Source organism: Cuculus canorus, chromosome 9 (genome assembly GCF_017976375.1).
Source record: "Cuculus canorus isolate bCucCan1 chromosome 9, bCucCan1.pri, whole genome shotgun sequence".
Taxonomy (NCBI): domain Eukaryota; kingdom Metazoa; phylum Chordata; class Aves; order Cuculiformes; family Cuculidae; genus Cuculus; species Cuculus canorus.
Window position 1 is genome coordinate 6,128,793 of NC_071409.1, and position 144,179 is coordinate 6,272,971.

The window sequence follows — 144,179 nt, forward strand, 5'->3', positions numbered from 1 at the left end:
AGATTTATACTTCAGGAAGAAAATAAGACTTAATTTTACAAAAGTCACCTGGTGACTTGTGTTGTGCTAGGAAGCTGTTTAGTTCCATGAACACTTGGAGTTGCCTGGGCAGACCTGTGTGTGTTGAGAACACCACATACAGCTTCTCGGCTGCACGAGGGGCAAGTCCATCGCCAGAACATGGAGCACATATATGGGCACATGCGTGATGTTTAACAACCTCTTGCTTTGTGAACAAATGGCAGAAGCATTCCAGTACCCGACAGCACATTGACTGTATTTCCTCAGTAATTTAAGTAGAGCTGTTTTCATTTATGCCTGAAATATGTTTGCGTCTGCATTAAATACTGCAGTGATGCTCTCTGGGCACGTGTTGTTATGACAAGCATGAGCCTCTCCAGTTCTGTAATGAGAGTGGGACTCCCAGGAATTCACAGTGCATTGAGAAATTAGGGAAAATGGAAAATCCTCACCAGGGGCAACTTAGGAGTGAGAGATGAAGGAGATTTAATGATGGGGGGGGGGCAAACCTACATAAATGGGATCTAGATAATAGGAAATATGAATAACACAGGCTGAGTATAGGAAGGAAGCAATCAAAAGAAAACAAACAAGCAATAAATTAAGACTTCATCAGACAGACTTTGACTTGAGGTTGCCTGCATCAAATATAAGTGTACCAAGGGACCAAAAACCTGAGCGTAGGTGAAGGAACACAGTACTGGTACTGCTGATAAGCATGCGTGGATTAATCAACAGTTAATTTTCAAATTCAGGTTTCTTGAGAAAGAAGGAGAATTTAAGTTAAAACCTGCCAAGGAGGCCCAGTGATTCTCCTGACAATCCAGACAAGGCCCCTGTTTTATTTATTGCTCTATCTGGTAACTTTGATCAACGTAAAACAATTCTGAGCTCAGGCCCAGAACCATCTGTATGCACCCCTGGAACACAAACTGATCTGTTCAGATTTTCTTCCTCTACCATTAATAACAAAAGCTTATTTCAGTTGGCTCAGTGTTTGACAACAATTAACTTTGGGAAGAGGGAAGATAGACCATATCATTTTTCAACAAACTGCAAAACTGCAATCTAAAAAAACCAATATGCCCCTGCTTTCAGTTAAAATACGTATATACACAAACTTAGCGTGGTTTTACAGGTTTCCTCATTTAAGCCACACTTGTTTGTAGCTTGCTGCTTTCCACCACCCCTTCAGTAAGCAAATGACAAGCTAAAGGGTTGCTGTGATACAAAACATACCACAAAAGCATCCACCAAAGCATCCAATCTGTTGCTTCTGAGCCCAGAAACACTATCCTTTGGCTTGCCCCAAGACGCACAGGGCTCAGGTACATCCCGGGCTGAGTCTGGAGGCCAACTGTGGTAGGAAAGGGCTTGCACCACTTCCCCAATCAATTCTCATAGAAACAGCATTTGTATCTCCTGATACCATAACAGATCCCAACTCTGCTGCCTAGCCCAAAGAGGAAAAAAAATAAATGACATTGTATCCTTAGGAAACCGGTTCCTCGGGAGTTTCTTCTTCCCTCTAAGAGGCTGCTGACTGCCTAAGGAGCCAAGAGCATGGAAGCAATGTAATTGTGGCTTGCAATTAAAAGAGATGACCAGCAGCCGGAATACACCTTGGATTATATCCACAGCTGGTAAAGGCTAGATACAGATTGACCAATAGTGACTTTATACACCTGGCAAAGGTCATGCTGGAGACAATGAGTAGCATTTAGCTCAGATGGAAGCAAAAATAATATAGCTGAAGTCAGGGTAGCTAAAAGATGCACTATCAACAGCATATTCATTTTTTCTCCTTAACCAGACTGCCCCTATGCACAGGTAAAAAGTAGCCCCAGAGAAAGAATATTACTAACCAAATCTGTCATTTTAACATGTCACGTGTTCCACTCAAAGTCACCAAGTCAAGCTCAGACACACATTGGTGTGGCTTAATTACTTACAGTCGCATCCTCCAATGCTAACTCTCACACCTCAGCACCTTTGGTGTGTCAGCACAATGTCAAATGTAACTTCAGCAGATGCCTTCAGCAGTAATTTTGCCAGAGACACACAGCAGGACAGTGGCACGAGGAGAGGTGCGATGCTCGGCGCTGCACCATGGCAGTCAGTCAGAACAAAGCTCTTTGTGTGCATGTGCAGCCGTACGAGGCACTTTCATATACACGTATGCAGATAGATTTTGTACCACACCTTGTTGGGATGAAAGGACCCTCTTTGTGAAACCTCCATTGCCAGATGATACCAGGCAATATTACAGCAAGTTTTTACTAGGAAAAACTCATCAAACTCTTTTCAAAGGATTCATGAACTTATTCCTCCCACTACTTAACTTGTTACTAAGCAAGAGATAAAAAAAACACCCACTCTAATCCAGTACAGCTCTTGCACACCCATCTGCACATTTTGCTCATAATACTCAGTGCTGTTGAATTCAAACACAGTTTTAATACATAACTTACAAGTTATTCCCAGAATTGAAACAGTTGTGTGGACTTCCTTGGGTTTCAGAATAGCTCCTTCATAGAAATGCCACAGTCAATCAATTAAGAAAACTAAAAGTAATCAGTCACCCACGGTTGATTGGATTTAGCAGTTGGTGAATGCTTTTTGTTCTTGAATCAACTACACCCACTTACAGAGCTGATTAAAAATTTTTGACGATCTCTTCCACCTGTTCAGGATAGTAACATGGCTCCAAAACTAATCAGCTCCAAAGCTAATCACCTCCAAGGCACTGCATAAGTCAAAAGTAGCTCTGAGCGGTCCGCAGCCTGGTGTGAAGATAAAAGCAGGTGAAAAGTGAAGCAACGCCTGGATAAGAAAAGTTTTGAGAAATCATTTTTTGAAGCCAGTAAACACAGGAAAGCAGTATCCTTGGGCATGGGAAGAGTGGAGAGGCTGCCCGCAAATATTCAGTCAGTGCTTGGGCTCTCCTCCCTGCCTCGTTCTGAGCAGCAGGAAGCCCACACAGAACTGCACACGGTGTTAAATGGTGTCGTCGTGGGTGAATCTTCCAAATCCGGAACAACAGGAACTGCACTGCTGGTACTTCTGAAAAAATAACAGCCGGCTTATTAGGTTGCTTTCCCCTCTGTGAGCGGTCAGCAAAAGACCCTGGATCCTGGCTCTGCCATTCCCATGGCTCCTCCAGGCAAAGCTGAGCCGCTGCTGTCTGCTTGGGCTGTTGGATAACTGGGAGCATGTTGTGTCCACGTGCATCTGCCCAAGCCTGAAACTCATTTAATGGCAGAGGGCACTGTTTAGTTTTCCTTTTCTTTCCTCCACCTGTGGATACTAGAGATCAAAAGCCGGCGAATGGTACATAGATGTTCACGAATGACACATGGAGCACTCTGAGAGAGTACAAAAATAACAAAAATGTTCTCAGAGGGCGTTGTGGTGCAATCCTAACCATTTGGTGAAACAAAATCCATCTGCCATCATTATAGGAACCTGAAAACCTGAGTTGTGGGACTCCACAGAAACCTTGCTGTCTGTTGTTAGATACCATTATTTTGTATCGTTAAATATGTACTTCAAATATTTGCGTGAGTAATGGCCACATAAAAAAATACAATAGATAAAAAGGCCAGCCTTAATGTGCTGTCTCTGCTTGAGTCCTTGCCAAAGTGCACTTTAATCTATATTTGCTGGTGAAAAATATAAATAAAAATTACCTTAAAATCTTCGTGTTGCTAAGGTCTAGATCCTTAAGCTGATACAAATCCGGGCAATCACAATGAAATCAAATCAGGTCATACCACCTGTGAGACCAGATCAACTCATTTATCCTTATTTTCTTGTTGTTGTCTGTGTCACCTTTCCTGGGCCTTTCACATTATGTCACTGAAATCAACCCAGCAGCCTCTTTAAGTGTGGAAGAACACCATCATTCAATTTTAACCTCACATCTTTTTTCCAGGAGCACTTTTCCTCAAAGGAATTTTAAGCAATTTTTAAAAAAGATGAAAGTAAATGCTTTTTAATGCTTGTCATATATTGTGAATCTGCTGGCTGGAAAGCCCCAGGTAAGCTCTCAGACACAGATTAATCAGGTAAGGAGATGAGCCGGGTGCACCCCTGCTTCCCTGGAGATTCTCGTGCTCAGTTGTCAAGTGTTGAGTTTCCAGGTGATCCCATTGGCACGTGGCGATGAGACAGCATGAAGCTCTATAGCGCTTCTGAAAATTTGAGGCAGGAGTTTTCAAGGGACTTTTGGATTTAAACCTACTACAAACTCTACTTCTGATATCTGATCACCTCCCAGATGTGTGCATTTTCAAAGCACGTATGCCTTTGCCAGCCTCCTCAACAGCCTAAACGCTGGTGCTCACCCGGAGCTAATGATCCTCCTCCAGCCTTCAAAAGAGCAGAAGCTGAGAGAGCATCTCCCAGGACAGGGGACATCTACCTGCCCCTCACTCACCAGAGGACCCTCCTGTACCTTTGACCCTGCTCGGGCCCAGGTGACAGGAGGACAAGGTCAGACTGTTGGTTGCTGAGTAGGAGGAGGCAAGACAATGCCGTATGTGAAAGCCACCACCCCAAAAATACTTTTATTGTGAGGGAAGACTGATTGTGAAGGCCACAAGAGGCAGGAAGGAAGAAGGGCTTGCATGGGCAGGACCTGCCTCCGGCAGCTCTCTTGTGGAGGCCAGCTCGGGGTAGGGTTTGCAGCAGGCTCTGAGGCACGAGAGGCACCAGAGCAGCACAGCAGATCCCTCCGTAGCTTTCCAACCTCTCTGCGCTTTCATGGCTTCTTGCTGTGATGGTCGGCTTATGAAAAATCCCTCCCGCAGGTGATTATGGTGGAGACATTCCGGGAGCTTCGTCAGCAAGACACTTTTTGCAAGGCTGAAAATCCAACCGGGAAGCAGGAGCTCATTAGGCGAGCTGCTGCACCCCTCGGCTAAGCAGCTCCAAAGCATCATTAAAAAACTGGCAGTAGGCACCTGCCTGCACCTGTAATTGCCCAACAGCCCCGGACTGCCCGGCCCGGAGACTTTGGCTACTGACCCCAGGGACACAAGTTACCTCGGTAGAAGTGGGAGGAGAGCAGGGCTCCTGATGGTGGTTTTGTTCTGCTGACCAGCATTTTTTGTTTGGGTTTTTTTTTTTCATTTTAAAAACGGCCTTCAGAAAATATATTCTAAAATGCCTCAGCCTGTTTAATTTGTCCTAAGGTTTTATAGAAAGGAATCACGAGTATGTTCAAGCACTATAAAAACAAGGATATCATTATCTTTTGTTGGTCTGGTTACAGGCTAGTAATCCACAGCAGATTACTGGAACATAATTGCCTTATACATATATATATATGTATGTATAAAAGTAAGTTAGTGCAGCATATTCCCTTGGCTACTCTATCCATCCACCCACGGAGAATACATTTTACTAAGCTGATCAGAATGGAATGTTTTAGGTTTTACTTTTATTTTTTAAAGAAAACACCTTCATATTCATGTAACTTTTTGAGAGCCTCCTGTAAACAAAGAATTATGTCCAGGGCCACTGCCAGAAATAAGATATGTCAGAGGTCTGTAATCCATTCAGCAGAGAATCAGTCAATGGCCCAAGGGTACTTCCTTGCAAGGGAAAGGGTAAAATAACTGAGGTCAAGGCCTCAAACATAGCTCCAGTTTTAATCATGTTGTTGATTTAAAGCATAACATACTTTCCTCCCCTCCCGGCTTCCCATTTGTCAAAAACTATTTTGTTTTTCTTGACACGTCTAGAACAGCCCCAAAATTTCTAGATAAACTATAGTGTTGTTCATAGTACTCCTATCAACCCATGGGTACCTATGTACATTGTCACTGAGACTAAAGATATAGGCTTTATATGTAAATAGATTCACTTGCTACTGTATAGATATGCGGAAAGGGTGAGGGGTAGAGAGAAAAAAGTCTTTTGGTAAGGAGATATTTCAGTAAAATAGGAAGGAAATGAAACCATAGCGGTAAAATATTTTAATAAGTTGATTTCCTAGATTTGGGAGCTAAAAGGGGAAAAAAAAGCAGAGAATCAGAAAGAGAAGGGAGAGTATCCAAGCGTTCAGTCCTCACCAGACATTTTGAAATGGTTGTTTCTCAAAAAAATGTAAAGCTTTTGTTTTCATTTTACAATAAAACTAAATAATTTGTAGAACTTCTTTGTGTGTGTGAAATAGAATCTGCTTTTCCAGCCATGGCACATTCTCTCTTAACACATGGACTGGCTGAATAAAGGCATCAGAGAACACCCAGCTGACCGGCTTGCTCTCTCAAGCACAAAAAGACACAATCACTTCTAAAATACCATAACCCCATGCCATTGGTGGGACATTCTTGGGACCAGTGCTGTATGATACAGTTCTGCTGGCATCACTGGAATCTTTCCCAACAAGAATTTGGTTCAAAATATTTCATGGAATCATAGAATCATAGAATAGTTCGGGTTGGAAGTGAATTTAAAGATCTTCCCGTTCCAACCCCCTTGCAATGGATCAGGTTGCTCCAAGCCCCATCCCACCTGGCCTTGAACACTCCAGGGATGGGGCAGCCACAGCTTCCCCGAGCAACCTGTGCCAGTGTCTCACCACCCTCACAGGAAAACATTTCTTCTTAAGATCTCATCTCATTCTCCCCTCTTTTGGCTTTCTCCTTTGTCCTATCCCTGCACTCCCTGATAAGAAGCCTCTCCCCAGCTTTCATGCAGTCCTTTTCAGTACTGGAAGCTGCTCTGGGGTCCTCCCGGAGCCTTCTCTTCTCCAGGCTGAATAACCCCACCTCTCTCAGTCTGTCCTCATTGGGAAGGTGCTCCAGCCCTTGAATCGTCTTTGTGGCCTCTTCTGGACTCGCTCTAACAGATCCGTGTCCTTCCTGTGCTGTATATATTTTGTCACATAGACAAGTCAAAAGCCGAAGGAAATTTCTAGAAGGCCACCATCCTTTCTGCGGTTCCTGGGATCCACGACTCATACAGTTAAAGTGCCGGAATGCCTGTACATCCTAACTAAGCAGCAGCATTGTAAAGAAATTACATCACCCCCCTGGCACACCGGCTGTGCCGCACACACCCACACGTGTTACCATCACATAGCAATATCCCTTACACAACACCCACTCCCTCAGTCTCTGGCTTGGATCCCTTGTCACAGTAACTGTCCCTCTCCATTTTCTGCTGCTCCAAACACTCTCACGCCTCTGGTTTGCATTTCGCCCCTCTGGTTTGCATTTCATCCCTCATCTTCTCCCTTCCTGGCCGTAAGTCTACAAGAGGAGCCTGCCGACCTACGCAAATGCAGCCCACGTGCAGAGCAACAAGGGCAGTAACTCAGCAGCAAGGTCACACTTCCCACATTAGAGGCAAAATCCGGGCCTAAAGGAAACTGCCAAACTGTAGGATTTCTGCCAAGGTGATGTCTGGTCCCATGCAAGGTCCAGCCTGCAGGAGACAGAGGAAGGAGACTATCCCCAGCCGATCCCAGGAGTGGAAGTGAAACAACATTATGATCCTGAGGGTTCTTCCCAGGTGTGGCACCCGTGGATGCTACCTGGTCTCCAAGGTAAAATCACAGAGATCATTAACAAGGGCAACGTGGCTGCAGCATCCTTCCCAGAGCACAAATGCTCTGCACGCTACACAACCTGTGACGGTAACAAGAAAAAGTAACGTTCTCTAAGGCACACGAGGGAGTTATGCAGTTTAAATGAACTTCAGGAGTGCATTCCTGTGAAACGAATGAATCCCTTTGGGGCCAACAGCAGGACTATTACTCTGAGTTCTGTATTCCTATCTGTTGTGGATGAACACTGCATTAAAAAAAGATTAAATAATCAGAAACAGTCCATTTGAGGTTTATACAGCAACTACTTTATTATTTTCAAATGCAAATGTTTGCATTGTTTGCTATTTTACAATTTTACAAACTAGGTATAAAAGACCATAAATAAATGACATAAGTTATGTGTACCTAAAATTCATGGAGGGGGAAAAAAATTACAAATTAAAACAAAATAGAAAAATCTATATATCTAACCCAGAGACCGTTCAAATGCACGAACCAAGAAATGCTGTTAGATTTTTTCAGTATGAACTAAATTATAATATGCCTCATACATTCTAATTTTAACCACAGTCCTTGCATATTCCAACATACTTGCAGTGATACAAAAAAATAAATGCACTCTCTTTTTATTTGTCTGATTAGTATTTCAGATTTTTTTTTCTGGTTATGAAAATGTCACATAAAAGAAAAATACTGCTTTTTAAGTCCTGTTTACTGGTTACTCACCAGTTTTTTTGTATTTTATACATATATATTTTTAATACATAGATCCATCACAAAATTAGTACAGCAAGAAACCCCGACAAACATCAATCAGTGGTGTGTGAGTAGGACAATTTCTTAACAAACAGAGGCTCATCATGCACAGCAGTCTTGGTGGTGCCCTCTCCTCCAAGGGGAAGCAGCACCGCAGTACTTGCCTTCCTTTGGCCCCCAGCTCTGTCCGGCGCAGCCTGTGGTGGCCCAAGGTGGGCGGCACAGCCAGCATCTCCTGGCTCCTTCACCACCCCGTCCATGCTCTGCTGAGAACGCTGCTGCCCTCGCCTCCCTTGCACGGACCTGCCGCTGCTCCTCCACCACAGCAAGCAGAATGAAGGCTTTAACTCAGAACTCAGAGGGCCGGTGAGGAGGAAGGAGCAGGAGTAACTTTGGGACACCTCTTTACGGCTCTGCTCAAGGCTGTTCACGCTATTAACGCAGCGCGTCCAGTCTCCTCGTGCCTGCTGGTGTGACTCCCCATCCCACAGCAGCTCACTCTGCTGCACGACCCCGAACCCTGCGACCAGGCAGCAAGCAGGGAGCATCACCCGCGCCACTCCAACTACCCTGGGGTCTAGCGCACGTCTCCACTCAGAAACTAGCTTACTCTATAGTAACAGGGAATTCTCCAAAGACAGAAAGCTTTTCTAGGTAGTACCAGTGAGCGGCAGCCCCGTTCCTTGGGCCATGGGAAAAAGAGTGCCTTCTGCTGCATTTCACCAGCTCTTCTTCACCCGCACGAGGAACAGGACACTTTTCACAACTCTCTTCCTAACTACTGTAACCTTACAGATCTTGCTTTTTTTCCTTAACTGTGCTGGGAGCAAACAAAGTGTTTTAGTTATTACGTTATAAGTTTTCACAGCTTGCACACAGAGCAAGGTGTTTCTGTGAACTGAAGAATTGCATATATTTGTTTGCAGTCAACAAGCCTTTAAAATCCTGTTTTTCCAGATTAAAAAAGATACTTAAGAACTCAGTTCGGGTTCACCAGTGGATGGATATGCAGGTGTTGCCTCCATCACCTTGCCATTGAGAAACTGGTCGCTCTTAATCATGAACGGGGCATTAGTACAAATCAACAACACTTCTTTATGAAACAAAAATCTTTAGCACCCTTACGGATCCCATCATCCACAACTCCAAGACTAACTTGAAATTACCCCTGTTTCAGGCTGCAGAACTACTCATTAAGGTTAGAGTGGCAGCCAAAATTACACTTACAGATACAGAAATTTAAACACTTTTTAATGTGTGTGTTTTCGCCACCATTGCAGACACGAGCTATCAGCCTGCTTTCGTACGACAGGGGACTCCTGCGCTTCCAGAGATGTTTTCGGCACATTCACAGGCAGTTCTACACATGAGGAGACTCGCACGCAAACACACGCACACAAGCATACATACGCACCTTTCAGAGGAGATAATAATCCATATCCATTCAAGGAAAAAAAATATATTTATATCACTGCAATGGCACATTTTGCGTAAAATGTTACGTCAGCAATGTATATAGGCAGCTCACAGGAACTGCGCTCTTTGCTGCGGCACCTGGCCTGGTGTCCATGGAAAGACGCGTAGAGCTCCGTCACCTGCATTCGTCCAAGATGCAGCAGTGACAGCCAGGGGGTTGATGAGAGAATATAACAACATATATAAATAAAACTGAATGTAGGAAGAGAAAGCAGAAGGGGAGGAAAAAAAATATCCAGAAGTCTGTAGGGCTTTGACACAGTACATTCCTCAAGTGACAACTGGGTGCTGAGTCTTATCGAGTTAGTTATCTTTCCATGAAGAAAAAAAAATGGAGTGGGTGGCAACAGAAAAAAAAAAAGAGAAAGTAAAAGTCACGCTTGTTTCAGGGACTGATGACTGTTCAGCACGTGTTCTCCAGAATCAGTGCTAGGGAAGACACAACTGTGGATCCAGAAGGCTTCATGTCTAGTCTATGTTCCTCCATGGTCAATATGATCAATAGGATGGGCTATGAGGCCGTGAAAGCAAAATCTAATTCCCCTGCACAAAAAGAAAACACAAATATATTAAACAACACGCAACAAGACAGACGCACACGCTGCCTAACCGCCTCCCCTTAGGTTCCCCAGCAGAAGCGCTGCTGCAATTGCTGATACACATCCAAGGAAAAGACCTAAACTCATCTCTGTCCTAGTGAAGAGGAAACAGGGCAGGAGGTTCAGGGAATTAAACCTCTCCTGAGAGGTTTTCCTGAAGGACAGAGGAGAAAAGAGGACGAGATGTAATTCTTGCACAAGAGTGGCTGAATGGCCATGCAGGAGGCTGCAGCACTCGGCCACGCTCTCGCTGCCTGGTTCAGTGAGGCAAACACAGCCAGCAGTTCTCAAAGGGTGGGAACCCTTTACTTTTCTTTTCCTCTTTTCTTCCCCTCATTCTTTGAATCATCAAATGTCCTGAGTTGGAAGGGACCAACAAGGACCATCAAATCCAACTCTTGCCCCAGCACAGGACAGCCCCCACGTCCACACAGTGTGTCTGAGGGCTGGCCAAATGCTTCTGGAATATTGCCAGGCTCCGTGCTGTCACTGCTTCCCTGGGGAGCTGCTCCAGTGCTCCACCACCCTCTGCGTGAAGAACATTTTCCCAACATCCGACTTAACCCTTCCCTGGCAAAAGTGCTTCCAAGACATAGCTTATAAAGAGATATGTATGTGCCAGCTATTTTTTTAATTTGGTCTCCTTCAGCCAAAATCCCACTCCAGGCGCCCCCATGCTGGCCATGTTTTACCCCAGGGAACACAACCATCAATGGCAGTTCTGAAAACCTGGCATCTAAGCTGCCTTCAGAGTTTTCATTCTATGGGGGGACAGCTTTTCATTTTGTGGGGAAAATACTGGAGTGTTTTGAATTACCATTACTAGACTTTAAGAAAGCAATTTTACAAACTGGCCAGAAAATTGGGTGTATTTTGTTTTTCTATGTAAAATGACAATCTCAACAGAATGCAACAGGTTTACAGCAAGGGAAAACTTAAAGTATCTCTGCTTTCAAGAAGTAAATGATTTTTTCCTGATGAAAGTACAAGTGTCAGGTCTTTAAAATGAGTAACTACTTCTTATGTTTCCTGGCAAAATAACATTAAAACGTGCTGCCTTAAGTAGTTTTTTAAAAGAAAACTTAAATTTCTTGAAATGGAAAAGCTTTTATAGGTAATACCGCAGAACAGTTTTTACTAAGCTGTCATGACTTGACAGGATCCAAATTTAGCATCCCATATTCTGAACAAGTTGTTTTCTGAGAAAGTGGGGGGTGAAGGAGAGTCAGTGGTTAAAATCGGCAAGTTACTGTTAAAAGTGACAAAAAGTGATGTGAGTGACAATACAATAAGTGTGACTTGTCCAGCTGAGTGAGCTGTTAGGGATTTAAAATAAATGCAATTATTAAAAATCGGACATATAAAGCCACTAAATCATTTCTGAATTTGCTGTCAGGTGCAGAGTAGGACCAGACATTATCGACCAAAGAACCAGTCTCAGAACCATCAAAATATGAATTTCACCTTTCTGACATTGTGCCTGGCACAGCTGAAATGCAAAAACTACTCTAGAGGATGTATCGTGAAAACTCTCCTCCTGCTCGGCACAGCATCAGTGGTCTCTTTTCTAAGGTTATCTCATCAGTTTGGTCCTTGAAAGAACTTTAAGAGGAATCTAATTTATACATTCTGTTCAAAAGAGTAATGAAAGCTTTAATATAAATAAAATTCAAGTCTAAATGTGTTCAGGGCTTTACCGGATAAAGCTTTATCCAACATGACCTAATGAGGACAGTCACATTCCTTTAGCAGTTACCTTCGTCTAGCAACCCAGGGGATGCTTTCATTCCCTCAGCTCTTCATCTATTTCTTAGAGGAACTGGAGAGTGGCTTTTCAAGCAGGTCACACTCCATCTTGTGTGTCATGCTGGCAGAGGGACGCTAAGGCCTTAGCCATGCAGCCTACACCTGGCACTCACACCCACAGCTGCCTTGATGATCCAGCCTGTGGGGTTGGTTCCAAAAGTGAATTCGGTTCTCACAGCTGAAGAGGCCTCATCAACGTGTCTGAAATCTAAGACTGCTGCATAACATAGAGCTGTAACCACGCCTGACACCCAAACTGTGCAAAAGCAGGAAGGCTGCACGCACAATTCCATTTCTTTCTTCTCCATTTCCCATAAAACCACTGACACAGCAATCGAGACTGATCTTTCAAGAACACAAGTATTGGTTCTACTGTTGTTCATGAGAAGGCAGGAGGAGTCCTCGGTTCTTCTTGGTGCATTTATAAGTATCTGTACTTTACAAGGTATTTCTTACTTTCTGCGGGACCCATATGTGGGTTTTTCCACCCAAAAAATAAAGGCATCCCTACTGCTTTCAGTGCAAAGTGGGGTCAAGCTCTTCGCTCTGAACTGAGTGAGCCCCCAAAAGTGAGCCCCATTGTCTGCACATCCTAAAACACAACAGCTAGAGAGAAAAAAACACGTTTTGAAACAGTGTAATTTTCACTGTTATCAAATAGAGCAAACAATGGGATACACTAAGCAATTAGTCTGGGAAACCAGCATGGATTCATACAAACCAGTTCGGAACCCCGAAGAACATGTACCACAGCACTTTTTTGGTTTTTTCTTCCTCAATAGTTATGAAATCCTAAAACAGTTTAAGAAATAAAGCACCGTGAACGTGTTGGACATTGTACTTCCACTGACCTTCTCCATACGGCAAAGGGAACTGCTTCTTGAAAGAGAAAAGAAGTCTGAAAGCTCCACAGCCACGATTGTCACAGCTGACTACTGGCAAGATGTTCACAAAATGTCTTTAAGTGGCAGGCTTCAGCACAGCACAACAACAGCCAATAATCTCCCAAGAGGTCCAGTTTTGCCCAGTAATCCACAAGGTGGGTCATTTCATGTCTCAAGCCCGTAAGTGGGTAGATCACTAATCAGCAGGTACTGATTAGCCAAACGATATTCTCACTGAGGTTTCTGCAAGTTATTAGTGATGCATCAAGTCTGCAAAAAATATCCTAGGGCAGATTCTTCATTCCAGTGAAAGATGCACAACGGTGGTTTCACCCACAAATAAAACACTATGGTTGTAATCCTATGGGTCACAGGGAGAAGGAAAGTAATTTTGTTTTTGTTTTTTAAGCACAGTATCTGGCAGCAAACATAGCATCAAAACTTGAATGTGACTTTATATTTATATAGATACATGTATTTTACATATCGTTGATCAACAGAGAAGTATGTTCCAAGAAACAATTTGTTCCAGGTCTGGTTTAAAATGACGGCTTGTCATTTCTGGAGGCCCCCCCAACACACACGCTTGGTTTCCACAATCTGTACATCAAGCAATGCTGCAGATCTTTATTTCAACGGGCGAGGAGACGAAGTAAAAAAAGTGCAGTTCTTCAATTAAAGTGCATGGATGAGGTAAACTAATTTCAAGAGTTTTGAGTTTATTCAGTACTGGCTCAGACGGGAACCATCCTGCCATGCATCTGTTGCATTTGGGTGCGCATCGCTTGAACGCTGCTCAAGATCTTGTTCTGGTGCGCGATGGCAGTGATCCCAATCCTTGCCAGGTCACTGTGGAAAGCAAGAGAAGAAGCAGGGGGCTGAGAACTGCAGATCAGATGCCAGTGCAGAAGAAAATATTAAGAGTCAACCACAAGCAACATAGTAAAAGCAAGGCAGATGTACAGAAATGTTTAATTAAGTAAGCGAAGGCATTGTGGAGGCATTATAAAGTTATCCTCCATCCAAATGAAAGGCATTCCATTCCTTTAATGAGTGTAATGATATGCAGTACAAAGCAAAGGAGGCTGATTAAATCCAGATTTACCAGTTTTTTTGTTTTATCGCTGAGTACTTACTCCTGGTTCATATGCACCACAGCCTCTAGGGTGGTATAGCCAGCAGCTGTGAAGTTATCCTTGTATCGCTCCATTTTAATGGCTTGGAGCCAGTCACCAACAGAAACAACCGCCGAGAACTCAGGGGAGCTGGGATCCAGCAGGGCTGTGCTAGGTCTGGATGCCAAACAGTGAAAGGACAGAGAAATGATGTCAGCTGGATCAAAAACTGCAAACCAAAGTCTGGTCTCTGCAACAATTATCCTCAGTGATTGGGGAAAGTAAGAGGAAGAACATTGTGCCCAGCGAAACCGGTGGCTCTCTACACAGCAATGTAGATCAGTGCAAGAAACTTAACACAACGGAAATCAACAGGCCAATTTTTGCTAAGAATGAATCTGACCGTAGGTTTCTATTTTTGCTTTCAGATCCAATTTGAACCATTATGCCACTTACAATTTCCACCTCAGATGCAACTATGTTCACAGAAAATGCTTTTACTTGAGAAAACAAAGAAGATGGCAGTGCTGGAAGGCATTCAGTCTACTGGGTCTGTATCTCACACACAGCAATGTAAGACTTTGCCAATCCTGCATGTGTCAGACCTCAGCACAGCAGCTATAGAAACACTAGTGAAGTATGTGTGAAGGAACTGGGAGCTCAAAACCAGCCAGACTGGTTTAGAGGGCAAAACTCAGGGCGGGTTCAGATAAGTCCTGCTTCTAGCCAGGTTCGCAGGCAAGCTCAGTGCATCAATCAAACTCAGGACAGCAGGGAGTTAATCCCCTCTTTAATCAATCCATTCCTGGCCAGTGCGTGTGCCAGGAGTGGGGGGGAAACATGAGAGCTTTGATCTTTGTTTGCACTGTGGAATGTGCTTCTCATTTTCCATTGCACAGAGTTGTGAATAATTATTTTTACAAAATTTGCTTCTCTTATTAATATCTCATTTATTATTTCATGTACATCATAAATCACAGTTTCACTAAACCATTATAAATTACTACTATCTATCTAACCAAAACAATTATAATTTAGCAATTTATTTGAAAACGCACATCATCAAAGATCAGGTGTGCAATAGCATAGTTACGTCTTGCCTAAGGCACTGAGTGCGTGCTGGTTAAAACTCTTTTACTGTACTATCTAACACAAGACCGATGATGGCAATCTAATTATATACAATTATGCTTCACGTATAAAGTCATATAATAGATTAATAATGTTATATGCATATTTGGAATTCATATTCCAAAGAGAAGAAAAGTAAAGGTCTATAAATAGTTGTGAACATGGAATGACCTTGAATAGGCTATTAACTTACATTAGTACAAAATGACCTTGAAGAGGCTATTAACTTTTGTAAAATCTATATATTTGCAAAGGGCATCTGTAAATTGGAAAGAAAGCAAACTGGAGGAGTTCACACTGCGATTCTCAAATCAAATTATCACAGCAGACCATATTGTGATTCTCACCATGTAAATTATTTAAGTCTCAAGGGTGGATAAATTTTTGCCCGGCTACTGATGCAATTAGGGCAATCTGGAAGATGTGTGGTGCTAAGTGGCCTCACAGGGTTAATAAATCTCTCTTCTGATAATGTACATTGTAAGCAAGAGTCACAAAGGGACCTACAAGTTTAAAAACGAAAATAGCTTTTCCCAGGATGCTGCTCTGTTGGAGGCTGAAACAGAACTACTGTCACTCCTTCGCTGATTGAAGAAACTTAACTTTGTATTGCCCGATGGACATTTCTGCATGTTCCCTTCTACTAAAACATATTTTCCTTTTATCTTTCTCGTTTCTTTTCTTTTAAGCTTTTTTTCCGTATCTGCTGTAAGCAAATTTACCCGCCAAAGCAAAGACATTCGCAAACAGAACAAATCTGGTGCTAATTAGTAAAGCTCCTATGCCTACAGTAGTGTTTCACCAGCTTAACCAAACTGCTGATCTGTCCCAGCAAAGATATTTTGGGTTTACCCTACAACTCTGGGAGTTTCCTTTCTACTGCGTGCGTCTCTTTTGCACATACCAAGTACACTGTGTCTAGCAAACAAAACAAAACACCAATGTAATGTGGGATCAGCAGAGACATGAAACTGGCTTTCCACAAAATTAAATTCAAATTCACATAAAAATTAATCCACACCTTCCCAATGCCCACAAGGCGTTGGCTGTAATGCCGCAATGCTCATTTGCAAATCCTACACAAATGTAGGGTTTATAAAACTCAATGATGTATTTTTCCTGCAGAAAACCACATCGCTCCTGGTAGCTACATTGTAAGGCCACCCGTTCAAGCCTTTTCATTAGGGGTGAGAGGGAAAAGACGCAGCAAACTTTGTCTTCAAACAGAGCTTGCCTGCACTCAAACTTTTTCAGGATGTGCTTAAGACTGTGCTATAAACGTGGTCAGCACTGGGGTGAAACAGCCACAGCTCTGCACCTTTGATTTTCATTCTCACAGAGTTAGGAGAGCCTGGGGTGCCCAGCAGGGTTCCATAGTGTGCTGGCACAACCTCTCTTGCTGTCTTGCACAGCACAATGTCTGCTGCGCAGTCTGGCTCTGCAGAGCTACCAAGCACGCTGTGATCCCAGCACAGAGGTTTAGGGGACTTGCAGTTTTTTTTGCCTGTCAGCTCCACTGTGCTCCCTCGTACATCACCATTACAAAAGCACAGCTCACCTGGAGCTCTCGCTGCCTGTCCTCTTCAGGCTGTTGGGGTTGCGGATGAGTTTGTCCAGCATGTTGACGATCTGTCCAAATTTAGGCCTGTCACTGCGTTCCTTCTGCCAGCAGTCTAACATCAGCTGATGGAGAGCAATGGGGCAGTCCATTGGAGGTGGCAGCCTGTACCCTTCTTCAATGGCTTTAATAACCTATAAATGGCACAATTAGGAAGACATTAGAGAACATCAGACACTACTCACATCTACCAGCTGAGTATCATTTATCCTAGGGCGATACAAAGTATGGAAGCAAATCCACAATTAAGTGAAACTACACGGAAAATTACACTCAGACTCCAGCAGTTGGTGGTCTCAGAACTGTCATTTCTCCTCAGGAATTCAAAACTAAAAGGGCAGAGCATCCAAAGCAGACATCAGACACAGCAGGGCAAAGTATCACAAAAAAGCACGTGGGATTCGGGGATGACAAAATAGCCCAGGTTAGAATTAAGCAACTATCCCTGTTGGACAGAGGGTTGGAGAAGTAACAGCTCTACAGCACCTCTTTAATATCTGTCAGTTTTGGGTGCAATGAACTGAAGATTAAATTCTCCGCCACCATTTTTAGGGTACAGTAGATGACCTCCTCTTCCCTCTCTCATGGTCCAGCTCATCTCTATCAGCAACACAGGCCTTGTAGAGAACCTGTTCTCTCACCACTGCATGCTCTCAATCAAGAACTGAAGAGATGGGAACCCTTTTATATATTTTTATCCAGAATGCTACAGAAGTCAAACTCAGCAGCTTGAGTATGCATTTCATACTTTACGGGAACAAGAAAAACTCACAAGCTGAAGTAATTTCAAATCGCCCCCCAAAACACTCCAGAGCTCAGTACTCTGACGGTTTCTTAGCTCTCTCAGGAGAATGGGACATGGCCAGGACTCAATTCTGATATTGACAGCGATATGACCCAGAAGCCTTCAGATCTTAATTAATCCATATGACTTTGCTGGCAGGATTCACCATGAGATTAGAGACCAGGAACGCACAGAGACTGAATTGAACTAAATTCCCTCATTCTGGTCTTGTCCAATTAGTGGCTAAAATCCACTGGGAGGGCAGGGCAAGGGGTGTGCTTGCACTGTTAGCAGCTATTCAGTGACCACAAATGAAGGGGCTCCCACTACTCCAGAAGTATGAAGATCCTTTTCATTTCTCTTGATTCAACAGACACTGAGAGCAATTTGAAATCCACTTCTGCTTTCTCGTGAAAAGCACTGCTCTCACCACTGCTAAAGAGAAAAAAATCGGTGTCTATGCCATGTACTAAAAAGAGGATGCAAAGACAGTAATATTAGCTTTCACTGTCCTGCTCGAGATGGCTTTTTGACATGGTCTAGCACTGTACATTTGCGGTGTACACCAGCCTAGCGTGTTAGATCTGTGTTTGTTGCACTCAGCTCCACTGTGCTGTGCAGACATGCCTGATATAACTGAAAGACACATCTGGTGTTTTATTTTCTTGCTAAGCCTTGATGACTTCCTGTTAGCAAAGGAAGGCAGGACTGGGTGCCAGAAGAGACATTTCACATCAGAAGGAAATTAAAATTATATCCCCCATTTAGATTAAATGCCATCCGTATCTAGACACCCTTTGAAAATGCTCAGCTCTATATAAGAAAGCAGATGACTTGTAAAATGACTTAACCACTCCCATGACCATATATTCAGATTAACATTTTCCTCTTTCTTTATAGGTTTATAAACCTCCTGGGAAGAGAATTATAGATAATCTATGCCTCATTTTCACTGGGATTTTTTTTTTCATTTAATAAAAATTCTATTACCAAAAGCTCTTATTAGCATTATTATTAAATACTCTTCTGGAATAGCAGCCATTGTGCATACTCCCTCCTGGAATACACTGAAGTAGTCCAGATGGTACGGTTAAACAGGACATGCATAATTTAAGAATGGTCATTTAGGAAAGCTGCTTTTTAATGTCCTTGGGGGGGGCGGCTATGCAATTGTCGCAAGGATGCTCTGACTGATAATCAGAATTTGATTTCATATGTGTTGTTTTAGATAAACTACAAGAAATAAAATCATGTGGAAGAATTACAAGCATACTAGGGCTCGAAGACTTAACTCCTAACAGGAAGCCCCACTGAATTCAAATGTTTTTTCTTAAAAACTTTCAATATGAAAGTCAAGATTTAATATCAACATTCAAATCTTCCTTCTATGGACAGTATTATGATCTGACAGTTTAAATACATTAGTTTCCCTTTCCCTCCCTCTTCTTTCTTACTTTAATTGCTTATAATATTTTCCTAAAAAAAAAGAAAGGAAAAAAGATACATGTACAAGTTACAGAATCTAACTTGTGAATCCCCTATTGCCTGACCATAGACCAGGCTTGACAAATTCATAGAAGCCTTAGTTCCAGAGAGGTTCCCTGAGAATACAGGAATCTACTACCCATGATATCCTTTTAAAAACCTGGGATAAAATGCAGCAGTGGAATGTCACAAACCCATTGACACAGAAGACATCAGCAGCCATCTAAGGACAAAGATAAAGGTGCAAGGGGAAAAGGAGAGAAAAGGAAGAGGAAGCCTAGAAGGAGACTCACATCTTGATTTGACATATCCCAGTAAGGTCTTTCTCCATAAGACATCACTTCCCACATGACGATGCCATAGCTCCACACATCACTAGCCGATGTAAATTTGCGGTAGGCAATTGCCTCTGGCGCGGTCCATCTGATGGGGATCTTGCCACCCTGTCACAAACAGAGGAAACCACAGGCTAGTGAGTCACTGACCCAGTAATGTGCGTGGCTGACACTGTTCTACATTGCCATGAAAAACACAAAATGGTTTTCTGTATGCAGTTGCAGAGTCCTTCTTAAAAAGGCATCCACTTTCTCTCTTTCTTCTCATAAAACTGTCAGATCCAACCAGGAGGCAATGCCGCCCATCTGTTTTCTTTAGTCACAAGAAGGAGAACCAGTAAGCTGTTAAACATATTTTTACCAGCCCTTTAAGAGATCTCTTGTTAGGGCTACGCTAAAGCCTGAGAACAAGCCAGGAGTTTTACAAAGTATATATGAGAGATTAGTTGACAAAACAAATAAGTACATGCTCTTAATGACTATTTCCTTGCTTGCCTGCCTGACCTGTTTGACCGGTTTCAGAAAAAGGGGATTATAAACATTTTGCTTTTCAAAAAGGCAAAATAAAGAGAGGATAAACTCGGAAGATTTATGAATACTGTGGTGTTTCCCATGGGCAATATCCCAATTCCTACCAGAGATGTGAGATGGCAAGCAAGCCTCTGGGCTCTCCCAGACCTTGTAGGGGGAGCTCAACCACAGTACCAGGCTGCTTTTGATACCTATTGGAGAGAGCTGCCTTTTGATACAATACTTCTTTTTCAACAAATAAAAATGCTTGGGCATCTGATCTGGGCCACTGAGGTCCTGCACTGTTTTAAAAGAAACTCACTCCACCCCATTTATCTGATTTTGCCTTAGCTGAGTGATCCTAGGCCAGAGGTTTCTCCTTTTGTTTATGCTAATATGCAAGGTGGTTTTAATTGAGCTTTTGGTTTCCTGCAGTTCCATCTGGGGAATGACTTAAGCTGAAGAAAGGTTTCAAGGTTTTTTTCATTTGCTTTTATGCTTTTTTTGATTAAGTTTATTTTGGTAGCTTTTTTTCTCAGCAATCTTCTAGATAGTTTTTATCCATAACAGAGTGCAGTGCATGCACACTTAATGGTTTATTGGTCTAATCTCTCTCTCTTTCTCTCAAGAGTTTAATATGGACTTGTTCAAAAGCCAAGCGAAATCAAAAGGGGTCCTTCTCCTGGCTTCTTTAGCCTTTGCATCAGGCCCTTTGTGAATCAGATTGCAGCAGTATGTGTCTTGTCCGGCTACAGGATGCTTTCACTTTAATGAATTACACTACTAACAGGGAGCAAAACACACTATTTTCTTTAAAAATATGCTTTAAAAAATGTATTCTATTGCATTATCTCTGGTTATGAAAAAGCTCTATTTCTCCTTTCATGCACAGATGCATGGATTGTGTTTATACATGGCTGTCATTCTAAAAATTGTCGATAAGCTCTTTTTATTTAGCTGCTCGAGTATAGTGGAGTTCATCCAAATTTTCCTGATCCTTCATTACTGATACGAAATGAAGACAATGCGCTATAATGCAAATGTCATTGATTCCCTGTAGTTTACTCTTGAGAGCAAACATAATACTATATCTCCACTCACGAAATTCAAAGGGAAGCTCTTTAATCATGTCTGTCTTGCCCTTGTGTGTTTGTCTAAACTTTGATTTCCCTGAATAAGGCTTCTCAGACCTCTGCTTCTGCTTCTTCCACTTGCCACCCTTACGAGTGAAAAATACCAAGGCTGGCTAGCATTTATACTATATGCATCCATCCTTCTCTGTAACGAACTGTGAATCCATTAAAGGACGAGTGTTGGGATTCAACTGCAAAATCTGAGCACTGCAAACAAACTCTGCACTAGGGAGAACAGATGGAGAATGGCAGATATTTAAAAAAGAAGAAAATAAGCAATTAAAAAAGGAGATTTTATAAACGCTTTTTTTTTTTTCTTCGCATGCATTTTAATTACAGAGGTATTTGGTACAAAGGCTGGCAATGGTCTGGATGTTGTTTTGTGGCCAGAAGTACTTGTATTAGTACTATTCCACATGCAGCATATTAGAATGGCTTTAGCAAAATTAGTTAACACTGGGATGCTGAAATACAAATAAAATAAGAAAGTATGAAAAATGGGAATGCATGCCTCACAGTTTCCCCAGTCCAAATTATTTAGGTCAAATTTATACTAGCTTGAGATGGGCAGAAGTGGATTTCCCTTTTTTTTTTGTGGCATATCTACACTTGCTGAATCAAACCTCAGTGGGACCAGCAAATAATTATGTATGTCTTTAGATATCAGAAGAAATAGAAGCCCAAGCTCTTATTTCTGGCATCAGATTCCTGTCACGCTCTCTAGCACACTGAAGGAAGCAGAAGAATACTGATGTAGCTATTGGTGTAGCAATAACATTACTTCAGTTTATATCAGCTATGGAGTCTGGGACAGTGGTTATTTTCAGCTTGTGATATGGGTTTTTCACTTAAAACTGAGATTATTTATTTTAAAACAAAGCATTGGCACCTCCCAGTGACAGTCGGACAAAACCAGTGTGTAGGCAAGAAAATCCACTGGACATTTTCTTTCCCTTCTTACCCGTGTGGTATAAGCTGCTTCAGGGTCATCTTCCAGGACCCGGGACATGCCAAAGTCAGACACTTTGCAGACCAAGTTGCTGTTGACTAGTATGTTTCGAGCAGCTAGATCCCGATGCACATAGCTCATATCAGACAGATACTTCATTCCTGAGCCGATGCCACGAAGCATCCCCACCAACTGGATGACTGTAAATCTGCCATCATTCTTCTGCATATGGGGAAAGGAAGAAAATCACAGAACACTAAGCTAAAAGCTACATTATTGCCATTGCTGAAGCCCGCCAAGAGTATACTTCTGGTTTTCCATCTTGTCTCTAATCAAATGCAATGTTATTTCCTCGCTCTCCTGACTAGTGCCTATAATTGACCAGAAAAGTAAAAATCCAGAGGTTCTGTCACACGTTCCAGTGATGCAGTATCCAGTTTGAAATTAATCTGGTTTTAATGAGTTCATAGCATTGTGATGCTTTCAAAATCAGAGCTGTTTCTATGAAACATGGATTATTTAAGGCCCTACTATTTTAAACATATTTATTCTATATTTCTCCACTTTACATTTATTCCGGTTTTCCATAGAGGCAACACCACAAAACAGAATTTCCCAAGTACAAACATAATTTCTTTAAAAATGCTGAATTTTCAGTATCTTCCTGCAAAATAGCACCAGAATGAAAAGCAGAAAATGTTTCCCAGTATAAAATCTCCTTATTTTATTATGAAGAAATTACCTACCCTGAGGAAGGCATCCAAGGAGCCATTCTCCATGTACTCAGTGATGATCATTACTGGTTTACCTGGAGTTCACAGAAAGAAAAACACAATTCCTTGATGAACACCAGTGTTAATGGGATAAAAATGGGTTGCACATGATCTTACTGCCAAGACACCTGGCTTACACAATCTAATTTAATTTGAAAAGCACCGAGCTTATGCCTCAGCTGTGGGGAGCAAGAGAAGAAATATTATAGGACAGAAACATCTAAAGAGCCCCATCTGGAAGGTTAACCCTTTCGTTGACTCATTGACAAGGCCTTTAACTAAAGTGGCTTCTGTTCTCTAAGGAATGTATGAACAGATAATTGAGAGCTAAGAAACAGTGATCTGTTCAAACTTGACAAAAATCTTTAGTGTAATTAAATTGCTTTCAGACTAGAAAGCCTTCCTCACTCAAAATGGAATCTGTGAATGCTTTGGTCTCGCTGCTTCTTTTGAAAGATCAACACTTTAGGCAAATTCGAAGCTGTCAGCAGCTACACGGTATTCCAAGACAACTGGATTCAAGAATGTAGACTCTACAAGCTCTTCCTCTCAACCTTCTCTGTCCCGAATTTGTATCCTGTGTTTCTCATTATTTATAAATAAGCCAAAGTCATTTGCCTTCTGAAGTCAACCAGAGGATAAATGATTCAATGAGTTGTGTCACACTTGGGGCATAAAGCTTCAGCAGGCTTTCCACACTGCAATACAGAGAGCCAAGTGGGGCAATCTGAAGAGAAATATAATGTGATGTTAGTGACATGGGGATGCTTTCTAGGCACTCTCCTGCCTAAAACAACAGCAAATACATAAATAATGCTGGATGTTGTCTTTAAGAGCTTCACAAAGTCATACGACACTGAAACTGAAACCATCTGGCTACATACAAGTGACACCAATTATTTCACACGGTTGAATCATGCTGGATATTCAGCATCTAGATATTTGCAGAAATGGGTATAATTTCATCTTAATTCTAAAAGTAAGCAACGGGAGATGAAGAGAAGTGACTTATCAAAGGTCAAATGGCAAAAGCCCAGTCCCAAGATGAGCACTGTTAAGTCCACCTGCCAGGCTATCATGGCAACCCTTCCTCCCAATTTTGCTATAGCTACAGAAACTATTTAGTTCCTTCTGAAATAAAAGCCAGTGCCCCAGAGAAACTCTGCTTTGGTACCTCCTGGAGCATCTCTGAATAGGGCAAAGCTGTGGGGAAAGAAGGGTGATGGACACATCACCTAGACTGTATATAACTCAATTCTGCCTTGGCATCAGAGTATCAGAACCACTCTACTTCTTATTTCTGTCACCAGCAAGTATCTTCTCCAGAACAATCAGCTATGAAAATTACACTACCATGAAACGTTGTAGCGCTGAAAGTTCCCCTAATAATTTCTTATTCAGTGTGTTTTTCACCAAGATGCTTCTCTCTTCATTTGTCAGGGATTTGGTTTTGAAGTAACTTTTTTTTGATGAAAAACAATATGCTGTATAGACTGACTGTACTGAAAATTTTACATCAATCCACTTAGGCCACTGTGTATGTGCAATACATCATTTATTTCACTCATCATCACTTATTTCACCTTTTCCAATCTACCCTTTGCAGGCCTTTTACTACCGTTAATTCTTCCCTTCCCAACTGATATCAAAATGGTTACTGTTTTGGTGCCATGCAAACTGCTGTGCCTTCGAAATGCCAGTCTGGCAGCTGAACCCTTCCTGATTTCCATGAACGCCGCAGAGTAGGAATGGTATTGCATAAAGCAAACCGCTCTGGATGAAAGGCTTAGTGACCTTGGCTAAGAATTTGTACCCTTAAGGAAAGAGATGTGCTAAAACATCATTCTCCCTCTAACTCACATTTGCAAGCATTCTTTGGTAGGAAGAGAAAAAAACCCAACCAAATCTGCACGTCAGTTTCATTTATCCTTTGCAACTGTGACCAGAACCCTTCCACTGAACAAATACAGCTAAAGGAGTTTTAATTAACCTTCCTCAATCAAAAGATACTATGTCAACGTAGAAAGGAAGGAAGGGAGACTCTTTCAGTGCATTAACATGCAATTTCATTACTCAGGCACTTCTTTAGCAGGGGAGGGGGATAGAGAGAAGTTACCACCAGTGAGTCAATTATTAAAGTGCTTGACTAGCAGCCAACAGTGTATTCATGTTTTTTTTGCTGCCTCTCTCAATCCCCATCTACACCATTATTTATCTCACATTTTAATTTTCAGTTTATTAGATGCATTAATTTATCACAGCATTCAGAAAACCTATGGCAAAATTGAGATAAATGTCTTCTTAAGTAGCCCTGTTTACCAAACACACCAGCTCTGAGGTAACCACGCTGGCTGGCTGGGGAAGCATCGCTTACTGTCAGTCAGGCAATGAAACGTTCTCAGGTCAGGCTACCACCTCCGCGGTGAAAATTTCAAATAATTTTAATTCAGTGACAACTGCATTATGCAAATGCATACAGTCATTTATAACTGCTAGAGCTCAGGGGTTTCCAGCTTCGGTGGGATTTCAACACAAAAATTCCCCTGTTGCCTTTCTTTTACAGAGGTGCTAGAAAAATCCCTGTGGGTAGCAAACACTGTGGCCTGACCACAATCCCCCTGCTTTGTTACAACAGAGGGAGAGTCAGACCTGCAAATTTTAAGCAGTGTTATCTTTTCATTTCAGTTTTGAAGGAAGCCCATAGTAAATGATGGTTAAAATTAGTCTAAATCCCTTTTTTTTCCCCTAGCAGAATTTATCTTGAAAAGCAAACAGAGACATACTGTAAGAGCCATTTTCAACAACTGTGAGAGAAGGCAGACTAGGAGAAGGAAACACAAATGAGTAAGTGTAAGATTTCCAGAAATACAAGTGGTAGAGCAAGCATCCATCTCACACTGACATTCAGGAGGGACAGGGCTTTTCAGTGGTATCAATTCTTTAAAGTCCCTTCCAACACAAGTCATTCTATGTTTCTACAGTTGGTTTGACAACCCTCTACGGGAGATATTTTGTTCTTCTGATAATGTTTTACTTTTTTAACTTTCCCCCACGCCTAATTTTAATTCCTTAGACTATTAATATCCTCTTTTCATGTTCATCATGCACACCGTCATCTGCAGATGGTAAGCTCCACAAATTCCACTTTTTAACAGCAGCTCACAAGATCACTATCTGCTTTCTTTGCCACCCTGAACACGAGGCCCTACATCCAAAGAGTAATTTGGATTAGTGTTCAGTGCCAGGCTTTGCCAACATGCTACCTCAGGCAGTTGGAGTAGGGACATCTACACCACTGCAGTGGCCTTATCAAGCCAGACCCAAGCACATCTGTGTCTCAGGTGTATTTTTCAGTTCCAGCATACAAAGAGCATTTAGTGAGCACTGTCATTCCATTTCTAAGGCAGAGTTCATGGCACAGTGAATGCTAACAGACATAAAAAAAAAACAAACCCAACCCAAACCAGCCAAACAAAACCATCTTCCAGGTAAATTCTGCAGAGTGAAATTATCACACCTGTAAATCAGAGAAAACAAATAAGCAAGTTTCATACTAAAACAGGCTACTTCATTTCAAAGGTTTGCTCCTCACATCTGTGCTTTGTACCTTAAACATACAACTCTGTAGTCTTGTTTTGGTATTTTTTTCCCCAGCCATTCTGAATTCTTTGCTCACCATCTGCTTTTGCCTATCTTGTAACAATCAGCACAGCCCAGCAAAGATGTGAAAGATGCCTGCTTGGCATAGCACGAAGGGGGGAAAAAAGCCAACCTCCACAGTATTAATTCTCCCTACAAAATCTTGTACAAGCTGCCTACAGATAGAGTATCAGTTGAAACCATAAACCCATTTATAGCTGACAACAAGATTAATGACTTGTCCTGCACTGATTTCCTCCTATTAGCTATCAGTGGATCTGTTCCATCTGTCGTTTCACAGGAAAAAGAGTAAAAAGGAAAAAAAAAAAAAAAAAAAGGCACACACCACCACCGACTTAATTTCTCAGCGACTTCCAAATTGATCTCGTCATGAAAATGACCTACTTACATTTAGTAACTACACCTTCCAAGTGGATTATATTGGGGTGGTCAAATTGTCCCATGATGCTGGCCTCACTCAGGAAGTCTCGCCTTTGTTTATCAGTGTAACCGGCTTTTAGTGTCTTGATAGCCACACAGATCTCTCTTTTTCCTGGTACTTTGAGACGTCCACTGCATACTTCACCAAATTCCCCTTAAGGAAAAAGGGACAAGAATCCATGATCATAAACATGAAGCATGCACTCATGTTGTCAAACTGGTACGTCAGTTCATTTGGCGGATCTGTCATACAAAAATCATAGGGTCCCATACTTTCTAAAAGCAAATTTAAAACTATAATTACAGAAAAAAACGCAAAAGTTCTGGCACTTACCCACACCAATAACTTTTTCAATCTTTATGCAGGAGGCATCAATTTCTTTGGCAAATTCCCTCACAGCTTGGTTTGGATCCTCATATGTAAAAGGATCCACATATGTTCTAACACCTGCAAGGCAGAAATGTTTTATTTGAAGTCACTGATCTACATGCTGCTGAACACAGAACATATGAGACTGAAGTCTTAATGATATACAACAGCAAAGACAGTGTACAATAAAAATGTACTGTAAGCCAGGAATGACTGATGAAGGAAGGAAGAATTAATGCATTTTTTCCCCCCGATGTGATTTTTTTAGTGTAAACTTTTAATATTTCCCAGTATTGATGTAAGGAACCAGGCTGGTAAATGAGCTGCCATCACTAACAGGCTAATAGCCTGTCTATGGACCTGTGAGACTAAAACGTATCACACCTCCCTTTTGGGAGCCTAGAACTTCTGAAATAAAGTCCTAGGTTCGGTACTTGGATGACTGAAATAGAAGTAACAGTGGGATTCCGTCCTGGAAAAAAGGCAGAAAACCTCACATTTTCTTTCCTGCAGGAAAGCCTACGGTCCATCCAAAAATGCCTCAGTGGAGTATTGTGGGGAAAAATCATGCTATCACTCACCAAGAACAGATGTCTTTCAGTGGAATGGAGCAATGCAAAAAGTTGATGAACCTTTCTGTCTGTCTCCTCAAAAATTTTTACGCAGATACTTCTATTTTACCTGTTACTAAATTTAGTTTTGAAGAAGGATGTTTGCAAGAGAGGAAAACAGAAACCTATTCATGTCAAGAGGAATGTTATCTCTTATTTCCCCAGCATCAGAACATGGGACGTGCTTTACGAATCGAATCAAGAAAATCGAGCACCAGTGCCTTTTACCTTGGTTCAAATGTTTCTCCTCATCTGCCTCTTGCTTGGCTTTACTGTACTTACTGCGCCTGTCAGAACAAAGAAGGCATTACAGTTAAATCATAGAACCATTAAGGCTGAAAAAGACCTTTAAGATCATCCAGCCTAACCTTCACTGTGCCTGCTAAACCATGTACCAAATCACCATGGCCACACAGTTTCTGAACACCTCCAGAGAAGGAGACTCCACCACTGCCCTGGGCAACCACTTTCAATGCTTCACAAGTCTTTCAGTAAAGAAATTTTTCCTAATATCCAATTTAAACCTCCCCTGGTGCAACTTGAGGCCATTTCCTGTCATCCTATCGCTTGTTACTTGGGAGAAGGGACCACCTGGCTACAACCTCCTTTCAGGGAGGTGTAGAGAGCGATGTCTCCCCTCAGCCTCTCCTTTTACAGGCTAAATAACCCCAGTTCCCTCAGCTGCTCCTCCGAAGACTTCTGCTCTAGACCCTTCATCAGCTTCATTGCCCTAAAAATCAGTTTCTCACCTTGAGACAAGCTCAGTTTTCCTGACCGATGAGGTCTGAGGTGTCTGTCCCTACCACGACCTCTGCTTGCCAGCTGCCCCACAACAGCCTGTGATGCAAAGTACACTTACTAGGGAGGTGTGAGACTCCTCAAGCTGCTCTAAGTGTTGATGGCACAAACAAAACCTCAAGGGAGACAGAAATCTCCATATTTGCACCTCAGCATTTCGGATACTTTTTCTTCCAATGTATAATTGCAATTCTGTGCAAAAAGGGGCCAAATTGCTTTTTAGCCCTACCATATATGGATTTAAATGCTACAGCTGAGGTGTCTTGCTAGATTGATTTTTCAAACATAATTACGCAAATGCCAATAAGAACACACTTATTTAACTGCAAATTTAAAACTGGAAACAGTCTATTAACACAGAAATCAGGACGGTGGCAAAAAAAACCCAAAAACTTGACCATCAAAAACGCAGACTGCAAGGATTTTGTTTTATTTACTGTATAATTGAAGGAGGCAAAGCACTCCTGATGGCAGAGCTCCTCTACTAATCCACTGAGTTGGAGACAATAATGTAGTACAATATGTTAACTCTATAGATTACTTTTACTATTTCTACACCTACAGACACGATACTGTATCCAGTTATGTATTTAATTAGTTCAGCTTTAAAAGAAAATGGATGTGGCATTAAGAAAAGTTAATACAAGCAGTTATTCTGTTAGGGAAGATATTGAGGTGACAGCCAGATGTGAGATTTTAAGTTTCCCAGCATCTGATGGTATGAAGATGCAGGGATTTGATTTGGGCTTTCACTCATCATTTGTTGGAAGTTCAGAACCAGGTGTAAGAACAGACACTGCTCAAGAGAAGGGCTTTACTGTTGCTCACTCCTCAGCTTGCCTGTTCCTGTGGAAGTCCCAAGTCTACCAGCGCGTGGAACCCTGCTTGCAGTGATCTTCCTAAGTCTCAACATTCCTCTCTTGTCAGCAAAAACCTTTCTACTCATTAGCAAAAAGCATCTCACTTCCCACTCTGTGCTTGGCCTCCAGGAAATGGCAGCTTCACACCACTGTCAGCTAAAAGGCCTTCTCCCAGCCTTTGTCTTTGCAGCATTTTAGTGCTGGGTGTTAAACATACTATGCCAAAACCCAAAACTCTAAATTAACCACGAAACAGAAGGGGGGAAAAAAACTTGTTTGACATATGAAGCCTACCTGATCTTTGAACCAAGCCTCACAGCTCCCAACAACATCAACAGGGCTTGCGTTCAGACATTAAAAGCAGGTACACATCCAACAATGAGTGGTTGGGAGTTTCTTTTCTTGATGAAAATCAATTAAACGTAAATGGCTCCAAATCCCAAGAAGTACATTATTAAAAACCACACTGGATCCAAACTTCAATTTAAACCATTTATTTGCCCGAGGACTTACAGCACTGGTAAAACAGAGCTGAGTTAAATAAAAGGACTACATTCTGCTCCCAGGTACTGAACTTTGTAAGACGGAGGAGGTAGCACAAATCTCACCCACTGCTATACATGACCAAATCAGCTAAGGGGGTCGCAGATATGTTTTTGGGTGTTACACAACTTTACTCAGAGCAAAGAAAAAGGAGAAAAAAAGGAAAAGATTCTGCATTTTAAGCAGCACCTCTTTAAATTAATTTTCTTACTGTTCAGGCACAGATGGGAAATATGAAACACAAACAGGCTTTGCATGAAAGCATTTTAAGTATGAAAAAAATGTTCTTCGCCTTATTTTTAAAAGTACAAGCACCCTAAAACAGATAAAAAAGTAAACTTCCACACTAAAACCCAAAGACATGCAAAAAGCAAAGGGAAACAAAGGGATTACTGTTCAAGCAATATAATTGTAGCTTATTAAGTTTAAATAATACCTTCCAAACTAACTACCTACTTCCACTTCTCCCTGTGTCACCTGTTGACCTCTCCAGCTTGGCTGGGGCAGGACACTCCTGCCTGTCATTGTCCCCAGAGCAGCAGGGGTGCCCCGCACCCCGAGACAGTGGGGCTGGAGCTGCTTCTCAGGGCAACTCACCTGAGCAGCAGAAGGAAACCTTTGTCGCAGAGTGGAACCCTGTAATTAAAGGGATTTGGCCGGTGGTGATGAAATAGCTGGCATTCAGGAAAAGAACACAGAAGCTTTCAGAAATGGCAGGGGTCTGAGATGCAGGCAGCCCTACAGGTGGGGGTTGGTGATGAAGAGAAGGTAATGATGCAGGGTACTAATTAGCACGCACTGAGGTGAAACACCATGACCTGGTGCCGCACCACTGCTCCCACCTCTTCCTCCCCAAACAAAAGAGGGTCTGGGGTGCTGCACTGCTCAGGCACCAGGCTGGCAGGGCACCTGGCCCAACACCATCGGCTAAACACGGGCAAACATGTCCAGCTCTTTACGAAGCAAAACTATCTATCAATCTGAAGAATTTCCGACATAAAGTTTCAGATGACCAGAGGATCCTGTAAGGCCATCCTACTCCATCCAAGCCCTTTTGAAAGGGGACTCTTTCTGTTCTATGCTTGCCCAAATCCTATTTGAGATATTCTAGTTTCACTCAGAGTTTCTGCAGGGCAGGGTTTAGACACACTCACGCTACCTCCTGCACTCTGCTCTACGCATAAATTCGTCTTAACTCCAGAGTAGCTTTAAACTAACATTTAGGCAGATTAGCTATCTTGTTAACACAAATTCTGTGGTCGCTTGACCATTTGAGAGCTTGAGCTGCCTGAAGGCAAAGTCCTTTGACAAATTCTGTTGTAAAGATGAATTCTGGGATCTGAGCAATGACTTGAAAAAATGTAATGCTAAATTAGTAGCAATAACCCAGGGTTCAAAAGTGGGCACCTACAGTGTATGCCCAGTTCCCGTGTTTGGCTCATGGCTGCAGAGGGGCCGGGTTTGCAGTCCAAAGCCAGCATTTGATTGTACAAATACAACTTCTAGGTCACAGCTAGATTACAAAACCTCCTTAGGGGGACTGCATAGATGAAGAAGCTTTTTCTCATCTGAAGTAATTTTGGAACAAAGTATAATTATTTTGCTATTAACTTCCACTGGTGTAGAAACATCACAAAATATCCCCAAAGCCGACACCTCTAAATGACATTGGTAAAGTGGTTAAAATCGTTAAAAGTAATAGTGAATATTAAAGTAGATTTTGTTTATTGAGAGCTACTTCCAGCTACTGGAGAGCTGTGTATTGAGGAAGGCTATTAATTAGCAAGGCACTAAGCATTACTCTGCACAGAGCTGTTTCACTGTCCTAGTATTTAATTCATCTTGCTATGTCTTTCCCCCTCTGCAGCATTTGTGAGACATACCAGTGCAGAGCTCTGAGACATCTCTGAACCCATGGCCACCAGGATACTTTTATCCATATTCCCACCAGTTATTGGATCAGCCTTTTGTCCCTCCTGCCCACCTGCTCTTTGCCGTGGCTTTGTCCAAGCTGAACACTTGTGAGCAGAGAGAACTGAACAGACAGCCTGAGTGGTGAGAAGACCTGGCTAAGTGCACGCCCGCCTCAGTGAGTCTGCAGCTACCTGGCTCCAGGCAGCCTTTCTTTTGACAGCTTTATGGCCAATACTAAAGAGAATCAATATGAGGGCAAGGGGTTGACATTTCATTTTCTAAAAAGTGATCCATTGAGGGCCAACCACTGAGCAGTGTTTATCAGTCTTGGGAGGTAACGTTTTTTTATAGGGGGAGGAGGAGAAGGAATCATCTCAGAGCAGCTCGACAGGCTCAATTCTCCAAGGTGGCGACTCATAATTAGAAATCCAATGTATCCTGCTATCAATCCTGCCTTAAATAATAAAGTGATCAATAAAAGCAGAGGAGATTAAGTCATCAAGCTCAGTGATGCTATTTTCTGTTGCAATTGCTTTTAATAAACCTGTCTCTCTGCATTACATTTTCATATGTTCTGCTCTTCTTTCTTCTTGCCAGCATGGAGGCTTTGAGTTGAACACCCACAGAAAACTATAACAATGCATGTCTACTTTCTAGATATTACAGTCATAGTGACTTAACGGCTCTTTAAGACAATTTAAAGTAAGAGAGAAAATCAAGAAGAATTTGTGCGCATTTATGGCTGACGCCATTAAACTGATCAACAGAGACTGACAAAACGTGCATCACTCAGATCCCAGGCTTCAGATGCAGTAATGATACATCCAGTTTTATCTAAGGACTACACTGAAGCAAAATCACGCTGATCTTTTTAAATTAGTCTGAACACAAAGATGAAGACAGAAACACTCACGCTGGGTTTCTGCTACAACCCTTCACAGGATTGTTCCTGATGCCCGAGTTGAATTCTGGAGAATGAACAAGTACTTGGTAGAAGATTACGGTCCTGCTTTGATGAAATAACCATTGATCCAGTCTGTTGTGTGACCCCGTATGATGCTAAATGACTGTAGCTTCTGTTTTACAGTCATAGCCACTCACGCTGGAAGGACTATCCCAAAAGACTAATGCAGACTACCACAAAAATCACAAGCGTAGCAGTCTGATGGCTTAGTTCACAACACTGCAGTTGTTTATTCCCTGTCTATCAGGAGTCAGTCCAAGAAAATCTACTGTACCCATACCCATTAAACTTAACTTCAAATTACTCTAACCACAAATCCCTAGCTGGCTTGCTTCTCAATGCCAGTTATTGGAATCAACTTTGCATTTGAAGGGCAAATAGAGCTGGAACTATTGCCATTACATCACATGCTGCTTGGTACTAATGTTGAGAAGATCAAAGCTACATGGGAGAAGGCTTGTAATGCAAATGTACTGTTTATGATGCTAATCAAAGAATTTAGCTTTGTTTGGAGGAGACAAAAAGCTCCCTCATGAAAGAGAGAGGGGGAGAGAGAAGCTTAAGTTCTTACCTCCTGCTGATGACAAAGGCTGCAATGAGAATGACCACAAGAACAACACTGCCAGCCACTGAAACAAGAAGCACTGTGGGATTGGTACCATCGCCAATGATGGGGGAAGGAACTGGAAACAGAAAAGGGAGCATTAGTGTCAGATAGCCTCAAAAAATCAACGTAGGTAGAACTCTATGAGGCTTTCTGGATTGGGAAGGCAGTTTAGAGTAGTACTCAAATCTACTTTCAGGCCTTTATTATATAGTCATTTGACACAATTTTCTAACAAGGCCCTAATTAGCTGAAGACATGAAGTTTGATAATGATTTGGGGAACTTTAGATCACTGGGAACAAGGACTCCCTTTCCTTCTCCCCTTCAGTGTTGCTCAAAGGTATAATGGCTATTTTTTTCTGCCTTTCTAATTGCTTTCCACTCTTCTTCCCCTCTCCTTTTTCTCTCAGTGGGGCCAGATGATCACTCCCCAGCTGACACAAAGAGAATAAGTAAGTTATTTTAAAATGTCTTCCCTCTTCCTGTTGGACTGATTATTTTCAGTTGTTAACACCCTGTAGGATGTTGCCACTAACTGGCATGACCTTAAATTGATATAAACAGAGTAGCATGTTCAAAATAAAACAGACTTGGTCCCATTGCCTTCCTGCCACCAAAAAGCAAACATTTTGGGGGCTACATTTGCATGTTTCATTGAGCAAAGTGAAAAGTTCTACTGACAACATAATTCGAACATTCTGTCTTCATATGACTGTCTAAAGGAAAAGCGCAAATATGTGAGCTGATGTAGGACACCTAATCGACCTACGTCAATAGTTTGCAAATGGAAGGTTCTTTACTTCTACAAATGAGATATTCCAAAAGAACTGTGCAAACATCTACATTTACAACAAACAAAATAGGTACAGAAGTCTCTCAAGCGTCAATGGCTCACAAGTATTTATAAAGTATTGTCTCCAATGCCACACCGAAGTCTCTCCATCGATAGAATCTAGAATGTAAACTAACCAAAGAGATCTCTCAGGTCAAACTCATGGCATTGCTAACAATCATGCAGCCATGGAAGAACATTTTCCCAGAACAGACACACCACAGTCCAAGCACCCAATGGGAAACTCCCAACACACAGTTCAATTACATCTGCACTCTTTGCTCAAGGGAAAAATAAAAAGCAATCATTGGGCATGTCATTACCTGTGTTAGTTGTGAACTCAAATGGTCCACTGAAGTCTCCGTATCCCGCTGCTGTCCTGGCCCGCACGTGAAATACATATGAAGTCAAGGGGTTCAAGCCTTTGATGTCAGTGTTCCTGGAGGCTGTCTTCACAATGCGATAGCTGCGCTCGTTTTGGTCCTAACAACAAAAGAACACAGTAGTGGATCAAGTGAAAATGCCTCACTGCACTGTGAACCGTGGAACTCCACTTCCTTGCCAAAACTGTCATGATGAAAGAAGATGAGTAACAGCGATGGAATTCTCAAAATACGTCTCGAGGGCTCCTGCTGTCAGCCTTGTTCAATACCCCTACTACTACGTGCTGCACGGAGCTCTGGAGAAGCCAAAAAAGGATGATGAGGCAGTAGGTATGACGCTCGTATATCACTGATTGTTTAAGAAATCACACAATGAAATCCTTTGGAAAAGAGCCAAGCCTTCAAATAGGATCTTCTTGATGAACAAGTAACATTTTACTCACACACGCTGGCACTTTATCTTTCTCCCTGCCAGCAAGGAGCCATCCAAAAAAATTATAAAAACGTATCAAGAAAGAAAAGACTTTGAAAATGTCTCCCAGAAATTCCAGTCCTCAAAAAATGTTCGATTTTTGGATGGAAAATCCTTCAGAAAGTGTAAAAATCTAGCTTCCCAGCAAATCAGATGTCTTTTTCCGTATGTGTTAGGGAAGTGTATTCACTTATTGATTATACTTATAAAATTCACTTACTGATTATATAATTATATAATTTTAATATAATTATAAAATTTTATACTTATAAAATTCACTTATTGATTATACTTATAAAAAATAATTTAGAAGGATGCACATGCATGGGAGAGAGGGCACTCACAAGCAAGAACAGGTAATTGCTCATTTTTGCAGAGAACCTTCAAACAAAATAGCTGTTTTCATAGTTCCATACTTCAGAAGTTATTTGTAGGAATAACATCTTCCTTTAACTTGAAAAATATGAAGAAAGTAATTTTCTTTCCTATTCTCTATTACAGCCATCCAGCCCACACCATCACTCTAAGCAGGTGCTATCGGCAAACACATCTTATTATTATTACTGTGTTAAATACTTCATTATTATACTTCTGTCTATGAAGTAAAGCTAATGCCTCACTTCTGCCCAACATTATGGATTCTCATTATAAATATACTTGCTACAAAAGCTCAATCCCTAGGTAGGAAAAGAACCAAAATAAACTTGTACCATGCAGCTGAGCAGCCTATGAGTCTTATTCTTTCAAGCAACCATTCAAGTGCACAAAATCCTTAATTGGATTTTATTAAACTGAATCTATTTGGTTTAAAATGATGGAATCCTATCTGAACTGTAAAAGAATGAAGTAAAAAGCTCTCCTGAACCCCAAAAATCCCTGCTTGTCCATTTTTGAACAGTACCTTTTCATAGTATTTGACTTCGTACTCCAAGATGACTCCGTTTGGCCTGTCAGGTTCCAGCCAAGCCAAAGCAACGCTGTGCCTTGTTATCTCTTTTGCCTGGATCAAAGCAATCGGGGATGGAGCTGCCAGAAGGAAAAAACATATAAGCAATAATTTAGTTTTAACAGGCAAGATATGTTTTTCATCACAGCGTTCACAACATGAACCCTTTCAGAAACTGACTTTTTCTTGTGGGGAGCTGGGGGTTAGAAGCATTACTTATTTTCCCTGTTTTCTCTAACAAATTTGCATTTAATCCTCTCTCATAGACCCTCTTCTTGGATTCTTGGCAATACCAGACAGGTAAGTTTTGAACAACACAGTTGTCTAAACAGTGCAATGTTCATGATGCCAAGGTACAAAATCTCTGTAGAAGGCTAAGGTACTAAAAGAGTCTGCCTTATTTTGGTCTGTTGTTAGGCACAGTGCATAGACTTGTACCTTTGATTTGGTCCACAGCAATTCCCTTCATCCATCTCCCAAAATTAACTGATGTTACTTCATTAGCTCTGGGCTTTATAGGAACTACGAAATACATGAGCGATCAATCTAGTTTTCTCTAAAGCTGAGAAAATATTGCCACTGAATTAACACTAGAACAAAGCTTAATATGTATGAATTTGGACCCTCCCATGACAACCAGGAAACGTGTATTTCTTTCAAGAGTTTTTGCCTCCTAACTCCCTGCTTACATCTGGACTTAGTCTTGAGCAGACCCTGGACAACGAGTAGCTCAGCACCCTAGGGCCAGATTCCAGCTTTGATAGCTCCTTCCCAGCCACAAGACATCAGAGAATGTACCATTGTGTACCAAACTGGCATCATCTGCCCCTGTCCCATGTGGCGCAGTATTGATGTGATGAATAGAAAAAGCAGGATTACACTGCCAAGGGTAAGGGCTGCATGATTTTTGGAAAAACTACCTAGCAACAAGCTAAACTCAAAGATCCTTTAAACTGTATCTGCGTGCAGTAATAAGGGCTGCCATGAAGAAGATAATGGCAAACATCTCATTGTGCACCCTACGCTTTCAATAGAGCCCCTGTTAATGCTGAAGTTCAGGTTTTTGACTGGCTGGAGGACAATGCATTCTCCCTTTGACTGTGATAGCAGCAGATTCATGGCTGCGCTGGGGGAATGGGTTTTCTGAAGATTTATGAACCCGGCTGCCCCTTTCTTGCTGTTGTGTTGCTGTGTGGTCACGTCTCTAGCCAGCTGTTATCAAGCTCTTTTGATGCTGACAATAGCTGGTATAAATGGCGGAGTCTCCAGGGATAAAAAGGGACATTCATGACATTTTTAATCTTATCTAACAAAGCTGTCCTGTATAACCAGAGATTAGAGGTCTTCCTAAATTGAATATATTTTTCTTTTGTCCCTTAGAACTGTAACCATGTCGCTCTTTTTTTCCCCCTTTTCCCCTTCTTTTTGTTTCTTTTTCTACCCTAAACTTTGGGATGACGATCCATGAAAATGTTAGAGAGTGAAAAGTATCCTTGAAACATATATCCTTGAAAACTACCAAGACAGACAACTAAATAAAACAGTCACAATAAATGATAGGAAAATTGAATGTTGAAAGCCTCAAACCTACTTGACCATATCGGACAGTTCTGATGGAAGCGAAAATAACCAGTAGACGCTGCACAGTCTCAAAAGGGTGTCTCCTCTTGATGTGAAACCATCAGGGAGCTGCTTCCCGATTTACTATTTGACAGTTTGGCATCTCTGTTAGAAATGCCTCCAGAACCTTTTTCTCTCTTTTTTCCTTGTCTGTCTCTCACACACAAAGGCAAATACTGGATGACAGAGGGGACTATAAACACAACCAACAGGGAGGGTCCAGGTGTGCTCCATCAAGTTCTATCTGTGGCATGACTGGGAACGCTGTTAATAACCTCACAAGTCCTCAACAGAAAATCAGACCTTTTTTTTCTTTCCCTCTGCAGAAAGAATACTGCTCAGCTAATAAATTAGGAATCAGATTTGTTACCCTAAAACACACACACGCGTGACATTACTGATAAACCAAGCGGGGAGAAATCTGCTTAGTTAATTGGTGCCTCATGCAGGGCAGACAGGCAATTCTTCTTACTGAGAATCTGTCACTTACGCTGCTCTGACCTCAAGAATTGTAGAGAGAAAGCTCACTTTCTTTCCTTTATCCTCTTTTTAACCTCCTTGGTTTCCCATTTCATTTCTGCAGGCATTTATAATGGAATTTAGTGAGGCCTTCAATATTAGGCTAGTAAGTGCTGTATGAGAACGTGTTTCTCCTCTGTTGTAAAATGGCTATTTGCGGCAGCAGAATATATATATTTACTACCCCTGCTTGTGAAAGATGCTTAGCTTTATATAGTTTAACAAAGGCTTTCCCACGTCTCTCAAAAACGGACAGCTAATCTTAGGCACTACATCATACCTGAACAAACCACCTGCTCCTGATCTCCTGGACACAAAGAGGACTTGGGCATAAATTCCTTTGTCACTGCTTACAATTACAATTGAAAGAATGGCCCTATTTTTCCTTTCCTGTCCTTTATATGCAAACCCATTTTACTTAACTTTTAATCTCTTCTTTCCTCCTGTATTCTGCAGATGAGCAATTTGTTTCTGCGGGTTTTTTTTACTCTGACTGTACATCCTACTCCTTCGTATGCTATACGGAAATCCTAAGAGTGTTGAAGTCCAACTACAGGATGAAGGATCAAAACTGCAAGAGGTTGTCCAGGAGCTCTTTAACATCTCTGCTGAACAGATCTGTAAGGGTTTATGCAATAGGATGGTGATCTGCAATTCTGTGGACTTTGAGGAACTGGGCTTGGTGACCACATCCACATGGAGTACTACAGTTATCCTACTGCATGGATAGAATCATAGAATAGTTCGGGTAGGAAGAGACCTTAGAGATCATCCAGTTCCAACTCCCCTGCCATGGGCAGGGACACCTCCCACTGGATCAGGCTGCCCAAGGCCCCATCCAACCTGGCCTTGAGCACCTCCAGGCAGCCACAACTTCCTTGGGCAACCTGTGCCAGGGCCTTACCATTCCCATGGCGAAGAAATTCTTCCTTATGTCAAGCCTAAATCTGCCCCTCTCCAGTTTAGACCCGTTCCCCCTCATCCTATCACTACAAGCCTTTGTGAACAGTCCCTCTCCAGGGAGCCTCCATTACCAATTCTCTCTTACTTCTGCAAATACCCCAACAAACCAGGTTTAGTTGTTTCCTTCTCTTGCAGGATTCACCAGCTGACCTGAGCAGTTCAATGACTGGGCAATGGAAGGACAAACAGGTCTGGGACATAGCTTACCAAAAGGGCATAAGTCCAGTCAGTAGCATTTGGGACCACTGCCAGTGCATCAGGGCAGTGCAGGCAGCAGTCACAGCTTTCTGGGTGAGTTTGGGTAGGATATTTAAATTCTTTGTTCATCTGCTTTTTGCTTTTAAATTGCCTCGTAGGGATAATATGAAGATAAACATGTAACAGGCTGTAAAATGATGCTTTGATCATAAGCAGAATAAAAGACAGAATTTTCTCCTATATGGACATGGACTGTTCATTATATACACACATTCCTACACAAAACATGATGAGGATAGCTTGACCAAAAACTTACACGATTAAGACATTTGTAATAAGATCACTTTTGGAAGAGACTGGGAGATTGCTTTTCCTTTCATTTTTTGCACATTCCTCCTCCCTGCTCCCTGATATTTGGAAAGGAACACTAAGAAAAAAAATGTTTCACAAACATCATTGCTTACAACCGCAAGTTTTTCCGCCACACGTGCACAGACTGTACATACCAAGCACCAATTCTGCCAGAACAGCCACTTCACAGGGAAGAGTGATGAGGTATTTTGGTGTTTAAAATAGGGTCCCCTTAAACAAAAGCACCAAGTGTAAGCACCCTAGTTCAAAGCTCAGCAGTCAGTCTCCCTTAAAACCCCACTCCCTACTGATGTGAATGTTGCAATTTTCTTTTATCTACTTCCTCAGTAACCTGCTATTAAACACCTACTAGTAGTTTTATTACGGTGGTTCTGAGCTTGTGGCCTACAGAGAGAGAAAGAGCACAGATGCACTACAAAAACTTCACCCAAATGCCATAAAGCCATATCCCAAGGCTAATAAGTGCTGAATTATAACAGTTTTGAGGCACTTTAAATGATGGCAGAAGCAGAGTGTCAGTTTTTCATTACTGGTTCAAATTAGGGAAGGGGAGAGAGGGGAAAAAAAACAGGAAATAAATAGATGCAATAAAGTCTCTGGCATGTAGGCACCCATGAGTGAAAACAGCCCTTTATAGAACTACAACACATGAGTACTCAGATATCAAAGATACACAATGCCCAGTGTTTTAGTGAAGATGCCTTCTTAACCACAGCAGGGTTTACTTTCCACTCCCCATGATTTGAATTTAAATGGCTCATGTTTACTCAAGGGGTCTTTCACTGATTGAAAAATATACCCACAGTTTGTACATTATCTCAGCTAAATTCTAATAACATATTTAAATTTAATTACTTGAAGCTTAGGGGTTTCCATGCTTTTCTTTTTTTCCCTCAGTTGCACACAACAACACTTATTTGTTCTTATCAATGGCTATGCGCTTTGTCAAGCATCAAAATTAAATGCTTGAAAGCACTAATGATGTTACTGCGATTAAGGGGTTTTACCTTCCAGGGTAGATACTAAAAGCCTGCTCCATTATTAATTGCTTTAAAAAACAAAAAAACCCAAAGATTCCTGAGAATCTAACACCAAAGAAAATTTCTCTCAGAAATGAAAACAATAATAAAAGATATTCTCTTATTTGGGATGAAACACATTTAGGAGAACCTGGCACATTTCAGGTTTTCTCTTTGGATATTTACCTCGTAATTTTGTGGGTTTCTGCATAGGATTTTGTAAATTATATTATCAAACAATCTCACAGCAGGAAAAGGATATAAAACACAGAAAATCAAATATGCTTTTAATCATTTCTAAAGGCCACATTCTCCGGGCCAGATTCTGGTAATTTTATTCATTTAAGAGAGCAACTTACTCTCCTAGCTGTCGCACTGGCTTCATATCAAGCAAAGGGAGAAGCATCCAGCCCTACTTAGTTACATGTACCAGAATAAATTAAAAGAAAAGCAGTTCTGCTCTTCCCTAAAGTGTTGGTGTTCAGTTCTGCTTCCTGAGGATCCCTTGGGCCGTTCGCCCACTCCTCTCACTTGGCCAGGCAGGAGTGCTCCAAGAGCACTCTGAGCACTCCCAGCAAATGGCTTTGCGAACAAAGCAGAATACAGTTTAGCATGACCAAATTCCCAACCATATGCATCGCATATGTATAAGCCGTGTAGGCACATAACGATAGGCAGATGAAAGGCTTCTGCACATGTGAACCAGTGTGCGCACACAGAGATGCGACATCTGTGCATGGCTGAAGAACTGAGCTACAGCTCGGCATTCCCATCCTTCCCTGCTACGCCTTCCTCCTAGGGACCAACAAGTCTGCGGGCTGGATGTGCACTTCAAAAACTAACCACATGCATATTTTATGGTTTTTCATTATTCCGTCTGTGTAAGCGAAGCAAACATTTCTAGTAGCGATGATTGGGCCAGGTTAAGACTTGGACAAGGATCTAGAGGCCTGATTGCTCAACCGAGCCACTGGAAGCCTCCCAAGACATTCCCAAGTCCTCTGTCTTCCCACCGTCTGCCTCTCCCTCCCCCAGGAATGATGACTGGCGAGGAACACCTCCCAGCTTGGAAACTGAGACACGCCAAGATTGAGGCCAGCATTTTCAAGCTTTAATATTTAAAGCAAAGACTTTAAATCTATGCCACCGGAGTAAAGCGCCCAAGGTTATCCACCCACACTTGAAAATCCTGGCCGACACAATGTGAAGCACCGCGACAGCTGAGCTTTGCCTCTCGCTCTCAATCCCTTCCATCAGCTGTAATACTTCTGCAACTAAACTTTCCCTCCTTGTTACTAGAAATCACGTTGCTCAGGAAAAGCACCAGCTTGGACACAGGGAACTCTCATAAGACACCTTCATCCCAAACCAGCAGGCGCTAATGATCTTCCCTTTCCAGCTCCACAACACTGGCACTGCCAAGGAGTTCTGAGAAAAACAAGGCACAAGCTCTCAAACCTAGGGACCAGCTCACACCAGTTATGTTTGTAATGACGTGCCTATAAAGGAAGGGGCTAAAAAACGAGATTTTAAGGACTGTTAACACAGCATTATTATGTTTTAAACATTTCCTCTGTTTTAAAGTTTTCATTTCTTGCCTCTCCCAAAAGAACCTGCACTGCAAATCTTGCCAAACCACAAAAGCTGGCTCTGACTTGCATCAAATCAAAAGCCCGAAGGAAAACCCAGGCTGTTGGCAGCAACAAATAGTAGTAGTTGAGGATTATTAGAGTGCTGTATTTTTACCACCCTACTCCAGCTTGGCGACATGTAGTAGCTGCTGAGGTTCCACAAAGAGCCCGTGTATTTTCCGGGCTGCATGTCCAGTTCTGTGGCAGTTTTAGCACAGATTACTTCAGCGTACCAGAATCGCTCCAGTTTAGATCAAACCAATTACAGGAGCTGAGGTTCTAGCCACAGTTCCTTGGGCTTACAGCAGAACTGCAATGAGATAGGGGTGACAAAGAAGATTTTGCACACCCAGGAGACAGCTTTTTCTGTCTATTAATATCTGAGGACCAGGTCTTGACAGCAATACATCATTTTCAGGTACTGGCCCTCCAATTCTGAAGGCCAAAACGTGATGTCAGCTAATGCGGTGCAGGCTTGGAGTAACTCCAAAGATCTAAATCTGCAACCTGCAATCTCAAAGATTGCCTTAAACCAAAACACTGTAGGATCTACATGGCATTTAGCAAGAGATCTGTATTACAACTCAAGCATGGGGTCTGTTTAGTCTGAGAACTGCTTGTTTTCTTTCTGCTAGCTTGCTAAGAAATCCTGTTGGCATGTTCTGACAAGGATAACTTAATAGATGCCAGCAGAAACATGGCAGAATACTGTGCATTTCCTGTGTGTATGAATGCCATAAAACAAACAGGAAAACAAGTCTTTCACTTAGAAAGCAACTTATAAAACTCTGACTGAACAAAACAACCACTTTAAAAAAAAATTAAAAAATCACCAAAACATTTCTAAATGCTTAAACTGCAATGATTAACACAAGAAAGGTGAACTGGAGCTGCTGGGAATTGCTCTAAGAAACTCTAGAGCTACAAGCAATTTGTTAAGATGGGGAATTAGTCAGCAGCTGTCTGACCTGAGCAGGTTTGGAGCTGCTGGTCACAAAGCAGGTCACGTTGCAGTTACTCTTCCCTCTAGTTGAGGTTAGAATCTGACCCAATGTAAACAACAATAAATTTTGTAGCCTAAAGTAGCCAACACTGATGCTCCACTGCATTGGATTGGATTGGATTGGGAGAAGTAAAGAAAATGTGCCATGCAGTCTGGACAAAGAGAGATGTGCTGTAACTCTCAGAGCCCTTCCTTCAGGGCAGAGACCAGTTATGCCTAGAGGTAGGATCCCATGGCCCAAATTTGGGTTGAACACTTCAGGGAAGCACATGCTGTTATCATTCTCTTACTTCCCAGAGGCTGGTCTAGCAAGCACAGACTGCCAGAAGCCACTGATGCTGGGACAAAACATATAGCAACTCCAGGTCCAGCAGCTCTGGGGGAACCCAAATGAGAAAATAGGGATCACAACCTCTAGTTAATAAAACAAATAATAATGGAAACGGAGTATTCCCCCAACAGCTCAAAATCACCAGTCTGGAGCAATCTGACCCATTTACCACCAACCCCTCAGGGCAACTCTGCCTCACCCACACCCTGCTGTTCCTCCCAGGAAGTCCAAAGTAGCCACCAGAGCTAATTCCTCCCCAAAACCAGCCTGTTCTTCACCTTTGTATTGTTGCACAGGAGGAGGAGGATCTGCTAAGCTGCTAATCTCCACTCCCCCTCCAGTCCTCTTCACAAGGAATGCAAAACTACCCTCAATGACACATCAGATGTCCACAAATGATACCTTAGTCCCATTCTCTAAACGCTTCCTCAGATCAAGCCATCATCCAGCTACTCCTCCTGCTCACAGTCAGAGCAGTTAAGATATGTCTGCATACACTTCGTGAGTCTGAAGAAAATGGGGGCAGAGCTGTTCTTAAATTGTACAGGACCAACAAAATACCTTACTGTATCTGCCCCTTGCAAACCGCTTCTTGTGCACAGCTTTCCAACCACTGACAACAGCGTATCGATGATCTACAAAACAATACTGAAAATATTGACCCTGCTCTATTAACATCCCAAGGGCCACCCTTTAACTCGCATCAGCTCTCACCTGAAGCCTCATATCCATATCTGTGAAAAGAAATCCTCGTTTCTGCTCCTTGATCCCTTCTTATCCTTACCACCAAGCCACTTGAGCACGTGGTTACCCTGAGTTTTGGAGTAAAGCTTAACCCACCATGAGGCAAATGGTGTAATTTGGTACCCAAGGCAACACATCTCCGAATACAGTGCTCCTTGATTCTTGCACAGTAACTTTTCATTTACTTGAAACATGGATGTCTAGATGATATATATATGTGCTAAATAACTTCCTTTGTCACTTACTTTCGGCATTAAGAATATTAGATTTTGTAAAAAGAGCTGCTTAAAAGCCTTTTTGAAATCCAGACAAATAAAAGCCTCTGCCCCATATGCCATTTATATGCTCTGAGAACACTGAAGTATCCTCTAAACAAAATAAACAATAAATGTTATGACTCATTTTGCTAAAGCAGCAGTCACCATTTTAATAAATAGATTTGGCCACACTGTCTCATCCTGGCTTCTGAAACGCTACAGTAATAGCAGAGAGTTAGACTTTGCCATTTAAGTTTCTCAGATCAATCACCCAGCATCAGAAATGGCAAGAATCTTAAATGAAGAAAAGATAATATCACTATAAACATTTTACTTCATCTGTGATGCAAAGATCTGACAGGCGCCAACTGCAACTGCAGGCTGGGGCTCCAAAATGCCCTCCAGAGCCTGCATCACTCAAAAGAAAGTAAACCCAGCATTCACCTGACAACAAAAATCACAATTCCCATTTTAACAGTTGAGAGTAATACATTTTTTTGAAATTACCAAAGTTAAGGAACTTCACCTGTATTTGCTCTAAGCTCCATCACACTGGTGCAGAAGGTTTGCACTCATATATTTGCATTTCAGCTGAACGACCTATAAATTGTGACCATAGTTGATATTTAGAGTGTTCAGCTGGAGTTCTGGTAAAGTTTTGTGTAAAGGTTCATCTGGAGTTTTGTATAGAGGTGAGACGAATTCAGCATGATACAATCTCTGCCTCTGGGCTGTTGAGAAACTCTTGAGATTGAATCCAGGTTAGGTTTCCAGGGCTTATATGAGTAGGACTTCATGAAGGACACTGGTCTGACAGCACTTGGAGATCCTCAGTTCTTCCAGGATGCTGCAAGACACCCTGCCATCCCACCACATCAAAGCTCCTCTTTTTTAGGGGAAAAAGAGACTCTGTGCTTTTGGAAAAAAATACCCCAGAAAACTGGACTGCAGCACACCGAACTCTCACACTCAGAGCTCTTCTACCAGGTCCTCTCACTGGAACTCAATTAAATTCCCCTCCCCTTCATCTACAACACACAGATTTCTTCAGGAAATTAAAAATCATAAATAAACCCAATGAGAGAGAAAACTAAATTCTGCACACAGTGTTGCTACAAAAAAGCAAAACTACCTAAAGTTTGCTGTTCATTAAAAAGAAAAAAATAAATAAAGCGATGAGGGACAAACCGGGGAAGAGCCTTAAGCTTCCTGAAACACATAAACCTTAAAATTAAAATCTTAGTTCATGATGTCAGCAACCGATTACATCATGGGTGGCACATAATTAAACTTATAAAGGGGTTTCATTATTTTGGTTTTATGCCGGATACTGAGAACTAGTGCATTATTCATTTTAAAATTGTGTCAATTAGAAAAACCCCAAATGGAATAAGCAATTAAATATTAAAGGTGGCTGCCTCAGTGGAAAACAGGCAGAAAGATAATTGGGAAAGTTTCCTGTGCAATGCAAGTGCCATTACAAGGTCTGAACAATTTCAGTCCTAAAAAAATACATAAATAAAGATTAAAAAAAAAAAAATCAGTCTCATAAGGTGACAAAGTTTCTGAGTTGTACAAAGAAATCAGCCATGTTTATTACCATTACCCTTCATCTATCCCTGCAAAGACGACTCTTTATCAGGGAGGGCAGAGATAGGATGAGGGGGAATGGTTTTAAGCTGAAAGAGGGAAGATATGGACTAGATATTAGGGAGAAATATTTTCCTCTGAGGGTGGGGAGGCCCTGGCAAGGGTTGCCCAGAGAAGCTGTGGCTGCCCCATCCCTGGAGGTGTTCAAGGCCAGGTCGGATGGGGCTTTGAGCAGCCTGAGCCAGTGGGAGGTGTCCCTGCCAGTGGCAGGCAGCGTGGAACTGGATGGGCTTTAAGGTCCCTTCCAACCCAATCCACTCTGTGATTCTACAATTTCCTAGAGGAGTATGAAACTACAGTCTGGGCAAGTAAAAACCCATGACAACAATAACCCCAAATCAGCCAAGCAATCACAGAGATGGGGTTTTATTTAGAATCTGGACCTTCATTTTCAGTCCCAGACTGGCAGCAGACAGGGGGGCACAGAGAGCCCACCCTGACTCTTGATGGAAGGCCTCTCTGGCAGGTCTCATCTCCCCAGGGCCCCAGAGGGTACTCACAGCCTACACTGGAAAAGGGCACAGGATGAGGACTGCAAAGAAAAATATAACCTTCATTCAAAACCTGCGATTCAAAAATCATATCTTCCTCCAACAGCACACAAAACACTTTTCAATTTTAAGTCTCTTCTCCCCTGGTTTTGTTCTTAGTCCAGTTTTGTCATCATGAGGTCCAAAAATTTTATTATCTTTCCAGTTGATCCAGATGAGGCTGGTAACTTCCATTTAATGATCCGTCAGATTGAAAATAAGCTTGAAAACTCCTGCCCCCCAGAGCCCCTCTAAGCTGTGCTGTTCACAGCTTGTCAGTGTAGCAAATATACATACAAATATTCTCTGGTTAATAAAAATACTAAATCTGCAAGTGATGCTGAAGAAGCCCCGCTTCGAGCCCAGTCCAGTCTCTTCAAACCAGTTCTTCCCAGTACTTGCATGACTGCAGTTTTAGCCTTCAGCACAGGCAGCAGTGAGTGTGAACGGCTGAAACGCTCTCGGAAAGGCTCTGCTGGTCTGCACATCATGTCCGAAGCACGGCAGAGCGTCCACAAATCTCCACAGCTCCTATTGGACACTCCTCTTGGCCACCCTGTCCCAAAGGCCCAGAGAGCTTGAAAACCACAGGATTTAACACTCAGCCACTCGCATATTCCAGTCACTTTCTGTCTTATTTATGTGCATGCACAATATCCTGATAAACTAGAAGGGAGGCTGCAGCCATTCCATCTGCATTCCCTTTTATGCTAAGAAAGATAAATTGACGCTGATTCAGAGAACAGATTCAAAGAATGCAGTACGTTATCGAGACAAGCGCAATCTTCCCAGTGAGCCGTTGTCGGGGGTTGTCTCGAGATCATGCCTTTATTTGTTTGCTAAAACAAATGGACACTACATAAAACTCAATATATATAGAAGACATCTCTTCCAGCCCACTATACCTTCCTCTTTTGCTTTAGCCAAAACTGCCTTATGCTGTTATTTACTGATGGGACCACTTAACAGCACATAGAAAATTAAAAATAATCAAAATTTAATTAAAACCTTCAGTGCTTTCCTTTTAATCTTCAGTAATCTATGGAACTAAAAGACGTTTATACCTAAAGCACATTGCAGTTTAAAGGTATTTCTGTCTGTAATAAGCCATGGATAGATTCAACGGCTTTTAATACAGACAAAACCAAAGAAATTTTATGGAACAGTAGAACCATTTAATAAAAAATCAGAACAAGTGAATTGTCTTTTTAAGATTAGGTGATAGAATTCAATAGCAGTGATAAAATTCCTAATAAATTCTGCAGGAACACTTCAGAAGGCTGAGACAAAAGTTATCATTTCCTTTTAAATTAACGGTAGGACTTTTCCATAAGGGATGTTTTGAAATACATACGACTAGAGCAATAAAATATAAATGCTTGAGCTTCCTACATACCTCTGCATTCAAAAAAATTAAATCTAAAACCACGATCAACTTTTGTTATTATCAGTTTACAAATTATAGCTTTCAGAGACCCCGAAACCATTCTCGGAGTGCACTACTAAGCGTTCTGCAACTCTGGCTCTTGAATTTAGTAATGAAGGCAGATTACCTTAATCTAAGGAGACGCCATGAAATCCTTCAAGGAGATGCAGATAGAGGCTAGGCATTTGCCTGCTTTGTCTGGGAGGGGAAGCCCACTGGAGCCCTGCCACAATAATAAAGCGCTCCTCGCATGCCAGTTCACACGTGGGGCTAAATCTGAAGTGACATTTCTCAATGAAAGGAGCACTATTCACTCGTGTGCTCAGCATTTTGATGTCCGCCAAAATCTGGGAAACATGATTATGGAAATCCAGCAGGCATGCCACAGCTCTATTTAGTCCTTATGGTTCAATGCAATGCTATGCAAAAAAAAAAAAAATTAAATAAAAAAAACCCAGGCTGCCTTGGGATGGCATTCCGGGAGTATGATTTCATGCATATGGATGGACTCGACACACGTTTTGTAGCTCCTCATACAAGGAAAGAATATCTGAACGAAAGGGGGTTGCTTTATGCACCCTTGTGGGGTCAGTTCAGCATCCTGCCCTCCAAACTATGAGCCAGGGCAGAAACTTGAAGATTCAGGGACTAGCAATGTTTATTTGTGCTACTCTGCATGGCATTTTAATTAGTAACTGTGAGGATTTAAAACCTTTGAATGGACACACAGGGGCAGTTGTGCAGCCTAGCTTTTGTGTTTCCACTCTCTCAAAAAAATCCTGTTTGAGGACATCGGCAGGGGGTTAATGGAAGCTTTGATAAAGTTCTCTGAAGCCTTTTATTGTTGCTCAACTACAGACCGGACTCTGCCGTCTCTCTGGCTGCTTTCCAATTAATTTAGTCGGCTGCAAAAACAACTAGAAAATTTAGAAGCCCATCTAAACATCTGGTAATGACAAACATTCATAGGCGAAGTCTCCTTCCAGATGAAAATATGCCTATGGCAACTGTTTAAGGGAAACGCTCAGACTGGACAGCAAGCTTTGCGAATGTGAAATGTCAGCGTAAGGAAATGCACAGTTAAATAGTCCAGAGCAAATAAAAGCTGGAGCACGGTATCTTCATCTCTGTCAGTTTGGTGACTATTCATCTGTACCAACTTCCCTGAGACCAGAATTTGATCAGATTCGATGTCTCTTAAAAGTAAATTTAAGTCATTTAAATATGGTCAAGGCTACCCAATCCTGAAATGAAGCACCTTTTCCCCAGGACGACACGTAACTAACAACAATTTTCCATAGCAAACGATGATATCTTTTTTAAAATGTGACCAAATTTTTATTTAAATACTGCAATTACTTCTTGGCACTATCTGACATGCAACTTGTCTAAGCTGTTCACTGAACCCTGAAGCTGGTTATTTACTAAGGATCTTTAGAAAGCACATTTTTTTTCCTCCTTCCAACCAAGACTTGTATCCCCCACCTTGAATACAAATTCATGGAAATGGGTGGTGCAGACAGCTTTGCCAGCAAGCAGGCAGTTGTTATTTTAATTATTATTTCTTTGTGTAAAGCTGTAGTTACCTTAAAATAATAGTTTAATCCCTCCCCAACAATAGTTTTCCCAGTTTTGTTTTTAAGACGGGAGCACGTATGCCTATAACTACTCATTTATTGCAGACCATCAGTTAAAGCCTGTGCAAGAACACCAAGCTGTTAATAAGAAACTCCCACTTGCATCTGCCAGCTTGGAGCAGCTCCTTACTCAGACACAGTCGCTTACACACACAATTAAACGTGCAGTAGAAAAACTCTGAAGTGGCCAATATATGATATCTCTGAGGCTCTGAGAAACCTCACACTAAACACTGAAATTTGCCTGTTCAGAAGTAATTCTGTTTGTTTCCATGCAATTCCCAAATTTCTTGCACTGGGATCACTTATCTTCTTTCTGGATCTTCCACTACATTTATATTTGAAAAGTCTGTGGTTTCCCAAAATACATTATTCGGTTTCTTTCAGAAGTCCTCACAGAAGCTCCCTTTGACGTAAATCTTCAGACAGCAAAAGCCACAACGCATCTCCCTCGGAGCTGTGCAAAGCGAAGGAAGAACGAGGCAGGTCATGGTGCCGCACAAACCAGCAGGTCACCTCACCGACTACGGCAGGTGAAACCCTACAACAGCTGACAACCTGTCCCAGCTCTTCTGCTTGCAAACGCGCATACACTGAGCAAGGGGGGGGAGTTGCTGCTCATGTCTAGCAGATAAATGTGAAACCTTAGAAACCACGCTGCTTTAGATTCAAAACGAGAAAGTTGCATACAATTATCCTGGAATTCTGCAAGATGCTGCAACAAATCACTCAGAGTGTCACGCTCACGGATCACCCCTTTTTCAAGTCCCTGCTTACTAGTTTTGAATCGCTCTCCCTATTGAATTCACACTTGACACAGCTCCATTTGAGGAACAAGGAGACTGCTGATCCATCATCCTTAGTACAAACACCTCTAAGGCAAAATAAAAACACCCCCTTGCAACACCCCTTTTCCATTACCCTGACGTTTTGCAGAAAAAAAAGAATGCAGCAGCCAGAAGTATCACACACACATCCCATGCTCTGGACATCTGGCACGTATCCAGATGTTTGCCGAGAGATTATTTTAAATCAGGCTTGTGGGGAACTGGGTGGCCAGGGCGCTGTGACTGTTTATACACACCCAGCTACGTGCATGAGTTTCTTCCCTGGTTTGTGTGCCCGTAAAAGGACTCCTGGAAAAGGCTATTTGTATCCTTTGGCTGCAGGGAACAAGTAACTGGAAAGGGTGGGACCATGCTGGTAGCCAGTACTTTGAAAAAAAAATAAAAATACAAAATTGAATTGACTCCTGGATGTCTGGGAAGGATACAGCCAGGTACTGTGGTGTCCAGCATCTGGAGTGCTACTCTGCCGTTTGGGCAGAGACATGAACTTGCCTACCTCCACAGCAGCCAGGCTGGGCCCCCTTGCTGCAAACCTCAACACTTTTCAACAGGTCCAAAGCGCTCACCTAGTAACAACCTGTCCCAGCACCTTAATCCCACCCTCCACAAGACCTCACCAGCACTACCCCATCCCTGTACCACCCAAGGGAGTTCAGTGGGAAGCTGTACTGGAAAACTCACCAGCCGTGAAAGGGGAGCTGATGTGCACCAGCCGCCTGGCATCCTCAGCAGGCACTAGGGAAGGGTGATGGCAGAGCAGAAAATTACTTATTTCGCCAGTTTATTCTATTTTAGACGGTCTGTGAAACTCTGACACAACTGTATGATGAATCCTGTCTCCAAGTTCACAGAGCTCCTTCCTCGGCTATTTGGAGACGATGTCTTCCTTGAGGTCATACGGCCCTTCAAAATTATGTTTCAATACAACAAACTGCTCATCACTAGGAGTGCACTGGAAATAAGGAAAATTTTGGCAAGAGCTGAGCATAAAACTACAGCTGTCCAAACAACTACAGACTAGGCTATTTATGAAAGCCACGTTAACCTCTTTAACCATCTCTCTATCAATAAGATTCTTGATATGCACATAAATATCACCACCTACAAAATCGAAAAATACGCTCGCTCTCAGCAAACAGAAATGATTTAGGACTGTAAATCAGGACTGTACTCAAAGAACATGATGGAGTTTAGAGAATCAGATGGATGGATCGATCTTCGGAGTAACTGTTAATTTTATTTTCCAGCAGTAATTTAAGGGTATTCATGCAGCCACCTTACACCTTAAGAAAGCTTCGCGACTTAAATCTACTCAACAATGTCTTTTGATGTTCCACTAGAGCAATTCTTTACAGATAAGTTATAAATATCCAGGGAAGCAGAACATTAAAAAGAAAATACTGAAAACCTTAGGCTTCCTGGCCTTGGCATGTGTTGCTTTTGATCTGCCTGAGCAACTATTACTTTGTCGATACGAGGCGTGCACACTGACCAAGGGCAATATATGTCCATGAATTTTTACTGACTACAAATTCAGCTCTGCACAGACTAAGCCACGCTGGCAGAACGTAAGACCTTATATGCATTTTCTGTGCTGTTCTGTACAGCACGTGAGGAATACTAATCAGCATTTGAAAGGAAATGTGGGCTTTCAAAGAAGACCCACCAAAATACAAAACAGGAATATATATTCCCCTACCAAAAAGTCCAGTAGAACTTGTGAGTCATCTTGAAGCAAATAACTCCCACTTCTTCCCCTGCCTCTGCCATTTCTAGCTTAAAACACAATCATCCTCAAAGGAGCAGGAGCTTTCAGGTTTTTTTTTCCTTTTAGTAATGGAACTAAAAACATAAACAACAAACAAACCTAAAGGCTAAATAAACCTGAGTAATAATTGACATTTTCCTTCCCTGCACTGAATGTCAGTGTTTTGGGTTCATCACAGCTCGGTCACCACAACCAAAGCCTGTCCCAGAGGAATACTCAATTCATGCGCGTCTCCTCGGTAGAGCTCAAGTCCCGACGGCACCGTGACCCATTTTAGTTCCTGCCTGGAAATGGATGCTGAACAACCACAGGACTCTGAGTGATGGCAAGGGGCCGGGGGAAGCACAGGCGAGACGGGGGGGGGAAGGACTACAGCACCGCCAGCCACACCGCTCCGTCTCCGAGATGAAGCAGCTCCGAGACAGGCGAACAGACAGCTAGACATGCAAGGTGTGGGGGATCGCAGAGACAAAGGAGCCAGAATAGAAAGAGGGGAAAATGGGACAGAGAGCCTGAGATATTCATAAGAAAGATCAGTCATTGATCCTGAGCACAGGCAGCTTGAAAACATCCAGTCTGATGCAATGGAAGAAGGAGTAAGTTTATTTATTTATACTGTGTTTTCATCCTAATTGGCGCATCCTGCCTCCATCTAGCTGTGCCGGACCACTTAAGGAAGCACTGAGCCCACAGTAACCTAGCAAGGCAACAAATCACTAGGCAGTCTGGTTAATCAGAAACATCAACCATTTTAGTTCCAACAAGCAAGCAAGCAAGGACACCCATCCCTCATGAAATGTGAAGAAAAAGAAGGGAGGAAAGCAAGCAGCATAAAGACTTTGGATTTTAATGTCATTTAGAGCTTGTGTAGGCTCTCCCGTCTTAAGAATCCCTTTCACGTCCGTGCAAAAACTTGTACTTGCAGTGCTGCCCCCTCAGACATGCACCCGGCCAAACTTACTGGTGAACCTGGATGTCAGGTTGGAGACCTAAACAGCTCGGCTGTAATCTTTAACAAAAATACACACTGTCTAGTGCCTCTTCAAAAAGCCCAAAAGCTTCCTGCTTGCTGTGAACAAGGTCTCTTTATTGAGAGATTTACTTTTAATTTTGAAGAGCTTCGCAGCATTATCCTTAGCAGCAAAAAAAGAAAATAAGAGAGCCCAGAGATGTTTGGGCTATTCAGTTACCTGCCTGATAGGGTTTCTCATTGCAATTAGCTTCTCCTAGCAGCATCGCATGAGAATCACTGGTTTGTAGGTCCTACACAAGTCATTTCACATTTTTAAAAGATGGACAAAGTGCTGATTTCATGTGATCAAAAACTGAAAGGCACAAGTCCCTGCTGCCGAGGGAGACCTGGAATATCAGCATTTTCCAGTACTCATTGTGATAAGGGTGCTGGCTCTAAGTTTCAACAGCTCAGTGTTCCATCCATTGCTGCTTTAACTTCATTTTAATCTTATATGGGCAAAGAGTGGTGGTTTCCATCTCAAAACCCTCAAAAAATACATTATACTAAACATGTAGAATAGCCAGCTGAATTCACCATTCAAAAAAATTCAAAATGTCACAGCATGAAGACAGAAATTTTTACTTGGTTCAAAGCCCAAAATTTAGCTTCTCTCTTTAATATAAAAAAAAAAAAATCTATAAACCCCAGGACCTTTTCAAAAGAAGCAGGGAAAATACTTTTTCAAATGCTTTTTGATCGTACTTTGAATGTCAAAAGCTTATTTTCATTTAAACTTTTTTCTACGGTATTGAAAACTGAAAAGAGTTTCTAAACAAAAGGGGAAAGTAAACTGCCTCATTTCATTATCTCCAGCAGTAAAATGGCAAAAGCATAAAAAAAACCCACCTGGGCCTTTTTAACTGCACCTTTTATGTCATTGCAACACATTTCTTCAATTTTGTGCTGAATATAGCAGTGACTGATTTCTCAGTGCTCTGTCTCCAAACGCTTACTTACTCTAGGGGCACCAAGGCAACCAGACAAACCTTCAGATTTCTCATTCCAACATCAAAAACTGCATTCTTAAATTTCTGTATATTTTCTTCAGATTTCACAGCTCCCTATTTGGAAGGTCAAGACTGCTGTTAAAGGGAAGGACTTCCCAGTCCTTTGTATATGTGTCATTCCTACTGAATTTAATTGAGATGCACCTCCTGTAAACAATTCCAGCCAATTCCCCAGAATACAACCCAAAAGTACTGCTTACATAAAAAAAAAAAAGAAATAAAAACACTTTAACAACACTTTTTTTCCTGTCAAATGTTGGAAAGCACAAGCATAGATAGCAAAAGCAGTAAAGTCATTTGCAGATTTTCAGTGGTGGCAGTTTCATTTCTATTAGCAAAACCAGGGAAAGGGTGCTACTAAAGGAGGAGCTTCGCTCTAATCTGAGTTTAGAAATAGCTGCAAAAAAAACAAAGCAGCTTTACATCAGTGTAAGAAAGGTGCAAAATCAAAACCGAGCCTGTGGCAGTGCTCTATCATGACATAATTCCTTTATAATGAAATATAGAGAAAGAAAATGAGTGGCACAAGAATTTTAATACACCCCGGACACACATTTACAATGATTAAACAGATCAGTACTAGCAAAACCCAAGGGTCCAACTTATAAACCTTTACTCAAGCAAGTAGTTTCACTGCAATCAATGGAATTATTTGCATATGTAAGGACTATTTATCTCAGCTGAGATCTGTAGATTTAGGCCATACATTTCTATTTAGATCTTCTATGCAGCAGAATTAACAAAGTCATATGAAGAACAGGAGAACTCCGGCACCTTGGAGTTAATTTTCATTTGTACCAGTGGTTTTCTCCGGCCCTCTGAAGCATTTGATAGACTGGGCATGTTTCATAATTGGAAATGCTGGCAAAAATACAAATCTCCTGATGTGAAGAACTGCTACTCATGGATAATAAACAAAATCAATTCTTATTTGCATATTCAATCAGATTTCAGTTTGCATATTAAAGCATAAGATGGTAGAATTTTCACACGGTAGATGGATCCCACTCACTTATTCATGCATATATGCAACCACTAATCCTTACACATGCCAAAATCATTCAGAAATACTCTCCTTGCTAGGCATTCATAGCACAAAAACTGTCCCTGCTGCTGTTCTCAACCTTCTCTTTTCATATAGCGTATGACAGCATTCTCCTGCACAGAATTCTCCCAAGACTCTGTAATAGCCCCTGTTCTCTATTAGTCATCTTTTCTTTAGGCAAAGCGATAGCTTGAATTTTTGAATCATAATTTAAAAGGGATGCTGTCAATGCTATGTGTAAAGAACAAAAAGCACAGGACCAGATTTTCAAAAGAGCTTCAGCGTGGACTTGACAGTTTTGCTTGTAACTGCCACTGCAAAAGTGAATGTATCTCTCACCGTTAATATTGAAGTGTTCCGGGCTACAGCTAAAATTTGCAGATTTAGACTACACATACCTATTTCTCACGTGCATCTACTAGCAAACAGAATAAAAAATATTTATATAGCCCAGTACTATCAAAATATACAATATTAGTATTTTCCCATGCACCAGAGATGTAACAATAAATGATAACCCTGTAAGCTACATTCTAAGGTGCTGAATGCCTGCAACATCCGTGGGACTTGAAGGTAATCAGCGCTGTGAGCGATTAGATAACAGGTTTGACGGTCTCGTAGCCAGTCTGACAGTCTGGGTATCTAATTTGCATATAGAAGAGTATCATATTCAAATGTATATAATTCTGTGCATTAAATTAAAAATTCAACTGGCATCCTGTGTTTGAAACTCTACCTTGCTGCAAATAAGAAACGTTTTCATGTAATTAAAGAAAAAAAATCATGCAAATGATCAGCAAAACTAAATCGCAATCTGCTACAGCAGCCTTTAGTAGGTCAAGTACAGGAGACTAGAAAAAGTAGAACTGCCCAGGGTACCCAAATAATCAGGTATACACAGAAACGGTATTCCACTCTCCCAGATGAGTGAAAGGAAAATCAGCCAGCATGAAGATGAAAGCTCATATAGGATTTCTAAAGTAGTGCCAGCTCTGATCATTTGAATTGTTGTTAGCAATAGGTTAAGGAGGTATTTATTTAACAATAGGACAGAATCTAATTGACTTTGCAGGGAGAGGAGAGGAAGGGAGAGGATAGAGAGCAGGCAGGCATGGCAGCACCACCTCATCCCTCTTTTTGAATCTTAGCAGCCCTTTTTTGGAAGGAGGCAGAAACACAATCCTGGGCCATACCGGTGCAGATTTCGTCCTCCGTGAACACCAAGAGCATATTCATGTCCATGTGCAGGGTCTCCCCTACAAAGGGCCGAGCCGCTGTCCCCTCGCTTTGCCCAAGGCAGCTCTGCTGTTCTGCTTCTGCAGAATGCCTCCCAGCGTCCTCGCTGCGTGCTGCAGCACAGCTCTGCTCCCAGCTACAGGAGTCACAGCCTCCCCTGTTTTTCTAGCTCTAACGAATTTAAACTATCCATATAAATAACCAGAAAATAAGGGTTTGACCCAGTTACACATCTTAGGGCTCCTTGCATTCATTTGCTAATGCTAAATGTAATGGAAATTACAGCTTTCCTAAAAACCAGGCAGAAGAGAGAGAAAGAGAATTTGTGTTTAGGTTCCTACCCGCTTGGTTTGTTGTCACAGTGACTGAGACAGCTTGGTCCTGGCTGGGGTTTTGCTTGGAGACTCCGTTCACCGCCCAGACTTCAAATGTGTAGTTAGTGTGTGCCAGAAGGTCAGTGATGGAGACTTTGGTGGTCTGCAAGCCGTTCTGCTGAGGGCTGAAGTGCACACCGCTGCCACAGGACCGGCAGCGGCTAAGGTCGCCAGCACCACACCGCTTACACACCACGTTGTAGGAGATGTCTTCCCGACCACCTTTGTTCTGAGGGGCGCTCCACTCCAAGTTCACGGATGTCTCATTGACATTGGAAATCAGGTTCTGGGGAGCAGACGGAGGGCCTAGAAGGAAAAAGTCCATATGTTTTTAGAACATGGAAAAGCCTTACATAGTATCTACACAGCATCAGTGGAGCAAATCCAGAGGAGGCCATAAGGGTCATCAGAGGGCTGGAGCACCTGCCATACAAGGACAGGCTGAAAGTTAGGGTTCAGCCTGGAGAAGAGAAGGCTTCAGGGAAACCTTAGAGCAGCCTTCCAGCGCTGAAGGGGGCTACAGGAAACCTGGGGAGGGGCTCTTTCTCAGGGACTGCAGGGATAGGACGAGGGGTAATGTTTTTAAGCCAAAAGAGGAGAGATTCAGATTAGATATTAGGAAGAAATGTTTTTCTGTAGGTGCAGTGAGGCACTGGCGCAGGTTGCCTAGAGGAGCTGTGGATACCCCATCCCTGGAGGCATTCAAGACCAAGTGTTGAGCAGACTAATCCAGTGGAAGACGTCCCAGCCCACAGTACAGGGATTGGAACTGGATGATCTTTAAGGTCCCTTCCAGCCCAAACCATTCTATGATTCTATGATCTTCATACTTAGGGTCCTGAGGGTTACTGAGTATGCACAACCCCCAGTGAAGTCAAGGACAGCTGAGACCACATATAATTTTACTTCTCTGTGTCCTTAATGAAGGTGAAAAATTAACTGGTAATGTAAACTCTGTTTGCTTCATCTGATGAATTAACGGAATTTTCCAGTTCTAAATGTGCCTGAAAGCCCAGTATTGCAATTAAATGAGAGTAGGGCTTTTTTTTTTTCATTTTCATTATTTATACTTGTCATGAAAAACTTAAAATTTATGTATTTCACATCCATTTTTCCATGATCTCCCCAAGCAAAGCATGAAATGCACAAACTCCTGCTTCACTTGAGATTTTTAAGGTCCCCCATTGCCAACAGGCAGGCTCTCATTGAAATTGTTGATCGCCTGGTATTATTTTCCTTAAGAATACATGTGCAATATTTTCTGTACAAGTTGATGTCAGACGGCATTCAGTGAATGCTGAAGCCAATCAAACAAGGAGCTGGACATGATGCTTTGAGACACAGGAAGGAGATTTGAGCAGAGAGCAAACCACAGAACTAAGGCTCTGAAGAAGGGAGAATAAAGGTTACAACAGGGGAGGAGTGATGCGAAAGAATTAGGGAGGAAAATATGGTGAGCAGATGAAAAAAGAGCAGTTACAGGCAAACTGGTCAGGAACAAGAGACCGCACAGAAAGCTTGGAAACAAGGCTGAAGCAGAGACACAAGGTCAGCTCTTGCACCGCAGGAACGGGAGACTTTAAGACTTGTAAACACGCTGCCAAACAGTTCCAAGCTGGTTCCAGCACAGGGACTATGGGATTTGGGGACAGAGCCAAAGGTAGGCTGGGGAGGCCCTCCCTGGGCAGGAGAGGAGCAATGCTGGGCATGGAGAAGGGACAGATCCTGCAGGAGGCAGCTCCTCCCAGCACCTTCAGCAGCCCACTGGGACTGTAATGGTCAGTTCTGCATGGCCAGGCAAACGGCCTCCAGCGGTTCCCTGCCTCGCTCTGTAACCAACACACAGGCAGAAATCTTATTTATATGCTTAAAACCCCACGGGCCCCAAACCAATACACACACTGAAAACACTGAAGAGCTAATCCTGTGACTCTTAATCTCATTTCAATACAGTTGAGGTGAGACACGCTTGTTGTACCCTTAAATTTAACAAGGATGATTCAAAGCAACCCCATGAAACAGACGGGTGTTTTCTAAGTCACAAAAAGCTCCACTGATCATGGAAAGGCAGCCTGTTCTGGAGTGGAGCCCGAGGGCACTCTGCATACACAATACTTTGGGAAAAGACGTAAGGTAAATATTGTATCGACGAGAAATGAAAAAGAGAGTGAGAACCAAGCTTGCTAAATATTATGATCCAAACTGGGATACATTCAGATCAGCAGTACTTAGCAATTACACACAGTTAGAGCTTTAAATACAAATATCACTACTAGAAAAATACTGGAAATAATTCTGTAGAAAATCACAAATTCAATTTTTATTCAAGACACAGGTAAGTTTATGAAAGCTTCTTAAATTTTATCAAACTGATGGTTTAATGGTTGGAATTTTTAAAAGTTCAACCTAATCTCCCCGTAGAAAAGGAAGGGAAAGAGAAAGTTCTGGCAAGTTTCCTTCCATGCAGGGATAGGAACTGGCCTAGATAATCCTTGTTTGTCCCTTCCAACTCGGGTCATTCTATGATCCCATGATTCCTGTCATTTGCCAAATGTTATGAAATTGGAAAGAAAGTCCAGCCAGCATCAATATTTTCATTAAGCATAAAAATAAATCAGTCATAATCTCACTCATATCAAAGGCAGGAAAACAGCCACCACAGTTAGCTGGGAACCCAATAAATACATCATGGAGAAATTCTGCTGACATTACAAAGTGAATGAAGTGTAGCAGCAAAGAGGTTAAGCCATTAAGAGGTGAGCGCAGCAAAGATTAATTCTGGCTGCTTGGATTCATCAGGTGCCACTAAAAGGAAGGCTGGGACCTGAGCACTCGGGGGAGGAGGTTTTGAGGGCTGTATCACGTCCCTGGGTCTCTGCTGGAAGCCGCTAGAATGTCACACGTCTTCTGGAGACAAGACTTTTATTTTAGGAGAGGCAGGTAGGTTAAGAAAAGCATCTTAGGGGCCAAGTGTGTCTACTTATCTTCAGTACCTAACTGAAAGGCCTCTGCCGCAAGGGTAACTGAGCAAGGAATTGTTTCTCCATGCTCACTTCACAAATACGAAATTAATATATTCATTTTGAAAAGAAGGAAATCCTCCCTTCCTGCCAAACCTTTGAAACAGCCTCCGAGTTAATCAGGGCTGACAGGTAGAATTACTGCAAGTAGAAGAGAGAGCCCGGGCCAACCCTTGCGCCAGGGAGCCCTCCCACCCGCGGCACCGCCACGCTGCCATTCAGGACTCCTATTTATACACTGGCAGCATTTAGGACTCCTAAGGACAAAACCCTATTACTCAAAGATCAGTTACCAAACACAGTAAGAGACGTTTTCTGCTCCAAAAATGCTTAGAAACCAGCAGAGAAAGAACAGGGAAAGAAACTGTTTCTAATCTCTCTTCATCGTGTGGAAACTGAGGTGCAGAGGGAAGCGGTGAGCAGAGAAGGGCACGCAAGACGTGCCTTGAACATCTGGGCATGGGTCACAACTCTCCCAAGCTTCAGCCCAGCACCTGTGCTCCAAAACCAGCTCTCTTTTCCCTAAAAGCTGGGTTTGCCAGCTCCCCTGGGCAGGAGAAAGCAGTCTCTGCTTAGCCGGCAAACACACCAGCCTCCTTTTCAACAACACGCTTCGAGCGCAATGAGGCGGAAGAGACTCCCGAGATCATGAACTCAAGCAGCAGTGCAGGAACTGCTGAGCAGGAACTGATCTAAATTCCCTCTACCTCCGAACTGCCTCACACCAGGCCTCTCTCTTCAGGGCAGGCAGGTGCTCATGGTGACAACATTTGTCCCTCCGCATTGTCAAGGAGTCAGGAGAACAAAGAAAGGCCTCTAGAGGAAACCAGCAGCCTCAGTAGAGTATGAGCCCAAGTCCATGCTGTGCAGTGAAGGTCTGACTGACCTCGCCGGAGCGGCTGCCTGAGCTGGTGGGAACCCATCCTGCCAGAAGCTGTTCCATACCTCACAGCAGCAAGCCCTGAACAGAAACTGCTCCTGTGGAAGATGCAAAGAGCTTTATAGAGAGAAAAAGCAAAAGGCATTTTCTTAGGGAGCGTTCTCTTGCTGTAATCACACAAGTGAGAGCATCAACTCGGAGCAAAGCCAGGAGACCTGAGATAAGCTGGTGCCAGCGCAAACACCTCCCCTCCCCGGGCAACAACCAGCTCTGCCAGGGCTGGCCTCGTTTCAAGGGGGATGCTCCTGAAGTCAAGCACTCCACACAAGGAAGGTGCAGACTGCCAGTCAGAGTCACAGAATCATAGATTCATAGAATGGTTTGGGTCTGAAGGGACCTTAAATATCACCCCATTCCAACCCCCCTGCCGTGGGCAGGGACACCTTCCACTGGATCAGGTTGCTCAAAGCCCCACCCAACCTGGCCTTGAACACTTCCAAGGACAGGCCATCCACAAATTCGCTGGGCAACCTGTGCCAGTGCCTCACCACCTTCACAGTAAAGAATTTCTTCCTAATATCTCATGTACATCTCCCCTCATTCAGCTTAAAACCATACCCCCTTGTCCTACCTCTGCACAATCTGATAAAGAGCCTCTCCTCAGCTTTCCTTTAAGGCTCCTTTAAGTACTGGAAAGCTCCTATAAGGTCTCCACCCCACCTTTACTTCTCCAGGCTGAACAACCCCAACTCTCTCAGCCTGTCCTCATAGGGAGGGTGCTCCAGCCCTCTGACCATCTTCATGGTCTCCTCTGGACTTGCTCTAACAGATGCTTGTCCTCCCTAGGCTGAGGAGTCCAGAGCTGGATGCAGGACTCCAGGTGGGGTCTCATGAGAGCAGAGGACAGGGGCAGAGTCACCTCCTTCACCCTGCTGACCACACTTCTTCAGATGCAGCCCAGGATACCCCTGGCTTTCTGGGCTGCAAGTGCACATAAGCAGACGTGAAAGACGTGCCTTTTAGCTCAGACACAGCAGCCAGTTTGGGGTTAAACTCAGACTTACTCTGATGTCCATTAAGATATTTTCCAAGGCTCTAGGTCCAGTTTCACGTGGGAAAATGTGCCAGAGTGAATCAAGCTCCTCAGAAGCAAAAAGTTAGTAATTAGTATGTGGGACAGAGCATTGCAGTGTCTAAACAGAGATGCAATGAAGCAGAAAACCAAGGAAGCAGATGCTTGCAGGTCACAGAGATGAGTGCACCACCTCCAGCATGAAAAGGAAGATGCGGGGGAGTCTCCAAGTGGTAGGCTTACATTACAGCGAGGGGAAAAGCAATTTCTTTTTTTTCTGGAGCATAGTCATCAATGGAGCTGTTGGCACTAGGAGTGGGGAACAGTTTCAGATTGATGGGCCTGGTTTCAAATGTTGAAATATAGGGCGTATCTGCTCCTTCAGTGGTGATCAGGATTTGCTTTGTTTCTGAAAACAGAGCCACTGCCGCTAGATGAGATGAAAGCCCTTTCAGGGCTGTGGCAGGCTAGAAGTACCAGCACTATTCCACAATGGATCCAGCTAGCAGGATCCCACAGGTACAGCGTCCTGCCGGACAGACCACTGCCCTCACACAAAAACTCTCCCTTGGCAAAAAAATCTAGCTACAGGGCAGGTGAGAGGGCAGACAAGGAGCTGAGCCTCTGAAACACTGGTGCCAACCAGTTAAAGATCACCTCATTCCAACCTTCCCTGCCACGGGCAGGGACACCTCCCACTGGATCAGGTTGCTCAAAGCCTCATCCAGCCTGGTCTTGAACACCCCCAGCGATGGGGCAGCAATAACTTCTCCGGGCAACCTGTGCCAGTGCCTCACCAACCTCACAGGAAAAATATTCTTCCTAGGATGTCATCTAAATCTCCTCTCTTTCAACTTAAAACCTGTTCCCCCTTATCTTATCTCTGTACTCCCTGATAAACAGCCTCCCCCTGACTTTCCTATAGGCACAACTGCCCAGAAGAGCTTAAAAAATACTCCTACAGAGAAAAAAAAAAAAAGCATTTATATTTTGTGAAACAACTAATTTTAAAGTTCATTTTATGAGGTTAGGAAGCCAAGCACTCTCGCTTTCCTTGCCCCAGACATCAGAACCTGAGGGATGGATTTGGCTTGTGCTTCTCCCCACTGAGGACTGTGAAGAAGACACGGTTGGATCGCAGAGCCCGAAAGCAGGATTCCTCACCCAGCCCATTTACCAGCGCTGCAAGCAGACATGGGGGACTCCTCAGTGGGAACAGAGGGAACGGAAGTTTTTAATTTTATTCCTTCCTGGGGCTCCATAAATCTTGCTTCACAATAAACCCATCAAAATCAACTGAGCCATGAAGCAAATGGAAAGGCCCTGGGTGGAACAGTGCATTGTGTGTGTCAGGGCTCACGGAAACACTGAAGAGTCTGTTTAGCAACAAATAATCTTTGTCAGGCTAATCTTGATATCTTCCTCAACTCTCCTATTAGATTTACTTAAATGTATTGGGCAATGCAGATTGTTTGGCTTTCTCCTGCTGCAATAAGCTATCACCTCTATATCTATCTGTCTCCCCCACAGACAGACAGACCTAAGGACAATGTGTCCCACGTCAAATGAATATTCAGGAAAACTAGAGCTTTTAAGGGGTTAACAACACAAGCATTATTTGTACTGAAAGGACTGCTGTTTTGGTTTTTTTTTATCACCCTTACCACAATCTCAGGCCGCATTTTTACTTTATATATATCAATATTTCTCTCCCTGCCCTCCTACGAAGTGTTCGTGTCCCTCTCCAGCCAGAAGCCTCCCACTGCAAGACTGGCAAGAGGCCTGCTGACAACCATGACAAGGGCATGTATCAACACCTGCCTGGCTGCCTCCTACCTTCCAGACCACAGGACATCTCCATGCGCTACATCCCCTGTGTGCCAGCTATCTGTGGATTAGAGCTCTCTGTGGGCAGAGTTAAGGAGCCTCTGTGATTCATACCAGGGACCAAGTCCAATCCCACCACCAAAGTGACTCACGTACAGCTTCCGCAGTATGGAAGATCCAGTAATGAACCGGCTGTGTGGGACTAAGCACCTGTGGGGTGCAGATGGCAAGGGGCCATGGCTGTGAACTGAAGCAGGCTGCAGACCAACACCGGGCATAGCGACATCTCAGTAAAATGTGTATTTGCAAGGAAAAGAATATTTTGCATTTAAATCAGCTGCCCTGCGCACTGAGGGACCACCAGAGGTTGTTGGCTCAAAGTCTGCCTGTTGTTTGGGTACCATCCTGCTGAGGAAGTCTGATCTCAAAGTCCTTTTCTTCCTGCAACCAAAGGATAACAGTACGAGTGTAGGAGGTTCAACGTAGTGGAACTAGCAAATTCATTCCGCCACGGAAGTCTCTCCTGAACTCAATGAACAATTTCAAAGGCAAATAGCATAAAGACAATTTGCTGCAACTGAGTGAATATTCCTGCTGCCTCAGGGATCGGTCGCACCCAGCCCTTCAAACATGCCAAAAGGAAAGTACGGACAGCAGGACCCTCGGTGTGCCCAAGGCTGCACCAGGACTGCAAGCTGAGCACCGCTGCCGAGCCACAAGTCCAAAGGAGAACACCTTTCCTTTGACAAACTCCATATGCTATAAACCCATGCCAAAGGACGTGCTGTAGCTGCGCTCCAGGCGCTGGGCAGACTGCAGCAAAACCCAATCAGGCACAGTTTGCCAGGCATTCAAGACAGACTCCAACCAACTCAGCCCACCTCTTCTCCCTACAGCTGTAAACCCAACCGATCTACACAACTGAAAAACCCCTCTGCAAACCAGCCCTGGGACATGAAGGCAGAACTCCAAGCGCACTGTGCTGGGGAACAGTATTAAAATGGTTATGGCAAAGAGTTTAATAGCCTTGGTTTTACATCTTGCTTTTTTATTACTGATCTACCCAGCAAGGTGCTTCTCTGAAAGTCGCCGTGGGTGTAGGCAGTAAATTCAATTACAGTTTGCTACAACTGGACCAGACAGACTTGTTCCACATAAAGAATACTGTCTTCATTAAACCAGTTAATGTAGTTTAGCAACAGTGTCTGGTTAGGAGGTGTGGATTAAAGGACAATGAAAGAAAAAGAGTAAGAAATTACTCCCAGCAAAACAGCTCCCAATCGATTTTGTTGTCCCATAAAATGACAATACATAAGCAGAAACTTGCAGCTTGGCTCTCTGCTGCCCCAGGTTCACAGGATGCCAGAATCCCACTTTTAGACAACTAGCAGCCCTCAGTTTTGGGCAAACGGCTTTTTTTTCACTAAAGCACTAAGAGAGTAGAAAAATTCTTTTCCCTGTTCTCTGGGGTCCCATGGAGACAGCACTGAAGATAAAATTGTGGGCTTTTGTTTGGCCAATTTTACTAGACTTGAGTAGCCATCCTACACTATTTTCTTAGATAGAAAAACAAAAACATCACAAAACAAACCATAAAGCACTTCATCACAGGGTTCTGACAACAAATATCTTTAAAGTGAATTGAGTACCAAGAAATCCACTCTGATGGCACCCAAAATAATGCACTCTCTGGCCAGGAACAGCCACCTCCCACACTCTGTCACAGCCTGCCCCTGGCAGAGGGCTCCTTATCAGGAGCTCTTTTTTTTCAGAACAGCTTAGTCCTCAGCCACTAACAATGGTAGTGGATTATTTGGCAGCAACACTACCCATTAAGGACTAAACTGATATTATCAGTATTTGGACTTAACCACATCTGTGTGCTACTAACCTATGGTATGCTTAATATTTATTACTTTGAAAGATCTGTCTGTGGGAGGAGATCTATTAAAAACACAAGCTGAAACCCACACTCTCCATGGAAGTGCTAATGGAGGTATTTCAAATATATACCCTCAAGTCTTTGTTATAAGCATCCTGTCAGTCACCAGATCCGTGCATTTAAAATGTACTCTCCTTTAAAAGAAAGATACCTTCAAAAGATACGTATGTGACTAAGTAACAAGCAGGATGAGGCTTGTGAGACCTGGAAGGAGAAAATGATTGAAAAAAATAATTTACTCTGCCTGTGTGTGCACATGTGTAAAAGCACATTTCTCTATCAGGGAACGGATGTCTCTGCAGCCAGGGCAATGGATAATTATTTTCAAGTGGGTTGTCACCCTGCATTCGGTCTGCGTTTGCCTGACAGTGTGAAATCGGAAGGAAGCTTCATTGGCAATTCCCACCAGACATCAGAAAACCTCAAGCATGAAGAAAAGACTTTCATCTTCTTTAACCATTCCCGCAGTCTCCTTGAGGAAAATATTGCCTCTCTTTTTTGAGGCAGAAAAAGTCGACCTTAGCTTTGTAAGGATTAAAAATTATTCTAACAAACAGTGAAAATAATAGGATAACCTGCTGCAGTCTGAAGCTTTCTAACATCACCCTCAAACTGAGAAAATCCTACAAACATACTGTTAAATGCAGCAGAGTGCCAGCAGCGGGTGTTTGTTAATCAGAGTCAATCAGGCAGACCAGCAGGCTGCAATGGGCTTTGGACTGGGACGGACAAAAGGATCCTCTTTATGAGCCTGCTCCAGAGACACTGACCCTCTTCATCTCCGGTGATTTCAGAGGGAACTCAGGGTATTCAGAAATCTTGAGCTAATTTGCTACATAATAAACAAGATTCATCCAAGAGGGAAGGCTGCTATGACTCACTGTTGTTTAAAAGGAGCCCAGTATGAACTGGCCTGGTTTGAATTGGCGACTTGGCCCTGGCTATACTACAGAGGAGCAGTAAAGTCTTTGATAAGTTACAGGAGCAGCAGGGACCTGAAAGTAAGCATCCCACCGCCTAATAGCAAGAAAACCTAACTACAAATGCACTATCAGAAGAGGCGAAAAGTTTAGCACATCTTCTGCTTTGCAAGATGTGAAAGCCAGCTTTTGTGTACAACACAGCAAGAATAAAGAGAGCAAACAAAGAGGTGTAAAATGAAAAGATCTATGCAATGAACAGCTCCAGAGATCTTTGGAGCCTATCTACAGAGAGTAATGCAATGTCACTGGAAGTACATCAGGTACCTTTGAAGGGGCCAGCTCAGGCACAAAGTGGCACTACGATTCTGCTGAGGCTTTCAGATGCGTTGCCAGCATCGCCAATGTGACCATGCTGCCACTCTCAACAAGGCCTTACGACACCGTTATTGTATAGACAGCCTTTAACAATTCTAATTGATACTCTTTAACTTGATCATGATCCTAAAATTCACCTCTCTAGAGGCAGGGCTGAGTGTGAAATAGAGAGTTGACTATTTTCAGAGTGGATGCAAAGAAAGTAATTATTAAATAATCAACGTCTTTAAACTCTTCAAGTTCCCTTACTAAAACCTCTGGCAAAGCAGTGCCAGACAGCCTTCAAGAAAAGGCATTTTGGCCTCCTCTTCCCATCTCATAAAACTTCATTAAACCTGTACAAAAGTGGGACCACCAATAACATTTCAGCACGTGAGCTGGAAAGCCCTTCAGATAAGACTTTGCTGTTGATCTTTAAGCATGTGAAAGACAAGTTATACCACAGAGTAAACACCTGGGCTGTGTAAGTTTAGGCTTAGAAATAAAGCCCACACTCTCCGGTGACAGTTGTATATGTTGCTGCTACTAATTGCTTCTTTCAGCAGTTGTGGACAGGTCTCCTGTTGCTCTGGGCTAATTTACACAAGCACTGACAGTTTGGACAAGCCCCGCTTCTTGTCTGCCTGGCTATTCCTGACCATTTATCATTATAGATTATGTGTTTTTACAACTGGTGAGACCAAAGTCAACAGTTCAGGAGATGCAGCAGCCAGTTGAAATATCAGTCAACTGCTTTATTTCCACCCCGCTTCTCCTTTCTGTGCGCAGTTAGCATTACAACTGGGTTTTAATAAGGCAAATGATTTGGTAAACAATTCTTAATTTATTTACTCGGGCAAGACTCCCTTGACTTTGGCGGGAGTTCTGCCAAGCTAGGAATCTTGGACTAGCGCCAGAGATAAAATGCCCATTTTACTGGCATCTATGATTTCCTATTTACTTGCCAAAAGAATCCTGGTTACCAGCTTCACAATAGGCTTTGTTCCTTTCACCTGGAGAACAATCCATATTTCCTCTTCTCTCCAGGCGAAGGGAGTGAAGCGGAGAGGTCCAGTTACCACTGGCAGAGGTGTGGGAAAAGTGATGCTTGCAGGTGCCACCCCTGTGGGCTCTGAGTTTCTCTTCCAAAACCTGCCATATAAGAATATCTTCTGTTGCCACATATGCTAAGACACGTTATCGCATCTACTCTAATACGCTGAGCCGCAGACAATACTACCTGTGTGCACTCACTCTTTTGAGATAAAAAAACAATTCCACTGTGGATACCAGGAAGTTATCTGACAGTCTGACAGGAAAGAAATCCAACCAGAAAAATAAGTTGTTCCATCATTGGCCCAATTGCTGAATTTCTTATTCTGTCAGCCCTCTAATTTACTTCTACAACACTACAGAACCGGGTCCTGACTAACTAAATCAAAGCCCCCACTTAATTGAGTAAATGTCTCGGTTAATTTAAGGCTCTGGCCAGAAAATCAGAAGACAGCTAATAAACAGTTGCTGTATTTAAAGGAGCGATGATTTTAAGTCTACCGATTATAAACACACATCGCTAAATTACTCTCGTCTCTTCTTTTCAAGCCATAACCACTCCCCTTCTTATTCAAGCTTTTCTCAATTCCTTCAGCCCGTCACCACAGACGAGGGGAGACAGCCTTCTCCTTTGAGATTCCCATCACTCACAATCCCTTTCTCTCCGTCTGGCAGCGATGGATGGGCTATTTTCCCAGCCTACGTGGAGAAGAAATCATTCTCTCCATACTGCGTACCCATTGTTCCTTCTGTTTTTGCAAATGCCTACTTAACAGGCATTCTGACTGTTTCAATAACAACCTTATATGATGTTTTAAGAATAAAATCATTTACTTAACGTGTGGATGTATATAAAGTCGTGGAAGAAATATTATGTCATAAATTAAATTTCTGAAGATTAGAGCCTGTATTGGCACATATTTCTTATTACAGAGAGTGGGCTCCAACAGCAGATGTTAAACTGAATTAGTGCCAGAGCAAGCGTGCCCCCCCTCCCTTCTTGGGAAGGAAGCATGGCAAAGGCAGCGCAAAGCACCCTACAACATACCAGCCAGCGTGACCTTGGGTTGCACCCTATTTTCTTATTCCTCTAAAACCTAGAACAGTGATAATCAGCGTCTGTCTGGAAATTAAGAAGAGGCACAAGTTAAGTTGAAGGAAAAAGAGCACATTTGTTTATTTAGAAGTCTAAGCAATCACAATAAACTTATGCTGAAATAATCAGCTCAAGTGTAATTACTCATTTGCAAGAGCAGTTATTAGGTAGGTAAATCCACTCTTTTTTTGAAAATGCAGGTCAAATATTTATCTTTGAGATATATTACCAGCAACACAGGATTGCACTAAGGGCGTACATTAGACTGTAACATCTATAAAATTGGAGTGCTTAGACCTTTCAGACCTTCTTTAAAGCCTTGACCTTGGAAACAAATAAGGACAGTGTTATTTTAATGTGCATTCAAATTTTAACAACACAGTCACACAGCTCTAGTGGAATCCACATTGAGTTTCCACTGTAGATTGCTCATCATTTCATTATCGTTCATTATGCTGATAACTGTCAGAAGGCATTAGAAGCAGGAGCCTTGAGTAATAGCACTGAAATGGTAATTTAAAAACAATATACTTTCTGGAGGAAATACAGCAGTGCACTAAATTCAATTAGAAGAGGCGAATGTAAAGACAAGTAAGTGAAGTTTGCTGTTTCAAGTCAGGCTGTTCGATTTCTTGATAACCTAAACTGGAGAAAGCCCTTTCAAAGCAGGCACTTTTCTCTTGCATCTCACTAAATTTGCTCTCATTATCTCTAAGCTTCTGTGATATAAACTGTCTTAAATGCAACCGTTTTAGAAATATTTCAGGCCACGCCAAAATATCAATCAATCAGGCACTGTTTGGGTGGCACAGCAGACTAAATTATTCAGGGTCATTTACTGAGACAGATTTCAAGCTGGACAGTTTATGCTGATAATCTCTCTTTTGTAAAGGGCTCCCAATTAAAAATCATTAATAATCTGAATCGAACAGACGATATAAGCAATACAAAACCATTCCATACTCACTCATAATGTGAGCATTGTTTGTTAAGAAACAGTTAGAGAACCTGGCTCATTAACGGTGGGGACGCAGGACCAATGCCCATTAACTTGGGTGGGAACTGCACCTGCCTGCGCTAGGCGGCAATTCACAGAGTATGTCCTTACAGAGAAGGAAATCCAGCGATGAAGACCATGATTAAGACTGATTGTTTTCCAGCCTTACGGATTTGTGTGTTGGCAAGGCAATTTATTCTCTATTAGATTGCTAACCCTGTGAAAAGTCCATCCTCTCAGCAAGTACTGAAATGTAACGAAGGTCTTAATAGTTGCCTTAACATTATTTTTGCAATGCTTCCAAAAGGGAAACCCATCTGCGTTTTCCATGGTGCGTGCTCAAGTGTATAACAGGTCAATCGTGCCCTCTCCATGCCCAAGCACACAGCTGACAAGCCCGCTGTGCTTCAGAGCTGAATGCCTAAAATGCTTGAGTTAGGTCAAAGCAGCAGATCCAGAGTGGCTTTGCTCCTCAGTGGTGACAGACATGTGGATGATTACCCCCATGGGGCAAGCTGGAGGGAAAAGGTGCATCAGTAAACATGAGCATGTCGGGTTGTCCGTGCCTGGCTGACCGACAAAGCCCACTTCGCTATCTCTAATGCTTACATCCCTCCACATTCTGCTCTTACTTGAACAAGATTTAAGCCAGACATAAGTACTCACTCTAGCAGAGCTAAAATAGAGCAGAATACTAATACTGGAGTTTGAGTTATAAGTTTAGACTGGATGCCTGGCTTATCTGAAGGTTAGGCACAGTTTTTACAACCCAACAATGGATGGAGATGTCAGAGAGCATTATGGAATGAGAAAACTCTGGAGCTCCTCCGCTGCCCAGTATATCAGGAAGTAGGTGCTGCTTTTATTACCTACCATGGGAACTGTGAGAAAGGAAAAGGAAGGGGAATTCTCTGATTCCCTTTCATCCACTAGCACAATCAGGCTAATGGAAAGTCATAACGGTCTTCCTCCCCCAACCTAGAAGGTGAGATAAGTGATGAGGCCAGTCAGTTTATTACTAAAAGAAATCAATAGCCAAGGGTCAAAGCTTTACAAAAACACATTCTAAGAAGGCTGAAGTTCTTAATCTTAAAAAGTGTTTAGAAATAATAAAGGAAGGATCAATCCACAGTCCATTCCAGGTGTTCTCTCCAAATTACCCAATGTTACTTTTATTCACCTGGTCTAATAGTCCTCCAAGTGAACAGAAACCTGATTTTACAAGCCAGTGGAGCAGAGTCTATCTTTTTGCTAGAAGAATGGGTCTCAGATACTGTGTTTTATTTCTTCATTAGTGCGCCGTCACACTGAGCGATTACTAAATGCAGGACTCGATGAGAATACCAGGGTTAAAGAGAGCATAATAAACAAAGAAGGTGCCTGATTATTATGGCTGTCAGCACAAGGGAATTGGGTTTGTCACCTGGTTTAACCAACTGGCAAGAACTGATTAGAGTCTGAATCCATCTGAAAGAACCTTTGATGTTTACGCTCCCTTGTCTCCACATCTTGTCAGGAAAGGCAGACAAACGGAGAGCTTCTTCCGGAGGGCCTTCCTTCAGCAGAGGCCCTTTAAATGCTTTCTGTCACTCGCTTCAAGCGCGTGGGCAGAAGGCCATTCGGCGCAGGAGCCCCCCAGGATTCCCTTGCACCCCTCACTTTTTGCACAACGCAGAGGTGTCCCACGCACGCAGGGCGGTATTTTGTGCCTGTGGAGGTACCACCGTTGTAGCAATTTTCAAATGTCACCAAGGCAGACCTCAAAGAGGGGATATTAGCGAGCACAGCAGTGGCTGGGGGAGCAAAGCTGCCCACAAGCCACCCTCAGAAATAACCTGTGTCTTCCTTCATCTTGGATCACAAAAAAAGAAGTCCTTAAGCTACAGGAAAATTCAAAGCTATGAAACGGGACCTCCAGAGGCAGACCTGTTGTTCAAGACCAGGCGTGCGTGGGATTGTGGTGTTGGTTTGACTCGTCTGCCTGCTGACTCCTCCTGGACTGCTGCAGAGATGGAGACTGAGGCCAGCACCATGGCCCTTGCCTTCTCCTCTTGCCCCTTCGTATTTTCAAGGTAAAAAACCAAGATCAGGGACTTCAACTCTGACCGACCTCCAAAGACAGGAATGGGGATGGGTGCCAGAAGAAGGCTGAAGATTTGACAAAAAAGGGCTAAGCTTGCAGGGGTACATTTTGCAATACAAGCAAACACATAACATCATTTGCTCACAATTCCCCCATCTGGAAGTGTTTTGTTCTCTCCTCATACTTCACTCACTGCACATGCCTATTTAAATTCAACCAGTCAATTACTAATTTGACTTCAATTTGTTCAGGATATCACTCACTAGGACTAGGGTTTTATGAGAAACTTTTGTCTGTATAATGTTATTTAGGGTATAGCTTCCAACAATAGTTTTATTGTTGCAAGAAGACATTTTTCCTATCAAAATGGTCAGGCTTCACATCTCTTAGTGTAAATTGTATTATGAAAAGCATGTTCCTACCCGCTTCAGCAAGGTTTCACAATACAGACCTCCATCCCCAGTCAACAACTGGTAAGGGATATACAGACCTCTCTGCTTTCCTACTAAGCAAAAGCAGCTGCTCCTGGTTATGCCCAGACCTGCTTAGCCACCATCCAGCAAAACTGACAGCTGAAAAGGAGGAGATCATTGAAAAAGAGCTGAAATCAAGAGGGTGTGAGGAAGGGATGAATGCTGGCATCGTTATGGACACACTTTGTTTCTGCCTTGTAAGGGAGAAATTAAGACTTAAATAAATGTGAGTCATCTCTCCAAAATTAATTTGGAATATATTAAAATGTTACAAAAGAAATATCTCAGCCTTCTCTCTCTCAGAGACACACACACATACTCTCTACATAATACTCAGCTGAACTCCATCAATGTGAAAGCATTCACAATAGCTTTCAGGGAAAATCCCTGGATATACAGATATCCCCTGTTAAAATACAGCCCTTTCACTTATTGTTTAAAATTGCCCTGCTCCTAGAGAAATGAAACCCAAAAAAGTAGATGAACACGATTTAGCATCGAGGCATGCCTGGAATCCCAGGTCTTCAGCCGCATGAGCTGTTAGTAGACACATAGGACAAGGAGTTGTTCCAGCAGCCCTGCGGGAGCGCTCAGAGCACCACTTGTTGTCCCTGCTGAAGGCATTTTGGTGGAATTCAAGCAAATTCCATTTGCCGTACACGATATATTTACCTACACAGGATAAAATAAACCATACTTTGGGTGGTTGATTCATTAAGGCTTACTACCACCCCTTCCAGAGGAACACTGTTATGTTCCTATGGGTCACCAGCTATATTTTGAGTTAATTCAGTATATAATGAGATCATGATTACCTATTTAGCTCATACAATTATGAGAAGAACTTTCACAATTTCTACAAATATCAGTATTTAAAGAGATGTGAGGTGATGTGATCCAAAGGAGACAGGGCTGGAACTTAGACCTGTATCTCACTTCCAGCTCTCTGAGGTGTGCGAGTCACTGCTCTTTTGTGGCTTTGTCTCCTCCAAGTCTACTGATTATTTAGACTGTAAACTCTCAAGGGTCAGTGCAACCATGTCACTGTTAGGAATTCAGGGCTCAGAACTAAAGCTTTCTCTCCCAGAAGTGTGATCCAAAACGCAAACTGCATCTACAAAGGGCTGTGAAAGCTCCTGAATGCTGCTCTCAGAAGCAGGACACTTCTTAGAGACACAGCTCTCCAGGCAGTATTTCCTATGTCCAGAGTGAAAGACAAACAGGAGAGAAAATGGATGATAAAAGGGGAAGAAACTGTTCAAAGACCAACTTACGAGTGCAGGGCATGGAGGCAGCATCGTTTTCAGCTCGGAAAAAGCCCCGATCACAGGTGCAGGAGGTAGAGCCTTCCCAGATGGAGTAGCTGTGAGGCGGGCATTTGGCACAAGCAACATCTGTCGAGAGAGCCTTGTAGTATCCGATTTTGCAAGCTAGATGGAGGAATAGGAAGGGAGAACGTTACTTGCCCAGGCTGTGATCATAAATTGCTGGCTTACTTATTCAAAATCATGGCAGGAGACATTTCAAAGGGATCTAATGATGTCCTCTTAGCCCCAGGTGAAGAACTAACAATCATCACACTGTTAATGAGTAATCCTATGTCAGGGGATACTAATTTCTAATTCCAACAAGAGCCATTTTAAAAGCTGGCTTGGAGATGGTAAAAAAAAAAAAAAAAAAAAAAAAAAAAAGATTATACTCTTCTATTGACGCTGCCAGAAAATCAGCTGCCTCTTTGTGCTTACTGTGGAGTTGCATCTTGTGTAACCCATGTCCACCTGCATTCACACACACGCACACACAGAGCAGGACAAAAGGGGTGCAGTTGGCTTATTCTATGACCACTTAAGGAATGGCAGCTGACAGTCAGACACTGCCAATTTTTAAGAGGGAATGGGACAGGAACCCACTGGGATTGGCAGCGAAACCCTCAGCCTAGCATGCCCGGAAATGGCACATCTCCCTCCTGGCAAGGCAGAACTCATTTGGCTCCTTCTCCCGGAGGGAGGAAGTCAGCAATGCTTTCCCCTCCTCAAAGCGAGGGCACAGCAGTAACTAAACCACTGCCACCAGGTCCCACAAGCAGCTGGCAAACCTTCGGTGACAGCAGCTTCAGAAATGCAATACTTACATGAAGGGCTACTTTTACCTCACTTGGAAAAAACTCATTAGCATCATTAATAACACATTTTAATGGCTAACAGGTATGTCATCCTAGAAATTTCTCTCTTGGCTAGGGATAAAAGCCCATCATCACCACTGGATTTCAGCAGAGAAAATACCCAGGCATGAAAACATGTAAAAAGGAAAAGTTGTTCCCGGTATTTACCACATGACTCACTCTCACATCTCATCATTTATCACCCACGCTACCTCTAGGGTTCCCTGCTACACACAGGCTGTGGTACACAGGACACGGGCCCCTCGCAGCCAAGACTCTTTCTGGATTACCCTTCCTTTAGCTCCCCTTGTTCTTTCCCTCTTTCTCTTACGAAGCCTTTCAATGGGAAACGGAGAGGGATTTTAGTAACATTTATAAAGCAGCAAGTTACTTCACTCTTACGGCCCAAAGCCATTTATGGAATTTCTGTAACAAGTCCTAACTTTAGGATGCACCGTGCTTCACCGGTAAGAGCACGGGGAGATCAGTCCACTTTGGGTCTCTGTGGCTGTCACCGGACTCGGACGATCTCACAAAAACACGCTGCTCAAGTGACTAAGATTTACGCTTCCAGAGTTTACATGCATGACATTATTAGATAAGGTTCAGCTTGCAAAGTGCTTTTTCAGCTATGCTTCAAACGGCTTTGAGGTTTCAATTAAAACCAGAAACCACAGTTTTGGCGAGAAGAACCACGAGGGTCAGTCAAAACCAGCCTCCCTAAAGCAGAGACAATTCGTCCCTGAACACAAATACAAACCTGCTGGGTACAGCCCATCAGTCAGGCGGTAGCAGGACACAAAGGCAGCTCCTGTAAGACAGCTTCTTCTGCTTGGGAGGGGAATTGCCCACCAAAAAAAAACCCCAACAAAACAACAAAGGAACCATGGAAAATTACCTTTCATTTTTTGATACGATTTGCAATATCTGGTGAGTGAGATGTACTGTTGCTACATGTCCTCTCGTGCCTGGTTTAACAACAGCAGCAGCCAAGTGGCAGATACTGATCTGTGATATTATTCCTGGTTTTCACTGTCACAGCGCAAATAAAAAATATGCTTAAGCCTGACCAGGACAGACACCAACAGGAAGAATCGTGCTGCCATATATATAGTTAAGGCACAGGAAAACAGAATACAAGAGGAGACCAGACTGACTGCTCTTATCCACAGACTTCTTTCTGTTATTCAAGGGTTTTTAAATGAAGCACGCAAACTCTAACATGACTGCTGATATGAATATCACCATTTACGGAAATTATTAAATCAAGACCTGTCTTTTGCATTTTCCCTGTATTAAGATATTCAGAAGATAAACAATCTAGCACAAGGCAGAAGTCCCTGCTCAGGCTAAAACATACTGTTGGAAAGGTAGGAAAATATCACAGGTTAAGAGTTTTGCAATCATCCCTCCTCCCTGTCTTTTCAGACTCTGTGGTTTAAAAGGGAATAGATGAATACAGTGGGTACTGCAAGGTCAACAGTCTGTAACTCAAGGATTTCTTTCCCCTCGCTTCATGCACTATATTTTGTTTTCTACTATATTAAGCCAAGATCATTAATATTTCAAGACCTGACGGAAGCTCTCCCAACACGGTGGCTGCTCCTAAAGTGCACACAGCCATTTTGCTGCAAAAATCACCTACTCCTGAACAGTTTGTTTTCTTCATTTTAGGGTGCTCAGAGATTCACCACATTCCAGCACGTGGCATAAAAGGACATGAGAGAATGTGTTGCATTAAACTAGCAGTTCTCTGCCCCTAAGAGCCCCATGGCATCGTCACTTTAAAGCTCAGCTCTAATCCTGTGAAAGCTGGTCCTAGCATGAAGCGCTGCTGATACACCTATTACAACCAGCGCCTGGGTAAGGCTACAGATGGGCTTTTCTGGAAGGTTAGTGATTTAGTAAGCAAACAAGAAGCCTGTACAGAACCTGTTCCTGAAAGTCTTTATTGCTTGCTCATGACAAATCTTCATTGCGGCTGCTTTTCTGGGAAGGATTTGCAGGGTGAGCCCTGGCGTGAATGGCGTTCTTACACAGCTTTTGAAAGATACCATTGTAAAAAGATTAGTTCACATGTGCAATGCAAACTTTGAATTCAAGTCCTTAGCTTTGCCTTAATTAGTTCTTTCTGTTAGTTTAAAAAAAAATTAATCTTTTCTCACATTCAGATCACCCACCAGCATCGCAAGGTTACAATTGGCTGCACTAGATTCAAGGAAAACCCTCTAACAGAAATATTTTCAGCATGAAAAAAGCTCACCTCAGAACAAATCACACTGATTTTAAACGGACATCAGCTTGAAATAATTAATTATGCTGCCATCTTAGAGTTCCAATGTTAAAATCGATGTGATTTATTTTTTTCTCTTGAAGTGATACAGGATTTGTCAAATACTGCTGGTCATCATTAAATGCCCTTTTTTGTTTAATTTACCAGGGTGATATAATTGTTACAAATTGTTATAATTGATTGCTATTGATATAATTGATTGTTACAACTGCAAAAAACTGCCCTGAAGAATGACAGAACTTCAGAAAAATCTGGATGTAAATTTTCTCAAGCTGTTTTGGAAGCACCATTTTCTCATTAAAACCCCATTTTCAGACTCACGACTTTCTCAAAAGAAAAAGGAAAAAAAAAGGATGCATGTGTGGGCTAGAAAGTCTGCTTGTAAATCTCTGCAAATGCTGAATTTTCTATATGAATTTCAGTATTTAAAGACTCATCTCATAGTGGATGGGGTTCTAGTCACATTCTTTTTAGTCACAGCTACAACAAAATATATGGATTAAATTGGTTTTAACTCTGTTTAAATAAGCTGCTTTTTTCTGATGGGGGAGACACCTTTAAAAAGAAATTACTCTTGCAAATTGAAAGTTGTTAATAAAAATCCCCCAGTGCTTCTCTTAAATTGTTCCTTTGTCCTTGTTGAAATGGCAACAAATCTTTCCATCATAGTTTGGCAAAGGATTGATGTGCTTAATAGTTCTTTAAAAAAAAAAGCATAATGTCTTGCAAATGCTTGGATAAAGAAACCACCCCAATTTCTTTGCTGATAACTTCCTAAATAATTAAAAATGCAGTGTGTATCTTAAAAACCTCTCCACAAGCCCCAGGTAGAAGCTTTGGCAGCGCCGTGGAGCAGCTCTCTGCTCATCGCCCCCTGAGCAGGACTCTGAGCTGGGGAAGGAAGAGTCCCTGGAACTGGAAGGGTGGCTGAGCTCCAAGCAGATGATGGGACAAGAAAAGCCCAAGTGCTGCCTGCCACTGCGCAGGAGCTCCTGTAGCAGCTCTGGCAACCAAACCACGGCCAGAAGAAACGGTTTCAACCTGCTGCTTCAGCCTCTGCTGAAAAGGAAAACTCACAATCAAGAAAAACACCAGTTTCCACGTTAGGAGCTAATAAAGAGAATGGGGTGAATAAACAAGCACCGAAGCATGGTTTTGCTCAAGCAAATCTAGTTCAGTTGATGAACTTGCACTAGAATAAAATTAAAAATGGATGTTCTAAAGCACTTGTTTGCGGCAGCAGCAAAGATACCCGGTGGGATGGCAGCCCTGGACAGGGAGAGGCACCAAACAGGTATGGAATGCTGGACCACAGCGCCAACACCTTACAGATCACTGTGCTAAAATCTGTCATCTCCACATGAATTCTGCAAGGAAAGGGCCCTCAACCAGGATGGGATCAGCAGCTGAATGCAAACCACGCTCCTGCTCCTCCTCTCCTGCCCTAAATGGACCAGCACACCACTGACAACACTTATTATTTCAGGCAAGAGAATAATAGAGCTAAAAATCTGTGGAGTTAGCTGAAATTTCAGAAACTGTGCATTTAACAGTCTCCCTTTTTTGAAGCAGAAAAATGTATCAGCTACACACTCATGAAAATTTCAAAATTCCTTCAGCTGCAGTTTGGAATCAAATCTCCCTCCACAGACAACAGAAGATGGGAAACTTTGCTAACGTCAATGATTGTAGCCAACTTTAATGAAAAAAAAACCCCAAACCAGTGTTCTTGGTGAAATGAAGGACAAAGCAAATAATTTAGAAAAGATGTTTTAGTGTCAGGGTTATAAATTTCAGTGAGAATAGAAATTTGTGTTTAAAGACCTGAAAATATACTTTGATAGCATCGTTCATGTCTTTGATCACTGGTTACTTTTTCTACAGCTCTTCCCTCTCTGGAAATACGTTAAGATCAAGTTTTAACTGCACCCTTAGGAACAAAAAGTTACTTTTATTTTTCCCCTCTAATGTTGTTCTCATTCTTTAGAAGGATGTATTTTCTCTCTCGGATTGTAACAAAATCACATCTGCCACATAAGTTGGCAGCATCTTCTCAGCTCTCTTTTACTGTTATTACCATTTCTGAACAGATTTTTGTGTGTTAATTATAGAACTCAATTGTTTGGATAGTCTCTTTTGATGAGCTTTCTGCCCCGCACCATGAACCCCTCTGTTATTGTACAGCTGTTTTACTTCCAAATGCTCATCAGGGTTTTCTAATTGTCAAGCTGTCCCAGCAACTAGTTCTTTTGACCTAAAAGTCAAAGAAAGGGAGTCACCCTTGTCTCCCCAACATGAATACCGCAGGGGTCCCTCTGGCCCCCCTAATACCTACGAGACAATGCCTTTCCAGATCATTGCCACTACAAGCATAATTGGGTTTGGGGTGAAATGAGAAGATTTTAAATAGGATGAATTAATGAGTTTCTTGCAAAATTAAGTCGTTCTCCTGGTCCAATCTAATTACTCACTGTAATGCCCCTGAGGGTGATAAATAAAGATCCTTAGAAGCCAGGGGAGGGAAAAAAAAATAAAAGAGAGAGAGAGCAAAAGCTTTCTCTTGAATATTTCTGAAAAGTCAAGTTTGATGCAATGTACCAAACGCTGTTTCCAAATAACGTCGGATTCCTTTGATGTTCACAGTGTAAGATCTTTGCCTCCTGTTCATAATGACTGTATGATTGCTACAAGTTAAAAGGAGTTCCCCACCTTTCACTTATATCTCTGATGAGAAAACCTGTATTTCTACCCACTGAGCATCTATCCCTGTTGCATGAATGACACAAGGAAACATACACACAATGTTTCCCACCAGGGAAAGAGCTCAGACTGTCTGACTGCAGCGCACTTTTACTCCATGATTGGACAGGAGGCTGGTAAATTCCAAACAGAAATAAAAGGGCCTTGGAGCACAAATGTACTAAGATGTGCAATCCAAATTCTGTTGAAGCCACTGGAACCGTGCACGCAGGAACACTGCAGACATGCACTCAAATAAACCGAGTGGAGAAGAACCTCACACAGCCCTCTGAACAACCTTAAGAAAAACATAATCTTTGGTTATTTTTTTCCCCAAGTCTGCAGCTTGTGCTGTGGTTTGTTTTATTTTAAACGCCAGGGACTGACCGCGTGATGACAGGAGAGCTGCAGCCCTGGCAGGAGCAGAGGAACGCACGGCTGCCCGGAGAGCCCACAGGCATGCCGGGCTGTTCTAGGCTTCTTCCGACTGTTCCTACAGCGGGGACCGGCGGTCTGGCAGGCAGTCACTGTGGGTGATGTGACCCTGCTGCTGCCACTCACCTCACACCCACATCCCTCCCAGAACAAGCTGCAAGTGGAGCGCAGCCCTGCTTCCCACCGCCCCGGACGAGCCCAGGGCAGCTGCCACTCCACCGCCCACCTTCCCCTGTCCCCCAGAGCTGTGAGAGGAGACAGGCAGCAGGCACCCAGCCCTGGGAGAGTGTGGGAACCCCACGGACTGCCAGGAGACAAGACCAGGGTGGGCTAGCCCTGCCAGGGCTGCTCCCTTCCAACTCACGCTGAGCATCACCCTTGCAAGTTCAAAGTCTACATCGTCCAAAAGAGACCTTATCCACCTGGATTTTTCCCAATGCTGTAACTCTAAACATGGGAAGACAGACAGCAGGCACGTGGTCCCCAGCTGCCCAGCACCACAGAGGCACCTCCTCATCAGCAGCCACCTGCACCCGCTCCAGCACCTACAGCAGTCGCTGCAGGAGGACTCAGCCATGCCAGACCAAATAACAGTAACGCTGCCGCAGAGGATTGTTGCAGCCCTTTAGGCCACAGGGAAAAAAAGTTCAGCTGCAGACAGCAGGATGAGGATGAGGATGAGGAAGAGGAAGGCAGCATCCTAAAGCAGTGGTGTAAGTAGTCAGCGCAGCACTCGGAAACCTTTGGCAATCCTACAGTGCGCTGCCTGCTGTGCACCTGTAGTGAGGAGATGATCACCTCACTGAAAGGCAGCTAGACTTTTATCTTTATTTTTCTAGTTCCTAGAAAACAAGAAATTCAACTGCCTACTTCAGTTTCAGAGGTTAAAAGAAGTGAGGAGCAAGAAGCTGGAGGGATCTTCAGTGCAGAAATGAATGGCTCTCAACATCCAAGGTCTCTTCCTGGATCTTCAGGAGAGAAAGGGATGAGGTGCTTATTAGTAACTGCAAGGCACCGATGACCACAGCATCACAGACATCAGTGAAATCCCTCTGCACTCTTGGACACACCCCATCAGGTCGCACGGACTCTCATATGTCCACTTCACTTAAGTGCCCCTTAACTCAGTCCTCTCCTGTAACACTTCACTTCCAGAGACTCTGACAGACCTGGAAGGCCAGGTGGCCAACTAAGAGTGAAAACTGAGGCAAAAAAAAAAGCATTCCATACCTCAGCCTTTTCCATGTCCTCGGTCACTACATCTCCCACCCCACTGAGTGGTAGGACCATATTTTTCCTTTTGATGTGCACTGAAGCAGGTGTTCTTCATATCCCTCACTAGGTCCAACTCCAGCCGAGCACTGGCTTTCCTAACTCCTCCCTGCATCCTCAGGCAATGGCTGGATTATACAGTTCTGAGCACTTCACTTGTGTGTCTGAGATGTGCCAGGGGCTGCCTGCCCACCACCTTGGCCGTCTGCTTTGCCTTCTGCAGCTGCAATGGGCTGTCCATGTGCTCCCAGCAGCTGGTCCTTGACAACACACCAGCGCACGTGGGCTTCTTCACTGCCCTCCCGACAAGTAAATTCCTAAACAAGACAAAATCTGCTCTGCTCAAGTCCAGGGCTTTGATTGTTTTGGGTTTTTTGTTCATATACACGTAATCCAGTGAAATAAACCAAGAGAGATGAAGAAGTTGCTGGCTCAGCAAAGGGCACAAGCATAATAGGACAGGACATCCGACAGGGCAATCTGTCCAAGAGAGAGCCACAGGCACGAACAAAATAGTACAGTATACAATACAAGAACTAGAATGGTCTATCAATCCCAGTCAAGGTGGTCGTGTTCGCCTGGGTATGATTTTTTCAATGCCTTCAGAGTTAATTGCCAGGCATCGTTCTGGTGCAGCCCTGGCTTGGACAATGTGGGCACAGACCCATGGCACTGCTGGCGTCCTTACGCTCCCACATCCTCTCTGTAGGGACAGAGCTTGTGTTTTTGGAGTGTCACTCCTATGCAGTATCAGTTCTGGGTTTTACACAGAGAGATGCTCTGCTTGTCTTCTACAGAAACTTTTCAAACCAACTTGTATCTTACACAAAAGAAATATAATTACGCTGATAACCTAATTGTTCGAAAAACTGAAGCCTACTTTATCAGTCACCGTTTTCTAAGGAAACTAGACAGTCAAAAGCATAAAAGAAAAGAATTAAATACATACACAATTCATATGTTAAATAAGTTGAATTGACGCATACATGGAAAAGCCAAAAAATGAAAAATTAGCTTCTGTTCTTAAAAACTGTTAAGAATTATTCCGAACTTTGATGCAGAGCTCTCCAAAAAATACACAGACTTGAAAATCTCTTATTTCTATAAATGAATAATAGTGGCTTATACATGCAACAGCCTTCTTTGCTATAGCTGTGGTATTGGGGGCAGAGAGGAGAGCTGGGGGTCACTGTGATGTTTTCCACATTGTGATTGCTCCTGCTCTTTGACAGTGCCCTGATCTTGCATTAGCACTGTCAACACCTCCTGCTTCCAGCCCCCTGCTCAGAAGGGCAGCCTGAAAAGTCTCATCAAGAAATCATGAAAGGAAAAACAGCCCCCAGGCAGAATATTTGCTGTGTTGGGTTTTTGTCTGAAATGAAAACAAAAATTAGAGAACTAAAAATGAGGGTCTAGGTGAAACAATTCCTGGCTGAAAAAAAAAACCAAACAGCCCACCAAAACCCCTTTCTCAGCGAGAAGTCAGCATTTTCCACAAGGACTGAAAATCCCAACCTGCTCTGCTCTCTACAGGAAGATATTTGCTAGAACTGGCAATTGCAAGCAAAGCGGCGGGCACTCCACCAGCGGGAAACGGAAAGGACTGTTTGTCCTTGCAATGTCTCCAGGAGGTGTCCCTTCCCTTCCAGGCAGCTGTAGGATTCAACTCAGCAGAGCAGTAAAAACACACATAAATTCACACTGAAGTGCTATAGCGAAGAGGGATGCTCTGCCGAACTGAGGACTCGGCACCTCCATAGTCTGCATCCTTATTTTTTAACACATTTAAACAATAAACATATATCCTGGTACAGTAAAGACTCCTCAAAAACAGCAATCCTTTTTTCGGTACAGAAATTGTTAGGGCACTGGTGCAAGTGCTAAGAGGAACTTCACAACATTAGTGAGCCAAGTGTCCGGATGTTCTCCATCCTGGAGTGCTCAAGCTGTCACTGCGCTCTATCACAGACTTCATCTAACTTTGAAAGTTTAATCACCTTTATACAAGCTGTGAGATTTAAGAGATGAGTCAACTAATCAGTTTCAGATAATTACTCAATTAGAAAAACAAGTCGATGGTTTCCCTTGAACAGAAGCAGCGCGAGAAGGATCACAAAACTAAGAGATTTTTAAGCAAACCTAAGAAGGGGGGTTTAAAATAAAAATTAAAAGAAGACAACATAAAAAATGTGACTTTAGGCAACTGAAGAATAGAGAAAGAAAGAAAAATCACTCCTAAATTTTTACAATATACCCCAGTGAAAGCTGATTAATTGGCCTGAATCTCCACATTAACAAGCCTTAATCCTCTTGTCAGGGAACCTGCTTACAAGCTTCTCTCCCCAGTCCTGTAAAAGCAGTGATGGGAACAGAGATCTGTATCTCAAAGCACTGTCCAGCAGCCCAGGATTATCTCCCATCTCCTAAATCTTAACAGCTCTGTAGAAAGGCAATTAAACTTCCAAAGTTAGATGAAGTCTAAGATAGAGCACAGTAGTAGCTTGAACAGTTGGACATGGAAAAGCCTAACACACAGCCCTGATATTTGCTCCCAACACAAGCACCGGCCGGTGCCATCCAAGGGTCTGGGACTTAAAAAGTGAGTCCTCGGAAGGTATTAAAGAGCATCCAACATGCAGTTTTCAGTTATTTTAGAAGTGCTTGTACCACATACATAAGAATGAGACATTGCAAGTTGGCTGAAACAATTATTACATTAATACTCTCTAACGAATCCTCTATTGTCAAGAATTTGTGGACTGATCCTGCACATAAATCCTTTAATGCTGTCTCCTTTGTGCAAGTGGAATTTCACTCCGCAGCAGAACTCGGCATAGCTGTAGTGTTTTCTGCTGCTGTTTGAACTTGCAGCGTGACTGTGATGGAGCCACCTCATGCAGCAAACTGAAAACTACAGGCTGTTTTCTGAGCTTTTTTAGTCCTGGGTTAACTGTGAATGGCCTGGAACAGAGTTGAAGCTCCTATCTCTGGAGCTATAGCAAGATGCCTTAATATGGTTTCATCACCACATCCTCTCGAAATGGCTGTATGACACTACTTAAAAAAAAAAAGCTATTTTGGTCTCCCCAGAGAATTGCTTGACACAAAGGTTTTGGAAGATGCCTAAATATAGACAGTTCTGGTGAGATCTGGGTCTATGCAAGATAACAACTCTGCACTATTTTTGACCATTTAACAAAGATACTGAGAACACAATGGCTTCAAAGAAAACACTGCTTTGGCTCTCCCCAGCACTGCAGAAAACAGGGAGGTGCTTCCGAGAGAGACTCCCGTCAACATCACTGTAAAAAGCTATCAATCCTCTACTAAGTAGTACATCAATCAAAATGGTGGCATGCAAATCATGATCCATTAAGTACTTCACACTTGATTACCCATGACATTTTAGAGAGGGTCATACATTGATGAGTTGCTTCTCTCTTCTTTGCCCTTTGCTATTTGGTGTGCGTGACCACTTTTAGTTCATTACCAATGCAAAGTTTAGAGCCAAGCTAAATTTCAACAAGAGGAAAACAGCAGCTCACTTGTTTGTCCTTTTCTCCTTAAATTTGCTCAAGCTGTATGTTTCTGCATTCTACACAGATCGCACCTTTTCAGGAGAAGCGTCAGACATCGGGCACATACAGGTGTACTCTTGTTTAAACGTGGCATTCACTACCAAAGACATTATAAAAGTGGAAGAGGAAGACTAAAACCACCCAGGATTTCTCTAGATGCCTTTTTTTCCTTACTCTATCCTAGATGTGGAAGTCAGATTGAAGATTTGCTCCCCACTGGGCTAATTTGCAAAACCCAAAACACGCAGGGAGGCGCCAAGAAGCCACACTTCTACATTAGTTCTCACTTACAGCCCAATGCCTCACAACAAGGTACCACCACACAGCTACAGCAGAGAGGGAGACAATCACCCAGGTCTAAATCCAAGCTCTGTCAAGGAAGCTAAGGACACTAGAGACGGTGCATATCGCCATATTAAGAAGAATTAATTTCCTTCCCAGCTGATCTGGCCTCACCTTATGTTCACTAACTTCCAGGTCATCTCCCTGAAGCTTCCGGGAGGCTCCCAGGCCTGGATAACCCTTTCCCACAGGAGTTAATGACAAGACAGAAGCAAGGAGCAGTGGGAGAGAAAGCAGGGCTGTTCCTTTGGGCCCCCTAATTTGAAGGGTGTAACTACACAGACACTTCAGCATCCCTGCCTCACTTACAAAGCAGCAATAAAATTCACAATAGATACATCTAAAAGCTGTTGTGAGGTTTAATTAAGCAATAATGTGTACAGAGCACTTGGAGATCTCCAGATAACAAGGTGCCCATATAAGAGAGGAGGTGATAACTTCTGATGAATCAAAATCTCATGGCAACAACATGGCATACTCAGCAGGGAATATCCAGGGCTGTCTTAACTCTCCTTTTACAGCCACAGAAGAAGCAGCTTAGAGACTGCCAACCTGCTCTTTTCCATCACAGGCTCTGGCAGGATGTTCTAGAGGATGCAGAGAAATGCCTGCATGAGCTGAGCACTCAGAGCTGTGAAATATTGTCCCTATTTAAAAATCAAAGAGCTGGGAATCTGCTCCTGTCAACAGGCTTTTCTATAGAGAAGAATAATTTAGCAAGAAGAGATGAAATCTCCCACCTTCAGGTGATCTGGGTGGCTGTGAGGAGAAACGCGTTTTGGCGGTTCCCACATTCTTTTGTCAAACTTCTGTTGTCTGGGAAAGAGCAGAGTGCCAGAAGCCCTTGCAGGTGAATACCTTGGCTGTTTCAAGCTCGCTTGATTCAGAGTGATAGCCTGTTTATCTAGATGTTTGGAAAGTTATTAATGAGATCAGCAAATCCTTTCCATGTATAAATTATAAATCACCTTCAGCAATGCCATGTAAATTACCAAGTCAAGTAAGAACATGCTTATTTATCTGTGACAGTCTTTTATCACCACTAAATAAAAGCAAGAGAGTGAATTATCTACGGAGAAGCGTATCGCTCGTAGCGATGAAGCACAATCTGCTAGGTCATGAACGGAAACATCAGTGCAGCATGATGACCCCTGTTAGGTTTCCTGTCATGACATCCTGAAGGAGATGCCAGCAGTGGCACTGTACCAATACAGAAGGCATAGGAAAGCACACACTTGCTGTCCAGGCAGCGCTGCTGACCTTGTTCAGGTGCACTCAGAATGGTTTCCACCACGCTTACTCTGCAGAGAGCTGATGCCTCCCTCAAGCCGGCACTTGGTGACTCTTATCATCATCTCGCCTAAGCTCAGAGTGAAGGAAACAATCGATACACAGAGGCTGCTTTGGGAGACCTGTTTTAGCAGCCCCAGCAAGCAAGAGGTTCAGAAAAAGAACAGCCAGAGAGAGCAGCTTAATGAGAGGCTGCTGCGAGTTCTGGATAAGAGGAATTAAAATTTGAGCCGGACTTAGCTTTTAAACCCTCTCCCATCCTGAACTGACAAGACACATCATGCACTAATTCCTTTCAGCTGATGATGGTATCTTTATATCACTGCTCTGCCCATCCGTCTTCGAGGGCCAGATAACCCACAGATTTACAACACAGCTGCTGCTCTACAAGTGCAGGATTTGGCCCAGTTGTGCAATGAGCATATCCTGGTAAAATTTCAAAGTAGCTTTGTTTATGGAGGCAGCCATTTGGTAAATGCTTTGAGCCAAGTTTTCCTTCAAGAGTTCGGCAGAAAGTCTCCTTTTGTATAAGAAGATGCATTTAAAAAAATGAAATCAAATAAAATCCTGGGGGAAAAAAATTGCTGAAACATATGTTAGGCATTAAAAAAAATAATCACTAGGTCTCTTCTCCTCCAGCTTAGCCTTTGCCAGGCAACCCCAGGGAGGCTCTCAGCAGACACATCAGTGACCCAGTGGAAATGATGAATTAGGAGAGGGATGGCAGAGCCCCTCTGGCTCACTCCAGGTGAATCCATCTGCACTGGAGCAAAACCACACTGGTTGAAAGCTTACACAGTGGAGGTGCTTATTGTGCCAGTGGGAGATGGAGCCCACGCTCTGGGTGCTGCAAGAAAGGACACCAACCAAGGCACAATAATGCAGTTCCAAGACAAGACTAGCTCCAGCACAAGGAACAAGCCCACAGCTGATCCAATCACTAAAGCAAATTAAAACTCCTCAGGTGGTGGGGTTAATGCTGGCCAGCAATGATGAACAAGTGATGTGTTTCTCCCCTTTCTCCACAAAGACCATTGGAGAACAGTCCTGTCAGCTAATGAACGGTCCCCAGGGGCTTTGCCACATCACCTTGAGCCTCCTGCGTCCCAGTGGACAGAGCAGGTACCCAGAGGGCACAGCTCTGCCTGCAGAGCCTTTACCCTGGCAATGGTGACGCACAAGAAGAAAAGCTTCCTCTGAAATTCCTGCTGGATGTTGCACAGATGCTAATCAGGCGAAAGTGACAAAACACAACCAATTTTGCTTCTAATCTGGAAAAGCATCCACCGCCAACAAAACTATTGGCAAATAAACCTAACAACAACATCCTATTTTGGCTCCAAGGCTCTCATGGCTGACCTGATAGAGCTATTTATTCAAATATCTACATGATATGTAAATTAGTGCAAGATAATAAACAAAGAAATTAATTGTGGTAACCATGGAGCTATTTAGAAACGGCCAAAAGCACCACTGACTTCAGTCCAGACCACAAAAATTTACTTTAGCAGAGGAATCTGGCTGTAAGTCTCACTGAGGCTTCACACGCTCTGGAGCTGACGTGTGACTCACGTCCGCCCAAATCATCCCACGCTCTTCCTGATATGATAACTTATCAGTTCATAGTTTTTATGAGTGCTACCTTTATCTGACTTCACTAAACCATATCAAGACTTGAATTTTGCCTTAACAATTAACAGAATGCTATCAGTAGCATCCAAATTGCATCTAAGATAGCTTAGGAGAGTGAGGTTTTAAAATGTTCTTGACAATGTGATCTTACACCAGTTAAACAAATACACAATAAAGTGTATTTTATTATGTAAGACCATCTATTTTCAGCATACATCTTTCACTTTTCAAGAAATCCCAAATTCATATAGAGTAACATCCAGAGTAACATCCAAACAGAACTGAGGCAGAAATCTTCCCCGTGTTCTCCCTGCCTTTGTCAGCAATACGGCCCACATTAGAGAAACCACCCTGCAAAACCTCATTGCCATCCTGGTGGTGTCCCTGTGACTCTCAAGTTTCGTACAGTAACGTACCATGCAACTCCAGATGGATGATCCTCAGGAAGAGCCCCAGCAGCCATTTACAGCCACCAGAGACTTCTCCCCTGCTCCCACCTCACAGAAGGGCCATGGGCAGAGACGCCTCCCACTGGATCAGGTTGCTCAAAGCCTCATCCAACCTGGCCTTGAACACCTCCAGGGATGGGGCAGCCACTATTCTCTGGGGAACCTGTGCCAGGAAAACATTTCTTCCTAATATCTAATCTGGATGTCCCCTCTTTCAGTTTAAAACCATTCCCCCTCATCCCTGATAAAGACCCCTCCACAGCATTCTTATAACCCCCTTTCAGTACTGGAAGCTGCTCTAAGGTCTCCTCTGGAACGTTCTCTTCTCCAGGCTGAACAACCCCAACTCTCTCAGCCTGTCCTCATACGGGAGGTGCTCCAGCCCCCAGATCATCTTCATCGCCTCCTCTGGACTTGCTCCAACAGATCCACATCCATCAAAACACTGTAGAACAACCTGTTCTCTGAAACACTAGCACTTAGGCTGGCATATTAGTTTTTCGTGTTCTTTACTTGCAAATATTTAGCATATTTTCTTGCCCGCATTCATTCATTAAGAAATATACACTCAAATAAACAAACTCAGGATCTTCTAATTGAACCAAAACACCAAATTTGTACATAAGCAAAACTTGAGGCAGCTAAGCAGCACAGAGCAGGAGGAAAAGTGCTGGCTGCAATGAATTAGTTATGGCATGTCTGCTGCATCAAGTTTATTTTCTAGATGTATTTTTCTGTAGTCAAGGTGCAGCCAAACAGCAGCCGCTAATGGATCAGTAAATTTGCACCGTGCCAGGCAGAGCTGTGAATACATGAGATCAGCAGCCAACTGAGGGAAGAGGGAAGAAGTTTCACTCTGTTTTATTCTTCTGCATTTGCTTACATTTTGTGGCACCGAACTCATCCTGGAATACAAGCAATCTTTTGAAAGACCCGTATGAATCACCTTTGTCAACATTAAGTGGGTTTTGACATCGCAAATGCTTAGTGACTTTATTTGGAAATACACAGACTGACCTGTTTGTCTGCATAGTAATTTTAGGGCTTCAGAAGAATATGAGGTTTGAATATTTAACTAAAGAAGAGCAAATTCTAGACCTAAGTTAGACATCCCCTACCCAGATTGCCTTAGATCAACAAAGGAAGAAGAAAAGTTACTCCCACACGATAACAGTTACACTGGGCTCATCTATAGACTTAAAAACCAGCTCAGCAAGACCCCTCCGCTGAAGGGGTCCCAGGTCTGTGGAGGTGAACCAGGAGCCTCCCTGATGGGCTGTGCTGCCACAGCACATCCCGGCACGGAACCTTCAGACAGGGACCAAAGAAGCCAAGTCCAGGAGACAGAACAGCTGCCCTGGTATATTAAAAAGTTTCCCAGAACTGCTGTTAAGGAGCAGCCTCAGCATCCAAATACTTCAATATTAATAGTTAGCTGAACACTTGCAGAGCTGCTACTGACTCATAAGCCAACTGCACTTGAAATTCTGCAGCTGGGGATTAAACATGCTGCCTCAGAGCTCGTCCACCTTGTTACACACACAGAGCCCGAGACAAAAAGCATTTGCAATTCAAAGCACATGCGGATTCAAGGTCAAAGTTTTCCAGTTTCCACAACTCTTCATACGTGCAAAGTCTAAAGCACTGATACCAACAGACAGATTTTTAAGCATCTACCTTCAGAAAGCAGAGGGCAATCATTATTTCAGCTTCTTGAGGGGGGACTTCCCTGTCAGTGTGTGTTAGCGACTTGTTACACAAAATGTTTTGCAGTAAATCACACGGAAATGTGGACTCAGCAAATGCCAGAGGCAATGACAGGCGGATATAAATGACAATTAGGAAGGTGTGTCCGGATGCTTGAGGTATGAGCCATGATAAAGTGTTTGTGAAATTTCACCTGCCTGGATTGGGACAGAGGTTGTGGCCTTCAGAAAAAAAAAAAAAGAAAAAGAAAAAAAATGAAAATCAAATGTGCTAATTAAAAAGAAAACTATACGTCTGGACAGACATCCAAATATTCCAGCCTCAGCAGGGAATAAAACCTACAGGTTGTGGGAATTAGTCTGAATCAGACCTCATTAAATGGTCACAGCAAGGTTGGAGAAAGACAGGACAAGCCAATGGTTACTGCAAGCAACTCTCCAGCTGGCAAGAAGAATGAGTTCTTTTCCCATAATCATTCATTTGCACTCACAGCTTCTAAAATGGATTTAGCATCTCTGTTTACCTGCTCTGAGCTGCTTTTGACTTTTTGGAAAATACATGGAACTGATGACAATCCCTGCAAATTTGAGGGAAGAAAAGCAGACAGACATATACTTTAGCTGATGAAATGTTTAACATTAACAACATTACCATCACTAGCAGCTAGAGATGACTAACAAAGAAGAACATGAAATCCCATTACTGCATTCAGCAAACCTTCAGAATATGCCACTTTTCACAATCAAAAATAGCATACCTTACCAGCCCAGATTTCATCAGCCCATTCTGTCAGCAGTAAAAGCTGTTTTCTAGGCCACAGCATTTTCCATTAATGCAATCTGATTTGCCACTGCATTTTTAGAAAGCTAAGGTGAACATGTGATACTGAGAGAGGGCACTGGGTAATCCAGAAATGAAAGTCTAAAATTCCCCTTGTAGAGCAAGGTCAAAGAACAGCTGCCTATGGAAAACCCCACGCAGAGTGACTTGCATACCACGTTCCAGCTGTGTATTCCCAGGAGCTTTGTACTAGGGATATTTTAAATAAACAGTGATATACTTCTCAACAAATGATTTTAAAATGTGGACATAATGACTTCTCATATGGCTTTATTACTGCTTGCACTTATAAATACATCACCTGGGTAGCTTTACCTCCCACATTAGTTGATCTTAAAGAAGTTCTGATTATTGCTCACATTGTTCTGTTCCTAGGAACAGAAAGAAGAAAACAAGCCAAAAGAAAACACAATGATATTTTTGAAGCTACAATGCAACAGTTACCTAGGATAAAATCCTGCCTGCGTATTTCTAAGAACTGTGGAACAATAGCAAAGTAGAGACAAAAGAGCTACCAGTGTTTTTTTATTGAGATGACCGCCACTCATAAGCTACTGGCAAACTAAACAAAAATTAACAAGCTCCATAAAGTAATTAAAATCCAAAGTGTAAAATAGATGTAATGACTCAACAGCCTGATCCCTACTCTCATAAAACCAGCCTAATAACACACGGTCTGAGTCTCCTCATATCGACATCAATATAAATGTAAGTAGCAAACTGAAATTCTCATAGTTACAGGAGGTACACAGATATAAAAGTTGGAAGGCAGGAGAGGCAGACCCAAAAGCAAAGTGCTCAGAAGACTCAGGAGAAGCCAGATTTGTACACTGCACTAAATCTGAGTGTGGTTACAGGAGATGTCAGAGGCCACAGCTATCAGCAGTTTGCTGCACAATCAGAGCAGTAGGTATTGTTTTATCCAAATCTTAGTCTCTAACGACAACTAAGTGGGCACCGTCACTAAGTCTCTAAAGACAACTAACGGGGCACTGTCACTGTCATCTAAGAGTCAAAGCACATTCTTCCCGGCAGTGAAAACAAACCTGGAATGATGCCCTAAATATTCTCCAGTGGGTTTAAAAAAAAAATCAAAGCAACAAACAAACACCATCACTACCCTCATACCACAGAAAGGAAAGAACAGCATGTAAACTCCCATTTTAAACCTGTATCACCACTGGGAGGGCAACCCTCCTCCCTCCATGCCCCCTTCTGCACTGGCAAAAGTAATACTGCTTATAACTTGTACGTCATTCAGACGTAGATGATCATTCTCATTCCAGACTTGGACCCAGCTGAAAAATTTCAAAGACGTTGTAAGGCTCAATACAATAAAACAACTGTCCTCGGTCCCGCAGATAACAAGGCTTTTCTAGTGTTTAAAATAATGAACGTGCATTCCATGCATGTTTAAAGACATCTTTGCATCGTTTCTTCATAAAGACAACTTTGGCCCTCACAAAAGAGGCTGTTCATAGAGGGCAATACCTCACACTTATTTTGGAATGCCAACATGAACCGACCCCGGCTCTCACTCCGCTGACTGGTCACTTGCTGACTCTTCAGAGGGGCATCAGTGAATTAGGAACACAACAGCCCGTTTGCGAGGTAAATTTCAAGCACACTCAGGTGTCAAAGTACAGCTTAAGCAGTGCCCCCGAACCACAAATGCTGATGGGTTGAGATTTAACAGCCTGGTTTATGAGCCAGATGCCATTGACAGTTTGGGATCAGTTTTTAACTTTGGATGAAGGAAGAGAGTTCAAAAATTAACCAGATACTCCCTGCCAATATCCGCCACCAAGCCTCTGCCAGGAACAAAGCAGCTCGTATCAAAGTTAGAACTCAAACTCACGATATTAAAGAGTCCACGCTACGCAGTCATTTGGGACACCACCTGCCTTCAGAAAATATAAGCAAGATGCTTAAGCAAATGGAAGAGCCCATGTATCAGAAACCTCCATCGCTTGGGTTTGATCAGAGGAGCTCAAAGCAGACGAGGATTTGCATGAATAGCACTGCACCCTTCCCTCCCACTCCCGAAGGTCTCCCTGGGGCTGTGCCCTGAGCAATGCCTGCGGGAGGCTGAGCAGGGAAAGTCGAGCCTGGCTCAAGCACCACCCTGCAGCACAAGCAACTGAAGACAGCCCAGCGGTATCCCTCTGAAGTCAAAGATTGCTCAAGAAGCCCATGGCTCCAGGATTAAACAAAGCAGCCTCAGGCTTCTTCTGATGTGTAGTGGTTGGCACTGTCTTCTCAGGCCCGGGAAACCTATGGAGGCTCTCTGCCTCCTTCGTTCCTCTTGGGACTGCAGGTGTTGACTCAGCGAGGCTCGGGATGCTTCAGGCTAAGGACAGCCTCGTGGGAAGAGGCAGGTATTTACAGCGATCCCAAATCTACTTTTCAGCAAAGCCAGGCCCATAGGTCCCCTCCTTCCCTTCAGCATTTCCTGGACCAGGACCAGTGTTAGTCAGATACCTTTGCTATCCTTAACAGCTGAAGTATCTCAATACACCCGGCTTATTTTGCCTCGGTACAGCCAGCATCTACACAGCATGGCTTGTGACACCACCTCCCTTCGTACCATGGAATAGTTATGGTCAGAAGGGACCTTAAAACCCTTCCACTTCCAACCCCTCCTGCCATGAGCAGGGACACCTCCCGCTGGATCAGGTTGCTCAAAGCCTCATCCAACCTGGCCTTGAGCATCTCCTGGGATAGCATATCCATGATATCTCTGAGCAACCTGGGCCAGTGCCGCACCATCTTTACAGTAAAGAATTTTTTCCTACATCTCCCCTCTTTCAGCTTAAAACCATTACCCTGCATCCTATCCCTGCCCTCCCCAGCTTTCCTGGAGCCCCTTTCAGTACTGGAAGCTGCTCTAAGGTCTCCACGGAGCCTTCTCTTCTCCAGGCTGAACAACCCCAAATCTCTCAGCCTTTCCTGATACAGGAGGTGCTTTGGCTCTCAGATCTTAGTTGCTTCCTCTGGACTCACTGCAGCAGCTCCACGTCTTTCCCTGCTGAGGGCTCCAGAACTGACCTTTTTCTCAAAATGAAACTTCATTAAATCATCACAAAACAAATGCAGAGAACCAGGAAGACACTTCTTTCCTTTAAAGGCTTTCCACTGACAACAGACAAATATTTTTGGTGACTTACATTTTTAAAAGTTAAGCAATCACGTCAGTCTATGAAAGGCCACTTTCAGGTTTGAATTATTTATGGGCTTCTTTCTTAAATATATAAATAGATGCACAGAAATTCAGACAGACTTCTGCTGGATGCATGCTGGCCCCTTGTTGCCTGGCTCTCTCCCAGTGGGGCAGGGCTGCCACGGCTGAGGTGAGGACTTTCAACACCTGCATCTCCTCTGACACATCCCTTCTCACCACTCAGCGCTGTCACTGTTGACCCCAGCCCTGATTTTCTGCTACTCCAGCCGTGTTGCGATGACATTCCCAGCAACAGCATTAAATAACAACCTGAGTACAAAATGAGTGACTAATTCTTTACATTTCCAGTCATATGCGGTGATCTAAACGGGCAACTGCGCTAATAAGCCCTTCCTGTAATGCTTTCTTCAGGAGACATTAGTCTGTGGAAAGGTGTTCCTAGTCATATCTTAGGGCAATTAGAAACCTAAATTATTTTTCCCTTTCTCCTCCCAGTCACCGGATGGCTCTGCCCTTGAAGTCAAGCCAACCCAGCCACCACGTAGCAGGACAGGTAGGGCCAGCTGCCCCAGGAGTGAGGAAGCAGGAAGGGCTGAAGGACCTCTGTACAAGTCCCCAGGGGACACAACTTCAACTGAACCTACTGGGATTTGACAAGATTTCCCTGAAAACAAGAGCTCAGGCAGAAACGGCTGGGTCAGAAAGGGATGAAACTAAACAGGCAAGTAAGAAAGACTGACTTGAAACGTGGGAGAGCACCACAGTGGTCAGGGCAGGTGACAGCCTGACACGTCAAGATGCTGCTCCAGAAGCATTAGGTGTTTTTCAGACAGGGTTGACCAAAGAGGTACTGGGGGCAAAGCACTTTCAGCCCCCTCAGATGGTACAGTAAGGTTCTAATATCAGGTAAATGAGGTCACTGTAAACTTGTCATATTTTAGTGCTGTATTTTATTGTAGAATAACACATCCAGGCTCCCGTGAGAGTGCAACAGTCTTTACGAGTTAAGAAACTTCAAAATGTTAATATTGAAATCAGTAGGATCTCTCAGCTAAAAAAAACCACTTTCAGTTCATTAAAAACTAAAAGCCTGTGATTTGCTAGCCTTCACATAATTCAAAGGAATAATCCTTCTCTGGTACTTCACTACGTTCATGAGTTTACACCAGCAAAGAAAATGAGTGTTGTAGGTTGAAGTTACTCTTTGATCTGGTAAATAAATCCACAGTGAATTCAGGTTCAATTACAGTATTTAAATTTATGACATCTACAGTGCTGTAATAAGTTAGTGACAAACACCAGTTTCATATAGAAAGCATGCGTTAACATGCACAAGCTACAAAAAAAGAAAAATCAATTGGCTCTATAAAGATGTATCAAAATGTACATTGCCAGTTTTATACAGTCTTTTACATGTGTTTGTCAATACATTTGATTGCAGTTCTATCTACTACGAACAGCCCACTACGACACAGAAATTTCTAGTGTGGCATACTGAAAAGTAAAACTTGCTTTCCTGATACTTGTGTGCGCACACTTCCATGCATATTCACAAATGCAGTTGTCGTTACTGTCGAAATTTCATTTGCATGCAAAATACCTCTGGTGCAAATTACCAATAACATAAGGGAGCCCATGAAATGTTAAAGACTTCAAAGGATGAGAGAAAAACTATTTGCATTTTGGGCCTGATCCAAAGCACATTAAAGTCAAAGGGAGTCTTTCCATTGGCCGCAACAGATGTTCTGACTTGAGGAAGTTTTGATGCAAGTTATTGACATAACAGTAGACCAGCATGACCACAAAATCCACTTTCTGAAGAAACCAGAAGTTAACTTTGCTTAATACTGATTTACTGCTTTTCATCACGGCAGTTGGGTCTCAGCTTCTCCTAGGACAATCTCTGCTGCCTCTCCAACTGTCTCTCAGTTACAAAACCCCACATCCATTCCAGTTTTATACCTAAACTTTCTCTCTTGTTCATGGCTTTTAAATTCTCACTCTGCAGATGCTTAACTTTGTAATAAGGGTTATTTAATTCCACAAAAGTGACTTATGAGACAAGTAGCTAAAAAGGACAATATAAGAACTGCCAAAATATGCTTCAATAGATTGCTACCTGTAGAGCATACAGGCTTTCAGTCTTTGAAAGAAATGCTAGTGGTTCTCATAACAGAAGTGGACTGCTAGCTGTTCTCGTCTATTTGAGACTAATCAGCTTAATCAATAAGGTTTCAGCATTCCCTGTTCTATTCCATCAATGTTTTAGTGCAACTTTCCATTTGGCCTACACATAATAATGCCTTCTACACCACAGCAGAAAAATAGCTGCTCACTTAAAGGAGGAGAAGCACAGTGTGGTAAAAGAAGACAAGGGACTGGACTCGCGACAGTGCAGGTGCCAGACACAGCAATAATAAGTTTATTTAAATAAAGCTCAAATAATTTATTCCTTTTAGAAAGGAACATTTTTCCTGGCATGACCCAAAAAGAAATGAACCAGTTAAAAGGAGCACTTCTCTAGCACAAACATGATTAACAAATGCCATACCTATTCTGTATGTGTCACCAGTAAGCAAAAATCAAACCCACTGCAATAGAACAAAAAAAAAAAATGTACTAGGACGTAGTGCACATTTTTCTTCCTCTCTGTACTTCAAAGTCATAAGCACTCCTCATATTTCACGGTAAAAGGTTTTATTTCTCGGTTCCCGCAGCTCCGGTAATGATATCGTAACTCAAAGGTGGTGCAAGGCTTGCTATAGCTCTGACCTCGTAAACAATTTTAATATCCCTTCTCCACATCCCAACGGATATAGGACTGCACCTGAGCAGCCAATATCTCCCCAGTAGGTACCTGCTTATTCAACTTGCAAGTGAGCACGTGCTGCACATTAAAATCGTTGTGGATGCAAAGAGAAGGTTTCCGTCTGCGTGAGGAAAGCCATCTATCAATAAGCCGAGATAAATTTGCCAAATATTTGAGGGAATGTGAAATTAAGCCAAAACACAGCAGGCTCACAAAGCAAGGTGCACAGCACTGCAGCTGCTACACACACCTACTCTGGGCTTCTGGAAGTGCTAGAGATGGCGTGTTGTTCCACAGCGATGAAAGCTGTACTGATGCAGATGGGGACAGGGGAAGGACCCTGACAGAAAGACCATTTCTGCTTGTCTTTCTGGGTGACCAGTAACAGGCAGAGCACCTCGTGGCTGCTCCGAAGCACCCCTCCCATACCATATCATTATCACGGGCTCGGATAAGGCAGGGACACTAAAGCCAGTAAAACAAAGCTACAAACTTCATGTGCAGAGCCATGATCCTTTGGAAAAGCCAGGTCCTGTCCAGTGTCACTCTGGCTCTGCAGGCGACTGGAACAAAGTGATAGAATCAAGATGCCTAAAGAAAGTTCTGCTTACCTGAAGCTAGCCAGTTAGTTGACTGGAAAACTGAAATGCACGGAAAGAGCTCTAGCAGCCAAGAGACCTCTTGGGGAGAAAGAGATCAGGATACAGCGCAATCAAATCTCTATTTCTAGGTCAGACCTTGAGAGCTACGATGATGGCGATTCCTTAGCAACTCTGCAAGAGCATTTAGCACAAGAGATAAGGCTGGAGACAATCTCCACCAGTCTACTTCCCTGCCCCACAGGAGGATAACCTGTAGTTAAACCACGCTACTGGATGTCTAACTAACTTACTCTGAAAATCCTCCAGTGGAGAGATTCCCCCACATCCCTGGGCAATCTGCACGGGCACTACAGATCTCTGTGATTATGATTGTCTTTTTTTTTTTCCCCCCACCGCTGGTCTAGTCTAACCTTACCTTTTTGCAATTTAAGCCAATTATTTCCTGCTCCATTAGCAGTTCCATTTTAACAGCTAACTTCTACACATCTCTAGGTTAAAGAGGATAGATATCTTCAACTCTAAGCAAGCCCAAACTTGGAACTCTTTTAAGTGAGCTGGAGAGTAAGTGCTAACACAGGCAGAAGGGATGCCTTAGTCTCTAAAGCCTGAATGAGAACTACAGATCCATCGGTCAAGGTCTGGACTAGTTAAAAAAAAACATTGCCTAGCATTTCAAGTATTTCCTTCCATAACAAGGCCAAAATACACTAGCTGATATGAACAGATAAAACAGAATCCACTACTTTCTGAAAAAAACACTTTGAGGAACACATTGAAAAGTGGTCTCCTAAAGAAAATGTATTTCCCTTCATCACGTGTACTTATTTGTTATCAAAGGTCTGCTTGCAAGATTCATGATGCTGAGCTCAGAGCAATAAATTTATTTTGAGAAAGCACATACAGGCTGAATGAAGATACAGGAATTACAGGCGAATACAGGAAGAGGAGGCACTTGGCTTTCTTAGTGGTATCTCCATAGAGCATCAGTAATGCTTAATAAAAGCCAATTTCATACCAGACTTCTGGTTCTTCACAAGGTTTTTACTGAAAAACAAAACAAACAAAAAAGTATCTGAAGAGGACAGAGGATAGTCTCTACACACAGTTGTGAGGTCTGATTTTCTGTTTCTTTTGCACAACTCATCCAGAGCCTCGCCATCTGGGGCGATTCTGTACAGGGAAGTTGTCAGTCAGGGCAGTGGCAGCAGCCAGGTCCAAGCATCCAGACTGTGGAAAAACTCCTAGGAAAGACTAAGAGCCTTTTTCCAATCCCTGCCAACCCCATGGCAAGGGGAAGGGGAAGCTTTTCTCTTTTTCTTCATAAGAAATGCTAAGTAAGTTGCCAGAGTCCCACATTTCCATATTCATTTCAGATTGTTCCACAATAGGCAAGTTACAGCCTCTGCGATACTTCAACAGCCCCTACCAACTCCGTTCAAGCAATATTCGACCTAACTGGCTTCTAAAGCCCAGACAGGTCTCTTGCACTCCAAGTTGAGACAGGCAACTTTTCTCTTTGCCCTGCCCACACATCCCTGTGACACAATTCTTCTGACACATCACACGCTTCCGAAGAGTTATTCCTTACACCAAGTATCTTCCTTGTTACTCAGCGGGGCTGAAGGGCAGCTCACTGCCGCTTCTGACGGAGGCACAGAGGCAAGCGAATAGCAATTACTCAGCATTTGTGAAAACGAAGGCCTCACCTTTAATAATTGCACAGGCACATTTCTTTGCATGGGGTCAACCAGAACTCCGGAAGGGAGACTTACTGATTGACACAAATATGTTTGTATTTCAAAGGCCAAACTACAAAGTCAAATAAAAGGCAGTGTTTGCACAAGAGTTAACTTAGCCATTTGGCATTCTCAAAGAGCTCAACAATCCCACGGAAAAATGTCTCTCCTTTGCTCTGCAACAGTGCATTTTTAACTCAGACTGTAATATAGGTGTACAGAGAGGTCAAATTACCATGATCCCTGCAGAAGGCAAGCTAAATGCACAACCACAAGAAAGAGGAGTTAATAGTGACCTTTCAAGAAGCAGAACAATGCAGCGGGCAGAGCTCCTTCTGCTCAGCATCCCCACAGAGAGCTGGCAGCTGCTAAAAACTCAGTGCAAGTTAGAGCTACAGGGGTCCTGTGATTGCACGGAAGGACAAACCAAAGTCCAACCAAACAGGAAAGAGAGAGAGAGGAGACCTCCTTTCTCACACTGTCTTGTCCCAATTACAGTTCATTTTGAACTCAAACGACCGCTCTGCACAGCCTAATGAGAAGGAGATGCAATACTCTATAAGGTCACATACTGCTCTGTGGACTGCACCATTCCTGTTAGGACAAGGCAGTTCCCTGCAGTGCTGGATCAGACCTATCGTGCATCTCCTTCAGCCTCCATCAGAGCCAGCACTGCTCTCTCAGATCAGACAAGGTCTCCTGCCCCTTTCTAGAGCTGGCCAGCTGCTCTCCTTGGCAATATTGTGGCCATCCTCCTTTCTGTTCTGCTGTCCCTTCACACTCTACTGCAGGTGGATTTTGCTCTCCTTTCTCTCACATATTAAAGTGCTCAACCTATTCTAAAGGTATAAATGGGTGCTTTCGCAGTGCCCACAACTCTTTGAGTTCACTTTCCCAAGCTACTGGGTGTGTTGAATTCCAGGTTACCAAGTAAATTAATTCCTGGGGCATTAAAACCGGGTACAGAGCGTATGCCTTCAAAGAGCCACCAAGAACTTTAAGGTGAATCAACTAAATGGATAAAGGATCTGCACACTGGTAGATTCAGCCAAAAAGGATAGAAACAGTCTCCTGGGTGATTAGCAATGCAACTTATACACACTGACTTTGCCTCGTTAGTCCATTCCTTTCAACTTTCCTCCACAGACAGACAGGCCTTTGAACCTCAGAGCATTACAAAGCAATGTACATTATCAGCCATGGCCGTATCTATGCACGTGTACCCGGCACCCACTAAATTGTCATAGCCAGACTAAAGTATCAGATCCACTATTTTAATCTTGCATGGATTTTCAGAAGCAGTCCAGATTTGGCTCAGCCTAGAAGAACCATGTCTGGGATTGGCACCGGAGAATTTCTCATGTGCCATGGGAATGACTTCAGCAACAAACTGGGGAAGCAAAAAAAAAGAAAAAGAGTTCTTTCACATTAAGTGTAACTATTGCTACTCTCGAGATTAAATATTACCTGGAAAGTACTCTCATTAACTGTAGGGCCCTTGATTAAATGAGCAGGTGGAGTGCATATAGGGACTTGGTCCTGATTTCAGCTGTTTTATTAGCTCTACCCTAGACACTTATCACCACGAAAATAAACAAGGAAATCCAAAAACTAATTATGAGTGGACAAAGCAAGTCAACTCAATAACTGCCTTACAGTACTTTAGAGATTCAAGAGAGGCTGGCAGATGTGCAAGATGCAAACACTTAAGCCACTAAAAAGAAACAGCAACAGAGTCCAGCTAATCTCCTAGCATCTCTGGTGCATGAGACCACAGGAAGCCTCTCAAGGAATAGTCTCTTTTTCAGAATAGCTCCAATGCAGTCTTGACTACTGCAATCATTTGTTCATTGTTTTAACATTGACGGACAGAGGGAGAACTTCCAATGCTCACCCCACTCCCAAGGAGGGGTGGAGGGGCTGTCTCTCCCACCAGGGCACAGGCAGTGCCCAGTGGAACCTTTGTCACAGAGCAGGAGTTGGGCAACCATAAAGCCAAGGGCAGGGGAGAGCATCCTATCCAGACCTCCTGGAGGGGGCTGCCGTATAATTGAAGGCACAAGAAGCTCAGGCTGCAGACCACGCACTGGGAAACCAGAACCACCTTCTTCAGTTTGTTGGCAAACACAGTTGTATCTAAGCATCTCCTGCTATACTTATCCAGCAGCCACTGCCCCCGAGCATTTCTGTGAAACAGTACAGACTACCCACACACTCTCTTTTTAGTTTGTGTTTACTTGTCTCTGGAAAAAGCCCAAAGAAATCTTTTACACATGCCAGCTAAGTCCAACAAAACTGAATACTCCAGCATCAGAAGAGGAGTTCAGGCAACTTGTGCCCTGTGATTGATCTAGTTCTCCCTACACTTGCCTTCTAATCCTCTCCATAATTACATGAGCTGTCTGATCTTCCCAAAGCTGTCAATTCGCCCAAATCCATTTTCAAATGGCCATCCTTGAAAGAGCCTTGGCACTAGATCAAGCTGTCGCAGCTTGATGCAACCCACACCACTATTGACGGCTCCCCCCGAAACGCACAGGTGCTGCTGGCCAGACCCCCAGCAAGGGCTGCCCAACCCCAGCCCCAGCGAAAAGCAGACAAGGGGAAAGTATTGATCCGGTCCTTTTAACATGCTAATTTACCCAGTGGCTGCTTCAGTCATTGCCAGAGGGACACTTCAAAAGAAAACTGTTTTCAAAGCAGCGATGTCTTTTTCAACTGCAGAAAACAATTAAAACTGAAAACAAATGAATTCAGGCACCAAGTTCACAGAGGCGCTGGTCGGTATTCTTCAGCTCCCCAAACAGAGATGTTTGATGTATGGAAAGACAGACTTGTTTAATTAATGCTATTAAAACTTGGCCTGGCAAGAAGCCTCCGAGATTTAAAATAAGAAAATCCACACCCTTTAAATGCACACTTTAAAGATAGTCTGTATTACTATCAAAAAAACCTTAGCTATAACCTCTTGAATGCTCCCCTGATTTCCCCCAACACACGCTTCTCAGAAATGTAGTTAAAATTAAATTTCTGTAATTCAATTTCTGTAATTCAGCATCAACACTGGAGAACATTTTGGCCTTTCTTGGCATTGATAATGGGGAAAACAAAGCCGATTGTTCAATCCCTTCAGACTGCTGGGAATTCACGGCAAAGGCCAGACAAAACCATTGGCGTGAGAGAAGCATTATTAAAATATTTTGGAAGGCAGCAGCATTATTGACTGACGCCTTTGCTACCAACACACCTTCTTCGATCACTGGCTAAATGTGAGGAGTGGATACAATGGGAGGATTTAATTAACGGTCGGTGGAAATACTGAAGTGCTACATACACAAGATTTGCAGACAGAACGGAAATCAATTGAGCATTTCACATCCATGTTTGTGGTTCTTGTCATGTTCCTAGTAAAATGGGAGACGAGCTGTGAAGACCAGGAGCACTCTCCAAGCTAAGGGAGATAATAAGTCGTCCAAGCTAAGGGAGATAATGAGTCTTAGCTCTGACCCACAGCATATTACCCTGCTTTCAAAGACTAAAGAGTTGAAATCTTGAATTTCCTTCAAGTATGTCTGTTTCCAAGTCTGTATTGGTCAGGAAGAAAGAAGAGCTGAACCCAGATGAAGGAACAGCCTCAGCCACCAAGCTCAGCCTGCTCCTCTAGAACCCAGCCCAAGGATCCATGATCCACCAAGCCGAGCCTCAGCTGCACAGGCAGCACCGGCTGTCCCCCTCCAACGGGAAGGAATCTGGGATGCTGCTGACCTCTAACCCCTGGCCGCAGGGGACAGAAAGCCCATCGGAAGCCGTGGGAGAGCACAGGGAAATGGCAGGGAGCTGATTGTCAACCTGACGTTTGCTCTGGAGCAGGCAGCATCATCGAAGCAAACTTATTCACAGGAACAAGACATGAAGAGATAACACCAGAAAACATGGAAAAATGGAACTTGTTGTTTCCTTGCCACTAAATTGTTAGCTTTATGGGACTTCATGCTGAACGGTAAGAAAAAAATCCAATTTGCTTTGAAGCACATTAGTCTAACATCCTAATTATTGTTTACATTGCCATTTGCCTTCTATTAAGAATTGAATAATTACCCAGCACTCCATAGTTTAAAAATACAAGCAAACAGGATTATCTGGGTAATTAAGACACTGTACTGCAGCTTTGTACTGTGGCTGTAGCAAGTGTTCACATACACAAGCAGAAGCAATAGTTATCGATCGCCTGAGTTCAAATGATGTTTTAAGGAGTTCTAGCATGGTAACTCATTAGCAGAAGGAGACTGTTGCCTTTTGACAAGTGTGGAGGGGCAAGAAGCTATCTCACAGCCAAGATGCTGAACTGAGAGTCTTCCCTCTAGTCTCATCTGAGCCACAGACATCTCGCGTGCCTCTGGGAAAGCTACCTTATCTTCTCCCACCACACCCCCAGCCGCTGCAGCACCAAAGCATCCCTTCTCCTCCTCTTCAAATCGTACAATGGTTTGGGTTGGAAGGGACCTTAAAGCCCATCCAGTTCCAACCCCCCTGCCACAGGCAGGGACATCTCCTACCGGATCAGGCTGCTCAAAGCCCCATCCAACCTCGTCTTGAACACCTCCAGGGATGGGGCAGCCCCAACTTCTCTGGGCAACATCTGCCAGTGCCTCCTCACCCACAGAGGAAAACATTTCTTCCTAATACCTAATCTGAACCTCTTTCAGCTTAAAGCCATATCCCTGCACTCCCTGATAAGAAGCCCCTCCCCAGCCTTCCTCCAGCCCCCTTTAATTACTCCACTCTTCCTCCCACCTTTGCCAGCCTGCTGAAACCACAGCCTCTCCGCAGCCTGTACCAATGTGCACCAGACCCCCAGGAAGTACGAGGCCTGTTTCCAAGCACACCTCTTTCAATGGGTCTGTGTAGACAAACTTAATTTTACCGATTCCTTTACTGAGATTTAAACCCACCCATCTAAAAAAAGGTAGACCAGCAAAGAGCATTTTCTCTCAGCACTCGCGACTAAATGAGCCAAAGCAAATACCAACTGTACAGTACAGCTTTTCTGTTTTTTAAGCCTTAATAGCCCATCTATATTGTACTTTAAACAGCATGACCTCCCCTTCTAGGCGACTATTAGGACAAAAGCAAAGTTTTTGCACGTTCCTTTGTTGTTTTAAAGAGCCTTTCCTCCATTTAATTACGCCACCAGGTTTCACACTGCGCAGTTTACTACCCCTGTGAAATTACCTTCACGTTAAACACTAATTGGACATCCAACAAAAACGAACAACCCTCCCAACCTTGTTTTACCTTCTGGTTTCTTATAGGATGTCGCCCCAACATAATCAGGGTCCCAATTTCATACCACTGATTTATAAAGACACAAAATGAAAAGCAGTACTTTAAAGAAATACAGTACATGTGTTCTAACTTATATCAATAAACCTTTCAACAAATCTGTTCTGAACAAGCCTGTGTTTTGGGAGCGTTTAATGAGCCTCAGCTTTATTTCAAGCCAAAGGCAATTTTAAGTCAAGTTGAAATAAAGAAAAGTTGAAAAGAAAAGCAAGCCACTAAACCCCAAAAAGTAAAATATGAGTTCTTGGGTAATCATGAGGCTTAAGAAAGCAGAACTTTTCTCACAGATTATTTTCTTTCAATAAATAAAGACAGCAGCTCATTTATGCATGTTTACCCAAGCGCTACCAGCCCCTTTTCCCCTTCGCACTGAACTAGAACCATGGGCCAAGCCCATTTCTGTGGCCAGGCCAGTGAAGTGGAGGGCACTGCACCAGGGCTGAGGAGCAACTTGACTCCATTCATTGAAAATAACCTAAAATGTAAGGATTTTTTATGCACGTGTGTGTACGCTCACCTACAACACAGAGGAGATCCCACCTCCTGAAACTGGTCAACCTCCCCAGTTGTGGGATGTACCTACAAGAAGGGTTTCATGATCACTAGTGAACACCTACCGGAGATGACATCCAAGGGCCAGCAGCCCCACCAGAGACAAGAAAAGGCACTCCCTGCATCGAGCAATCGTTTTACAAAGCCACCAGGGTTTTGGAGCACAGCACTTTCCCACAAGCCAGCCTGGAGCGAGCAAGTGGGCTGGAGAGATTGGGGAGAGAGTGACAATCAGTCATAGTCAAGAGGAGACCTTGAGACTCCAGGAGCACACTGTGCAAATACTACACTATCTCTTAAACAAAGAGATCAAAAAAAAAAATCAAAATAGAATCCATTTGCATAAAATCCAAATCTTTGAGCTCTGCATAAACAGAAGGAGATTCTGTTTGTCGTTTCCAAAGGAAGCTCTTATCTCCTTTGTGAAATGGGGAAATGGGTGTGCTACTTTGCATGAGGGTGTATACAAAAGATGTAAATGAGGAATTTGCTGCAAGCAAGAGGCAAAGCCACTGACAGCTGCCAACCCCCATTCACAGGGAGAGCTTCCTCAGTCTTCAGCAGGAGGAAAGAGAAGAGAACCAACATGTTTGCTTCCCAGGGAGGTGAAGCAGGCTCTGAATATTCAGAAAATGGCCATTTAGTCATGGGAGTGTTAATTGTCTCTGATTCACAAAACTGACCTCACCTGCACCCCACAACATATCAAAAGGATACGGCAAAATAGAACAAAACGAGATAAGATGTTTTCCTCACTAGTTTGGGGGGCTTTTTGACGCAGTCTCAAAAGCCCAAAGTGTATGCCGAGCATTTCTTCAATCACTTCTCACAAGCACAACACAGACCAGGCTCAGCAGAGCATATCTGTCAAATAAAAAAGAAAAAGCACCCACAAAACCCCAGAAGATGGCCTGTATGTCTCACAAAAGCCTACCCAGACCTACCATGAAATTCATACCACCACAACAGCTCATATGGCTTTGATTCCAAGGACCATGCTTTTAACTAGTAACTCGCAGAGTAAGGACCAGATATTGCTCCCCTGTGTACTAGCAGAAATGTTGTTCGGAATTCAGAAGGAAGTAATCCCAGCCTTACTCCAAGGGATACGTATGAAGGGACAACTGCTTGACAACTGTAGGTTGACTTCCGTGGGGGTTAGGGGGAAGGGAAGCAGTACAGAGCCTACAACAACATTTAAACGGAGATTTTCAAAGGCACCAGGTGGTACAAAACTCAGAGAAAGCAACCCTTGGAAGATCTATTGAGCTACATGAGAACATAACATCACCAAATCACTCCTTCAGCAAAGAAGAACACCAACTAAATTTGGATCAGACAGACTGTGTTTCAGTACCGCTTCCATGCCCCTCCTGGTAGCTTCCATCTTCTCAGTTCCTTTGAAAACGTAACATGTTGAGTCTATGCATTTTTTTTCCCTCTGCCAAAAATAATCAACCTGACAAAAAATCCTTCTGAAATCTCAAATCTGCACAGTCTTAGTCACCCTCTGATTACCCTTTTGTGCAGCCAGACTGTTCATCAGCGTTATTCTGACAGGGAAAAAAAAAAGTTGTCTACGACTAAAATGGGAAAGTACATACAAATTACTTAACTTCCCCACCCCTATAAAACCCACCATCGAAAAAATCTTATCACAGAAAAAACATATAATTAGACCGTACCCTTCTGATGTAAACTGAACTGCTGCTCTCAATGATCACAGCCGCTCTTGAAAGCCTCAGAGATAAAAAGAATCTTATCATTCAAATTATTACTTCTTAGGGATGCTCTTATCAAAGTTCGAAGAAAAATTCTAAAAACAGCAGTGATGTGAAACCACGACTGAGCCATCTTTTAAATGACACTGGATTTGCTGCCAATTGGCCAATTCACAACTCAAAAAAGCAAGTGTAGATGAAGACAAAGCTGTTGGCTCTCATAACCTTTACAATATCACAGTAAAAATCTCAACTGTTTCACATATTTATACTAAATGGCAGGTCTAAAATTGAGATTTGTAATTTCACAGCATCAAAATCATCACAGATGGCTATAGTCTATTGCTTCTTTAATCTGTCTTCTCTCCCTTCCTGTTTGTTTTCCCCCTTCTCCTCAGAGTTAAAACGATATGCGTTTTATCAGAAGGAAATCGCAACTAAACCCAAACCACATTATATTAATATGTAACGAAACAATTTACATAACAATGATGCATACAAGCAAAGTTTAAAATCGCCTTATGGCTCAACTTTGCCCTAAAGCACTCGTTACCTTAAGCCTGAGATGTGCCACTAGTCATGTTCCATCAACAATATTCCACATTTACTGTCTCCTAAATGGATAGCCATTAACGCAGGATACTTTCTTATTACTATTTATTCTCCCCCCTAAAAAACACAACAGCAAGCTGGAGTTTTTATGGTGTCAGGTTCACAGCTACAAATCCAACTGTAAGCAAAGAATCAGTGCTTACCCAGTATTTCTACGGGACCAGTTTTGTGCAACCACTCCTGTGACACACACATCTGTGAAGCTTCCCAAATAAATATGGATTAAATATGGATTAAGTATTTGGCTCCTTTCCCTTTCTGCCCTGGGTTTTTGCATACCCATGTGTATATATATACACACACACGCATGGAGGTTCAATGAGACAATTATTATCAAAAAGTCAGCTGGGAAAAAACCAGCAGTCAGCGGAAGGATGGGTTTTTTGTCATCAGATTCAAACACCTCCGTTCCACCAACACAAATTTTAAAACTCCTGTTCAAGGTCAGAGAGTCATTAACTCCGGCTACAGGCATCGCTTTAGATGTGAAGTGGCTTCCCATTACGCTTCCCACACACACATCAGAAATTAAGCAAAAACAGCTCAAAGAAAATGTATTATTTAACAATCTGAAGGCTGAGCGAACTTGAAGCGGCTTTTATGGCAACCCAAGTGCCAGCTGGTCTGTTCCAGCACTGTGTGGAACAGGTCCCAGGAGAGGACAGAGAGCTCTGACGTTTCCCCGTGGATGTCCCAACAAGTGCAAAGCCCCGATCCACTGGCCTAAACTATTTATGCCCACCAAGCTTTTGTCAAACATTTAAGATCTTAATCGCTCCTTACTCTGACCCTAGGAACACAGGGGAAGATGGATGAGGAAACAGACAACCTCTGACCTTTCCTTGTATTTGTCCTGCCACAGTCAACCTATTGAAAAACAATTGAGGTGGAACCCGCTCACCAGCTCCAGTCCCAGACAGGCACCGTTTTACAGTCTTTCCCAAACTCAAAGCCTCTCCCACCCCACCTCCCTGTTGTCTATACCAAAACCACAATAATACTCCTCACTTCACCCTTCTCCTCCTCTCCAAGAGCTTGACAGAGCAGAACATTTGCTGAACTATGAAGTTAAGCGGCGTAAGAGAAGGGGAACCTCATTCAGCAGTGTCAGAAGCCAAACTGCTTTAACAGCCTCACTGGAAACCAGAAAGCAAGTTGCGTAGCTTGGGCAAACTCCATGAATTCATGACGAGGAGCTTCCCTGTAAACTGTTCTGGCTGAAGAACAGCAAATGTGAGAAAAGGAAACCACAAATAGCCGCTGATGAAATGGGTTTAGCGCTTTCAAATTACGTGCTGGCTCGAATCCTCACCAAATGACTGGTACAGGCCAACTTCACTCCTGAGAGACAGAACATTCCTATCTCCTTTGTAAACATGGCATTGTCTGATCTTTCTTTAACTTGGGAAACAGAGAAACGGGTTTCCTGGGTCCAAACATGGAGAGTCATGCAGTGGAGAACCAGTCGGTAAGTTGATATTCACTCTCAAGGTCTTGTCCAACACCACAAAAATAAATTAAAATAGCGTAAATAGCATCCCACTGTCACCACTGCAAACCAGCAAAACCTCAAGAGACTCCACTTGAACAACACGGGGTTTGTTAGGCAATTAGTTCATCATGTCTGGGCCACTGACACCAAAAAATGGGAGATCTGTGTCAATCAGAGTGACCCAGGACTGACCTAACAGGCCTTTAGGAGACAGCAGAGTAATCTTGGCACAATAAACCAAAATGCTCCCCTTCCATTCACTTCCTCCTCTCACAAGCCGGGCTGTAAAGGTGTCAAGAAGCTTTGCCCAGAAGTTATGGAGCAATTAGACGGTAACAGCATCTCCTCGGCCACCAGCAGCTCCCTCCAGCAGCGCCCAGTTAGTACCGCAGCCGCAGGTTTGCATGGGTAACCATACACAGGTTTCCAAGCCTCCATCTCACAGGATCAGAAAACAAAAAAAAAAAAACAACAAAAAACGCAGAGTAATTCCCCTCAGACAGGATGCCCTGTCATCATGTTGTCCATCTCTCAGTTCTTCCATGGTAATTTTGTTTCCTATAAGGCACACTTAGACTTTTTCCACATAGCAAAACCATTAGAAATTAAAGCCCAGGTTTATACTTAGCGCTTCTTTCCTGCCAAAGCTTAATTTCAATGCAGAGTAATGAGCTTCATATTGACTACAAATTATCATTTAAAAGAAATCAAGTAGGACATTCAAATGACACTGATCTCTCAAGAGTCCAGCACAAAAGCTGACAGCTACTTAGCTCTGCTGTTTCATTCTCAGTCTCAATATGAAACAAAATGACCCAGTGAAAAACCCACCAAGAAGATGTGAAGCAAAGTCATTTGGCTCCAAATAATGTCTTCCTAAAACATGAGTCCAAATCCACTAAGGAGTTGAGCACCTTCAGTTCAGCACCCAGAAAGATTAAGCCCACTGACCTGTGCAAGAATCCATTTAGGTTTGATCTGTTTATGCTTACATGAGCAAGAGTTTAGAAGCTGAGGCTAAATATATTTTATTTATAAACTCTCTTTGCTCCTCCCCTAACCTTTTACAACTTCTTTTTCCAGAAAGGGGAGGTGAAGAGAACGTAGGAATTGAGTTTTTTTCTTTTTGGGATAATCTGTCTTTTATACAAACTTTAATCCCTAATTCTGCAGCACACAGGCTGGTGTGTGTGGGAGGGTAGGGTGGAGACTTTTAGCATTTCTAAGAGTATCCTAGCACCTCTATTATTAAACTGACAATGGAGACCCTCTGAGAAATGAAAATATTTAACAAAGGCAGCAGTGTCAAATATCAAAGGGTATTTAGTGCTAAAAAATTGCAACAAGTAAAACACCAAAGACTTCCCCTTCCCAAAGTGGGAAAGTAATCCACCTAAAACTCCTGTTCCCCCACTCCTCTCCTGGTTCTTACCCCACTGCATTATCCAAAGGAGAGTTTGCTACAATTTTTTGTACTTTACAAAGTTCACTTCAGATAAACCTTGAAAGATCTGTCTCTTTAAACGATGGTAGCTCATCTGCTCCGTTTTGCAGCCATTCACATTTTGGTGACTATCATGAGCCAATTCAAATTTTAGGCGCCTGCTAGAAAATGTGTTTCGCCTTCTGCCTATTACGGCAGTATCATTTGTTTTGCATTATATCATTCTTAGCCTTGCCACCTGGAGCTATTGGACTTCATTAAACCCCTCTGTCCCACCGCATCCCACAGGGGCTGCTAATTACTGGCTTTACTCCATTTACTCTCATCTCCCGATTCAATTATACATTCAACTAAGCCCTAATGAAGAGTACAATATGGCTCGTCCTACCTTGGCATTCACCATTGCGTTCTTCATAGCCAGCATTGCACAGACAGTTGCCAATGGGCACCAGCCATTCGCCATCTGCCCCACAGTACATTTTTGGCACATCCTTCTCTTCCGAGTTGTTGACGCAGGAGCCGCGAACCTCCACCAGAGAGGATGTATCAGCCCCAGTAATGGTGTCTGGAAACTGTGCCAGGTTTCGAACTGTCAATGGACACTTCTTATAGAAGACACGAACAGACACCAGAGCAATGCAGGCACCGACGTCCTGAAAAGCCAAGTAAAACCCTTTCTTGCTGAGTGGTCCCACATCCCGTATCTCTGTATTCAGCTTCATGATCCTGTCACCAATGTCCACCTGGGTGAAGCTCTCATCAGCAGCGATGGTGTCAATCTTGGCAAACTGGCTCTCTCGAATAAAACGCTCCTTATCGTTGTTCGACTCATAGTAATAAAGGTTGAAAGTCTCTTTGCAAGTTCCCATGACACCTGGCAGGCTGTTGCAGTCTCTTAGCGTGAACTTGATTTCAATATATACCCTCTGAGCCCCCTCACGGGGAATCCAATCAGTTCGTAACCAATTATTCTGACTGGGCTCCATCACATTGCAGACTTGATAGGTGCGGATCGGAGTGTTCTTCTCATCCATAATGCTTACTTCCTCCCACTGTGAAGAGGGAAAAGGGAAGAAAAATGCATCAGAATTAAAAGGAACAAAGGAGTTTCACAGCAAACACCACCCGCACTTCCACAACTAATGTGGAGATTGGGTTTATTCCATTATAGGGGAGAAAAAACAGCAGACCAAACCATAACAAGGACCTCAACTACTTGGACATTAAAAGAAAAATTTGTCCAGGAGAAATAAGCTCCAACTCAAGTAACACATCTGAAGCAAGCATGCGTTTTAAAAGCCCTCTGAACCAACCCAAGAATGCTCAGCATAGCACTGCTTCCTTGGCAGCAGGCAAGGTGGGAATGCATGGATCCTACTTTGTCCATGGGAACACCCAACAGTGAGATTGCATGACTTCGTCACACAACAAGCATTGGGCAAAGACATAAACATCCACGTTTCTGGCATCACTACCAGAGATTTTAAACTCTTAAGCCGACCGTTATTAGTTCTCTTAACTGCCAACTCTTTTTCCGGGCTAGCAATGCCCGAGACACTCAGCAAACAATCTCTACTTCGCAGAGGGGCAGAAAGAGCCATCTGCAGAGAGATGGGTCCTTGTCTTGCATGGCAATAACAGATGGAACAATAGATAAGATCAGCCTAGCAGCAATATGACCACAACTTTGCTATCCAAACATTTCTTATTGGTGGGAAAAGAAGGAATATTACACATCGTAGAGGAAGTGCCAGGAAACAATTCATACTCTCAAAAACCCAAAAAGGTTAGCAGAGGGAGTAAGTGGTGAAGGTTTTGAGTTCCCACACCTTCAGAAGTGCCAAACTAACAGGCAACTTAATCGTGAAACAGCAATCCAAGGAAGGTACAGAAAGAAGAGATCCGGCCTTAATTCAGTAGTTCAGCATGATAAAACCTTTGAAAAGGAAAGCATCCATAACAACAGTTTGGAAAAAAAGTTGTTTTAAGGATTACCATAGACAGAAGAAAGTTTATCGCTCTTCTCTCCCAGTACAGAGAGAGGAGGAAATAGAGGCATTATGGAGAGATATCTTACCAGCATAAAACCCCCCAAAACATAGTACTTCAGCACCAGAAAAATCCTTCTTTTAAAAGTATATATATTAGATAATGATACACTGTCTGGGTTTGCAGGCGACACAATGAAGCATTTAAATTATCCTTGGAAGACAGCAGTAACTTTAAAGAGACTTCCCAGAAGTGCTTTTCAGAACTACTGAAGCCGTGGCTTTGATAAACAGAAGCCTTCTTAACGTTAAGGGGCTTCTTGTATAATATCCTGCAGTCTTTTCACAAGGATTGCTCTTATGCAAGTGATTTTTACTTAAAAAGATTCCAGCTTAGCTGAATCCGTTTATAGAATGACAGTAGTTAGCACCATGAGTCAGTAGGAGCAGAAAGAATAATATTGTATTTGCTGCCTAGAGATAACTGCAAATTAAAATGAAGGAGGGGGGGGGAAATCAATACTCAGCACGTCACTCCCTTTCACAGAAGAGGAAAAAATAAATCTTAAAAAGTCATCTATCAATGTAAAGTGTAGCATAGTGTTAGTAAGAAGACAGAGTTGTTTAATTTACAGCCACCACAGAGCTAGTTTACTGTTACAATATTGTCTTTATGATCCATCGCTTCCCATTCAGCTTCTCTTCTGACTGCCTACACTACCTATACTGCGCGTGGTACAAGAGAAAGGAAGGAGCAGAGGGAAATAATACTTGTTGATGGGATTTCCTTTAGTACAGTTATACAATGGAGGATGCAGCTAGAGGATTCAATAAAGAGACCGCCGAGGTCACCGGACAGACTGCAACTAAATTCAGCAAGCTTCAGTTCGGGTTCTCAACACACCCCTGTCTCCTGGCAAATGCACAAATGTATAGAGCTGGGTTTCTTATTTCATAAGCACGCGTGCACAAAACAAACCTAAGTGTGTCTTACTGCCAGAGCTGAAAATAACTACAGCCCTACATTTCCAGCCACTGTAAATGATTTGTAACCCTAAGTATGTGGTCAAAGCTGTAACTTTCTGCTTTCAAATTGAAATTAACTTTTATAATTCAACTCTTCCCACGGTTTAATGACGCAGAGTAAAACATTCTAGGCACAAAACCTGCTTTTCAACTGTGAAATGCAAGAGTAAATCATTAATTACATTTATAATGTAATTCATTAATTCCTCCAGGGCTTCCATATATTTGATTACTGCTAGTCACTACTAAATGACTATGTTTATCTCCAGCCCTTCTTACCCACACAAGCCTTACACCTCAGGAACTGCACAGTATAGATCTAGAAAAATACCTTTCTTAATAGACATTAAAAGTACACACAGTTAAAGAAAAACTAGCACTGAAGGACAGAATCTTCCCAACAAGATAAAAGAGTTCATTTCTGCTGCTTGAAATAAATCTGCAGCATATGAAGTTAAAATAAATGCTTTCCAAGCACTATATCTCAGAGGCAGACCATGTACTCTTAAATTTTTCACTACCAGCTTAAAAATAGAACACACATATGTAGGTTTAGTGAAACAAGTCACGTCCACAAAAAGAGCACACATTTCCATCTCGAGCTCGCATGGCGCTTTCAGAGAAAACATGGGGGGAAAAGTGGGAACTCAACAGCCATTTATAATACACAGCTGTCCTCTTCTGATCATCCATTCTGCTACCGACTTATTAAAACTTGTATTTTACGTCCCGTTTTAATATACGGCGTAGACATCCCTTGGAGAGCTGTACAAAAGATCCCGTCTCATTAACTGACCTTTCCAGGGTACAGGACTAACAAGAGAGCCCAGCTCTCGCTGAGATAGAGCTGAACCCTTCCACGCTGTCAGAAGATGAGGGCAATTGCCTGCAACCAGCAGCGACCGCACACCGCTGGCACTGCCAGAGCCCTGCCAATCACTTCCCCGCTCTTTGAAAGCTTGAGTTTCAGGGACAGCACAGTGTGCTGGGGCACAGCACAAGCCAGGACTGTAGTCAAGTTCACCGGGAACAACAATGGGGGAGCAAAACAATCCCCCATTCTCCCATGTTATGGCTATTCAGAGCTTATGCATAATGTATCACCAGCCAACGCAACCTCAGATTCTTTCCACTCACTGCTGTTTCCTCAGCTCCGCTTCTTCTAATTACGAGTGGGAACGCACAAAAAACAGTAAATTTGTAGGGTTCCTGAAGAATCCAGTGCTTTGTTGTGCACGGGTTCTGATGTTTCAGCACTTTTATTTTTTAATTAGTTTGACTTAGCTATTTCTGCTCAAGAATACTAAGGGGTTTTAGTCATTTAATATAAAAAGGATTTGAGGTGTGTTTTTTTCATGTTCACATTTAGTGTGCATTGCTAGCATTTTTCTTAAATTGTTCACTTTCAGAAAGAAAAAGCCTTTCTAAGTGCTTATTAAAAACGTAATCTCACGAGATCTCCTGAAGTACAGTCTCCACCAAATCGCATCAACTCTTAAGTCCACAGTTCTCAGGAGTTTTCCCCACAAAGGCTCTGGGCACCCTGCAGGACAGGGCACAGATGAGCCAGCAGCAAGATGCCCACGCACTAACATAAAGCTGAGTTAGTAGAGATGTCTTGCCTGCGTCTCAGCAAGCCAAGGCGCTCTAAGCCCCAGCGACAGATAGGCGAATCTCTTAATGTCATCACATCACCATCACGCAGCCTTCTTTTACAATTGTCTCTTTGAAAAGTACGTGAAAAGAAACTCCAAGGAATCGCCATCAAGCACCCAGCTCTTCAGTTTATCTGTTTGGAGACCAACCCATATGATGTTTGCACCCTGAAACAGGACAACTGTCCCACCACCAAAAGGTCTGTCTTATTTATTTATTTATCCTTACTCCTTCATCCAGAAATAGAACAGCTATTGCCCCGAACACCTCCCAGCCGAGGCGGTCAGTAGATATAATAACTGCAGTCAAGAATGCCTGTTCGGTTAACAGATCACATTTCTTGTTGGTATTTCAGGTTTAAGTAGGCATCTAAGCCCATGCCTCAACCAATCTCCTCATTCTGAAACCTCTTTTCTGCCCTTTTGGTTTCCACTTCTTCCCTGACACAACTATCCAAAGGGAGTATAGAGTTTCCGCAACAAAGAGGAATTCACTCGGTGAGCCGGGGAAGAAACCCGACCTCCTCTCCACAATCAACAATAATCGAGCCATTAGGGCTCTCTGAAAGTTACTAATCACCCCCTTTACCCTTTTGATCAGATAGCGGTTTAAAACTTACCCCTCCTTCCAGGGGGCTCGCTATCCACCCCAGTTCTCCCTGAACCGATCTGGAATCCAGCAAGGTAACTGCAGAAAAAGTACAAATAAAACAGATTTAATTCCAGCAGCCGGAATATTAAAAAGAAACCGTTTACCTGAGCGTTCCCATACGCGTTCAGCGCGATCGCATCCACCTCCAACTTGAAATGAAATGCCGTCTCCCACCCTAAGCAAGGCGGGGAAGGCTCGCAGGTGGGGATGGAGGCGATTCCCCGCTTGGAACGAGCAAGGAATGCCCCGGCAGCAGGCACGGAGCGGGGCGGGATGCGCTGGGAACCTGACACTTGCCGGGAGCTCGGGAGTCGCCCGGGACCTGCCACCGGGACCCCGCGGGGGCTCCCCCGGCTGCCGAACCATCCCACGGCCGCGGGGAACGGCGCGGAGCCGCCGACAGCTCCCGGGAGAACCGGTTCCATCAGCCGCGCTCCCGCTGCGGCGCCGTCCCGGGGCGCTGGGGAGGGCGCATCCCGGCACGGGGGAACGGAGAGGGAACCGGTGAGGGGACGCGACTGATGATGGGGATGGAGCGGGGAGAGGGGAGACAGAGATGGGACTGACGGGGATGGAGCGGGGAGAGGGAAGACAGAGATGGGACTGATGGGGATGGAGGGGGACAGCGAGGGGACGGCGGTGCGGTCCCAGCGGCGAGGGGACGGCGAGAAGGGGGGAGAACGGGTGAGGATGCCGAGAACGGCGGGAGAGGGGACGGCGGGGGTGCCGCGGGGACGGCGAAGCCGAACTTTCCCAGGACCGGTACCCTCGCCGCTCTCACCTTCGTTGGCGGGATAGACCCGCGAGCCGGTGACGGCGCCGCAGACGCCGACGAGGAGCGGGAGGAGGGCGCAGAACGGGACCCCGGCCATGCCGCCGCTCCGGCCGCTCTATCCCAGTGGAATAACTGCCTACATGGGGCGCGCGGCGGGCGATAGACATTGCCAAAGGGGCGGGGCCGGAGCCGCCCTTCGCGCCGCTCCGCCAATCGCCGCCCGCGCCGCGCCGCCCGCGCCGCCCCTCGGCCAATGGGCAGCGGGGAGCACCGCCCCGGGCCCGCGCCGTCCCGCCGGGAGGAGGGCGCTGCGCGTGGGCCGCTCGCGGGAACGGCGGCCGAACGCAAAAAGGTGCGGCAGGAGAAGGAGAAAGAAGCGCGGAAAGAATAAGTTAGGAGCGACCGTCGCCGCTGGGAGGTGCGGCGGGAGGAACGGGAGGCGGTGGCCCCGCATCCCGGGAGCATCCCACCACCCCGGAGCCGCCCTTCGCCCACTGTCCCGCGGGCATCCCACATCCCGGGGGCCTCCCCTCGCCCCCTATCCCGGGAGCATCCTGCCGCCCTAGAGCCTCCCTTCGTCCCCCGTCCCGGGAGCATCCCACAACCCCGGAGCCTCCCGTCGTTCCCCGTCCCGCGGGCATCCCACATCCCGGGGGCCTCCCCTCGCCCCCTATCCCGGGAGCATCCCGCCGCCCTGGAGCCTCCTTCGCTCCCTATCCTGGGGGCATCCCGCAAGCCTCCCTTCGCCCCCTATGCCGGTGGCATCGCGCATCCCAGGAGCCTCCTTTCACTCCCTATCCCGGGGGCATCCTGCTTCCCTTCGTTCCGTATCCCGGGAACATCCCGCATCCCTTCGCCCCCTGTCTCAGGAGCCTCCCTTCACTCTCTATCCCGGGGGCGTCCAGCTTCCCCTCACCCCCAACCAGGGAGCATCCCGCATCCCTTCGTTCCCTATCCCGGGAGCCTCCCTTCACTCCCTATCCCGGGAGCATCCAGCTTCCCCTCGCGCCCCCACCCGGGAGCATCCCGCATCCCTTCGCCCCCTATCCCGGGAGCATCCCGGGAGCCTCCACCGCCCCGACGCGGCGCCACCGTTGAGCAACAGCGCCCCCTGGCGGGGCGGCCGGCTCGGCTCCGGGGCCGCGGGGCGCCGCCGGGGCGCGTTTCTCGCAGCGGGGTCGAAGCGGACAGGGGGACCCTCAGCGGCGGAGGACGAGCTCCCACCGCTTACCGCGAACGTGCAAATCGTTCCCGCTTTGATGCCGGGGCGGGGGATGCTTGGGGAGAAGCCGGGGGTCGAGGTGACGCTGCTGAGAGCGCGGGGGACACCCCCATTCCACTCCTGCCGCTGGAATGCACGCGTGTAACGATCCCCGCGATTCCAGGCAGCTCCGCGTCCGCCAACACCCGCACTGCCCGATGTCTTTGGTGATCTCAAAGGTCTTTTCCAACGGAGTGATTCTCTGGTTCTTCCAGGCGAGGCAGAGGTCACCCAGCGCGGGGTTGTGCTGTGCGGTGGCAGGAGTGGGACTCGGTGGTCCTTGTGGGTCCCTTCCAACTCAGGACGTTCTATGATATTCACTTCGACAAGAAGAACATAGACACATCTTTGCTCTGCACGCTTTGGCCCTGAGACTTTTTTTTTTGACTCCCTAAACGCCTATAAATAAGCCCGGGAGCTTCAGAAGTTTGCTCAGCTCGCGGTGTGCCGGGCAGTGTTCCTTATCCAGCCCCTGTTCCCAGAGCTGCCCTGCCTGTCCGCCAGCGGCCGCTCCAAAGGCATCCCGAGGGCACCGGGCTCCGTCCCGGCTCCCTCAGCATCTTCCCGAACCCCGGGTCGGGACACGAATCCTCCCTGGCTGCATCCCAGCATCCCGGCTGCATCCAAGCACTCCAGCTGCATCCCAGCATCCCGGGTGCATCCCAGCACTCCTACTGCATCCCAGCACCCTGGCTGCATCCCAGCATCCCGGGTGCATCCCAGCACTCCTACTGCATCCCAGCACCCTGGCTGCATCCCAGCATCCCGGCTGCATCCAAGCACTCCAGCTGCATCCCAGCATCCCGGGTGCATCCCAGCACTCCTACTGCATCCCAGCACCCTGACTGCATCCCAGCATCCTGGTTACATCCCAGCATCCCGGTTGCATCCCAGCAGCATCCAAGCACTCCCACTGCATCCCAGCACCCCAATTGCTTCCAAGCATCTGGGCTGCATCCCAGCACACTCAGACTCTCTAAAGCTTTTACTTCTGTCCAGAGGAAAACAAATTCCTGTCCCGCTAACATCAGGTTTAAGCACAGAACCCCTACAGTGGCTCAGTCAGTAAGAGTATTTTCAATAGATCTTTGAACTCTAATCATTGATCTTTGAACAGAAGCTTGGTGAACAGTTCCGTGCCACAAGAAATGTGCCTGTCGTGTATCGGCTGTTTTCTCTTTAAATCACTCTATTTTTCCCCCAAACTCAAATGTCTGTAACATATAATGCTGATAAACACACTCTTACTGGTACTTTGGCTTCAAACATAGAGTATCTTTCTCCTGTTTTAATTTTAGGTTAAGATCTAGGTAAGATGCATATTTTTGTTTGTTTGCTTGCTTTTAAAACAGCTTTTAAAGGGTTTATTAACACAGTATTAGTGATGTATTATTAGAAAAGTATTATATTCAATAGTCTGAGGCTCAGATTGTTTTCCTTTGCCTTGAGCATTTATTTTGGGGTACCCACTGGCAGAACCGAAAAGACAACTCTGCAAAAATATCTGGTGTATTTTTCTCTTTCCTTAAAAAATAAATCTTTTAAGCAGCTGCTTGGATAATGGGAGTTAGAACAGTGCAGCACAGTCAATGCAACTGTTAAACTTGTACTTCCTGACTTTAATTATCTACAAGAATTCTTGGCCTAATGAGGAGGAAGAAAAGGATTAGTTCCTTTTTTATTATTTACACAAAAATATAGGCAGTTCTCAATTAAAGCAACCCAAGTGTTCTTGTTTTCACATCTTTGATGCATCTGACAGATCTACTGGAACTCAGGATAAACTTTATGGGAAAGGTGGAGATTCAAAATATCTTTTTTTAACTGAAATAATTTTTGTTGCAATAGGTCGCAACACAATGCCAGAAAAGTCAACGTCATTACAAAATATTAAATACTTTGAAACCTTAGAAATAGTTCCGTTATGTTAATGCAATTTCAATTTGTAAAAAAAAAAGAAAATCATATAAAATAAACACAAGTAATGCAAAAAGGCCCTGTAAATGTCATAAACTAAAATGTTTGCAATTCTACCAAATCCACTGCATTTTGGCTCCAATAAAAGTTTTTTTTAAGAAGCCTTGCCAAAATAATCACAATTTCCTTATTTTGTGTCATTTCAACAGATCATAAAAGCCCAAGCTGGTTTTAACAGATGTCATTGATCCTTGGACTAAACTCTGTTCCCAGCTTCAGCAAGTAACTCCACCTTACGACAAAGTACCTGACATTAAGATTTATTCCTTAAAATCTGGTTACAGCCATTGGATCTGTTACATTTTTCTTAACTGTCTATTAACCGCACAGCCTGCCCTGCTGCCAACTTGCTGTCTGATGTTATTGTAACTCACTATCAGGAGTGATTCTGCTTTGATGGAAACTAATCATGTTTGCACCATAATCAAGTTTACACCATTTAAACAGTCAATCTAATGCAGCTTGAAAAAAACATCTCCAGCATCTCTTACATTTGCTTCAGCTCCTCAGTGAAACTGCGCTCGCTTGCAGAGCACACTGTAATAATTATGACAGCGGGTTAAATATTTGATCCTGTCTGCTTCATAGAAGTCAAACCCAGCTGAATTATTTAGAGATCTGTTTGTAGGACATGAATGGAACAGACAAACAGGCACAGGAACACACAAACACAGAGTTTTTGGGAAGCTGGAAATCATCTTGAAGTGTAAGGACTGAAAGATAGATGCGTTTCCTACTCGTTCCCAATTTTTTTTCCTCTGATTTTAAAACACCAAGGGAATAGATTAGTACAAAATATAGTACAGCACTGGCACACATGGCTTGTCTGGGATGATTTTCTGTAGTCAATATCATTTCTAATGGAGCATTCCGAATGGATATTAACTGTCTTTCACAACACGTACGCTTATATACACGTAGATACTTTCCATTTTGCCCAATCACAAACACAACATTCAGAAGTTAAATATTTTACAGCCCCTGAAAGGGCTGTGATTGTGGATGCATATTCCGTTCTATTTTTACTTTATCTTTTCATTCTCCATTTTTCTATGTCCACCTACTCGTGCTCGTCCATCTCCCCAGGAGCTTTTTGCTGTCAGTCAAGTGACAACCGCAGTAGGAAGCTCTGTGTGTTCGTGGGCCTCCTGAGGCCCAACATTACATTTAGATGGGGAACAAAAAAAAAAAAAAAAGAGGAAAAAGAAGAAAGCAAGGGTGGGAGGAAGCACAGGCTCTTCCTTTAGTATGCAATTCCACACCCTCCAGGAAAAAATCCACCCAGCTCCTCTGAAAAGGCTTTTCCCATAAAAATGCAATCCCACTTACTCCACTCCCACACAACTTCCCCACTACTATTTGCTATTTGCAAAAGAGTGTGAAACAACCCCAGGAAGTTTAACACATCCACACACACACAGAGTCTCATTGTCAAAAGGAATGATGCCCCAAAGGTGCACCTTTATCAGGATCCCCACCGTGACTACGCGCTCCCTCCCAGTATAAGTGCTCAGATGTGCCTAGCCTGTCCCTCCCTGGATTTTCTGATTCTTAATGGACTTGTGAGTATTAAACATCTGCTGAAAAATTACTTGACAAAATGTATTGTTAGCTATATGCGAATAACAGATTTGTATTTGATACGAGTAGGATTTCATCCCTCAGGTCATGTTTACGTTAGTTGAAGTTGCAGGCTGCCGTGCAAAAAGCCGGAGCGGGGGAACGTCTACGTGAAGGTAATATGCATTTCTATAAACATCATGCTGGCAGAATGATTCTACTTCAGCTGAGATTAGCAGGAGTTTTGCTGCTGACCTCGATAAGAAAAGGAGCTGGTTTATAGCTCATTTTCAAACCCACTCTGCAAAAAGTGGCACTGCCGATGATTTACACTGTCTTTTCTTAATCATGGTCACCATCACTAGAGTTTCCTATTTATTACTGCCGTGATGCTGATTACAGGACCCGTGACAGTGTCTTTATTCAGACAGTACACATACAATAATGTGACAGTATACAGGCAGACAGATGCATGGATTTTTTCCTTTTCTAAAACTCCATCATCATAAGTGAAAGGTAACAGCATTTTAATGACAATTGAAACGGTACCTTCTATTACATTGCTCCTAACAATGTAATTCAAATCTCATAGTTAGTCAAAAATTTATATTATGCCATTATCAAGTCACCAAAAGGAAATCCTACCATCAAAACTATTTACGAAGCCAGGAGTGTTTATGATGCAGCTTAGGCTTCCTAAAATAAACAAGCGTTAAAGGGCACTGGCAAAAGGTAAAACCTGAAAAGCAGTACGAACAGAGCAAAGAAAAGAGAAATAAAATGCACCAGGCTGCCAGACCAGGTATTACCGCTTTTCATCTAACAAGCAGATCAAATGCAATAAATGCTCTGCGATGTACGTGTGAGGGCAGCTCATAGCGCTCACCCTCGGTGAGACCAGAGGGCAAGAAGCAACCTGCAGGTTTTGTTCATGTGCAAGTGTGACCAATAAACCAGCGCACACAACTGTCTAAGGCTGCAGGTCGTTTGCAGTGCTAGCACAGATGCTTGGCAACCCGGAGAGGAACGTGCCTGCCCACGTTTCACTGAAAGGTTATTTAAAGCTGTGGAGGTTAACAGACACCTTAATTATTACAAACTGCTTTCAAATATCGCTGCCTTTGTACTGCCAGTCCTTAGCAGCTGTGCTTCTTACTCATTCGTGATCATTTGGGAGTAGCGTCAGCTTCCAGAAAATAAAAGTCGCTGGGATGAAGATGTAGGACTGGCGCACGCTGGCCTCGTGCGCTGGCAAGCGGCATCGGTGGGAGGAGGACGGCTGCTGGCAGCGGCCAGGGCCACCAGCCAGAGGGGAGCCTGCTCGGGCAGGCTGCTCCCAACTTCTCCTTGGAGCGGCTGCGAGAGAGCGTGCTCCATTAATAACGAAACAAATGTAAGGGAGCCAGACTCTGCCAAAAATCGTAGGGAATGTGTTTGTAGCAATTTCAGAGGAGCTCGAGCTGAATTTGAAGGGTGAAGCTAAAGTCTAAGCACAGAGTTTTGCAAACTACATCCAGATTTCTTTGAAAGCACACACCTATTTTTCTGCAGAGGGAAAAATATTTAGTCAGACAGACTTAGTTTTCCTCTTCCAAGAGCAGTTTAAGATCACAGTTTAAGATTTTAAGGGTCACAGTTTAAGATTTCTGAGATAGGTTCTGGCCTCTGCTAAGATAAAGCTGAATTTTAGTAGCAGCTTGACTAACAGATAGGCAGAATTGGGCCCTCCATGAGAAACAAAATAAATCTAAAATTAATTTAAGTGGAAAAAAATGTTTCCCAGATGTGTTTTTATATTGGAATTTTAGGTTTTCTGCCATAACTTACTGAGGTATCATTTAAAGAAAAAAAGAAAACAGGATTACTTTTATTTCACCACCAAACGTTCTGTATAAATAAAGATAATTTTTGCACAAAGTATCTGAATTGTCCTTTTGGCAAAATAATCAAAAGAACAGAGTGCCAGAGCTCTAATTCATTTTTATCTGTGTAGTCAGAGACAGCGATCTTTCCAGAGATTATTGATGCTATGATGGTACCAATCAAAACCGCACCAGAGACAGGTTCCCTACAGGGCGCTGAAGATTTCTGCCACTTCTAATAGAGTGTAAATCCTAATTAACTCAGATTAACCCATCCCTTCTGAGATCGTCCACCCGTTATTAGGAACAAAATGTTTGCAACCATATAGAAGAACGCTGTGTTTAAAGTAAGAAACAAAAGCAACTGCTCTGTCTTTTTTAATGTGTGCTGGATTTTCATTAGTAAGGCAGAGGAGGACTCTTTAGCTTTCGAATAAAATACAAAAATCCATGGGCTTTGTTTTAAAAAAGTGGGAAGCATTTGTGCATTTTTTTCTGTGCAGGCAGCAGGCATGACTGATCTGTTCACAGGGCAGGAGGAAGATTAAGGTTTGCAATTTAAAGCCGGGAGAAGGGTTTTGCTCTGAATTCTGCACAGACCTCCTTAGGGACCTTAAACAGCCACTGCAGCAAAGCTTTTGAACTTCGATGAAGATGATTACCTTCAATGCCCACCTTAAAACAGCAATGCTAAATAAACAGCAAGTCAGAGAGAGCTGTAGACATCCAGTGCTTGTTGCGAAGAGTCTGGAGATGTACAGTTCACTCTGGGAACATTTATAAGGCACTGTGGGAGTTGTGGTCCATAGGTTGGCCAGCCTTAAAGTAATAATGAGGAGCTTCCCTCAGAATCTGAAGCACTGACTATCTCTCTGTCCTGGTTTCAGACAAGCTATAAATATCAAAGAATGTTTGTTTGTTATCCAAGAAATTATTTATCTTATTTTAGCAGAACCGCTGACTGGTGAAAGTAAGCATCTGAGTATGTTCCAGCTCAGAATTTGCACTGCTTTTATAGCAGAATATTACAAATTCTGGATTAACTTCATTTAAGCAAAATAGTAGGCACAAAAATGAAAACTGTGAGAAGGACAATGGGAAAAATCCCACCCTTGCTTTTATGTCAGAGGAGTGGCAGCCGTTATTTCCCTCAGTACTGTCACTGTCACACTGGAAGAGTTCAGAGAAGAAGGCAGTTTGCCATCCTGGGCAACGCTGCCGCTGTGTTTCCTTGTTCACTTTTTCTTTATACCCATTTACTGGGTCTTTTAATGTACCCAGATGTTCTTGTATAGCTCCTAGCACAATCAAATCTCTAATTGACTCTCAGGAACCTGAGCATCACTCTAGCTTTAGAACAAAAGATGTGTGCAGGTCTGTACCTGCACCCTGCATCACACTAGCATCAAACTAATTTTAAGAGTTTTTTAATTTATGACATAAAACTTAGGTCCTCTTATTTCATTCACTGATGGAACCAACAAACAATTTTTCCCTACTTGCAACCATTCTTTGTCAAGTCCCATTCCCCTATGAGTTTTCCTTCAACAGCAACCATCTCATTCCTTTAATGGAAGTCAGCCCCAAACCCTGAGTGTATTTTCTTGTACACAGGTCTGTAATGACAGCAGAGAGCGGGAACGCGTATCTCTGAATTCTACCTCAAGGCAAGGTTTCCATTAGAAATGACTCATGGGTATTACTTTCCTGTGACAGTCAATTGTAAGACCTCTCTAACACGTATGCAGCTGATGTTTCCAACATTATTTTTTTCCCAGACATTTCTTCTTGCAGTATCCCGAGGTAAACAGCAAAAATATTATGTTCAGGGAGAAATGTGCAACGACTACAACTTTTACAGGCACAACAATGCCACCCTTACCTTGCCCATCACCATTACTAATCCTTATGCACATCACCACGTTGGCCACAGTTTCTAGCGCCAGCTAAAATTAGTAGTGTAAAGCTTGCTCACTCTACTTGAACAATGCATTCAGTTCTGAGGAAGAGTGTGACTAACCATTTGCATTGACCTATTGTGATCGCTTGTCCCCCATTCCAAAGGCTTGCACAGGACCAGGAAAGCAGAAAACAGCCACTTGCAGGCTGCCGGAAAGAAAAGGAAATGATTGCTGGTCCTTTTTTGTCCACTCCCTTCTGATAAAAAAGGGACACACAGAGTAAAATCTGTGTTTTGTTCTTCCCTTGGTTACTATTTGAACTTTTCATCAAAATATATCTTTGGAAGTGATCAAAGTAAAAGGCAATGTAGATTTGTTTGAGCCTTCCCCACCATTCCAAAATATCCAGGAATGCCAGCGAGATACTCAAATAAAGAGCTGTAGAAGTAAAACAGGTTCCCAGCGGTGACATCTGTTAGTATAAGGATTATTCAAACATCTCTAGAGTTTTCCAAAGAAATGCCAGGATGGTTTCCTACCAAAAGACAGCTCAGACTAATATTCTCCTTGGCTAAATCTACATATACACCGTGCTTCTGTGTTTTCTTGGCACCGAGAAACCCACATGCTTGTCTTGACATGGAAACAATAGGTTTCGTAGGGAATCTGAAGATGCATATACTTGGAAACCAAAGGTTTTCAAGGTCCTTTATAAAGGACCTTTAACATTTGGTGCAAGAGATTCTATTTGAGCAGATACCAGCATGTACAGATTGTCTATAAAGGAATAATTTCTGTCTGTTTTGCATAAAATGACTTGGTTTACTAACGAACGTGAATACGCGCGTAAACGTGTACTAAACCTGAATAAACACGCTGCCTGGCACAGGGGTGGAAGAAAGACCCACCAGAAACCGTGCTGTAAACAGAAACAGAGGCCGCTGAGCTATGCCAAAGTTGTTCCCAGCCACATCATTCTCCATTTCCCTCGCACCTCTCAGGTGGCCTGTGCAGACCACCTACAGACTCGGCCTCATGGAGGGCGTTATACACAAGTCATGGGTATTATTCCATTGGTATTAGTTCAAGAAGCCAGCTCACACCAGTGGAATGGCACCAGTAACAATGTGAGGTTTAACACCAGCAGCTCCACACCCTGCACGGAAACACCATGTGGGTATCATTACACTGGGAATTTCCTAGAGCTCATAAATTGATGAATAAAATTTACCGGAGGACTGCAGCAACATTTATAGCATGGAGAAGGAATCCACTAGAACTCAATGTTTCCACAGCCTGAGCATACTTACTAAGAAACTTAATTTCGGAGAGATTCACCAATACATCAAGGAAATTAAATATAAGAAGATGGCATTTACCCTGATTCCGACACATGTAGTTTATGAGTGATAGTGACTTTTCCCTCCTTTAATTAAAATTCTCTTTAAAGTGTTCTCTAAATAAAACGTCGCTTAAAGTGTAGCATCTCCTTAAGAGTCATGAAGCTTTCAGAAAGAATCGTTGCAACTTAAAAGGCACTATAGGATATTTAGACTAGAGTTATCTCACAACAAGTTAGCTGGCTGCTTTGTTATTTGAGCTCTAAATGTTAAACATGTGGAAGCAACATAAAAGGATCTTTCCTGTAAAGCACATTTTCCAAATTCTCCCTATCTGTTATTTAGAACCCCACAAAGATCTGTGTGTGTCTACCCATCTGCAGCCACATTTATTTTTACATGTTTTTGAGTGCATATCTCTCGGTGTCATAAGGTCTTCATAAATAAATCAACCTACTTAGATCTGCATGCTTTGAATAACAAGTCAGCCACCAAACCAGCAGATGGATACATTTTTAATTAGCAAAGCAGTCAATGCCTTTTGGTTTGAAAACTCTCTTGTTTCTCTTAAAAAGATAGAAAGTAACCAAATTAAATCCAAAATTGCAGTGGGACAGCATAGCGGGTTTAATCTGCATGTAGCTGCAAATTAGCTCAGAGCCCAGCCTTTGTGACAACTTGAACGAATGCAATATTTCACATCCAGCAAAACTCAAAGTGAAATATTTAAGGATCTTGTAAGAATACGTTGTAAACAATATGTATTTTTCAATAACACATGTGGTTACTTAGGGGATCTTCTCACTTGAGCAAGGCTCTCTGATCTTAATTCATTTACTATGTTGCCTTTACAATCTCTCAAGCAAAATATTTTTAAGCAGCAACTTTTAATTTACATAATCAGACATACTTTGCTGAATAACATGGTAGAAACTCAAAATTAACGACATCTTGTATTGCTTAAATAATCCACGAAAAGAAACTCCAGGAGTTCCAGTTAATTTCTTCCCACAAAAAGATTTTCAGGTTTGGACTTGGAAGAAAATTTAGCACGACAGATACGCATCTTATCCACACCAAACTTTCCACTCTCCTCTGAACTTCCCCAACTCCAGAAAGTCCAGGTAAATACTCCAGAGCACAGCAGCGCTGGCAGAGGCTGGCCTATGCCGGGGGACCCCAAAAGAGACCTCCATGTGCCGAGGACTTCCAGGGCACCTTGTTGCCCACAGGGAATGGGTCAGCATGGAGCCATCTCTCTCACCGTTCCTGCCTCACCTCTCTCTGATATGTTTTCCCTGTTGGCTCTGGTTAACCAAAACAAGGCTTCTGTGTCCATTTATTTCTTTTTTTCCGTAAGAATTTGGAGGTTTTCCTGTGGTTTCCCAAATGGTCTTCTCCTGCCCTTTTGAATCAGTGAAATAAATCAAATGAAACCACTCGCAGCCTGAGGAACGAGGCAGCCCTGGCCATCGTGCCTCTTCCCCAGCCAACGCAACTGTGCAGCTTCACCAGGTAAAAGTATACACGATGGTAACTCTGACTGCCTGGACAATGCTGGTACTTCCACCTCTCCCTTCCAGAAAAAGGAATGACCAAGAGGTAGTGCTGTCTAACACAAAATTAAAATTGTCTCAGACTGACCAAGTAGTCTAGAAGACCGTCCTTTGAATAAAAAAAGCTTCTTTGGTGGTAGGTGAGGCACGGCTTCTCCACGGGCAAACGACTGCCTTCCACTTGGCTAATCCCACCAGCGCAACACATTTGGTGTGTACGTTGACACCAGCTGCATCTTTTCCACGTACAACATCCAAAACTGTCAAAGGAATCTGAGTGTCCAATATGAGGGTCTTATGTTGGTACTGAGGTGATAATTTTTTTCTTATCCTTATTCAGTTTTTTTGCTTACAAAAAAAATATAGAAATAATAAATTCACAAAGTAGAGAAAAACTCCAGACGTAAAATCTGATACTTAAGCAAAACAGCTTAAAAATAAATGGACCAGGTTTAATCTTTGATGTCACTTCCTTGGATTTCATGATACAACACCTGAGGTGAATTTTTTCCATTCTGCTTCAGCAGGCGCTTTTTTTTGTGCATGCTTATGGTAAAATAATAATCAAGTTTCCCATATGTTAAATAATAAAATTCAGTTCTATCATTTCTTTCTATCCCCCTACGGTTCTTTTCAGTTGACTCAATGGAAAATACTATATCTCTAGAGCTGAGTGGAAAAGAAATAAAGGTCTGACTCTCATCCTACTTTTACGGGGTTTGTGCTGATGTAATTGTACTGATTTCAAGGAAATTGCTTGAGATTTGTGCCATTAGTTAGATCAGGATCTAGATGTCAGTGCAGCCTGAAAACACCCAGCTCTGCCAAAGGGTTCAGGATTATTCTCAGAGTTTTACATCCTGAAGTCTAATTGCACTGTGTAAAATAACATTTATTAAAAATCAGATATGAAGCATAAAGATGGCAATTATTTGAAACTTTAGAATATAATATTTGCCCACTGCATGAGCCATTATGCTCAAAAACTGTAGTAGTACAGGAAATAAAATTTCTCTTATATGTGGTCCAACTTTATGTTCTTATTTGAAAGAAGAATACTGTAAGATGGAGAATATTAGTATGGCACGGTGAAGCCAACTTGCTTTGTCTAGCAATTCTTTGGAGCTGATAGTTACTGTCCTGTGCTACAATTTTCCTCGTGCCCAGTTTGAGATGTGCTTTGTAGCTCAGGATCGAGAGGGAAGGAAAATGCTGTAATTTTGCAGTTGCTGCTCCTGAGAACTCACCCATATTTTTTTTTAATAAAAAGCAGAAAATCACAGTGGGCTGTGCAGAGCCCTCGTGCACCCCGAGCCTCTTCTCCCACGTGCACCATCGGTGCGGGAGAACATGAGCGTAGGTCTCAGAGCTCTGTAGACTGGAAGGGAGGTGAAGGAGAGAGCGGCTCTGCCGGGGGAGTGAGGGCTGAAAAAAATAGGATGACTTGCTGTATCCTAGCTCAAGGTTAGCAAATTACAGCTCAGTATGACAAGATGAAGGATAATGTAGATGGAGTAATTTGCATTCAGGTATTTTTGTACTGGGATTTGGAGCCTTATGCTCAGACTGCCCTACAAACCATCCATATGGCATCACTCTAACTTGGAGGAGCAGATACCACTGGACAACTGCCACTGTCGGTGCTTCACTTCTTTTATATGGTTTCTTGGTAGGACCTATGCAGTCCGTAGGTCATGTTTTGTTTTATAGGCAACAATGGAAAGATGGAGCCTTTCTACTGAAACAGAGGGAATTATGATTTATATTGATCTGATGATCCATATTGGAATAAGTAAAAGGAGTATTATGCTCGCTCCATTTAACAGGACTTCCAGACCTGTGTTTTGAAGAACAAGAAGTGGAGAAAATTTCAAAACAATGTTTTTTGTGTTTATCCTCTAACCCTGTTCTGACCTCCTCTACTAGATCCTTTTTTAAGTAAAAGTGTGTAAGAGCCTGAGGAACACAATACTATTGCTTAATTTTGTCTGCCTTTCATTAACATTTATATGAGTTTATGCTATGCCTTTTACCATTTTCCAGCTGATAAATGTTTTTTTAATATTGTGCACAGATCATTTTGCTTATAATCAAGGAAGGGAAATTAAGTTTAACATCTGAGAGCTTTAGGCAAAAATGTTAGGCGTGGACCAGATGACCACATGAGAGTTGCAGACTCTCTTTGTGCCCCAGATTGGCTGGTATTGTTTTGATGTTGGGCTGGAGCAATAGCACTAACGTAATTATGAGATCAAGCAACATCTGGCGGGTTTGGCACCCAGCTCACAATCGATTGTTAGTTCAGGTCAGAGGACGAATGCGCCTTAAGAGCACGTTAGAGTGCGCAATCATAAAGCTTGCATTAGAGAGGAAGGAGAAATAGCAGCATTCTTGAGTTTCATCGCCCAACAAAACTGATGGCCCACAAAGGAGCAGTGGCACAACACACAAAAGTGGTGATGCCAGAGAGACTGACACGCTGCGGGCGGTATTTGACATCTTCTGGCTGTGGGCTGTTGTGTGTTGTGATTTATGTCACCGTAATGATTGATTACTTTTAGATCATTCCCATTCTACCATATCTCTGAGAATTTCCCTCTTCTTCAAACATCTTTTTGTTCCATAAGCCCTAGGCTGCAGATGGCATCAACCCACGCGTCTCCATTGTTTGAAGCCTACAAGAACTCCACCATTCTTTGGGTGAATGCTCATAGTTGAGTAGCCAGTGTCCAATTAAGTCCTGAAACTCGCTGCGGGCACTTTAACCTTTTTATCCCCTTGCTCTTTTAGGAATTTCATTGCATGCAACAGTTGCAATTCAAGGATGCCTAAAAAATTCGTCAAGAAAGAAAATCAGAAGATATAATTTTCAGGTTATGGGAAAGTGCTTCACGTGATGGCTGCAGCTGTATCTGTCACACCTCCATAAAGATTCTTCTGATCATATTTCACAGAATGAATTATCATCTCTGGCATGCAGCACTACAGCAGACTCTGTGTAAAGGCAACAGACTAGAGCTTCTGCATGCTGTGAAACCAAAAAATGCCTCTGGGATGCGTATGCCAATCACCAGTTTTCTCCGGTATCTAAACCATGCTGTGAGACACATAAAATATCAATAACTCAAAATCCGCATGATTGGAAAAACAAGAATTCAGGGCTCATATCAAGCAAACATTGGATTTTTTAATATCTTTTTTTTTTTTTTAATTTTGGTGTATCTAACATGGCATGTTATAAGGGGAATTTGTATAGTGGGTGCTGAAAATCTTCACTTCTTCAGATCACAACAAGCAACTACAACAGATCTTATTATTTTCTATTTTCTTCTTCATTAGGAAGCAATAACACCAAGAAGAACATATTTGCTACTACTTTAGTCACTGGCAAGATACCTTAAAGGACTCCAAGCGCACACATTTTACCACACCTAACCCTTTGACTTCCAAGTTTTCACAAAGGCTTTTTTCTGCCACTGTGTATATGCAGCACTGCTACACAGTGCTCTCTGCACTCTCTCTTTCCCTTCTGGAAACCCTGCAAAGGGGTACACCACAAGCCCCTTGAAATCCTTCCAGCTGCTCATTCCTCAAGTACCATCAAATGCCATCACTCAGATACACTATGAAGAAGTACCAGAAAAAAATCTTATTTATCTTCCCTCGAAACACATTCTGATTTGGGTTTTTGGGGAGGACATAACAAAGTCTATAACACGTTTCATTTATCAACAATAACTGTTCTGAGTCAAATAGGCACAGGGATCAGCTCCTGTGTAAACCTAGTAAGGATTCAAAGTTGGGGCAGTCTGAGAAGGTCTGGTAATACCAGGCAAAATACTCAAAGTACTCACTTTGTGCCAAAGGGAAACAAAAAAATGACTGAAGAAAGGGGACAAGAGCAATAGGTCGGCTGGTGGTGGCTGAAGTTACAACTGATTGTCCAGTTTCTTAGAAACAACATGATCTTAAACTATGCTGCTTAATATTTACATGGACAGAGTTAATTTCTCAATTTCAGTGCTGCTCATCTCTTGCTTTGTTTAATTTTCATACAGGTAACTAGGGATGCAAGATATCTATCAACAGCTCCAAGCCTGGATGTGTCCTCAGAGTGAAGATTAGAAGCACCGATCTGTACGTTTCTTCTTGCCCTCCTCCTTTTTTTTTCTTTCTTTTTTTTTTTTTTAATAAGTATCTGAGGAGTTCCTGTGAAAGCATTTAATGTAAGTAGGTCACAAAGAAAGCAAGCTGTCCTTGGGCAGCCTTTGAACAGGCACAAATACCTCTTCCTCCCTATTTCTTTTTTGAGCCGAATAGAAAACATAAACCCCTTTCTCTAAGCAGTATTTCATTTTTAACAGGCTACATAACCCCTCAGAAACCGTAAACAGGGCTGTATGTAATTCAAATCATCTTTGATACATGCACTCTGGGCCTGATTCCTACTGAAACTAAAGTTTGCACTATTTTTACACCCACTGTAAAACCGTTTTCGCTGCTGGAACAGCAGGAAAGGCTTTAGTCTCAGGGAGAGGGCAGACCAAAATATTTGGAGAAGGAAGGAACTTATTTGACGTTGCCAATACAAACCAGAGGGACCATGCAGCAGAGATGGCACTACCACCCATGAAATCAAAGGCTTGATCCTCCCCTGTATCAAAGCTCTACGTTGACCCCACTGTACCAAAACCCAGCTCTCACTGAATTATTTTCCTTATATGCTACAGATGTGTTGAACTTGTCAGCTGCAAGTAAAGACAAGAGAAGTGTTTCAGAAAGCAAGCAGGTGAGCCTGTGCACACTGCCACGTGGAGCAGTCGCTGCCCTGGACACTCTTTTACAGCAGGGGAACAAGCCCACAGTGTCCCCCGACACGCTGTAGTGACGCAGCTCCTTGGCATCATAATCCTAATCTTACAGTTCAGTTAAATTCAATATAACCTGGGTTCAACAAATCAAGACTAAAGGAGATCAATTTAGAGAATATATCTATGGCTTTCTCCTGCTGTGCTGCCTTTTAGCTGCCTTCTGATGCCCTTGTGGCTCTTCACAGTTGCCATGAGCTACAGAAACTCTCAGGTAATAATAAACTATTTGAACTGATTGAATATTTGCATAGCTGGATGAGGTGATGTGGAGGAGAACCTCTCTTCGGTTGTTGTTAGCCCTGAAAATGGGTTTGCCAACTCACTCTTACCAGCAAAAAAACCAAATAACCATTAGGTTATCGGGCAGAGTCATGTTTGCCCCAAATCCAGTTTACTTCATCACTAAGCAGTGGTCAACTGTGTTCTCAGAGACAATTCTGCATCCCTCAACAGTGCTAAGCACCAACATTTCAAAGACTATGTAACAGGTACAAACTCGCATGCAATGTGCGCCTTTCTCTCTGCCGCACAAGCTACATGCTCTTGTCAGTACTATTTTAATGAAAATCATAAGTATGGCTCTTATTCAGCCAAGCACTTAAGCTGAAGTATTCACTATAAAAGCACCTCTCTTGACTTCTTCAGGATTGTTCGCGTGCCTGCCTTTGGCATTTAAGCACTTAATTGAACCAAAGCCCATAGCATTATCTAATGAAAATAACTAAATACATTAGACACGTACAAAATTTGTGATCACCGTTTCTGTGGAGCTCATTTTATAGAATGGATCCCATTTATAGAATAAAACAATACAGAGGTTTCTATTGCTATATCATCTGAATCAAAATGAAGAGGCAACGAGGACGGGCTGAGAGGGTTGGGCTTGTTCAGCCTGGAGAAGAGAAGGCTGCGGGGAGACCTTAGAGCAGCTTCCAGCACTGAAAGGGGCTCCAGGAAAGATGGGGACAGACTGTTTTGGCAATGCTTGTTGTGACAGGACAAGGAGCAATAGTTTTCAACTAAAGGAGGGCAGATTTAGACTGGATATAAGGAAGACATCTTTTTATAATCAGGGCGGTGAAATACTGGCACAGGTTGCCCAGAGAGGTGGTGGAGGCTGGAAACATTCAAGGTCAGGTTGGATGGGGCTCTGAGCAAACTGGCTGAGTTAAAGATGTTCCTGCTTCTGCAGGGGGATTGGACTGCACGACTGTAGAGGTCCCTTCCAACCCAAAACATTCTATGATTCCATGATCCTATGATTCTGAGCCGGGGAGTTACAGATACAGAGTCGCAGACCTGCAGACCAGATGACCTCTGGATGTCATCTTATCCAGCCTCCCTACTCAAGCAGTCACCTACAGCGCGTGGCCCAGGACCATAGGCATACTTGTGATTTTGAAGGCATCTGTGAATACTAGCAACACCTTCAAGCTAAACAAAAAAAAGATATTATTAATTTTATGAGTGAGTTTACAGATTTCTGGCAGCACTGAAGTCAAAGCAAAGACTCACAGGAGAACAGAAACATCATTGGATTCTCCCCAGTCTCGAACCTGACAGTATCTGAAGATCTTAAGATGATAAACCATAAATTATCTTGGCCTTTTTGTGCTCTTTTTGTGAAGTAATATCTCCAGCAAAAGGAAAAGTCTTCTCTCTATTTAATCTGGATACCTCTATTTTAAAAAGATTGTGGGGACATGACAGAAGATAGAATTGTGGTTACTCTTCCCAAGAGAACAGAAGCAGCTGCAAAACATTTTTTTCTATAATTAGAAAACTAATTTTTTTGTCTGCTGAAAATAATACATTTAAAAATCTATTATTATACCATAAAAATTCTACAGTACTCCCAAAATGCTTGCACGCAGCAGCATCAGTCTGTACCTTTATCATGGAAGGAAGAAACGTGCTTTATGCAGAAATGACCTTTTGAAGGTATTATCTGGCATAGTACTGCACCGCGACTGTGGGGGGGATTCTGCAATGGGGACAGTCTATTGTCACGGAAAGCGGGATTGCCACCCCACGTTGCTCAGTTCACAGATCAGTGTGAGATCTGAGGTAGACAATGCTTGTGTTTTCAGTCTTCAACTCGAAGTCATAGTCAACAGAACCACTGGGTAGGGGTGGGCTCTTCCCAAAAACCAAGTAGACAGAAGAATTAATGGAGTAGAAATATTAATTTCTAGACTGCACGTGATTTTCAGGTTCCTTACAGCAAACGTTTCTATACAAAGATGGAATAAGATACTGTTAAAAGAATAAAAATCTACATACTAAACATAGTTCCAGTGAAGTTCCTGTGAAAATAAGCATTGACAATACTGCACGCTTTCCTTTGTGTCCCCTCTTCTGAGGGGAAACAAGCTTGACACGGACCGGTGTCTGAATTTCTGCTTCAATGCCAACAGAAAGAGAGAGGTGTTAAAATAGACCTGTGTCTGAATTTCTGCTCCACGCCAACAGAAAGAGAAAGATATTAAAGCAAAAATCACTCCGAAGAGTTCCTGGGTTTCCACACTCTTCCTGTGCTTAAGATATTCGTGGAGAATGCACATTTTATCTGGGAGAATGGCTGATCCATGTCCAGAGTGTGTTCTCAGGAAAAGAAGACTAAATCTGGAGTAACTCCACTAAAAATCAAACAGTATTCTGGTATAAATGACTGGCATATAGCCCATGCTTTCCTTCGGAAGAATCAGCATTTTGCAGTTTGGGCTCAGTCACTGTAACGTTCCTTACATACTCTCCTAGACAACTTATTTATTTATTCTATTTGTAAGGATTCTGTGTTAGGGCTTGCAGACACGTGTACATAACAGCCATAAAAATCACAAATACATTTGCAATCCCTGGCTGAACCGAGTTAGTGAAGAGGAATCTTCATGTTTGGTACAATCCCTCTATGTGTTAAGTTACTTTAACAGAAACAATTGCTCATCTTCCAGCTGCACCTGTAACACAATCACTACATTTACACTTGAAAATGTCTGCCTGAAAACTCTGTATTTCCCAGGGTTTAAGAGCTGGGGTCTGAGATTTTTTTTTTCCCCAGATCAAAATCTTTTGGACACAAAAGGTCTGGAGGCTTTCTTTGAGCTACCTCGATGGCTGCAGCCCTGCACAGGGGCAGCCAGCAATAAGCAGCCCTGCTGAAATGGTGGACTTTCTGCTGTTCCCCCTCCAATGCAGAATAAATGTCCTTTCCTCACTCTGTCGAGCGCTCGATTTCCCACAGAATGGTTTATTTCTGCTGAATTCTCCAGGCGCACAAACCATTCTGTTCTAGTGAGCTCTGCACGTCTTACTCATGGTAATTACGCTCACATCTTTGATCTCAGATGAGATCTCTTGTGCATATTTTGTTCTATTTATGTCTTTGATCTTGTTACTTGTTTTTTCCCCCCTTTTTTTTTCCAGTCGCCTGTCTTTTCATTTGAAAGACATTCATCCTACATCACTTTAAAGATAAAAGGTGAAACACTGGTGCATGTATCCTGAGTAACCTTGCAGAATATACGGTAGTACAGGGTAATTTTTTGAGCAGAGCGCATCTGGGGTTTGTCTCCCAGTTTAAACACGCGGTAGCACATCATGCTGCTGATGTCAAGAATGCACCGAGGCAGCTGAAAGTAATATGTGGTACTGAGAAGAGTATATTAAAAAAAAAAAGCCCTGTTACCGTGATGACTGCAGTGACAGCAGATTACCCTGGCAGAGAGGAGACGCGCGGGACCCACTAGTGTGCATGACAAAATCCGCTCTCCATGGCAACAGGCAAGTGGCAGGGGGAGAGCGCGGCAGGAGAGGGGACACGCCGTCCCGCAGCCCTCCGCGCTGCCCCGGCCAGGCTGCGCAGCTGGGGCCGTGAGGGAAAGCTTCAGCCTCCAAAGCACCTTTACAATAAGCTTGCCCCACAACGGGCAATTACAAACAAATCAAAGGAAGCAATAAATATCTTTGATTTCTCAGGTGTTTGTATTGTTAATAACTAGATAGTAAGAGCATCGCCGTTGCCCAGCCAGTATCCCTCACCATGCTGGCTCGGGGGGTTGGCAAGGAGCTCCTCAGTGGCCCATAAGCGTGTGCCAGCTCTTGAAGGGAATGGGATGCGAATTTATGGTTGGAAGTGAAAATGCATTACTGGTTTGGTAAATCTGCTTCTTCAAGAAGTATCAAAGCAGAACAAGGGAGTAAAATTTCCAGGGCTCAGAATTACTACAAGAAGATGACTTAATATTTACTATAGTGTTTCATGGGAATTAAGCTGAAAGACTAGCAGGGACTCTAATTATGAGAGAAAAAGCGTTGACAGGTAAGAGCTACATAAAATAACTGCCCCAAACCCCACATTCGGTCAAAACTCACAAACACTTCACTAATGTGAAACAATCAGCATTTATCATTCCGCTGTACTGTGTTGGCTTGGCTAAAACTGCAGTGGACTGACAGAGCAGATTGACGTGACAGAACCACGGTGAGTGTCCTCTGCTCTCCTTTATCACCTCCCAGACAAAATCTTTTATCAATAATAAATACAGAATCAACACAGGACACTACGGGGCTGGTGAAGGATGTATGACAGTTTCCATCTAAGAATTTCTTGAGATTAATCAACACTTCTGTGGTAGATTTTATGCTACGGGAAACGTGGATGAGGAGCAGAAGAGTTCATGAGGAAAATTGCTTATAAATGCCAAGGTCTATTTACCAGATCTCAGTGCAATTCTCAAGCAGCCACACATGTTCATACTATGTTCTAGCACTGAAAAGCTCATAAATCCCTATTTGGCTTCCTCTGAAGGACATGGAAGTTATGGTAAGGCTACTGTGTTCTGGTAGCATAAAGCTACTAGTGCCATAGTCTCTGCTTGCAATATACACGTAATTAATTTCTTTGAGATCTCAATTACATCTCTACTCATCCTGTCGTGAAAGTGGAGTTATTATCTCAGCAGGGAATAGTGTCACATTGCTTACTTTGCACAGGTTCCTCTCCATGTGACTAATCCTTCACCTATGGATATAAAAGTGCAAGGCTTGGTTGCTAAAAGCCCTGTGAAAACAGCAGGCAGAAACTGTAATTCCCAGGTCATTCCTAATCCGATACAGGTGTCACAAAAAGCACAAGTAAAATCCATTCTTCAGTTTTTTTTAATTATGCATAAACAAGAATGCATTAAAATATTAAGATGGTGGACAAAGAATTCATAAAGACAGAGCTAAGAAGATAAAACGTTATTAGAATATTGCTCTTTTGAAAAAGAGAAGACAGAAACTCCAAGTAATTTCAGTCTCAGATTGTCTTAACTCCCGCAGTGCAGAGCAAGTGCATGTTTGCTTTGTGTTGGAATTCATCCTGACCTGCTCAGGAGCAGCGCTGATATTCTCTCCTGGCTTCCAAAACAGTATCAGAAACCTCACTTTCTTATTGTGGATGAGCATTTTCCAGGCTACTCGCAGGTTTTTTTAAAGAGCAACCAGTGAATGCTTTGCAACCGGCACCTTCCTGCTGGCAGGATCCCTCCCCCCGCAGCTGATGTGCCTTCTCAACCTGAGCTGCAAATTGAGCAGCAATTATATTCTTTGCTGTCTTTGATGATGTGCAGACACGCCAGGTCTTTCGCAACCCAACAAAATACTGTATGAGAAAATCCTTCCTGGTTAAATTTAAGATAAATCAAAAGAAATTTCCACATATAAAACCCCATTGAAAAAATAATTCTACGGAATGGAGTCTGTAAATCCTTGTTTGATTTGAAATTAAAAAACAAATACAACAAAGATGTTTTAAATCCTCCCTTATGTGCTTTTACATGACCCCAGTAATATGAGTTACGCTACCGTGTTTCAGAAACTATTTCCTATTCTCAGTCATTGCTTGGTCAGATGCGTTTCCCTAAATCCATCCCTCTTGCCTCGTTTTAATCACTGAATCATTAAAAAACACTTAAAAATAAATAGGAAAAATCAGATCTCAGGAGGTCTAAACTGAGCCTCCTGTCCCAAAGCAGGATCCTGTTCCAGACAGACATTTGCTAAGCTTTCCTCGAGAAGCTCCACTCTGCCCCAGTAAAGCACCGGTTTAATACCCCTGCCCATGGCATAGGGGGTTGTATTCACCACCCAGTGTTGGTCCCACATCTCCTCTCCTGAACAGGTGGGACAAAACGCTGCCCAGCACCCCCCAATCTTTCCTTGTATCTCTGCAGACCCTGGGGCTTCGGTGGGGACCAGAGATAACCGGAGCAGCGCCCTCCCCACGGCTGGTCCCCAGGGTGATGCTCCGCAGGGTGCCTCCGGCAGGGGCTGCCAACACCAGCGCCCCTTTAGCCTGAGGTGCTGAGCCTGAACCCCTCTTTCAATCTGCCTTTGACAGCATTGATGATTAGGGTTAGAGAGAGGGCTCAGACGATACGGCCGGGCCATAAACCTCTCAGCAATAACATTTCCTGAAGTCAGTAGCGCTCAATGTGAAAAATGAGGCATTTTGTGTCTAGCCATGAAGATAATGCACCACTGCGTCTGTGCCTGGGTCACACGGAGGGAGAAGCGATGGCGATGGGAATTCCTTGCACTGGGGACAAGGAAAGGTGGGCAGGGTACAGGGGTCAGAGTGTGGCAGTAGAGATAAGAGCATCAGAGAGGGTGGAAAACTGCCAGAAACCCCCTTGACTTCATAGCATTTCTGTCATTTGGGGATAAAACTTTATTTTCGTATGTGAAGAACAATACACTCTCCCAGTTGAACGTATTTTCATTTCTAGCCACTGTCTGTGCTCAGGGAATTTATAGATACTCATATATATTGAAATATATATTTGCCTGCATCATACAGATTAATCTGTATTCTATATTTATCTCTATATCCTATATTCACCTATAAAATGTACGTTAACACAGTGCCATAAATTGCAAGTATTCAACATAATTGTAGACCTTCGCCTTAACAGAATATTACCAAGAAACTGAACTAATTCAAATGACAGAGAACATTTCAGAGAAGCACCCATATTTCTTTTTCTCCTCAGGAAGTGTCGTGGTCATTTTATATAAGATTAAAAAGTTCAGTCTTTTCACTACCAAATTTTGTGATTTTTTTTCCTTTCCAGAAATATTCAGTCAAAATATTGTGGCTGCCGCAAAAGGGGTTAACAAATGTTAATGCCTTCCAACTGCAAAGATTTACATCATGATCATTTCTTCACTATGTGAATTTCAGCTCTTCGAAAAGTATCTTAATTCCAGATTGAATTCAGAGGTTCAGCACTATAATTACCCCCCCTTCCTTCTCTTATGGAAATAAAATTCATAATTCTCGCTGTCATTTCTACATATTATACTCATGTCATCAGGAGTTTTAAAGTTTCTTTTTTTTAAGGTAGTTGCTGGTGGTATAATAAAGGAGAGAAAATTAATTTCCTGTAGTTTGAATCAAAGTGCCCCAGTGTCTCAAGATGTAATGTTAGAGTAAAACTGTAAAGTTAATGGAATATTAAAACCTGTCAGTTGAGCTTCTCAGGGAAAAATAGTTCATCGTCTGAGGGTGGAGAGTGTGGTGCTGAAGGGGCTATGTAAATCACTAATTAACTGCTCAGAATTAACATGCGAGAGGACCTGTCCTTTCTGTTTACAGCAATGAGCACTGTACTGCAACAATCAGAAGCTTCTTCTAATTTTTAGGTAAATAACATTTACTGCTTCCTTTTAAATATCATATGGCAACAACAGCGCTCCAAACACAAACAGTTTTCCGTGCCTTTGCCGGAGTGATTAAAATGTTGAAGGCATCGCAGCGAGTCCCCGAGCTCCTTGACAGCTGTCATTGCTATAGAACACAACTATAACAGCCAGAGAGAGCTTTATTGGTAAAGCGTTCTGCGGTGCCACAAAGGCAATCTCACCATTTCACACAGGCATCTGTTGCCATATTTTGGAGCTTTATTCCTTCCCTCTCGGACGGAGCCGATGATTTGGTGCCCATGTGCAATTTCTCCCCCTTTATCAATACCATGTGGTGAGGTTTGTGCCACCAGGGCTCGGAAGGTTTTGTTTCCAGGAAAATGAGCAAGGAAAATACATTTTTGCTGAGTATAATGGTCTCTTTCTGCGCTAGTCATGTGCAACAATAGAGCACAGGGCTTTTCAATAGTGAGTGGTGTGACTTCAGTGTTCAAATATAAATGCACGGAGTTTTTAGGAGAAGTGCTGTACCCTTCCAATTTACATCTTTTTTATGGTAGGAAGAGGAGAAAGGATCACCACAATGAGCTGCAGCTTCAATAAGGACAGATCTGACGGCCCCCGCATCTGGCTGTGCGCTGCCGCCCCGTCGCAGCCACGGCAGCCCCAGAGCCCTCTGCCAAGGGCAGAGCCTTCTTCCTCACGGCCTCGAGCCACACTGCCCATCGTGCCACCACACACCTATAAATTCCACTCTCACAAATACCCTCGGGCAGAGGGAAACACGTTTGCTCTCCTTTCTGTGTTGTACAGAGAGCAAACCGAGGCGCAGCGAAATAAGATTACCTGCTCCAAATCCCCCTGGCAACCTATGACAAGGCTGAGAGATGAACCGCAGCTTCCCAAATCTCTTGTTTAATTGGAGGCATCCCTGGCATCTCTGCCAGCCTGCCCCAGCATCTCACCTGCGTGTCGGGCAGGCCAGATGACAGAAATCCCCTGTCAACCACCCTCTGCAGGTACCCCCATCCTCAAAGTCCCTTATCAGCACGCCCGCAGGATACAGGAGGAGCTCCCTAGATTTTTCCAGCACCTACCCAGGTTCATTTATAAAATCATGGAATCATTAAGGTAGGAAAAGATCCCTAAAATCTCCAAGTCCAACCATCAACACAATCACAGAATCACAGAATCACAAGGTTGGAAAGGACCCATTGGATCATCGAGTCCAACCATTCCTAACACTCCCTAAACCATGTCCCTCAGCACTTCATCCACCCGTTCCCTAAACACCTCCAGGGAAGGCGACTCGACCCCCTCCCTGGGCAGCTGTTCCAGTGCCCAATGACTCTTACTGTGAAGAATTTTTTTCTGATATCCAACCTGAACCTCCCCTGACGGAGCTTCAGGCCATTCCCTCTTGTCCTGTCCCCTGTCATATACCTACTACCACCTCTCCCTTCCTTCCCCACACCTCCTCCCCATTTAGAGAGCAGTGTGGCTGCAGGGATGTACCCACAGAAGGCAGCTTTGGGTGGCAGGACAGACACAGCGTCCCAGTGAACAGAGGGAGGGATGTTGGGACAATCTGGGATTAAGGTGCACTGAGTATTCTGGCCAGGGAAGAAGTGGTGGAATCCAGATGCGTCAAAAACATTTGGATGTTTGTGCTGGATGCTCCTGGAATGATAACCAGGTTGTACAGTACAGGTTTCCTCTGCTAACAGCTGCGATAGTTATTGGCTTCCCTCCTCAGTGGAAAACGGGAAATGGGGAAAGAGTGATGTCAATCATGAAGACAAGGACTGCTGCGTTATCTAAAATATGTACACATTTCTGGGTGCTGAAAGTGGTTAATAGCAACCTGTATTTATACAGCCCTAACAACCTCAGAAGAAATCTTAAGAACAGCGTGGTTCGAACAGACAGAAAAGTCATTTTAATTCTCTCACTGTAGATAATGCACTCCTTCAAATCTCTGCACAAAGCAATAAGCAATTCTCTTTTCTGAAGAAATCATCGCCTAAACATCATTTTTAAGCTAGAGAGTTATGATGTTCTTTTTTGTGTTCTGCACCTTTAAATCTGTCAGACGACTACTATCCATTTTAGACTCACTGTGTTCATTCATGTGTGCAGACACACACATTGTGTCATGGACACTGCAGCGTGTTCCTTCCTCGTTGCTGTTTTAAAATATAAGATGCAAGTTATTTGGACTGCAATGAGCTATTTATTCTTTATTGAAATATATAAAAGCTTTACCCACCACTGCGCTGTGTTTGTGTCTGAGGTGCAGTGTGAGAGTTGCTCAGCAGCACAAAGGAACACCAGAACTGGAGCTGGCTAATAAAGAGATTTTCTGTCCTGCAAAACAGTCCAGGATTTCTTGTTCTTTGTTGTTGCTGTTCTGAATCAAGGCAAAAAGCTACATTTCTAAATGTTTTCGTGAGATATAGTTCCAAGGGAGGAAAATGATTTTTTTTTTGTTTGATTTATCAATCCCCTTCGTTTTTGTCGTGAAAGGCACATTTGAAACCAAAAGCGTTTTATAGCTACGCATTTGCACTTTAGAAATTACAAAACCCGGTACACATGGATTCCCACT

The 144,179-nt window shown here is 43.2% G+C and overlaps 1 protein-coding gene across 1 annotated transcript; it reads right to left on the bottom strand.

Moving 5' to 3' along the window:
- Positions 1-7,875: 7,875 nt before the first annotated feature.
- EPHA4 (EPH receptor A4) lies at positions 7,876-117,690 on the bottom strand. The gene is made up of 18 exons (XM_054074328.1): positions 117,561-117,690; positions 116,748-116,815; positions 111,847-112,510; positions 74,503-74,658; positions 57,476-57,814; positions 36,271-36,395; positions 34,838-34,997; positions 33,648-33,759; positions 28,226-28,284; positions 27,351-27,464; positions 26,985-27,170; positions 22,910-22,971; positions 22,176-22,385; positions 19,530-19,679; positions 16,908-17,101; positions 14,240-14,395; positions 13,071-13,952; positions 7,876-10,357 (listed from the first exon to the last, which is right to left on the bottom strand). The coding sequence occupies exons 1-17, from the start codon at positions 117,649-117,651 to the stop codon at positions 13,838-13,840; spliced, it is 2,961 nt and encodes a 986-aa protein (XP_053930303.1). The 5' UTR covers positions 117,652-117,690; the 3' UTR covers positions 7,876-10,357; positions 13,071-13,837.
- Positions 117,691-144,179: the final 26,489 nt, after the last annotated feature.

Bases quoted from the DNA above. Each gene is read 5' to 3' on its own strand.
- EPHA4 (XM_054074328.1), bottom strand. From the start codon at position 117,651: ATGGCCGGGGTCCCGTTCTGCGCCCTCCTCCCGCTCCTCGTCGGCGTC. The intron at 19,680-22,175 runs GTAAGAAGGGAA...TGTTTGTGACAG, and splicing joins AAGCAGCTTATACCACACGG to GGTGGCAAGATCCCCATCAG. The intron at 14,396-16,907 runs GTGAGCTGTGCT...TTTGGCATCCAG, and splicing joins ACAGGCAGCGAGAGCTCCAG to ACCTAGCACAGCCCTGCTGG.